A 108,368-nucleotide genomic window follows, 5' to 3' on the forward strand; every position below is an offset into this window, starting at 1 on the left:
CATCTATACATCTATTAATTAACAACTTAATGTTACAGCAGTGGAGCATGTTGTAGGCAGAAATGAGGGTGACTATGCACTGGTGGCTCCGAGACACAATGGGGTTTATTAAAAAACTAAACACACACGAACTACAAACTACACACAAGCTGCAAAACAAAGGATTATGTGGGGTCAGAACTAAACATGAGAAAGGAAAGAACTAAAAGAACCGTAAACTAAGATACAAAGGAACTGGGCAACACCAGGAACAGAACTTGGAGAAATAGCAGCGTAACACACAGTAACAAAGCAAAATGACACAGTGAACAGGCACACAAAGAGGCACACAAAGCTAACAGGATATAATGGAGGTGAGAATAACAAACAAATGAAGAAATGTCAACAAAAGCACAGGACAACAAGCGTCAGGTGGAACCAGAAATACTTCATTAACACTGTAACTAGCAAACATAACAACTAAAACTAGGACATGAACCACAAACTAAGAATTCAACACAGGGATAATTAAAGCAGAACCAGAACAGGACAGAACACAAGCAGGGCAAACCTAGGACAAGAAAACTAAGACAAAAAATAACAAACACTGGGGAACAAAATCCAATAAATATAAATGAAGAGATGAGGGTGGTCTCTAGCCAGCCTTGACCCCCATACCAGGAAGTACAGTCTTTAAGCTGCATGCTAAAACCAGTGAGCTATGCAGCAGTCTGAGGAACAGGGGGCACACCCTAGTGACTAAGGGGCTGCAAGACAAAGGAGGGAACAAGATGGCCAACAACACCTGCTGGCCAAACGGGGACAAAACACATGGGACAGGACCAGACGGGCACCGATCCTAACATTTAACTGCTTACATCACACATACAAATGTCAGTTATGACTACCCAGCAGAGGTGGAAAGTTCAGGTTCAGAAAGTATAAATCCAGACCAAGATTTTGTTTCAACCAACCAGTTGAGCATAAAGAGTCTCAGCCACAGAGTACTCAACTGCTTGGTTTGAAACAAAATTTTGGTCTGGATTTGTACTTTCTGAACCTGAACTTCCCACCTCTACTGGGTAGTCATAACTGACTTTTGTGGACCTGAACTTTCCACCTCTGCTACCCAGGAGGTTTGTTATTCGATAGAAATATGTAAAGGTCTATGACAAAAGCAATATCTAACCACGATAACCATCTTGGAGTCACAGGCAGCCTGGAACCTACGTTGGGGGGCACAGGCCAGAAGGCAGGGTGCCACTCATCCGCAGGGCACACAGACACACACGCACCATGGGCAATCCAGAGACACCAATTAGCCTAACTGCGTGTCATTGAACTGTGGAAGGAAAGGCACAGAACAAGGCCAGAACATGCAGACTCCACACGGCCCGGAGGAGGTGGGGTTTGTGCCCCCGGGCCAGGAGGTGAGAGAAAGCAGTGCTACCCAATGAAGCATCTATAAAAGGTATGTAAATGGGTTGGCATCCTGAGCAGGGTGTCCCATGCAGGGGTGCTCTGTGCTGCCTGGGATGGGCTCCAGCCCCCCCCCACACACACACACACAACCCAACCAGGATAAGCTACTTGAAAAATGGGGATATGAAGTATATAAATGTTGAGTGTGTCATATGTAAGTGTAAAATTCAAGCAAATGCTAAGGGTTGGTTTGGTGGTGTGTTTTTCTCTAATTTATTTTGTATTGGCTACCACACATTTTTGTATATTTATTGTGCTCTATTTGGTACGGTGGCCTACAGGAAGCACACACATAAGAATTTCAGCTCATTATGTACAGATAGTAATAGCAGAATCATAACCTACGATGGCCAGGTTTATACTAAATCTAATGCGACTGATAACCCTTTTGTACAGTTTACTTCTTCTGTAGTTCTGTGGTTTTTCTTTTGTAGAATAAGGCGAAAAATGTATAGACTAAATATAGTGCATTGCTCTGTGCCTCGTGGGGCCTGCGACCGGCTCGCCGTGCTGAGAATTGCACGGAGGGCTCCTCCTTCATGTGTACAAGGCAGACTGATCCCTGAACAGCAAGTTATTATCGTGACCGTGAGTTGAAGCCACAGTTCAGCAAACTCCCTCCTAGAATACTTAAAAGCTCTGCTGTGAATTCTGGGAGCAGCACCGAGTTTGGATCCCGATCAGTGTAAATAACAAACAGCAGCAAGACGCAATTCCTATTGCTTTCGTAAAGTCAGGTCAGCTTTAGACACAGAGTGCGCTGGACCTCCAATATCACCAGGATCACAGTCACCGGCCTTCAAGATGTCTGGATAATTGCGTATCACCTGACACACGATTTTTTTTTTTTTCCATATCGTTTGTTTATTTGTTGACAGACTTGTTTAAATGAAGTTTGTTAAGTGGCAGCCTTTAGTAAAGTATGATAAATGTTACAGAGCACGGTTTGTTTTTTGGGTGCAGGATGAACATAAGGTGATAACTTACTTTTTTTCCGTGAGAAATGCGGCCAAATCATCCATCTAGTTACATTACCAGCTACTGTAGGTCATTATAAATCTGAATTTAAACGTAAAGAAAAGAATAAAAAGCCACCAATGGGGAGCAGACAAGCTCTCCTGCAGCCTCTTTGCACGCCAGAAGCCCTGTAAATTACCCACATGCCCCACATTGCATAGCTACATTCTCACTGCGGTCTGTTTAGCATCAAGACGCTAGCGCCCGTTCTCGCTGTGCAGAGACGGTAAACGTCGGACTTGTGTCTTTGCCTCCATCATTTCCAGCTCCTGGATTGAAGGTATCCTGGCTAATTAGCCTGCTAGCTCAGCCCTGATGAGTCTGGGTCTGGACTCTTGTGCTGACAAGATGTTGGGTGTCACCTCGAAGATTAGCCTCCGTCCGCCTTGAATTTGGGGGGGATGTTAATCGCTTGTGCTCTTTGATGTCCCCCTTTTTAGTTCATAAACTCTCAGTAATAATTGAAACCATCAAAGGATTCCCCATGTCTAATCCCTGGCTGTGGCAAATCCCTTGTTCATTTCCCTGCTTTTTTTTTTCTTCACTACACAGAAAAAATGGGGGGTTGTAGGGGCGTTAAATTAATATGCTTAGTGTTTCCATCAAGACAGGGCAAATCTGTGCAAATGATCCCACTGAAGAGGCCATGATTCTAGGCTGCCTTTTTGTATCCGATTCACCTGTGTTTTTCATTAGTTTAAACCCAGCCCTCAGAATACAATTCGCATAGTAAATTTAAATGTAAAACAAAGGCAGAAACATCTAACCCTTGGAGTTTAAATACAAGGCAGACATTCAGTGCCTTAATGCACCTTTATTAGCAGATTATTCAATTACTAGTTAAATTAGGCTTTTGTTTTTATTATAATAACTGTATTATTCTGTTTTGTCATAAACAGAATTTGTACATTATGCCCTACAGGCATTCATAAGAACTGCTTATCCTGGTCAGGATCCTGGGAAGGCTGGACCCCATCCCAGGCAGCGTGGGACACAGGGCTGGGGGGCAGCCTGGAAGGGAAGCCAGACCGTTGAAGACACTCACAGTCACACTCTGTGCAGAATGAGCCGGGCTGCACATCTTTGGACTCCAGGAGGAAACCGGAGTACCTGGAGAGAACCAGCACAGCACAGGGAGAATATGCAAGTTCACACACGCACTGAGCAGAGGTGGGATTCAGACCCCAGTGCTGGAGGCGACAGCGCTACCCACTGAGCCACTGTTCATTCGTGCTCGTCACTGTGCAGACCTTAATTTAAGAGACACTTTTGTCCGCAGTGACGTACAGGTGAGGATCAGAGAGCAGAATCAGACAGCATCCCAAGCAACCAAGCTTCAGGACGTTGCTCAAGGGTACAATGGCGAACTCACTCAACCAGCCACAGGGTTTCAACCTAAACATCTTACATAATTATTACTAATAGTACATCTTTCATTAGAATCTAAAGCAGAGTGTTGCTGTCTTTGAGGAACCATCGAATGGCAGGTGGGTTATATGGAACAGGAAGAGATTTCCTCCTAAGCCAGGCTACTTCCACAGAGATCTCAGGAGACTTAAACGATGTACATAGACTCCATATAAACAAAGGAATCCATGTTTTCCTTGGATATTGGATTCCTGGTGTTTCCTGCAATGGGCGGCAGGTTCTCCAGAAAGCGGCAAACAGGACTCACATTAGGAGGCAAGGATCAGATTGCTTTCTAGTAATCTCCCGGGGGTATCTAGGCGGTCTGGGTGTTTCTGGGGCAAAACGGTGTGCGGCTACAAAGCATGTTATCTTTACTTCACAAACAAGTTATTGACAAAACAATGGTGAGACGTCTCCTCCCATCCTCATCTCATGAGTCAATGTCAACCCCCCCCCCCCAACACCAAGCACCTAAAAGCTGATTTTTACACAGTCCCAGGATTTCCATAATCGTTTTATCCATGCGATTTGATCTGCCTCTCATACAGAAAGGAAGACATTACCCCCAATTTGAACCATCACAGATTTGCCAAACTGAGGGTCCTGCTTTGGGCTGATAAGGAGCAGGGGGAGGTTTAGCAGAGCGGGCGCGACCGGGCACAGAGGGGTGGTGAGCTGCCAAGTAATACAACCCTGATGACATTTTGCCAATTGGTTATTTTTCACAAAGGTCAATTTCTTTGGGACATGTTTTAGCAAATCCAGAAATTTCTACCAGGAAAAACAGTGAATTTATATTCACCAGGCCTGTTTGCATGAAACATTGTGTCTGTCTGACATCTGTGTACGTGTTCTTGTGTATGTATGCGTATGTCTACTGAGACAAAATCTCCTTATCCAAGGCATGCATTTAAATTTGTGGTTCAGAATGATTTGTTGTTTTAATTTTTCCCTCCAGCTATTTTCTGCCTCCTTCCATACCCCATTTCCAGTAGAGGGTGGTAGTGAGCTTGGGAACAGTCCCAGGAGACACAGGAGACACCATGGCCATTGCAGGTCACACACTCACACACAGAAACATGCACTTAGGGCAATTGAGTGAAATGTTTTGTTTTGAATTTGATTCATCTGAATGGCTGTTTGCTCTGTTTATCATGTCCATCCATCACACCTTAGTCTTCCCTTAGTAACAGTGTCATGTTCATTTACAATTAAATGGGTTCTTCTGTAAACACTGAGCTTCCGTAGCCTGACTTAAATCAAACACTGTATATACACTGTATGAAAGATCCAAACACTCGTAAAAGTAAACTTCTGTAAATGTAGCAAATGGATACTGCGAGATTTCAAGCATAAAGAATAGCTTGTGGAGTGTCGTTTTAGCTGTGGATTTTGAGTTTTTGAGCCCTCCATTTTAAAACATTTTGGGAGTTTTTATGCGGCTCTGTATGCTTTCAGAGAACAGAATCAGCTGGCTGCAAATAGATTTGGTCACTGAGTGGTTCGAGGTGTTCTGGGTTTCAGAACAATGTCGAGACCTTAGATTTGTTGATATTTTTGTCATAAAACCAGTAAGGGACTTTGCACTGGTTATTCGTTTTGTTAAGGTCCCCAGATTATATCTTAAGGTCCTGGAGAATGAAACATCAGAAACCAGTTAGGACTGACATCATTTCCATCTCAGCATTATAGTTTTGTCTGATTAAAGCCTCTTTGGTTAGAATTTCATGGCGCTAACCATGTACATGCATGACCCCAGTGCAAAGTTACCAGAACTTGACAAAGGCATCTGCCCCCAGGAAGCCCCCTGAATACCCCATACTTAAGCATCTGCGCTTCACCTCCGGAGGCACAGCAATCAGCGGAGGGCATCCTCTTGCATGCAGCTGACTGCCAATGTCTTTTTATTATTATTTTTTAAGCGGGGCCAGGCCACTCTCTGCTCACCAAGAACGCCTAGTGGCGTGGATGCCCGCCGCCATTAATCACCAAAACGAGCTGTGAAATTGCAGCTGGCGGACATCTTCACTACCAAGCGCTAAGTCATTCCGTTACTGGAAAAAAGACACAATAATGGCCTGTTCTTTGTCTTTTTTTTCTGTTCCAAAAACATCTGCCTACATTGATGTGCAGTCAGGCGCTGGAGATGGGCACTGTGCCTGTCCGCCGGCACGCCTGGGACCTGGGCAAACGCACGCTGGCACCGGCCGGGTTCAGTTACGCAGCCACCGGCAGGTGTCAGAGTGGCAGTGTGGTGAGGCGGCAGTGGGCACTGTCACTGCACATCAAGCGAGAACCAAAATGAGGACATTTAAATAATTAAGCTTCTAACATTTTTGGGGGGATAATCACTGACTTAATTAAAACGAGTTATGCCAGATGGGAAGCAGATTGTGATATGGAAAAGAGCCAATTTAGCCATAAACACGGTTTAGCCACAAACACTTCTAATAGAGCATACAGTGAATAACGTGTGCACACATGCACACGCACACACACACGTTAACACGCTGACACGTGCACAGCGGGAGTTATCAGCCTGCACATGACAACTATTGTTATCTGAAGTCAACTGTGTCCTCTGTCATCGCAAATTCACTTCAGCTACTACTTGGGTGATTAAACACTTTCTTCCATTAGTTACATATTCACTGCATTAGCCACGGCCCAAGCAAGAGAGCGTGTGCATATTTTAAATAATCTTTTTAAATGCTTGTTCATTGTCATTGGTCATTATGATCTCAGCTCTATCCAGTCGGGGCTTTGCTTCTACCTCCTCTTCCCGACGTACTTAAGCACAGTGTGCAGTTCACTTTTTTAAAAGAAATGTTTAATATGCATTTGCTTGTTGAGCTTGCTAAATAGCTTCCACATTATTGACAGAGCAATGGGCGTTAAAAAGGAGGGAGGCTTGTTTCTTAATGTCCTGTAATGGCATTGTTACAAAAAATCACTTACTAAAACAATACTTCTTGTTTTTTTGGTTTTTTTCCAGTGAATGTGTTACGTTTTTCAGGACTTGGCCTGTGAAATAGGAGGCTTCCCCTCAGACAGGAAGCTTTCTGTGTTTGGCTCAAAGTAAAAGTGTTAAATGCTGTTGATGTCACTGAGCTGCATATGGCTCCTTTGTTATTATACATATACTGTAAGGTGTACTATACTATTACAGTGTGCTATACTAATACACTGTACTATCCTAATACTGTATGGTGGGATGTGGAGACTCCTAGGGTGGGGCCAAGTCAGGATACCAAAGCTGATACCCAACCAGTGTCTACTGTATCTGAAAGAAATCCTTTCCCCACTTTACCTAAAAAATGACTGGTGGTTTGGAACCCCCTCGTCTGGGATAGTCGCCCCAGATGGAACTTGGTTTTCAGCGACACCCTTGAGCGCCCTTCTGTTGACCGCATCCTTTTTAGCCACCAGGGGTGACGTAAAGGGGGACGTTAGGATGATTCCAAGGACCCTTGAGTGACGAGAGCCCTAAATACTCTGGAATTGAATTGCAAAATTGAATTGCTCTCAGTTGGGGGCCAATGGCAGCTTTTGATGTTTCTCTGTTAGATCCCAGAAGAACGATAATGTTGCTTTTCACCCTTGTCAGGTACACCGGGCATCACCCGCATTTGTTTGCTGGCCCAACAAAAGCAGCTCTTCTGGGATCCTTTAGGTCCCGTGTTTCCTGTGCTTTGCAGAAAACAGCAACATCTCTGTTACCTTTCTGGCTCTCGCTCACCAGCACTGCAGTTCACGGACATAAAATCGGATGTGAAGTAAAATTTTGCACATAATCTCTGAGGTATTATGGTAACGGTTTCGTAGGATTGAAATTACCGTCATCTGTGTTTATAACAGGTATAAACTGAAGCATATTATTTATTCAGATCAATTTTTACCTGCCATCAGCAATTAAGAAATCAATACCAGATCACACATTTCACTGATTACACGCTTCAAGCACTCAAAAACAAAACAGCCAGTCGAAACACAGGGGCGTAGCAGTTGCATAAGGTGCAATGAACTGCTGATAAATTAATGAACAGGAGGGGAAAAGGCTTAGACACTGAGGCGTTTATACCACTGTCAGCTAACTGGGAGAAAAAAATTGATGGAGCATTCTGCCCCCTGCTGGCAGCTGAAAACCACCAATACAAAAGTAAACATACAGGCACCATTTCAGAGGCAAATGAATTAAAAACAGTACTCCTTTGTTCTGTGGTGTAAATCATTTCTTTGTAGATTTTTTAGCCTGTAATATGCTACTGATATGTGTGTTGTTTTTGATGCTGAGTTCCAAGCTAAGAGGATTACTTTATAAATTTGCAGGGTACCTGTGTACTAATGAGCATATCTTATGTTAGTGAATATTACCTGTAACTGTTTTTTCCATATTGGTGTTTCTTTTATGAGAGTGGATCTTTAAATGTGTTAATGACAGACATCAAAGTGAAAGTGTATTTTCTCTAAGTGATTGGCTTTGTTTGCTTATTCTTCAACAAATAATATGTTCATAAAAACAATGAAAAAGTAGCATTTATTAAAATTTGACATTGAGAGTTCGATGTTTTGCTTATGTTTCCATGGTAATAACCTTAATATGTGGGCTGGTCATAAGCCATGCCTGTAAATGAATAAACATTAAACTTATGTAACATCCCACATGCTGAGATCAAACATCCCTCTCTCGCCCTATAAAGGCTTTTATGACATCATGCAAACTGCGGCATAACGAATTTATTTGAATATACAGACATTTCTGTCTTTAAAAAGCCATTTGATGACAAATTAAGTGCTAGTCCAACATGGCTGCCTGTGTTTGCAAACTGCAGGGCATTTTAATATTCAGTGATCTTTTTTATATATAAATGCAGAAAAAGTACCTGTCAAAATACGTTTAATCTATTATTGTGGGCGATTTTTCTCACAAGTAAAGCCAGATTTTATAGTTGCTTTAATATGAACATCAATAGTACCATCTTATATGGAATATGATAGATTTCACATAATGTCCATTTTAAAGAAAATTCAGAATGAAAGATTCCAAAATAAAAATATATGAAAGTAACTAATGAAAAAAAATCCAGTGACTTGTTCAACAGTGACGAACAATGAGTGTTTATCTCTCGACTAATTATATCTCCGTAAACAAGAATCAAAACAGTCTTCCAAAGTTACATATCATAATTTGTGCCGAAACTTTATGGCAGCACACTCCTTATCAATCAGGAGACCACACGGTCAAATTTGATTCAAAAATCATTAACGCACGTGATGCTTAGATTATTTGTTGGAATAACATAACTAATCATGCAAACAGCCTCCCACACAATTACAAACACTTTAATCTGTTATAGTTTTGCATGCACAGTAATATTTATGACTCAAAAACAGCAAGAGTAGCTGAATATCAGTCCAGGATCCTGTATGTCGGAAATGGATTTGTAATCTTTGTTAAAAATACATTAACTACACCGCATCCATTTAGGCAATATAATTTACTTGCATTCGCCAAATCGCAGGACCACGTGGGCCGAAATGCACCTCGTGTGGAAAGACGTGCAGACATTTACTCCAGTGCAGCCTCTGCGTCACACGTGTCCTTTTGCTATTGTCAGAGCTGAGAGCAAACCTCTGCTCATGAGTGCTTCTGCAGACTTCCACCGGCTGCAGCCAGGCCTGCATCCTCCTCCTCCTCTGTATGGGTGGCCTTCTTACTGAGGTGCTTCACCACCAAGGTAGCATTGAATGCCCTCTGGAACAGAGAAACCCCCCCCCCCCGAATAGAGACACTGAGCCTGGCAATAATCCTGCTGCTGTGTTCATAGCAAACACAAAGATACACACACCGCAGTGTATACCAATGAACTCAAAGATACGCATGTCGCAGTGTACCCCCGTGAACACAAAGATACTGACGCCACAGTGTACACCAGTGAACACAAAGATACTGACGCCGCAGTGTACCCCCGTGAACACAAAGATAGGCACGCCACAGTGTACACCAGTAAACACAAAGATACGCACGCCACAGTGTACACCAGTAAACACAAAGATACGCACGCCACAGTGTACGCCCATGAACACACTGTTTTTTTCTTCCCAACGCCATTCTCGGGAAAATGACCTCACCTTCCACTGGTTCTTGGCGAAGGTCTTCTGGATCTGTGCACTGACTGTGCTGTGGATGTTTCTTTCCAGGGCGGTGCCACCAGATATCCTGCCAGAAGAGCACATCCCCGTCACCGCAATAGGAGCAGAAAGGTCCGTGCCCAAGCCAGCCTCCTTAATGTCCTGAGCTCAGCATTGCTTTGCTAGGCCTAACATAAGCACTCTGCTGAGGCCACTGCAAAAACACGAGTAATATATGCCAGCCTCAGCCTGTGGGTATATAACTCACTGTAAGCACTGTAAGGCTCCCTCGTTTGGCGAGCGCACAACAGGCCCACACAGCTGGTAATGCAATCCTCTGAAAGGTTGATCCCATGTCACCAGATGTGATTATTTAAGAACAAATTGTAGGGCATCCTTCACTTTGCAGTACTAAAAACAAAGACGTCCTGCTGTAACTTGTGTTATTTTCTGGAGTGGGGATGGGGTCTTGGACTGATGTAACAGAACAGTTATGATGAAATAGAGACTGATGATGACTCATTTAATTGAGAGGGAATTGTACTCCTATTCAGCGACAGTTAATTAATGCTTATAGCACCTTTGTGCTTTGTGTTTCTGAAATATGACAATTCTGCCAAAGCACAAAGGTAATTTTCTTAATCCGGATTCATTTGAGCATTTCTATTTGCTCATATAATAAGAAATATAATTTTCGAGAAGTAATTCTTTTGACAATGAAAATCAATATTAGACCAATTCAGCATTCAGTGGATAGCAGGAGAGAAATACCTAGAGGTGCAGACTGTGGGACTGCAAACATTGAAAACCGAGTGTATAGCTGAGCCTGTGCATTATTTTACGGTCTCAGCTCAGATGTTAGGATTTACTGTCTCTGTCTTTACTTCCCCCATCCAGCCACCAACTGCTTATGCAGAGTGAGGTCGTAAAGGCGCCCCGAAGCTGGGTGAGGTCGTAAAGGCGCCCCGAAGCTGGGTGAGGTCGTAAAGGTGCCCCGAAGCTGGGTGAGGTCGTAAAGGGGCCCCGAAGCTGGGGCTCACCCTGAATAGGGCACCAGTTCACTGCAGGCTACATGCAATGAAGCACTACAGGCAATTCAGAGATGCCAGTTCGCCCAGCTTTGATCTGAGGGAGAAACACAATGAGAGGATGCAAAACCCCACACACAGAGTAGAGATGGGATTTAAACCCCCAACCAAGCGCTGCTGTGCAGAACATTACTGCCATAACCATGCAAAACACTACTGATAAATAACAGTGCCCTTGCATGCATTATTTACCTTATAATAAATAATATATTTGCCACAATATATCAATGAACTTGATAATGTGTAAACGGGACTAAAAATGGTAATGAAAGGAAATGCATGCATCCATCTTGCGGGTTTTGCGGGTAGCACTGTCGTCCCGCACCTGCAGGGCTGGGTGTTTGAATCCCCCCCCCCCCCGAGTGTGTGAGCTTTGCATGCCCCCCCATGCCCCACCCCATTGTATATGGGTTCTCTGATTGGTTGGTGTCCCTTCCCAAGTTCCACCTCAGCTTCATGCTGCCCGTTTGCTGCCAGGGGGTCGAAGCTGCCCATACAACCCTCAGCATTGTGGTGGACAGAAGAACAATGATTATACCACATTTTGTATTTTTAGTGTTTATAAGCACGGTGTACTCTCAAAATCTCTAATTTTAGACTTGAAAATAGCCCCCCCTTTTTCTTCACCAACAGCAATGCAGACTCTTGGCAGCTGTTTAGGATTTAGTTTGGGGGATTGTGGGGGCAGCTCATCTGTTGCAACTCTCTATCTCCTTGCTTGTTCACAATACATACATCACCTCAGAGTGTGCTTACGGTCCTTATCTCGTTGAAAAACCAATGATTTGCAGTAGGTGCGTCCAAACTTTTGACTGGTCCTGTACAGTAGGTTGTCTAAAAGAATACCTAAAATTTCTAAAATGCTCATGTCATTGTGTCGTGTCCTCCGACCGCTGGTGCAGGTCAGGTTAACAGAGGAGCACGTCCCAAACAGCACAGCAAACAGGGCAGGGTGTACACAGGACGAGATGGCTATAGCAAAGCACACACACACACACACACACACACACACACACAGCTTTGTAATTATATTTTTGTGGGGACTCTTCATTCAGTTCTATGGGGAAAACACTAATCCAAGCATAACGACCTTAACCCCTACCCAGCCCTAACCTTAACTATAAGTAACCAAACACAATATGAGACTTTTGGCATTTTTACTTTTTTGATTGAATCTACAGATCTTTGTGGGGTCTTGAAAAATGGTCTCCACAACGTCAAAAAAATAGATTTTTATTACATTGTGGGGGATATTTGGTCCCCACAATATAATCTAAACATAATCCACACACGCACACATACAGGCACAGACACACACAAACACAGCATGATGTCGTGATTCAGCCCTGGATGTGTGAGGAAATAGCACCATACGCTGCAACACCATGCTGCCATTTATAAAAAAAAAACATACATTTATGGTGATTAAAAGTATTTCAATAATATGGATGAATGATTAAGATAAGGTTACCCCTGACACCTTCCCAGCATTAAGGTACGAGTCAGAGAGAGAGTGAAACGTAGTGACCTGAAGGGGTGACTTACCAAGGGTGCTGCAATGCCTGGTCACAGTCAAGCCTTTTCTCTGGTTCTACCTGCAGTAGGTGTGATATGAAGTCTTTGGCTGGACAACAGAGAGAGCAAAGCAGGGGGAAAGGGGAAATCGAGAGGAGAAATAAAACACTTTAATGATGCAGAATGTCAACACCATTTCCAGACTAAAAATCTGTTCCAGAAAACAATTATACACGACAATACAATACATTATGAGGCATGAAACGGTTTCCTGGATTCCATCTGAAGCAAATGAACAACCACACAAGGCAGGTTTCCTCTGAGAAGAATGAAGATGGAGCCACCTGACTGCGAGATATCATCCCAGAAAGGGGAGTCAAACTCATATTCGCCCTTCATTATCTGCCTGTAGAGCTCCGTGTCATTCTCATCGTAAAAGGGTGGGTACCCACACAGTCTGGAAAGAGAAAAAGCCATTATGCAAGGTGCCCACACACAGACTTTCATGGATTCTGCATTCCAGTGGAAGCCGGAAAACGATGACTAGGCGGCTGTTTAACACTCACAGTATGTAGGATATCACGCCCACAGCCCAAAGATCCACGGCTTTCCCATATTTCTTCTGCTGCAGGATCTCTGGTGCTACACAGATGTGAAATGCGCAGCAGAGTCTATTAGCACACTGAGCAGCCATGAGGAAACCTTGAGGAGCATGAGGCATCAGGACCCCTCACCAACGTAGCCGGGAGACCCACAGACCGTGGATAGTACTCCTTGGTCTTCCATCTTAGACAAGCCAAAGTCACTGATGACAATCTTGGAGTCCTTAAATGGAGTCTCGTATAACAGGTTCTCGGGCTGAAAGGAGGTCATACGGTTTGTATGAAAATCTTAAAGGAACAAACTTTTCCAACAGCAATGTGCCGACACCAAAATGGAATTACTGCACACTAGGGGAACCAGAGCAGTAGCCCAAAAACAGCAGTAATTTACTATTCTGTGCCATCGTCATTGGGCATTGATGTACCTGCACCAACCTGCTCTATGCTATAACATCTTTGCTTCCACATGCTTCCTCATTACAAAGTTGATCTAGACTGATCTGTTTATTCTGTTTGGTGAGATGGTCGCTACGGCAACGGAGCAGAGAGGCAGGCTGACGGCGTAACACTGTGATGAACTGCCATCCCCGTTTGCCATCAAACATGGCAGCCTCATCAAATCTCGGCACTTTCCATAAGCCACTTCCCCAGCAGAGTGCTGTGTCGCTTCCCAAGGCTGCGGCTTCTCCGCTAATTGGACGTGGTGATCCTGAGAGGAGGTGGCACCTTGCCTTCAGATCCCTGTGCACGATGCCCAGCTTGTGCAGGTATTTGACTGCTTCCAGCACCTGACGGATAACACAGCTGGCATCCTTCTCCGTGTAGATGCCTCTGTCCAGGATCCTGTCCAACAGCTCACCTCCAGTAACCCTGCCATAGTGACACGGTCATCAGCTACTGGTGCCCTTGTGGGCGAGGGGGCGCTATGCTCCCATGTTAGAAACACGACAGGACACTTGAATGTACGTTAATGACCTGTGCTCATCTCCGCGTTTTAAATTACACTTCATTTGAGTAAACCCTATTGAACATGTCCATATACATTTTATATTACACTGCAGAATCAGCATCTTCTTTATCACCACATACATTACCGTACACATGTAAAATGGCCGCTTGCTTCATCTTGAAATAAAACCTCAAAGCAAACAGACAACACGGCACCCAATCCCCAATTATAACTATAGTTAAGGTTTAAAACATCTTGATGATAAGGTGAAAGCATTAATGAGAATGCAGTAAAATATAGATGGTTTCAGATTTTCCGTATTCCAATCTCATAAAACGTGAAACGACTGCACACAAACAGGGATGGTGTTTGATTAGGACTCACAGAGTCATCACCAGGTAGAGCTTTGCTGGTGTGTCAAAGGTGTCCTCCAGAGAGACGATATTCTCATGGTCAATCCTGTGATTGAAGACGACCAAGAATATTTTTTAAACAGGTATTTAGATATTTGCATATGAATGTCTGCCATAGCCCTTATTTCAAATGTCTGAGCCATGTTCTATTTCATTTGGAGTAAAGATATAGAAAACAATTGTAGTTGATATTGAATAGATTAAATGAGGTTCGTATTGTATATTCCATTGATCATGAAATCTGGTCATAATTGTGCAGGACTAGACGTCCAATTTATTTTGTTAGATATTAAGCCAAAAATAGACATAACAGTATGAGTGTAGACAATTAGGCTCTAGGCTGCTTGTGAGGTTTGGCGGATGTGTTATGTACAGTGAATGAATGGGAATTGTACCAAACTACTAAAATGGGTACCGACTTGCGCAGCACATCGATCTCATTCTGCAACATGGCCTCCTTGCCCGCCACCGCCCTCTTGCGGATGCATTTGACAGCTACGAGCTTTTGAGAGCGCCGATGCTGAGCCAGCCATACTTCGGAGAAGGATCCCCTGAAGCAGAAACAACACACGAGCTTTCAGTTTTTACTGTGATCCAGGGGAAAGTACTTTGTGGGAGCCTAATAGATGGGTGGCTTTGGCATTCGGTTAAATGAATGTTTGGAGTAAGAAGATAAAGGTTGCGCTCTCTTTTACGGGAATTAAATATAGTCGTAATCAAACTGTCCCGCGGGATCACTGTATGCTGGTTTGATGATTTTTCTTAACGATACCATTTATCTGAGGTACAATGATGTGCTAATCGCAACAATTGTTTTATTTTTTATGATGTACTTGGTAGTGCCTTAAACAACTAATTGCCTGAATAAATTATTCACTATAATTATCTTGACTGTATAGTTTTACTGTTGTTTCAGATCCAACATGACCCAGTTTGAATGAACGCACTTGACATTTTACTCGCAAAGCCCTGCTTATATTCTCCGTAAATTAGCTGCAGCTCCTAACTTACTACTGCAACACCAAGATAATAATTTCAAGCGAGACCAACTTCATTAATGAAGACGTTGGTTGTAACAAAAGGCAGTGTGCAGCATCCAGGATCATGGATTTAGTGGAAACATTGGCAGTCCTAAAATATTTAAAGCAATATTTCCACAATGGCCACGTGTGACACGAACATCAAGTACACATGCACATCCCATCCCATACTTTATGACGTTATCAGTATCGTCCCCTTGAACAAGCGATTCTTTTTTATAATCCACTATTGTGCAGAGGCAAGAACCTGGCTACAATGAATATATTTAAAATAATGCACATCTAAATATTGCTTCACCCTTGAATTCGTTATTCTGACAAACAACCTCAAAAACGGATTAATGTGACTCATCATGAAGAGACTTACTCTCCAAGCTTCTCCTTGAGCTCATAGACTGATGTAATACCGCCATCCGTATTCCCAGCGCCTTTCATGGGAACCATCTCCTGCCAAGAATAGAGACACATGCAACAGCGTCCATTACTGGTAGCTGGGGGGCAGTGAAGTCAAAAATCTTCATCTAGTTTTCTCATACTCTCAAGCAACATGGATTCGAGATAAAAAAGATGAATGTTTTTTTGTCCTCACTCTCACATTTTTACTCTTGTGTGACATTAACTGTCCTTATTTAAACCTATACTGCTGTATCTGTCAAAGCTGTGCTCAAAAAAGTTATTATATAAAAAGAGTTTAATTCCGTGTCAGCTTTTCCTTCTAAGGTATCGGTGTGCTTGCAGTTTATGATTAACCATTTACAGCCGAATAAGACTGTGACGCTTGGCTCATTGCTCTCGTTCACTCTTCTTTATTCACCAGTGACAGTCAGTGGGGAGCAGCAGTATGAGCAGAAGTGTAAAGAAGGATTTTGTCTGCCTAAGTACAAGCAAATACCTTCGGTCTTATATTAAGATAATGATCCAACTAATTTCTAACTTATTTCATCCATCCATCACCGTAACCGCTTAAGCCAAACTGGGGTAATTTAGACTCGCCGATCAACCTGGACCGTGGCAGGAATTCGGAGCCCCCGGCGAAAACGGGCAGAGCATGCAAACACCACACAGGGACCGGAACCGGGTAGAACGTACCACAACTAATTTCATTTCTAATTTAAATACAATACCCAAGCTGCTTAATAGCTTAAACAACAATTCAAATGTATTTCTCCTAATACATGTGAAGGGCACTTTATATAATCAATTCTTGTTAAACAGTAATATTCCTGCCACACGAGACACACCATACTGTATGTATCGTAGCAGTACCTGCTGCTCTCCAACAATGACGTAATAATACTCTGGCTATAATATTAATATTTAATGTCCGTATGATACTCACAGAATGTAATTTCTGGTTGTCAAGTGTCATTTTCACTGCAGTGAAAAGTCAGATATCATGTGATTGCTGCAGGTGGTTTGATTGCATTGATGATTGTTATGTACAAATCAAAGGGCACACTTTCATTCGTGCAATTTCCTTCTGATTTGATTAGCGATGCCCAGCATGCAGTCTGATTATTAAGCGCAGCTGCTGCACTTGCTTTCTTTGACCCTCGGCTTTCCTCTCTTCTTCTTGTTTTCCTCGCTGCTTCTCGCTCGGTTTCTCTGATCCTGCTGCCACAGCCTCTTTATCTGACAGTTGCTACACGGCATTAAACACAGTGGCTAACTCGAGTTAATGGTTCTATATGTTATAAAGACCAGAGGTGGATAGTTCAGGTCCAGAAAGAAAAATCCTGATAAAGATTTTCTTAGAACCAACCAGTTGAGTACTCTGTGACTGCGACTCTTCAAGCACAGCTGGTTGGTTGAAACAAAACCTTGGTCTGGATTTTTACTTTCTGGACCTGAACTATCCATCTCTGGTCCTGGTTATATATTACTCATCTGCTTCCCAAAATTACTATCTGCTTTCCAAGCTTGCAGTTGTCACATAGCTTTGATGGGTTTATCACAATCAAACAGTTAAACTTTGATTTCTAATAGTTAAAATAATAAATTGCCCCTTAAGACTTGACCTGAGTTGAACATTGCTCATCTCCAACGGCTAATCATCACACCCATGAAATGATCATGTCTACATTTTCCTTTATCAAACATTTGCTGTAAATGGCTAGCATACTGTTCAGCAAGAGGATTTACTGGAGTGAAGTTCTAGAAAAGTGGCTTACCTGTCCAGTTTTTGGAGAAATTTGTCTTCCTGTTGAAATCCTTGCAGAAGACCGTAGTTATTATTTAGTCTATTTAGTCAGTACCAATCCTTGTACTTAACACCCAATTAGTTATTGTGATATATTCACTGGCGTAGGGGACATGCACTCCCAAATATTTAATTTGACTTAATTTGTCCCCCCACCCAAAAAATAAGCCTTTACATTTCAGTTATAAGGTTTTGCCCCCCCCAATATCAAACTCTCTCCTTTGTCCTTGGCTGTATTCTGTACAGATTATAAATTATTCTCCTGTGGAGAATGGATGTGCACAAAGAATTCTGTCCAGCAACTTCAATCAACCCAACCACCCAGCAATCACAGTGCTTCTCTATGTGTTTTTTCTATCTTAGAGTTTGTCAGGAAGCCGAATTTTTACCTGCTCTCCTCCTTCCACCTTCCTCACTGTCACCTTACAAATATCTCCTCTTTAATTGAATATCACGCTTTTTATTCACGGCTAACCTTTCCCTCCCACATACACAGTCGAATGATCGAGCTGCATTTTTAAAGTGAGAGAGGAAGAAAGAGAGACGTGGACAGGAAAGGAGGCTGGTTATGCTCACGTTGGCCCCTAGAAGTCAGGCTGTTTGTTCATTCCGTACAGCATTAGCTGGGATGCTTAGTGTCAGTGACACAGACATATTCATGGCATGGGGCTGCAGCACATCAGGGGTCGTTTCTTAGAATCTCCCCTGTCTAGAATAATCACACCAGGAAGCAGAGCTACAGAGCACACGTTACAGTAGGTGCCATGCAGAACTGTACCAAGCAGACACGTGGAGTATTATGTATTAGTGCCTTATGGACTATACTAGTAATAAGTACATACATTTTAAAAAGTGTCTTACTAGTTTTCAGTTATCTAAAGATTTTACTAGAGTGAATGGTATGGTGCTTGCAGCATATCCATACATACAATATATGGGCAAAAGTATTAGGACACCCGTAGTGATTACAGCAATTGGCCACATAAGCCACACCCACTGCTGACAAACAGGTGTATAATTAAGCACACAAATATGCAACCTGCAGCATCAATGGCAGCAGAAATGGGGGGGGGGCATATAGAAAAGGTTAGTCAGCCGAGGACCATCATTGGACACCACTGGACACCACTGCACACCACTGCACACCTTTCCAGCAAGTCAGTTCTCCACATGTCTGTCCTGCTAGAGCTGCCCTGGTCAACTGCAGGTGAAGTGGAAACAACAGGGGAGCAAGTTCAGCTGCCAGCTGGGGGCCACACAAGCTCACAGAGAAAGACCTGATCACCCAACATCAATACCCAACCTGCATGGCAGCTAATCCCACCAGCACCTTCCAGCACCTACTGAAAAGTCTTCCCGGGGGAGTACAGGCTATTATGGTGACTAAGGGTTAGCCAGCTTCATATCAATGCCCTTTGATTCGGAGCAAGATGGTGGACAAGCTGGTGTCCCAGTACTTTTGTCTATATAGTGTATGGCGGCGTTATCACTTCAGGTCGCCAAAGTAACCCCTCCTAGGAGCACTAGAAATCCTCTATGGTGTTTACACAGTAATGTTGGTCTTCTGTACTCTGTCTAAACTCTAACCTATACTCTCCTTGTAAGGGCACAGGGTAAACCTTCATAGTCGCACATTCATCTGACCTTCTTTGGCACAGAGAATCCAAACAGCTGACTCCCTACACTGTCACCTGCCCATAGACATGACCGTGCATCTTTCCTTTCACTCAGCAATGAGCGATTTGTTCCATGGATTCCTTTCACAGTCACTGGAAAGAAAAACTTAACGGCCTTAGAACTGTGGTAGCAAGCTACTGGTATCCTGCTGGGAGCCAAAGTGCAGCCAACATAACACTTATTTTAATATTTATATTTATTTATTGTTATTTATTTATTGCATTTTCCATATGCAAATGTATCTCAGTTTATGAAAGGAGAATTATTTTTATCATCACTCACCCCCACCTGGTTGACAGCTGTTACTGTTCCCGCCCCTCCCCCCCCCCCACACACACACATATATACAGTGGACACCCTGTGCTCTTCCCTCATAGCTCCCCAGATTATTTTCTTTTACGTAAAAGTAGCTTTCAGTGTGAATAAGGCCAATGCATTAGCCACAGACAGTGAAGCCAGCCATTCCCTGTACTTCCCTGTCAGATTGTGAAGCCAGCCAGTCCCTATGCTTCCCTGTCGGACAGTGAAGCCAGCCAGTCCCTGTGCTTCCCTGTCGGACAGTGAAGCCAGCCATTCCCTGTGCTTCCGTGTTGGACAGTGAAGCCAGCCATTCCCTATACTTCCCTGTCAGATTGTGAAGCCAGCCATTCCCTGTGCTTCCCTGTCGGACATTGAAGCCAGCCATTCCCTGTACTTCCCTGTCGGACCGTGAAGCCAGCCAGTCCCTGTGCTTCCCTGTCGGACAGTGAAGCCACCAATTCTCTGTATTTCCCTGTCGGACAGTGAAGCCAGCCATTCCCTGTACTTCCATGTCAGAATGTGAAACCAGCCATTCCCTGTGCTTCCCTGTCAGACATTGAAGCCAGCCGTTCCCTGTACTTCCCTGTCGGACCGTGAAGCCAGCCAGTCCCTGTGCTTCCCTGTCGGACAGTGAAGCCAGCGATTCTCTGTACTTCCCTGTCGGACAGTGAAGCCAGCCATTCCCTGTACTTCCCTGTCAGATTGTGAAGCCAGCCAGTCCCTGTGCTTCCCTGTCGGACAGTGAAGCCAGCCATTCCCTGTGCTTCCCCATCAGACAGTGAAGCAAGCCAGTCCCTGTGCTTCCCCGTCGGACAGTGAAGCAAGCCAGTCCCTGTGCTTCCCTGTCGGACAGTGAAGCCAGCCATTCCATGTGCTTCCCTGTCGGATAGTGAAGCCAGCAATTCCCTGTGCTTCCCTGTCAGATTGTGAAGCCAACTATTCCATGTGCTTCCCTGTCGGATAGTGAAGCCAGCAATTCCCTGTGCTTCCCTGTCAGATTGTGAAGCCAGCTATTCCCTGTGCTTCCCTGTCGGACATTGAAGTCAGCCATTACCTGTACGTCCCTGTCGGACAGTGAAGCCAGCCAGTCCCTGTGCTTCCCTGTCGGACATTGAAGACAGCCAGTCCCTGTACTTCCCTAAGTTCAACTACAAGGTCTCATTCATTATGATACCACGTATCTACTGATATTAACTCAAAAGAATCAAGCAATTAGGTATGAAGGTAATTAGGTACGAATTGTACAAATTGAAATTACTCAGTAATTGTACAGGTAATTGCTTGTATTAATAGTAAAAAACAGTGAGCAAATGAGCAAGACATATAATATACATATGTGTTCCTTAATTGACGATCGAAACACACTTTTTCTATATATTTACGAAAAGCTACGTTATAACACTGCGCCATTTGTACCACACGAGGGCGCCAGTAGTACACATTTAACATATATCAGCTAGAACATTACACTCCAAAAGAACATCAAGCGATTAAAAAAATATTTATAAATACGCAAAACCAGTAACACATGTTGACAAAGTTATGTATACATAGATACTGTAATTATATAATCATTACATAATAGTTATCAACAGCCAATAGCAGAATATGCTTATATTGTTACCCATCTTACCCTTTTAGAGGAAACACAAGTGCTCTACTCAATTATACACATTATACATTTATTTTACTGATAAAAATGTTGTTTGTTTAAATTATTTACTTTCTTTTTCCCTGTTTATTGACAGTGTTAGAGACTTAATGGCATTATATAATATTCCCAGGTCGGATTCCTGAAGGAAGATAAGTAATATTAACCCCTAAGTTAATACACTCATATGGTATCCTTCATCTAATTTCTGTTTTATGTTTTTTATACTTAAATCTACTGCCAGTTCACCACTGGATCTAACATCATTTTTCTTACTCTGCCATAGCTGACATTTAATGTATCTAACAAAAGTATTTATAACACCGGAAATCATGAACTGCATACATCTCTTGAAAGGACATTAAGTGACATTACTCCTGAGGTCAAACAAAAATGTTACTCTGTGTTAATTAGACCATATATCGCATCTTTGTTGCTCTTCTATGTCCAGGTGACAGTGAGAGGTCATCTGCTCAGTCACTGGAGGTGCACTACCAGTTAAAAGGTTTTGCACACACTGAGATATCCTACATTTGCATGTTACTCACTTTACATTGACCGACAATGCACTCAATATTCTTTGTTAACAAATAAATTTACAGTATGTTCACCATCTGAGTACCTGTCTTAGCAAGAAAATGTCATATCTTTGATTCCGAAAAAGTAACCTCTTCTAGCAGTTATAACAGCAGAGAAAATTTGAGGCGTTCTTTCTAGAAGGGAAATTAAATATTGCTGTTTCATGGGGTGACATGGTTAACTATTGCATTTAAAGTTAAATGACAGCCTAGAATTTGACTATGCCATCACCACACAACCAGTTAACAGGATGTCAGACATGCACTGTTACATACTCTTTCCATGTTACAGTGGTGCCTGCGGTATACGAACGATGTGGTCTACGAACAATTTGGTTTGCAACCAAAATTTTTGTGAAAAAAATGCACGTACAAAATTTGGTCGACGAACAGATTCCTCTACCAGATTCCTTTTTTTATGCTAGTGTAGCACCAGCAGGGCGCATGTCCCAGCATGCCCCGCATGCAATTGTAAATAGAAGGACCACAACAGGCACCCAACGGGCACCGAATCCAAATACACAGACGGGAAACACAAGGTTGTAAGACACCAACTGCAAGATGCACACACAGTGGAAGATTTACACACGCTAAATACACGCGAGGATCTGACTGGGTACACACAAGACACGGGCAAACACATGTGTGCCAATAGGAAAATGCAACCATTAACATGAACATTAACAACAACAACAATACAAAACAATAAGGACTCTTAATAAAGAGCATGACTTCCCTGGCAAGCAAGTCTCCATGTCTCTCTCTGCTCCTGCGATGCCTCGGTCTGTCCGTCGCCACACTATATTGTGTTTCTCTTTGTATTTAGGTTTTTACTATAAAAACTAGAAAATTAGTTAACAAAAATGATTATTTGGTGGGCTTGTGAACGAATTATTCAAATTTAAGTGCTTTCTTATGGGAAAAATTGCCTTGGTTCATGTACAAATTGGTTCGCTTTCCTGGAACGGATTGTGTTCGTGAACCGCAGGCACCACTGTATAAAGGAAACTTGTTTTATTTGACTTATATTTTTATTTATAGTTGTTCACTCGTTGTCCTGGGTATGACATTAAACTGCATCCGGCCCGGCGGCCCTGCAAGTGGTCCTCCAACTTACAGGGAAACAATTTTTTGGGGGGGTTGGTGGCGGGATTGGGACTCCAGCCGCTGTAAAACAACTCACAATTGCTCAATACAAACAAGCACAATACTCTTCTGCTCTCTGCGGGAGTAGCTCTGCTGCAGGCACCCACAGAAAGGCTGCACGCACCATGAAGGGGATGAGGGAAAAACCTTTGGGAGCCCCATCCCTGGATGAGTCGAAACCATCGGAGAGCTAATAGGGTCAGACCTGTTGGGGATTGGGGCTGGTGGGATGCTGAGCCATCACCTGCTGCATGGTTGCACTTGGGTCCCAGTTTGAAGTGGCATATCTGGATAGGCACATGGAATGTCTTGTCCCTCCGACAAGATGACCATCTTCCTCTGTTGTCAGGGGAGCTTCGTAAACTTCACGTGGCAGCACTCTCTGAGGTATGCAGACTGGGGAGAGGTCAGATCTCTGTAGGTGGGTACACCTACTTTTGGTCTGGCTGGTCTGATGGCTGCCATACTCAGGGAGTAGCTGTTGCCGTAGCAAATCAGCTTCTTCCGATAGTGTCTGATGTTACTCCTTTCAACGAGCGTATTATGAGACTCAGGCTAAGGCACTCCTTGGGTGTCTTGTCTGTTGTCTCAGTATATGCTCCAACTGCAGTGAGTAATGTCTTGTTGAGGGAGACATTTTACTCGCAACTTCCCTCAGTGGTTGAAAGGTGCGACCGAGGTGACACTCCTCTCTGGTTATGGGTGACTTCAGTGCGACCACAGGCACTGACAGGGCTGGCTATGAGGATTATGCCAGTCCCCATGGGTCTGGAGAAGGGGGTAAGAGTGGCTCCATGTTCCTTGACTTTGCGCTAGGTCAGGGGCTATGGGTTCCTGGATCCTGGTTCCAACACCCTGAGCCGCATTGTTGGACTTGGTACTTCAATACTGGAGATTGATCACATCCTCGTGGGCAGACGCTGGAGGCTCCTGCAGAACTGCCCAGAAGTGTGAATTCTGACCACAGACTGTTGCTACTCTGAAGATTCAGCTTAGATCCAGTAGGCTGCCACCTACTAGGAGAATGAGGCTGGACTTGGCCAGGCTCCAAGATCAAGCTGTTTCTAATGAGTTTCATGCAAAGAACTTGCAGATTTGGGTGCGACTGCTGACTCTAATGTGATGTGGGAGACCTTCTGTGATAAGACCCTGAAGGTTGCCAAGGGCTGTGTTGATGTTGCCAGTGTTCCCAGAAGAAGGTGTTCCATCTCGCAGGGCACCCTGGATATTATCGAGAGGAGTTGCAGCACACAACTTGGTGGCAACTCCAGTCTGTCCCGGGAACTGAGAAGGACAGCTGTGAGGGCTCTGAGGGCAGATAAGGAGGCGTTTGTTAGACAAAACTGTGAGCAGTTGACACATCATCTGTGGTCTAGTGACCCAAGTCCTGCTTACAGAGGAATCATAGCATTATACACATCTGAATCTGTTCCTCGGAGACTTGCAGTTAGTGCGGGTTATGGAACGGTCATTACAGATGACACTGCAGTTGTGACCCTTTGGGCCGGCTACTTTGAGCAGTTGTTTAAAGCTGACCCTCCAGCTAGGATGTTGGACATGTCTAGGTCCACAGTTGTTGAAGCTGACCCTGTGATCTGCTGTGAACCACCCAATCTCACTGAGATTGCACGGGTGGTGAAGCAGCTGGGGGTAGGGAAGGCCACAGGGATCTGTGGTATCCAGGTGAAGTTCTCCAGGCTGGTGGTAAGGTTGTCCTCCTGGCATTACAGGCAATCTTTGCTTCCATTTGGGAGTCAGGTGTCATCCCAACTGACTGGAAAACGGGACTTGTGGTCCCTATCTGGAAAGGGAAGGATGATCGCCTGGATTGCGGGAACTACAGGGGGATAACACTGCTTCCAGTGCCGAGTAAGGTCCTTGCTAGGGTCATCCTTAACAGGATCCATGATCACTTGCTTGTCTGTCAGCGACCGGAGCAGTCTGGTTTTACGCCTAAGAAGTCTACCATCGACTATATCCTTGCACTGAAGGTTCTCATTGAGCTGAAGCGCGAATTTTGGCAGAGGTTCTTTGCAGCCTGTGTCGATTTTCGTAAAGCATTTAACTCCGTTGATCGAGTTGCCCTGTGGGACATCCTGAGACTTCACGGGATCCCCCAGAAGTTGCTGGACATCATGGCCGGTCTGTACACTGGTACTGTGAGTGCTGTGCAGAGTGGAGGAAGAACCTTTGCTTTCTTCTCAGATGATTCTGGGGTTCACTAGGGGTGTGTTCTTGCTCCTACTCTGTTCAATGCTTGTATGGGCTGGGTGTTGGGCAGGATCGTGGGGTCCAGCAGCTGTGGGGTGTCCGTTGGTGAAGAAAGATTTACTGATCTAGACTTTGCCAATGATGCTGTGATCTTAGCGGAGTCAATGGAGGCTCTGATCAGGGCTCTCGAGAGACTGAGCGAGGAGTCTGAGTGTCTCGGATTGAAGGTGTCCTGGTTAAAGACCAAGATCCAGGCATTTAATGACTTCTTGGTCAGCCATCAGTAGTGTGTCTGTCTGTGGGGAGAATGTCGACCTTATCAAGAGATTTACCTACCACGGAAGCTGTCTCTGGTGACTCTTCCTATGATGTAAGCAGACAGATTGGCAGAGCATGGGGGGTCATGAGGTCGCTGAAAAGGGGTGTGTGGCGCTCCCGATATCTTTGCAAGAGGACAAAGGTCCAAGTCTTTAGAGTCCTGGTGCTCCCTGTCTCGCTGTATGGCTGTGAGACATGGAAGCTATCCAGTGACCTGAGATGAAGACTGGACTCCTTCAGTACTGTGTCTCTTCGGTGAATCCTTGGGTACCGCTGGTTTGACTTTGTGTCGAACAAGCGGTTGCTAGAGGAGTCCCCAATGAGGCACATGACCTGCATTGTAAGGGAGCATCAGTTACGGCACTACGGCCATGTGGCGTGTTTCCCTGAAGGTGATCTGACTCACAGGATCCTCATTGCTGAGGAACCAAGCAGCTGGACCAGGCCAAGGGGACGCCCACGTAACACCTGGCTGCGGCAGATGGATGACCATTTCTGGAGGATGCAACTGGACCATGTGTCTGCCTGGGGGATCGCTGGCCAGGATCCCGAGGAGTTTCACTGTGTGGTGGGTGTGGCAACCCGCCTTGTGCTCGTATAGTGTTTCCACTTTCACCTGTTTCTCATTGTTCCTGTTCCTCTCATGATTGGTTAATTGATTATTAATTGAAGCTGTTCCTTGTTTGCCCAGGCATTCCTGTGTATTTATGTGTCTGTCTGTGTTCAGTTCCATAGTTAGTCATTGTGTGCTAGATAGTTGCATGTTGTTGTGTTGTTTAGTTTCTTGGTCTGCCGACTGTGTTACCTGGTTCTTAGTATTTGCTTGATCCTTACTTGTGTTTTATGTATGTGTGTATTTATTTAATTATTTTACTTAATTTCTTATCTTTTCCTGTTTGTTTTCTGACCCCTCATGGTCTGTTTGTTTTGATATATTTTCCCTCGTGTGTTTTAGTTGTATTAAATAAACCCCTGTTGTCCCATGAGCCGCCAGTGGATCGTCATCCTCATTTCTTCATGCCCCATGCCACGCCGTGTCTGTGACAGTGTAAGGATGGACACAGGCATGCCACGCCGTGTCTGTGACAGTGTAAGGATGGACACAGGCATGCCACGCCGTGTCTGTGACAGTGTAAGGATGGACACAGGTATGTGGATCTTGGTTTAGCAGGAACTGACTGATCCTGACATGTTTGGTAAATAGATGGATGAATGTTGTAGTTTTGGGACAACTACATATTTAACATTCACAGACTTAAATATGTAAAACTTCATGAATTCCAGCATCAGGCATCAAATGTAGCAGTTAATAAAAGGTCAGTCTTCTCAAAGTAAAATTGTAACACAGATGATGGAAACATAAGCTTGACTGTATTAATATATCAGTTCAAAGTTATTTTTAAAATTTTAACAGTATTATGTTACAAAAGTATTGCCATCCCATCCAGGATCTACCCCTGTCTTTTGCCAGTCAGGAATGGGCTCCAGGTCCCTGTTTAAGTGTTGGATGGATCGATCAATCGATCAATGAATGGAGTTTATGAAAGTTTCAGCCCCCTGTACTAAATGAGCATTTGGAGGATGGCTGGATGAATGTTTGAAAGTGTACCGTATGGACAGGCTTGGGCCGTCGTCTCCTGGAGGTGTTGTCATAGCACAGCACTTGAAGTTCAACCATAGGTTCATAGCGAGCCTATGCATTGTTGACACTTGTACAAAATAAAACCCCATGGAGGTCACAGTGTTCTGTTTGAATACTGTTCTGGAACACTCACTTTGAACATTAAAACACACTGAGAAAATGCCGCGGACACCTTGTGCTGCTCACAGCTCTGAGCCGCAGCTGCTGCCGACAGGGTTCAGAGGACAAGTGCTTCCTTGGGTATGATGGAGCTGCCACTCATCCTTTTTATGCAGCTTTCCGGTTTCAAATGCAGTGGTGCAGCACAGTGTAACATTATACCTGTGAGACTCGTTTTTTAGCCCATGTTGCCGTTTCTGACCATGGCATGTAAATCTCATGGAACGTAAATGACAACATGCCATAAAATGAACGTGTTAAGATAAATAATTCAGTCAGCAAACTTCACCCTTCCCCCCCCCCCACCTCCAAACCATTCCGGTAAAACAAGTTAGCTACTTGTCGGTATTGCTTATCAGTATCAGTAATATCACATAAAAATATACTGATGATTGGTATTGGTGAAAATTCGGTGCACCACAGTCTATTGGGAGACTTTTTTTTGACGGCTCACTGTGCTGGTTTTTATCATAACTTTTTTATCACCTCTATCACTGGTTTCACTGCACCTAAGTTAACATATATGGTACAAGGTCCACAATGTCAAGATACAGTCTGTTTTGTATTTTATTCCTAATACTCGGCCGGTTCCATTTGTCATCATTCGCTGTAATGCCAATTCCCTTGACTGCTTAAGTGTTGTACAGCCTCACCCCTGGATGCCCACATCCTAATCAGCGACTATGGCTAAACAGTAATAGCTAGGTTATTTTCAACTGCTTTAGAGAAGCCTAGAAGTGTCTTATAAAACAGCCTTTAGTTTGAATACCATCATTTAGATTAAAAAAAAAAATACCTCTTTCCTACTTGAAGCAGCATAGGATGAATTGTTTTGTGTCTAAATACCGTTTCATTAAAAGATCCAATTTTATTGTGATTTTCTGCATATATCTTCAATCAGTAAACCCACTAGTGCATATTATAGATGCCTCTGTTTTGATGTGAAAAACACCATACAAAGAAAGTGCTGCATAATGCCGCTGATAATAGGCATTACAGATAAACTGCAGACCCGTTGTCTACAGTCCCAGAGTTCAAAGGTCAGAGAGTTTGAATGGTGATCAGAACTGCAGTGCTGACGCATAACAATCACAGCTACTCATAGTCAAATACTTGAGACTAAGCCAATCGCCACACATTCATGTGACTGTAGATCACATTGAAACAATATATGTGTTGTTATCGCCAACGGCCTTTTCATTTATATGATAAGTATGATCATTTAAAAGATGTGCTTAAAAACTGATACTATTACTACAAAAGTATAGTACATACATGTAAGTATACGATTTAAAACATAATATAGTGCTAAAGTGTTTGGGATAGAAAATGTTTAAAGCCAAATGTATATCTCCTTAGACAAAAATAACACAGTTGATTCTTTAGCACAGTTTATAACATAGTTTATACACAGTTAATACCATATATTATATATTGTATACTATATACCAGTGAACAGTAACACAATAAAAAACAAGAATTTCCAGGGGAAATCCTGGCTTCTTGTAGGATGACTAGAAGAACTTTACTTCAGCTCTCAAACTGCTCCTCAGTGGTACCTCAGTCATTCCATGTATTTAAATTTCACCACCAGCTGACATAATTAATTGACGTAATTAGTTAAATAAGTCGATGAGATATTGATTAGTCAGACATGGTATGATAGCAGTTGAGTCAACAGATACATTAGGTATATTGATATGTTGGATAGTCACTGTGAATCCTGGGATGACTTTCTGAGATGTTTGGAAGTGGCTGGATGGGATCACAATTTTACATCAACATGAAGAAGATTTACATATTATTGTCTTTGACCTACTAAGACTTTTACACAGTACAAAATATTTTTAATAATTTAGGTTATCTCTCAACAATAACCTCCTCAGTTAAGATCATAGGGCTCTCAAAAAATCAGGACACAACACAAGTCGACTGTATGACATGCAGGCAGGGGAACGCACACACATGTACACAAACACATTACTGTCACCAAAAGATTAGTGCATGTGGACTGTGGGGAAAATGTAACAAGTTGCCAAAGTTGTGGATTAACTAAAGGAAACCAAATTAACACAAATATAGATGCAAATTATCCAGTAAATCCTTGTGAAATTCCATTTGCCCGCCTAACGTCAGCGTGTCCTGGTTAGGGTTGCGGAATGTTAAATAAATATCCTTCCGGATTTGGCTCCCAGATCACAAATAGAGTGGAGTCACATAGTTATGAGTAAATATTTTTGATTTGTGACAGTAATGAGATTCAACTCTGAATGGGACTCATTGTCCTCTAAGTGAATCAAAGTGCCTGCTACCTTCATCTGATTTGGCTTAATTGTTAGTTATGTGCATGCTGCAGCATAAACATTATCCAGTACAGCCTTGCAATACAGAGACATGTGGTTAGACTAATAAGTGTCTATACAATTTCCATGGAGTATGATTACGTGTACAGTGCTCACAGAAAGTCTTGGGATGCTAGCTTAATTCAATCGATTTATTGCTCATTTATTGATTTTCTAACAAGAATCATTACTTTATTATTTTGTTTACAATATTAGAAACAACCGGTAGTTTTAAATAAAACTTTCATTTCAAATAATAATAAATTGAAACCCTAATTATAGTTATTAAAGAGGTGTTCTGAGTTAAGACGTTCATTGACAAGCAGTCTCATTGGGTGCTTTTTAATTAGTATCACCTTTGCAATAACACAAACCACCAAATATTTGTGTTTGGTATCAAAATTGGGAGCCAGCAACTGCAATCACAATTAATAGCAAAACGGCAAGAAAAGAGCTGCATGAGTCAGTCAAAAAAATTATGACTCTTAATATATATAAAATATAATAATATATATATTACTTGTCAACGGTCTTTTGTTAGGAAACCAATAAGTTACAAGATTGTTATAGAATTAAGCAAGCATGCCTAGACTCTCAGAGAGCTCTGTATGTATGTGCCCTGCAATGCGCCGGCATTCCACCGGGGGTGCATCCCAGGATTGTGCTCTGTGCTGCTGGGATCAGCTCCAGGGCTCCCACAATCCTGACCGGGATAAATAGATAAAAAATGAATGTGTGTGTCAGCCAAAATACTCGATTAGGCCTAGTATAGCAGCAAAAATGAAGAGGATTGGTAAATTACCCTATTATATGTTTCAGGAAACAAGAATCAGAAACTGACATATTAAACTGTATATAAATCACATCCGATTTGCACATCTCAAATTCAGTAGCACATACACAAGATCTATATATGCTATGTCTTATGAATAAATTGTTTAGGACTGTCGGATAGAGCAGAGTTTCCCAACCCGGTCCTTGAGGACCCACAGAGTTCACATTTAGGCTCTATTGGGAGCTGGGAGGGAGCAAAAACGTGGGCTGTCTGGGGGTCCCCAAGGCCCGGGTTGGGAAACACGGAGATACAGTATATGCTATCTGTCATGCTGTCAAGGCATGGTTTTGTAAAGGGTCGTCATGTGACCCCACACTGTTGCTATTTCAAATGTGCTATAAAAAAGAGGTATAACCTTTCTAATGCAGCTGCTCCTAAGTCATGAGGTCCACTCTGCACTAAACTTAGAGCAAACAAACTTGCAGGAAGAGTTAGGGGAGCCCCCCCGCCTCCTCTATGGGAGACTGCCAAGCTGCCTCCATATGTCACTTTGTCAATTTTACATAAATACGTTCAGCACTGTTAAATAGTCTTTGTCACCCATGTCATTATTGAATGCTTTCTTTTTGTGGATCGAAAGAGCATGTACAGGGAATCTGTATTTTAAAAGATGAATAAAAAAATAATTTAAAATAAACTATTAAACCTTGGGTGATTCTTTCATTTCATGGTAGTGGGCAAGTTAATCAAACATCAAATCTTCGAGTGTATGGAGGGTGTTTTGTTACAATATCCAAAAAATAAATGTGTCATTTAAATGATTATTTAAATTACAATTTAAATTGTCATTTAAATGATTATTTATAAATATGTCATTAAAAGGGGCAATGACTGTTATTCTGGAAAGGATTCAAAGCCATATCTAAAGCTTCCATCAGAATCAATCAATGCCACGTTGTCCAACTGGAAAATGCTTATAACTGCAGTAAATCCCAGAATAGAACTGCATGCAGCCATATACTTGCCTCTCTGTCTTCTATTTGGGTCAGTCTTCCTGACACCATCATCATTACCACTAAAAAAACAGGATGTATGAAAAGTAAGCAGGACAAAATGGAAACATTGTTCACTAAAAAGAAGGTGATACGCATATTTAAAAAATCTTCTAGAACACTGAAGAAATCTGTTTTATTGGGTTTTTGGGATTCTTTGTTGCATCAAGATGTGGAGGAATTTCCATCATTGAAGGAATGAAATGTACTAAATAGTCTGTAGGAGATTGTCAGGTCATCTGTCCAAAAGGTGAAACTGCAGCTGGGTCACGCAGCGAGGCCTGTATCCCAAAGGATAATAATAGAACAGCATCAGAATTGCTGAAGGGGAAATGTGTCGAACTGGCCAAGTCAAACTATAGACTGAAAATACATCAAGACAATGTAACAAAACAAGACGTTCACCGAAGAAGCAGCTCTGTACAGAGTTGTGCTGAAGCTGACTCATGGTGAAGTAAAAGATCTGTGACTCTGGGGATCATTGAGGCACAATGTTGTAGTGGTACTGGTTTTGCAGACCAATAAACAAATTTCATAACTTTCAAATGTTGTGGCAGTTGTTCATTTAGTTGTGGCAGTGCTAAATGTTGTCCGCGAACTGTGAGAAATTTTGTGATGACCCCAGCCCCCCATTTACTGTGACTGGTATTCTGAAGTAGAGCAGCCTGACCATCAGTAGCTGTAATTAATTCATGCTTCTGATAAACTCATGCCAGTTGGGTCAAAAGAGCAGAGACCCGATGATATCCGATCTGCCAGACATCAAGCATTAAGCCCGAAACCTGCAACTGAGATAATCAAAGCATTTGATGGATTTAATTATCCTAAGATAGGCCTGGGTGATTATTTTCTATGGAGGGCCTATCCTGAGCTTCTCATTGTCAGCAGGGGCCATTTTTAATGATTATTTTCATGTCCCAAGAAAGCTACAACATGTGCAGAAATCAATAGAAACAGCACATTATATAACTTACATAATTATTATTAATTCAAAGAAAAAATCATGGATGTCGAAAGTCTGTTCATCTTCATAAATTTGAACATAAACCTTTTTTGTAATCAGGAAAGGATATTCTAAAGACCATGCAGCCCAGCAAATATAGCTCTGTAGGCTGGATATGTCCTGTGGGCCGGCTTTTGCCCAGGTCTGACCTACACCAACCAAAGATAGCCAGAACTTGTTGAATGCAGTAACAGATATCAGTAATTTAATCATTAAGCATTATATGCTTAGTAATGTAACAATTAAATTAATAATCTGATTACATTTTCTCAGCAACATGTTTATTGTATCTAAGAATTATACTCGTTGCAATGACTGTTAAGTATGGTATTTGTTTTATTTGTTATAAAGTTTTCTAATGTTAGTAACCTTAAAAATATAAATGGCGTATATCGCACTGTACATGTAGTATGATTTAATTCGAGACCTCGTAGGGGCGCCAAAAATCATAGCACAGTACCAACGGAAAAAATGATGAATGGCATTCATCTTGAGATTAATATGATTAAAAAATATCATCGCTACTCATGAATAATGAAAAAAGTTTGCCTTTGACGTTGGGGATTGTATGTGTTCTCCTCGATTGTTCCCTCCTGCAATCCACATACACGTCGTCTCTAAATATATAATAGTCGTGTATGACTGTGTCGTGCATGTGCCCTGGAATTCCGTCCGCGGTGTACCTTACCCCTGACGAGGATAAGCGGCTGGAAGATGGGGGGATGACGATAATAATAATAATAATAATAATAATAATATCGTCAAACAATGATGTGACTTGATGGTAGAATGCAATTTTTATAAAGTGGACTGATACAAGATCCCCTGTATAATAATAGCGGAATATATTAACTTGAAGGGTTTTCTGATGCGAGTCAAAAACTCACATGGTATACTACAGCAAAACCACGAAAGGCGTTTTCTAGTTATAAGTTAAATCTAGTCAGGAGCTCAGTGTAGATCTCTTCATGACGCTTTACGAGTAGAGATGTTATTTTGACGGCACAGTGATTCGGCAAATTTCAAAACACTGTGATTCTGTGTATTATAAAGGAGACATCTAGATTATTTATAGCTGTCAATCACTAAAATAACATCGCAATTGCATCTATCCATTTGCCTCTTTTGATATATTCATAATTTAAAATATATTTAATGTCATCAATTAATAAAATGAATTGCTATTTAATTTTACAAGAGGAAAACATTAAAATGCAGAGGTGTATTGTGTAGTAAAATTTGCAACGTTAAGTACTTCTATGAAAGGTAGATGTGACCATTTAAGTATTTGTTACATTGTTACAATGAACGTACTGGTGGAATAATTACTGTTTCGAGTCATCGTAATCGAAATAGTTGGTATGGGGGATTAAGGCGTTCGCCAATAACCAGGCAAGGCTCAGATGTATAAATGGGGTAGGGGCTGTGCACGACGTAACGTTTCGCGGCGTATCAGAGGAAATACGAAGCGGAGGGACAACAGACGGACGTAGAGAGAGAGAGAGAGAGAGAGAGAGAGAGAGAGAGTGAATGGGACCTGCTTGGGTTACGTGCAGGAACGAACGGGGATATGTATCCTTAAGGATGGTGGGAGGGGAGGGTGAGTGCCGAGTGACGTCCCATTGCACTGCTACCCTTTTAAAGCCGCCGTCAGCTCTGATGCGGTCAGTGTTCAGCCAGCCGGTGGGAAGCGAGGTGCGCGGCTTCATTGGCAACTTAACAGAAGACGATTTCCTAACGCGCTCAACTGAAAGATAGATTGGCGTCTAAGATGGTCTAGGGGGAGATCACTGTTGGACAGGCGAATGTGATCGTACGTTTAGCGGCTAGGGAGCACTACGGCTCGCTGATTTTTTCGTCTCCTCTACAGTCTCCTCTTTGAGAGATACGTTCCCATGCGATTCTTCAGACTCACATTTAAGTGTTTCGTGGATTGTTTTTGAAGGTGCTGTCTACCTCGGTGATACCTTTTTGTGAACGCGTCTAATTTTATTTTAAATTGCATATTTCGATTTATTCTCGGACAAATTCACGTACATCTAATCTTATACCTTCCCAGTTTCACTGCGATCCTTTCTTTGGTTTAATAATCGAAAGGCACTTGCAATTTCAAAATTATAATCTAAAATAAAAATACTAGTGTCAACCATTCAGTTGACCTATCACTTAAACCCCTATACTGAAACACGAATTAGGGATCCGATTGTGTTTACATTTAGGGGTGGCAGACAGCAGGACAAAAGGACTTTTGGTGTGATTTCTTGGAAGAGAATTGAACTCTGAAAAACGATAAAGAGGACTCTACTATCTGGGACTGTATTGAATTGTATCATTATCGGCGGATCATCTTAATTGGTTTCCCAATCAAGCAGAGCTGTTGGAGCAGTGACAGTGCTTTGTTTGCGAGTGAATACCTGGGATGGAGAAATCAACCCTGAACAGAGAGTGCTGCAGCGTGAATGTCCACCTTGTTGAGGAGAAGAAGGGTCAACTGATACCAAATGGAAGTGGACACCAAGGTGTGAATGGAGGCCTGGTTGCAAGTACCGGGACAGCCGGACCAGCAACTGCCCCTGGAACAACGCCCCAAATACAGCCAGTGTACCCCCAGCGAGAGACCTGGACCAGACAAATGGATTTCATCATGTCCTGTGTGGGGTTTGCCGTGGGGCTGGGCAACGTGTGGCGTTTCCCCTATCTATGCTACAAGAACGGTGGTGGTGAGTATGCTCTTGAACACCGAGTTATAAAAAAACATCTTCAAAAATATTGTTTGTTTGTTCTGTTCAGTGCATACAGTTGTCTCATCAAAGTTGAAGAGTAGGCTATTTCCCACACTCACAAAGGGTGTATTACAAACATCTGTCAATGATCAAAATTTAGACTGTTTCTGTCAGGAGATGTAACTGTGTAGAACTGATAACTTGTTGCAATCTAGTAATAGAGAATCATATAGTCATGATCTTGCAGATAATTATCTTAAGTAATACAAAAATCCTCAAGTGCCCAATAAAGTGAAACGCCATAACACTGAATCCAAATATCTGCACATCCTTGCACGTAAAGTGAAACATGAGGCATCCCAAAAACTTACTGCGTCTCGTAACACATTACTAACCATGAAAATACATTACAGCGTCTAGCAAGGACAGGAGCTTTTTGCGTTATGTTTAATTGTCCGATGGGGCAAAATATCCATTGACCCGCATTATATTTTAAATTAGTTTGAAGAAGTGAAATGAAATTTCTTCATGTCCATAGAAAGTAAAGACCAAATAGGAGATGTCAAGTTGTCTGTGAGCTTTTTTTATGTCACTGCATTATCACAGTGACACTACTGTTAAGCAACGTCTGTTTGCGTGTGTTAGTGCTTTCTTTAAGGCATATTTAGAAGTATTTCTGCTTTAAGTGTTTGTTCTATTTCCACATTATGAGCATTTAAAATTTTCATTTGTTCACCAGCGTACCTCGGTACCCGGCTACCGCAGGTCATAGTGACACAGCTGTGCATCCATTTTTATCGCCTGCTGATATCTTGGTAACGCATTACGGTAGATACCCTGGCATCCCTGACTCGTGATCATGTCTGACGTAGTAAGGATCACGTATAAATGAATACATGAGGGGGCATTGCTTTCTCTGCAATGATGCGAACATGAACGATTACGTTACCGTGACGTCGGTGGATGTGACCATGAATGCGGCTTGTTGAAGCCCTTGTGCCGAATCAATGAGATGCCTGCCTGGTCAGTCTTGTGTGTTGAGTTATGCGCTTGCCCACGCGTAAAGTGCGAGCTGCGTGTTTCCTAAGTTACGCAACATCATCAGCTGAATACTAGACACATGGCGTATCAAATACAATATTATCCACTGATTCCTATAGTGTAAACATTATATTTCATTTTTAATAATGTGGTGATTGTTTTCTTAAATGGGCTTTTGTAACTCACCATTAGAACAAAATACACAATATATTTTATTTCGCAGGGAATAACCAAGCAAGCTTAATATCGAATTGCCGGATTGATGGAGAAGGTCGTTTGTCGCCTTTCAGCTACCCACAATCCCCGTAGTCAAATTAATTTGCATTAGCGGTCCTTGCCCTTTGCGTGAGGTCACGTGACAACGCTGGCGGGGAGGGGGGGCGTTTTGTCTCGAACGCTCCGTCGCGCTCGTCTTCAGCGTGAAATAGCCGAATTGTAATTAAAATAGCAAAAATTTTGCAAATGGTGCTTTTCGTGAATCCAAGATGGCTGACATGGAGAGACCGCGAAAACAGTTACTTTTAGTCACAATTCACGGGTGGGTTGGGATATTTTTGGCGCACCATTCAGGAGCTTGGTAAAAATAACTGGATAGAAATGTTAAATGCGCCTATATTTATGTGTATAGTTAACTTGTTAAACCTTTTACATTATTTACTGCAAAGGTTTCAGTGATCTATATGTCAATTAGCTACTGTATGCCAATGATAAAGGGATTATGAACCGAAATACTGTATGTTATTGACTCACTTACGTATCTAATCACCATGACTTCCGTATTTTATTTACTGTGTGTTGGCATTTAACGTGTTTAAATTAAGACATATTGAAACGTTTGGTTAGGCGAGACGCTTATTATATGCAAATACAGCTGACTAGTTGTTTGTTTATTATTTCCTTAATTTACCTAAGAGTTGTTTAGTTTAATCATGTTATCCTGTATTAATGCAATAATTTTCATGTTTATATTTAGATGCTAGAGAGTCTGGGTGTAACGGCTGAATTTACCGTGTACGTGTAAACTCAGTGAATCACTCTGGATCTCCTACTGCATGGAAAAGTCCCATAACTGAATGACACATCAGACACTGAAAATAAACTAAACAGGAATAAGTAATCTAAATTAATGTACCAGACAGACAAATATAAATGTTAAATTTAAGGGGGGAGCATCAAGCGTCTAATATTGGAATAACTAGACACATAGTGCAGTTTCAGAAAGAGGCAACAGGATCAGAAGGGAAGAGGGTGAGAAAGCGATGTGATGGGATAGGTTCAGATATACCATGAAGCTAAAACAGTCAAGGCAAGGTTTCCTCAGTCATTCAGATTGCTGTAGATCATGAAAAATGTCTGGCAGTACCTGGAGTAAACCAAGGTTAATAATTACGGCAATTTAGCTTTTCTTGGTAAACTTTTTCCTAGTAAAAATGACAGCTTGACAGATGTATGTTATAAAAACTTTACTTAATGGTCCTATACAAGTGTTCCCTGAGTTTAACTGATTTATGAACTGTGAAATTACTCTGCCTTTGTATTTTGACTTGGATTGCTAATAGAACATAGACAGGAATGTTAACTTACCCCGTTGACATTTGAAAGTGCTGGTCTCCAGCAGGCTCAAAAGATCAAGCTTCTGGTGGGCTGAGCTAGAAATGAATTTCAGGTATAATTACTTTTCTCATAATTTATTCAAATTTATGCACTGAATGAATTTCTGATGTCTAGAATGGTGTGTAATTTTTAAAAATAGATATGTAGCTGAGAAAGATATGTATTTCTGACATGAACAAAATGTCAGTCTGGCAGATACTGTGTCAGAGGCAACTCAGGTGGTGAGTGTTGATCATTTTATCTATTGTCAAAGAAAAACATCACTTTATGTCTCAATTTAATATCAAGCTGATGCCTCATTCCTAAGATGTAATATGCAGTTTGGCTGTAGTGAAAGGGTGAAATATTTTAAGCTATAACTGAATTATTATGGGAATATTGTTATGCTGTCATGTAGCAGCCTGCACGCTGAGGAGCATTTTACTGGGTACCTGATATCTTCAGGCAATGCTTGACACCTCTCAGTGTCAGTTTTCATGTGCTAGGAACAGACATGGCTAAGCGTAGGATTCTTAAGAGAATTTCTCCCACAATCCTCTCAGTAGCCACTTTAGTAGTTACACCTGCTCAAAAATGCAAACAGCCTGAAGTGGTATGTATGGGGTATCGCATGCAGACGGGGTCAAGGGGTTCGCTTACTGTGCGGCTAAGCATCACAATGGACAAGATGTGTGATGTAAGTGTGAACGTGGTGTGATTGTCTGGGCCAGGCGTGGTGGACCCAGATTCTCAGAAAAAGCCGCCGTCCTGGGATTTTCACGCACTACAGTATCTGGAGTTTACACAGACTGGTTCGACAAACAAAAACACTCTGTTACAGACCGTTTTGTTACTGAAAACACCTTGTTAATGAGAAACAGGAAAAGAGCATGGCCAGACTTGTTAAAGGTGACAAAGTACAGAAAAAACAGTTAATTGCAACAGCGCTGTGCACCGAGGCTTCTTAGAATGTACAACTCACCGAGCTTTGAAGCGGTTCTGCAAAAAAATGGGTCCTACCTGGTATTAAGCAGGAGTACCTAATAAAGTTTCAATAAATTTTTGGTCCCAGGAAAAAGAAATACAGCTTGTCATGACAAATTATTTTGTGAATTTATGATTTTATTTAAGTACTAAGCCCAATAGTTCACATGATTAGATTCCTTAAATTTGCCCTAAATTGATGTGGATCTCCTCTACAGATTTTGAAAACCTATGAAGAATCTACAGTACATAAAATATTATTTTGAGCTGATCTAGTTAAAGTCCACACCTAAATCCCGTTGAGATATTTTGGAAACTATAAGTCTATAACCATAAACTGACGAATGTGACTGAGTTAAAGTAGCTCTTCAGTAAGTACAGGAAGTGTTAGATTATAGTCGTCACTGCCAAAGGTGTTATAACCAGTAATTCAGTGTAAGTGTTAAGTAATTATTCATATGGGGTTAGTATGTGTTACATAACATTAATAATATTCAGTGTAAAAATCAGTCTTGGGAAATAAATTATGGCCGTCAAATGTTATAAATTTAACAAGTTTGGATAGATGGTTGTAGTATACCTCTATTTTGATTTATATTTTAAGATGGGTATGTATTTCAAAATATGAGTGATGGTATGTATAGTGTAGTATTGTATCTAATCACCAGGGTATTTATCCTTAACTTCCTCAAAACTGTTTAATATAGAAAGAAAACTGATCAGATACTTTTTGTGGTTCAAAATAAGACATCTGTTTCAATTCTGGGTTAGCCAGGCAGTGGGTATTTGTTAAAGGAAAAACATATTGAAACAACAACTGATAGAGAGTAAAATAAATCATGCAGGCAACCCTGATCATCTAGAATAGATGTATTGCAGAAAGGTGATATTTCATGAAAACACCTTTGTGTTCTCTTGAATTTCCTTTTAATCTGGTTTGAGCTAAAGTATTATCTTTGCAAACTATACCTCTCCTTGCAGGATGCCTGATCGAATTATGTTATCGTTCCATGTTTCGATATGTTTATCTTTTCTTTGTCAGCCAAACCAAGTTGGATGTGCATGTTTACTTTCCCGAAGGGAACCAGCATGTGTTGCTTTCATGGTCGCCTTTCTTTTCCTCGTACTATGGGGAGGATCTATTAAGACGTTTTGCGTTTCACTTGTAACTGTGTTCACATCACAGGTAATATAAACACTTTCTGTTTTATTATGTCTCATTTTTCCAGCTAAGAATGTGCGCATCACTTTTTTACTACAATATCTTGCACTGATATTTTATTAAAACGCGATTTATCCTTAGATCTTGCCAGTACATTCTTTCCACACTGAGCATTCTCCTAAAAGTCATTCTGTCAGTGGGTGATGGTTGCTTTTGTTTCCACTTGGGCTCTGGTGGCATACCGACACTTATTTTGTGGGCAACATGATTTCCCAAATGGGCTCTTTGTGTCATGCCAGTCAGGGAGCCTATTGTGTATACTGCAAACAGCAGTAATTCCTATCCTCTAGACAAGAGAACTCCTCTTCCATCCCTGTGTCCACAGAGGAAAGGATTAAAGTAAATTCCTCCAGTGGAGGAATCGGGCTGAGACTGACCTGCCCTACAGTGGGCAAAAAGGGCACGGCTGCCAGCTGGTGGGAAGAACACAGGAGAAAAACATAAGTCCTGGGAAGACAATGGGGCATTCACTCTTGCTTGGCAGCCTGAGAAAGAAGTTGATGAGGGGCTGGAGGACCATTGACTGATTCCATGAAATTTCCTCTCAGAAATGCTTGCTTTACCCCCAGTGAGGGGCTCTAAGGTAACACTCAGAGTTTTTCTCAGCCCGGGGTGCCAGGCTGTGTGTCAGATTGTGTGGGTGTTCACATTCCTTGGAGGTTCCTCAGAGGTCTTAATTCAGATTCACCGTGCTGAGAAGGACACATTCTCACAGACACAAAGTACCTGTCCAGTGGAGGCTGCACCTCCACTCTCTCCACTCAAGCCATTGCTATGTGTCGGTCACCTTGATGATCTGTTGGCATTAGATTTCCGCAGCCTTAGCTTATGACTGAATTACAATGACACTCAAGCATTTATTCCCCCGTTTGTTATCGTTGGTGTTTTTGCACCAGAACAACTAGGACATATATGGCATAGCAATGGTATGAACAGCTGTGTTTTTAGTCCTGGTTTGGAGTCTCATTACAGTCATGTATAGCGTAAGGCTCATTCTCAAGGTGTGTGCATGTGTGAAGGAGAATTCAGGTTCAGAAAGACCATGGACTTGCATTCATCAAGGAAATGTTGTGGGTGTAAGAATGCTAGACTTTTATTTTTGTTTTACCTGAGAAAACTGCTATGATGATCTCCTTGATTAGTTATACTTCATGACTCCTACATAATTGTTGTTATTGTCATGACACTTGTTAATGTTGACAGACATTTCCCCCGACAGAATGAATCAGTAACAGTAAGCTTAGCATCACAAGAAACTTCCAGTTATGTGTGTTTGGAAGCGCCTCATCTTCACTTTAATTATCTTAAATGGCTTTACATAAGGGACCATATTTCAGAGGTCAGTTCTTTGAAATCCATCAGCTGTGCAACGGATAACAAGAATAAGTAGTTCAGTCATAAATGTTATTTAAGACATGGACAAATATGCCCAAATGAATGTGAGTAATCTTAGTAGGGAGTGTGTTCCCATTTCTCAGTATTTACAGGAACTGGGTGTTTGCTGCAATGCTGACCTGATTTTTACTGCCAATTGAAAGCCTAGTGCAACATTAACGTCTGGTGTTACTGAACAGCTTGAACAATGACATCGTCACCATGGTTGTTGTGAAGAGACGCCTTCGTTTTCCACGGGAACTGTGTCAGCACAGAGGTTACAGTCTGAGACCTTTGCTGTAAACTGCCGTCACCAAGTTCACCACAGTCTGAAAGTTACTGCTACTTTCACCCTGCACTACGATGATTTCCACTGTCCCTGAGAAAGCAGGATCACACACACAGCAGATACTCCACAACTCTTACTTAACAAAGGTTTTATATGTACCATTTTTACTCATTTATTCATTAATTTTCCATAACCACTTGTCTGGGTCATGGGGGTTCATATTTGCTATAAAAATATTATGATGGTTCATTTACTCTCTATTCTCTACTGTAACAGCATAATATACCATTAAGACACTCAATCTAGGCTATATTTTTCTGACATTTTATTATGATAAAATACCTAGCAATAATTTTGATCCCTGTTCTATATAATCTGTTTACGTGAATTGTTATTGAAATAATTATAAATTACCTTGTCATATATATGCTATAAAGATTGGACATTTCTTACGCCTGGTGCCCTTGTTAAAACTCGCTGGCCTGATTTTGGTCTTATGCTGCTGTACTCATCCTGTGGGTTTAATGTGTTGCCGGCAGACAGAGTTTTTTCTTTTTTTTCTTTTTTTTTTATGCACCCGCCCGTGACTGACGGGCCGCCTCACGCCCCTCCCCCTTCATCAGCAGCAGGCGGCGCACAGTGGATGCCAGCACTCAGATTTATGAGTGCTGCAGTGAGCCCTCCGCTTGTCCTTGGCAGTATGGATGCAGGGTGTACCAGCATCATGTGATTCTGCCTGTCCTCCTCTCAGATAGGGGACAAACTAGCATGTCCCCTGCTAATAATTCTATCAGCAATTATAATGGCTTGCTAGCATAGCATGGTCCCACCCCAATAACCCTGTCCTCTCTTGAAGCAGAGACTATATTCAGATGCTAAGTAACATTGTATGAGGCTGTCGATCAATAGTGCCCCCATCAAATCCGTTTATTTTATTTTGTCAGCAGGAAATAGCCATTGATTTCCTGGGCCTCCTTTATAAATAAAAGGTGTCTTTGGGTGGGGGGGGGTTCGGGGAGGGCTCCCCGCTGTGCCTTGACCCACGTGGATGCCCCCAGATTACAGCTGGCTCCTCGCCCCGCATGGAGGCCTGGTTAAGAAGACTGTCCATTAATCTTTTAATCTCCTCCCTGAGACCCGTTTAAGGATTCAGCATGGGAGACGACGCGACCCGGGGGGGGGGGTTGGGGTTCAGTGCGAGGGACAGAGTGACCCGGGGGAGTTCGGGGTAGGAGACAGAGTGACCCGGGGGAGTTCGGGGCAGGGGTCAATGCAGCATCAGCTGGGGGAGGTTTGGGTCGTGATACGACAGAACGTGGGGGGCTTCATGACGGGAGACAACACGACCTAGGGGGGGGACTCGGGCCAGGGAGCGACACAACCCGGGGGGGGGGGGTTTACTCAGGCCAGGAAACAAAACAACCTGGGGGGGAGGTTGGAGGTGGGAGATGACACGACCCGGGGGGGAGGTTCGAGCTGGAAGATGACACGACCCGGGGGGGAGGTTCGAGGTGGGGGTCGGAGCGACCCTGGCACAGCAGCAGCAGTTTTTAAGCAATACCACCTCGAATGCTTTTTTTTCCACATCCTGTTCCCTGTGTGACGTGGAAGGGACGGGATGTAATCTGCTCCAGTATTCCATCTCATTAAATATAATTTTTTTTAACCTGTCTCTTGCAGGCATTTATTTAGGATATTTCCAGGAATATCATAGTTATTTGGTACCTTGACAACTTTACTAATATTTAATTTTACTAATTTACTAATATACTAATATTGCATGACTGAATGTAGAAAAATAAACAACTTATAGATTATAGTCTTTATCTAATCTAAGATCCAGCTAATCTTGTACTGTCCGTACTTTAGCCGATGTGAGTGTTCTCAGCAGTTAATGCATCACACTCCAGATAAACACATCTTCCATCTGTCGGCGCTGCCTGTGATTCCTGGGTTTCTGTGTGGACAGACTGGGACATGGTCAGTAGTTCTAGCAGCACCATCAGCAGCAGATAGACAAATTTGATGCCCCTGCCCCAACTTTAGATACTGGTAACAGCCCTCCTGATTGGCTGACAGCATGATGCACCCGCCTCATTCAAGCAAGTGCCCTTTGTCCTCCAGCCAAAATGGAATCACATCTTAATAAACTCACAAACTAAAAGTGTTTCTTACCAAATTTTTACCTAATATTTTGTCTAAACTATGGTTTCAAAGACACTTTGATTATTAATAATTTCCTAGTATTCCATTCCAATAATTAAAGAAATTTTTTATAGTTTCCCCACCGAAATAATTTAAAACATTTAACTGTTTAATTATGTTCGATATTTTGCATATGAATTTGTAATTAAAACCCATTTAATATTATTATAGGTTTATTATCTGGAAGTACCGTATGTTCTTTCTTAATGACAGTGCAGATAAAGTGTTGACTGTATAGGCAATGGAGGTGAGAGCAGCTTTTTACTCATGCTTTATAGGCGAGGTGTTTATGACATAGTAAGATAAACGCTAAGTGTATCCTTCAAAAATGCATCCTCTTACTGTGACCTATTTTACCGGGAGATGCCCTGTCTGCTGTTACGTCATTCCTTAGTTCAGCTCCGCTTACCGAATTACCACAGAAGAAAGCATTAAATGCCTTTAAGATACGCCATAGCCAGTGGACGGTCTGTGCTCCTTGTCTCCTTTTGTAGGGGATGCAGTTCTCCTGACAACTCCCTGTTAAATATCCAGCTACCCAGAAGGTGCTGGACATGAGTGCTGATTGGTCCCCACCCCCCTGCCTGCCCCCCCCCAGCTTTTTCCGCTGCCACCGCAGTGTGTATGACTCACTGGCACGTTGTCATTGCTCCATGCCAACAGTCACGCTCTCGCGCGTCATTCACTGCCACTGCAGTCATGTCCTTCGCTTATAAACGAGCCTGATTTCCCGCCTCATTCAGCACCTCGCCCAGCTTATCTCCCCATGCTCCTTGTTCACTGTATTAACCTGCCCGTTGCCATGATTGCTCACTGTCAGTTTTCACGTAACCCCGTTCTTAGAATTTGCTTATTAGCTCTGTAGTTATTGCACAAAACAGCAGCTTCATATGGGGCCCCATTTCCATGGCAGGCTGTTGATACTGCATCTTGCTATGACTCGCTTTAACATCCCCTATAACTTTCTGACTCATTGATGAGGCTTTAACCCTCAAACCACCTGCTGTCAATGTCGGCAGTGGGAGCAGGGGGCTGTAGACGGCACAGATGCTGTCCCTGGCCTGCAGGGCCCCAGTTATGCAATGCAGGCCACTGTGAATAGCTTGGCCTCTTCTGTATCATCGGCCGGCCCTATCGGAATCTCCACGGAGACTAACGAGCCCTGAGTGATGTCACTTCCACTCCATTCAGGCCAGCGCACCGCTCACCGAGTAATCCACTGTGAAACCCCGCCCCCATCTTCCTAACATGCAACCCCCCCACCCCAGCCAGCGTAAGCCTCTGCCACTGGTGTCACTTCATAATCGCTCAGTTATTATGGACGAAGGCCTGGCTTGCGTTTCAGGGCCTGGCTAGCTAATGCGGCAGCTGCCACGGCGTTAGCAGCGAGCGCTAATCTCTGAAGGGCTCTGCAGCTCAGTCCACTCATTCATTCACTCACTCAGTCTGCGTTTCAGCAGGTCAAGAGAATAGACAAAGCTTGCATCTGTTCTGCTCCATCTTAAAGGGTAGTTCACTAAGAGTCCTAATACACTTCTCATTTTATCAGTTGGGATCATCTTCTACATAAATACTACTATAAATGGTTATTTGCTTAAGTGAGTGGTAAATGGACTTTCCTGCTTTGCTGATATCGGTTCCTCCGTAACACGTAACACTACACCAAAGTTCTTACACGTAAGTATTACCTGGATCGCAGTTACTCACCCCAGTTTTTTTATCTCTTTCTTTCCCTTCCAGGAGTGTTCCTCATTCCCTACCTGTTGATTGTAGTAGTGGGCGGTATTCCAATCTTCTTCCTGGAAATTTCTCTTGGCCAGTTCATGAAGGCGGGGAGCATCAATGTGTGGAATATTGCGCCACTCTTTAAAGGTACATTATTTCTCGTACACCTTGGATTTCAGTCTGGTCTAGCCAAGTATATATTGCATCCAGTAATTTTTTCAACCTAATTTACTCAAAATGCTGTCATTATTTATTTATTTGTTTGTTTGTTTGTTTATTTATTTACTTACTTATTTTCTTCAGAAGTTTCTTAAGGTCTTGCTAGTTAACGCTAAGAAGGAGATTCCTTGCATAACGACTTATCCAAAATAAGGTCGTGCAGAAACAAGAGGCTCCAATGCAGAGAACACCCTAGACATGATCGCAGTTCCTTGCGGGGCACACAGCCGCACACAGGCATACCGCAGGCCGTTTGGGGGCACCAGTTAGCCGAAGCGCATGTCTTTAGGCATGTAGGATTGCTGGAGGGAAGTCCAAGCAGACTCTACACACACTGAGCGAAAGGAACCCGCATCCCTAGAGATGTGAGGCCACTGCACTGCTCCCAGAGCCACCCCAGTGACCACAGGAGCTGTGACTTAGAAAGACTACACAAGAAGCGATTCCTCTTTATATGCTGAGATTGGCGTGACTTGTACAAAAGTATGCATTTGCAGTATAAAAATGCGCTAAAATTTATACTTACTTATTTTATGTACATTTGCGCTGTCGCGACAAGAAATCAGCACACATTTTAACCTTTATAATGCAAATAGATACTTGTGTACCAGTTATTTCAGTCCCTGTTTATATTTCTTTATGCAGTTTTCAGTTTGTTTATACTTTTGTTGTATGCAGGTTACCAGGAGCTCGGCCATTATGCACTGAGGCAGCTCATGAATAAATGCCCTGATCTGCCAGCTATTTTCCGGTGACGGGCTGTTCCCCACCACCCTGAACGGTGCTTTGTGGTCTCCCGTTGTGCAGCTGCTGTACAAAAATGATATGCAGCTGGTCAGGTTGAACTCCACACTTTTCTTGAAATTGCTCTGACCTTCTGGTCTTGCCTTCATATTCTAGGGTTAGGCTATGCCTCAATGGTCATAGTATTCTTCTGCAACACCTATTACATCATGGTGCTGGCCTGGGGCTTCTACTACTTCATCAAGTCCTTCAGCGCTACACTTCCCTGGTCGACCTGTAACAATCCCTGGAACAGCGAGACCTGCATCGAGATCTTCCGCCATGATGAGTGCCAAAATGGCACCATTGGCAACTCCAGCTTCGGCAACTTGACGTGTGAGGAGCTGGCAGAGGGTCGCTCGCCCATCATGGAATTCTGGGAGTAAGTTTCTGTAGCACAGTCACTGCCGTTGTTTTGTCCCTTTTGACAGGGTAATCACTCCGCACACTAAAATTATAACATGCTCTGTTTCCTTTCAATGTCATAACCAATGCCAGACATAACATGCACACAGAGATCCTATTTATACCATAAACCTTATAATAAATGCTCAATAAAGGAGTATTTGTGATGCAGTGTCTTAGTTTAAATATTAGTTTATAGACTGTATGCACTGATAGATAATTTTACCATTTAGCAAAAGTGATCATTTAAAGATCTTGGTATTTAGGGCTGAATGACAAGAGATAGTTACTATAGTTTGTTATGTTCCATCCCCTTACGTATTTTCCTGATTTTTTAAAAAAGGATCCAAAGAGCTCTATCTCAAGGAAATTAAGCAACCCAAATAACCAAATGGTATTTATTGTTCAAAATGTTCTTTGGGTAACACTTTACTTAAAGCACTCATCTATAATGCATTACAGATACCTTCATAATGCATTATAATGTATTCATAAAGTATTATAAACATGGCTATAACTATTTATAAAAACTATTTATAAAAAGGCGGAACACATTATAGCCATGTTTATATAGTACCATATATAGTACCAGCATAGTAGTACCATAAAAATTATGACTGTTTTTTAAAGTATGTTTAATTTTTTGTTTAATTGTACAACTACAATTTAAACTACTTTTCACTAAAGTTTCACTATGTTAACTCTTGTCTCCTTTGGCAGAAATAAAGTTCTGAACATCTCAGATGGGTTGGACCAACCTGGAGCCATAAACTGGGAAGTGATGCTGTGCCTCTTGGCTACGTGGGTCATGGTGTATTTCTGCGTGTGGAAAGGGGTGAAGTCAACCGGCAAGGTGATTAAACGCCGCTGTAATTAGGCCCAGGAAAGCTGATCCTGGCCTCTTGTTGAAAGCTGAAAGGCCTCGAGTTGCGTTTGTCTCAGTCGAGTCCTCATCTGTCTCCTGCATGCATTTGTTGTGTAATACTGAGTGACGGTTTAAGGTCCAGTACATTATGGGACTGGAACATCTGCCGCATTTTGGCCTCCTAGACTGTAGTCCTTCATGCATTCACTCTTGTTTTTGGTTGAGCATTTAGTATGAACATTAATGGTGTCGCTCCCCTTTACACTGACATCCAGTGAACGCCAGAAGTTTAAAGTGTTCGCCTTTCTTCGGGGTAAGAGTGTCTGGAAAATTTTAATAAAGTTGCAGTCATGATAAGAGTAAAAAATTAGGGCCTCTTAACTCGACAGAAGACACCCTCAGCATCTGCTGAAATCCGCTACATTCATCTGAGAACTTGATAGTTCAGATTCATGCATTGTTCTGTCAGTGAAAGAAACGTAATGTCTCCCAAAACACTGAAACAAAATACTGGTTTAAACATATAGTATTTCAAGAGAGTTATATTTCAACTTTCCTTATTATTTTTGAAGATTTTCCCTTTGACATTCCATCATTTGTTTATGTTATACATTTTCGTGTCACTGAAATATAACATTATTTGGAATTATAATTAGGGTATACTATTCCAAAGGTGTGGCAGATCTAAGAAAAAAATGCTTCTTTGAAACCAAAACCTGTTTCACATTCAGTCTCCTTGCCCTTTCGAGCCACCTGCTGGGGTAATTTAACTGATATAACAGAACATGATTCAAATAAAGTATAAAGGGGAGGAAAGGACAGATGTAGCAACTTCATTAGCAGGGAGGGTGTAGATGTCAAACCTTAACGTGTCCCCCTCCCTTGCTTCATCTGATTGGTGGGCAGTGATAGGTGGACTGCAGTGAGACGTGACAATAGCCCTGTTCTAGTCAGGAGGTGGGGGCAGCATCAAATCTGATTTATGATGTATTTATTAAACAGTCATTGTTTAGCATCATCTGACCATTAGTACCATTTATAACGAATTTGCTTCATTGATTTAAGTTTTCACTGCACTATATGTCACTTAAAGAGAAACTTATTTGCTCCTGTCTGGAATAAATTATTGAAATGTGCCCATTAGCTAAAAAGTGTATGACATGATTCTCTCCTGGGATAAAATTCCCACACTGTTTTCCTTAGTCGTGTTGTCGTTGCTCTTCCCAGCCGTGAAATCGCCCTTAGTTACGAATGAGGCGTGTCAATGTGGCGAATCGACGGCATGTTGGATGCTGTGGTGAACGTGACACACGCCCTCTGAGAAAAGCCAGCGTGTGAGCGGGTCTGTGTCCATTATCAAGAAAACAATAACTTTGGTTTGTCCTCCAGTTTCAAGACAAGGAGGATTTTACGTTTTGTGTTCATTTCGAAATCCCGCCTTTTTAATATGAAGATGCGATTACCAGAGCTGCAGCTTTAGTGTGCTGTTCTAGCAGCAGTGATGCTGGGACTAGTGCAGAGTAGGACAGAGTAGACCACACTATGGGGCACTATCAATCAAATGTGCTTGACAGAGATGTACATAGCACAAGTGTCTGACTTATGTACAGCAGCCGTCTCTAGCCAGCAGGGGCATGGAGGAGAATGAGTAGGTCCTCAGTTGAAACAGTGTTCTGGGGGACACACTCCTCACACCAAACTCAGATTACATCCGGCTGCTGAGTGGCAAGGACGACTGCCGCTGTCGGTGAATGATAATGATATGGCTTTGTAGCTCGCCGTGAAAGGACTTGGCAGCCATCCACAGAGCCACATTTCCATGCGTGTCGAACGGCAGCGCAGTGAAAGTCAGGCAAAATGGCATGCTGCGAGATTTAACAGTACAGCTGCGGTCCTCCAGTGTGTTGGTGCTATCGGCCACTCAGATTGCTGCAGGTTCAAGGTTCGGTGTGTTTGGATATTCCAGAGATTAGATAAAGGCATCCCGCAGCTTTATTCGCTTCTGTGAGCTTAGTCATAAACGTTGGACAACTGTTAGAAGTTTGAAAATCAATGTATAAGTCATGAGGCAATTGGGAATTATTCCAATGGCTTATCAAGGTCAGGGTTAATGGGGTGGGGGCCTGGAGCCTATCCCAGGCAGCACTGGGCACAAGACAAGGGTACACCCTACTGGAATGCCAGTAAGTGGGTGTTACTCTCCAGTGAATCATTAGGTAATTTGCAAATCGATTGTTAGTTTAACGTCAAAGTGATCACTGCATAATTATTCTTATTCCTTTTTTTTGTAAATTAACATGTTAAGATATTAGGTCTGTAATCATAATCGTAACTGTTATGTACAGTGACAATCTAGTTACTTTAAGTGTTTCTGTACTCAGCTGTATTTGTCACTTAGAAGGTTTTTTTTTTTCCTTTCTCTTTTGTTCCCCTAAGATTGTGTATTTCACTGCCACGTTCCCGTACGTCGTTCTTATCATTCTACTGGTACGAGGTGTGACTTTGCCTGGCGCCTATGATGGAATTATGTACTACGTCAAGCCTGACTGGTCTAAACTGGGCGAGGCTCAGGTGAGGCCCATTCAGCACCTCGGACTTTCAAAAAGGACCCCAGTCACGGGATGTAGATCTATTTGCTAAATTCAAAGTAACTTTAGTGGCTCACAGTGAACTCTGGAGCAGTGTCTCCCAACCTGGTCCTCAGCAACCCACAGATGGCCCACGTTTGTGCCCCCCTCCCCCCTGCCGTCATCAGGGACCTAAAGACAATCCACGTTTTTTCTCCCTACTGGGAGCTGGAAGGGAGCAAAAATGTTGAATGTCTGTCTTATTTTAACCTTTCCATATACTTATATGCTCATGAAAATCTCTCACAACAACTTCATTATATATAGACACTGACATTCTTCACATATATATTGCATAAATTCCAGATGACCAAATGTTTCCCTTTCCAATGTGATGTCCAAATGTGATGTGATGTTTTAATGTGAAGCAGGTTAGGTGATCTTCCTCTCCTTTCCTGCAGGTTTGGATAGACGCCGGCACACAGATTTTCTTCTCCTACGCGATTGGGCTTGGCGCTCTCACAGCCCTGGGCAGCTATAACAGATTTAACAACGACTGCTATAAGTAAGTAGCGTTAAAAAGCCCCCCCCCCCCACATGTTGTAACCAGTTCCGGAAATAGACATAATGTGTAAAATGGGCCTTGCATGTGACCGCTGCTGTTCACTGTGCCTCTTACATGTGTGGCTGGATGCCTAACGGATAATGAACTGGGCGAACAGGTTTAGATCCTGCGAATGTTTGGTCCTGTGATCATACCCTTGACAAATGTCCTGAGTTTATATAAGTTAGTAATGTTACCTTTGACAGAAGTGCTTACTAAGCAGATGAGTTATGGAAGTTGCTCAAGATTACAGTGTCATCACATTTGATCCTAAATGTGATCACAGACCGATAAACCAAACCTGGTACCAGATTACAAGAGCATGCAGTTAAAATAACAGCCCACAAATCATCAACATGGCAAGGCTCATAAAAAAGGTCTTGCCTGACAGGATAGCAAATTACAGTAAATGCAAAGGAATACCTTTTTTTCCAAAGGAGCTCCATATTATCTTGGAGATATTAGCATTATGTGTGGAAATGACTGGGAACAGGCAATCCAGGCAAGCATGACTGTCTGTTCTGTCGGGTAAATCCTTAGAGATGTGAGAAAGAACCTGGTTTAAAAATGGATGAAAAAAATAAGGAGATGTTCTTAAGAGAAGCGTGTCAGCGACAGGACTAGATGAACCAAAGCTGTCCCAGACCTCTGAGCCAGCCTCAGTTCTCTGGAAGCTTATAATCACTCCCAGTTCCCTGCTGCTGTGTGCAGTTGTGTGTTTGCAATGTGTCCTCGTCAATTCCGTTCCACTTTCACTTCATTCCACTGCAGTCCATTCCATTGATCCGGTGCCCATGTTTTCCCTTACTGTTCCTGTTTACTGTGTCCTCCAAACTTGCCACCGCCTACAAGGCAACATCCCAGCTGGTTCTTGTGATCGTCTATCATTTCAATGGTCAACCTTGCACTGTGTTCTGGGGTTTGCTCTTGTCTGCCCTCTATGGTGCTTCTGCTTCGGTTATTTTATTGCGCAGTTTCGGAAATTTGGACTGTTTGTTTTAGATTACGACTTCAATTTCCCATGATACCTTCGCTTTGAATATTTCTGTAAACACTATTTGTTTTTAATCTGGTGGCTGCCGTTTTGCTTTCGCTCTGTGTTGTGTTAGCTTGGGAGTTAGGAATAGTGATTTTGGCCTGGGTCACTCCCGAAGCTTGTCACTAGCATATTTGTTGTCTTTCTCATTCACATTTATTGTCTGTCCGTTATCACTGTAAAAAATATAACACCACCGAAATACTGTATATTGATTGCTGTCTGTTGTTTCCCTCATTGTCTAAAGCCATTCTGCTAACACACAGCCCTAACCTGGGTTGTAACATCCCTAAAAGTATTACTATTCAATTATGTTATGATGATATTAATATGCTAATTTTAAACAATAGTATAATATTGTTATTTGCAGACAATCATCCTTGCCCTTATATGGCCCTGAATATCTTCTACAAAGTTGTTTTTAAATATCCATAATACAAGACATACTTGGTTTTACGCCCCTAGCCATTGCCCAAGGTAGCATTAGCACTTGAGCGTGGCCTTAAAACATTCAAATATTATTGGATGGTAAGTAGAAATTTACAACGTATAAGTTTCAGTGGCTACAGAGTTGTAACCATAAATGTGCTGAAATCTATTCCCTCACTGATTTTGATCTCATTTATCTGTCTAATTTATCTGTGTAACCAAACTTACTATCTTATTTTCTCTCATTCTCTGTTGGACAGGGATGCATTTGTACTTGCTCTGATCAACAGTGGAACCAGTTTCTTTGCTGGTTTTGTGGTCTTTTCCATCTTGGGATTCATGGCATCAGAGCAAGGAGTGGATATTTCCAAAGTTGCGGAATCAGGTACTTAGCAAGCTCCTTTCTTCACACGTGCTGAAGAATTCCTGCTGTTTGTGTCAGATTAAGAAATGCCTTCTAATTTCCAGATGGGAAGATAGCTCGGTTTTGCACAGACAATAATCTCAAACCTGTCACTTTTTAGGAGATATTTACACAATCTGTACACATGTTACTAAAATGCCTAGCCATTCTTTTTTACTAAATGTTGAATGTAACACCTACAGAAATAGATAAATTGTGTGTCTTTAATTTAATTTAGTCAAAATTCTCTTAGTTGCTTCTGATCCAGGTTACAAGCTTGGTCTTATGTAAGTCATGTAATGTGACATTTTATTTTTGGCAATTTAGAGTTATGTGGGACAAGTATCTCAGAATATTGTTGCTAGATTAACATAAAATTTCAGTCTAAAAGTCTAATTTGCGCAGTAATTATCTAATACACTTGAAAATACATATGTGTTTATGTATGGGAATATTGAACTATTGACTTTATCCGTTCATTCATAACACATAATTGGAAAATATCTGTTTTTGTTGCATTAAAATACTGAATTCAAAGGAAGTATTGAAGTTATAGCTTAAACTGACATTTTTTTAGAATGAATTAATGGTGTATTTCAATATCAGTACTATGGAACCAGCTTGGCATAATTCAAATGAAAACTTTAAAGTAATTTGGAATGAGGAACCATCACGTCTCAATGCAGCTTTTTTACATTTTCTGAAAGACAAAGTAATTTGAGCAGTGGACAATCTTGAATGTTTTTCTGTCTGTTTGTCTGTTTGTGTGTGTGGGAGTGTCTGGAAGCAGTGTGAGAGGGGGGCGTAGGGGCATCTGTGTCCGAATGAGATTGTTCTGTCCTGATAGAGCAGATTTTAGACATCAAAACACTACTAATGTATTACTCCTGAATGAATCTCGAATTGCTACTAATTATATAATTCATTAAACATATGCGTCACAGGCAGAGGTTGAGGAGAATCTGTTCTCCATTAATTTGGCTCTGATGCTAGACACCACTACCTGTGGCAGCCTAACCCACAGCCAGGTTAAATGTCACTAATTACCCGGGCTCGAGGACAGTACGCTAATCTATTTCCAGAATGCTGGACCTTCCCCTGGGAAATAATTTTCTGGGCAGTGATTCTAATTTGTTTACGCTGTGCTGGACGGGCCACGTTTGCCACTTTGTTAGAGCTGCGAAACCAATCCCACGTATTTACCTTCTACCTGTCATGGATTTCCAGTGGTTTTCACAGCATGCAGTACATCTTACAGTACAACATACAGTATGACACGCTTCCTCATGATGATTCGTACATTTGTGCCTTCCTATAACTGTGCATTTTCCATTTCTCGTAATGCAGAACTATAAATGGGCTGTACATTATATTTAAGGAGCGTAAGGTGTAATAACCGCATGAACAGTTTGTGGAGTCCACATTACTTTTCCAAGAACTGGAACCTCAATGTCCTTGGAGGAGAGTTGAATGCAACCTGAGCCTCTCGCATGCCTCACTCCTGCCTGCTATAGTTGGAGATGATATAAAAGCAGGACATTCATACCCCCTCCAATCACCATTCGGAATCAGAATAACTTTTTTTTATCGCTGACAAGCATGATGTACGTAAAACATTGTTGCTGAGTGTCACTCACTGTGCATGTGAGCAGTGGAATTCCAGAGTATTTGTTGTTATGAGCTGGTAGAGGTCTGCCGTTTCTGAATGAATACCCCAAGATATATCTTGATATTTCATTAACTGGTCCTGCTTCTAGTTCCAAATAATTTGGTTGCTAACAGCAGAACAATAAACATCAGACAGGCCATGCCTGATAGTTCTGACCAAAGCTTCGGAGGAGTGTGTTTTTATACATGTATCTTAATCCCATTCTGGTCACACTGACTGACATTCCTACCAGTATGAGTTTCTGAAGAAAGCTCTCCCCTCTAGTTTCAGCAGGACCCCAGTAACCAGGGGCATAACTAGGAATTCTGTGCCCCCTGACAAAATGTCACCTTGCCCCTCCCCCCCCCCCCAGCTTAAGGGAATTGGCAGTTTCACTTTCAACCTGAAGAAATACACATTTCTTGGTACATAGAACTTTACGGGGTTGGGGGGGGAGCTGGTAGGTTTGGGGGACCCCTTAAGTCTGCCAGGGTATCCATGCCCCTCCGACACTCCTGCCAGTGACTGATACTGGGGGAAGTCCCTGTGAGCCAACCTCAGGATGCTTTCTCTAACCTAAACTTCTGTGCAGAGAATCTTAGGCTTTGTAATGGACCAGCGACTGAAACACTTTCCATGAGTTACACAGAGAATTCCCTCTATGAGTCATATGTCTCTTCAGGATTAGTGTTATATACCTATATCCAGCATATTTTGTATCACACTTTCTTCCCTTAACTTGTTATTTACAAATGCATGTTGAGGTGATTCTACATACTTAATGATCCTTAGAAATCATCCCTCCATCCTGCTCTGGGTCACAGAGCACAAAGCAGAAGAACCTGGACAGAATGTGACTTCATCACAAGGCACAGACATGCACAGTAAATCTATCAGGCCATCATGCACATGTTTATCCTGGTTAGGGTCATGGGGAAATTATATTATGTTTTGTTATAAGAACATAAGAAAGTTACAAACGAGAGGAGGTCATCCAGCCCATCAAGCTCGCTTGGAGGCGATTAAACTAATCATTTAAAGTTGGCAGGATATTGTCAGGTTCAGATTTGAAGGAATCTAGGGTCTTAGCTTGCATTTCCCCGCCGGGCAGACTATTCTATACTAAACTAAAGTGTTCCCCCACTAGTTCTTGAATTAGAACTTATTTCAAAGTAACAATTTGGATGAGCAGCATCTAAACCTGTTACAGTTTTGTATACTTGGATCCTGTCCCTCCCTTAGTCTCAAGGCCATACAAATTCAGCTGGATATGATTTATATTACATAGTTACATAGTACATACTTATATTACATAGTTACATAGTATATACTTATATTACATGCAGATTTTACCATTGTACAACATATGGAATGGGATCTAAAGTAGTTATTTCATAATGAAATCACAGTACCGGAGTGTGCAGTGTTCAGCATTTTGTACTCCTCTGGTTGTGTTAAAGGTTGTGTTAAAGGTTGTAGCATTTGACTTGTAAGTGACGGTCATTCAGGTGTAGCCTGCTGATACTTTGCTGGCTCTCGCTATGTTTGGCCGACTCGCCACACTTACCCATCGGCCCTTATCTGTCGAGGTTAACATTCGAAGCGTGACTGGTGCACAGGTGAGGGAGCAGCGTCCCTGAGTGAGAAACGGACCGCTTCCGTCATCTCGGCCCCACAAGCTGCACCAAAGCACCCGCTGTCCTTTTCACAAGAACGACAAGCTTCGTGCCATTATATTTCAAAGCTAGCTGGTTGTCTGACCTCCACCATTTGTCTCAATACAAACCCCTTGCCATCTATACAAGCTTCCGGCTGCTGAAGCTTAGTACCTCATACTACCTAGTACGTCATAGTACCTTGTGCAGAGACCCAAATCTAGAGGGGACAACAATCCAAATTTGCTCTTAAGCATCCGACTTTCATGTAAGGTACTGACTGCGCGTCTGCAAGTTTGATAAAAATTTTAGTAAAATAGTTTGGGGTGATTATTTTGAAAATTGCAGTGACTGTTGATTACTTGGGGGCCAAGAAACACTACGTGTGGTGTTGGTGTGTCTTCGTGCTTGTTTGTGTGCTTCTGTCCAAATGTCCGTGTATTGTGGGTGAATGTACTCTGTCTAGACAGCTGTGTGGTATATAGATAAAGGTACGTGTGGCACTGTTTTCAGGAGGTGAATGTTGTATAAATGAACGCACTCTGTGTATCCTGTGCTGAAATCTGCCATGGTGTGTGGTCTGTAGATGAAATTACCTGTAGCACTAATTTCAGGAGGTGAGTGATGTACTGCTGATGCTTCACAGTAATGGAATGACTTAACCAGATTTTGACTGCTCATTTACTTTTCTAGGTTATATTAAAGCTTATTTTATACGTAGTAAACGTCCATTTTTTGCTCATTCATTTTTTTTTTAGCACTTTTAAAAGCTCTTTAGATTATGTTATATGCAGGATCGATGCAAAAGGACGAGTCCCCTGTAACGTCATAAACTGTTTTATCCTTTTAACAGGATTTTCGTTGATTTTTTTCTTCAGTCCTCTTTTTATATCTGCCTTGTGATTCGTATCTATTCGTTTATTTATATCTCTATATATCTATATTTTCAATTTATTTAAATATTAATTTAAGGATTATTTAACCAGGAATTTTGCCTCTTGAGATGTGCACATCTCGCTTTCAAGAGGGTCCTGGAGCTGACAGCTGCAGCAGGTAAAGATCTGTTATCTAATGACAGTATTCACACCTTAATACGGGTTAATCCAAGTGACCGTTTCTACAACTTCAGCGAGATAGCTACAGACACAGAGGCAGACCACACACCGCCCATTCAGAAGACGTAGTCACAAATATCCAAGCTTAACAGTACTAGACCCCAACAGTGTAAAATCTAATAACTTGTGGCTAAAACTAACAAAATATTTCTCAATTATATGAGCTCAGCATAAACAGACACAAAACCACAAAGCTATCTGCTGCTGATTATATGATTATATAGTAATAAAACATGAAATTTATGCCTTTGCACCAAGAAACACTTACGTGTTACTTGTTGTCAAACCACTTTTCTATTTTATTTTATTTCAATTTATGCGTGGACCATATTTGCTAGATCAGCCTAGGTTCCTAAATTGAGGCCGTAACCATAAGTTAGTGTTTTTTTAACCTGTTGTTTTATTATTTCAATATTATTCTGTATCACTTTACGTTTTGCCAGCTGGTGGTTCAAATAAAACTTTGCTCTCACTTTTCATAATAATAAAATGGGTAAAAATGTGAAAGTCTGAACTGGAATATAATCTCTCCTCTTTGCAAACTGCAGTGTTTCGTTTAAGTCAGACTGGGTGACAACTTGCACACTGTACACGGGTGCATCATTTACCTCAGTATAAAGCGTGGGTCGCATATCCATGGAGAACTTCCAAAAATAGGTCTCATATATATGATTGCAATAAGTGCACACTATTAGCAACGTAAGCTGAAACAAGTTTAAACCTTCACAGTTTAAACTTGGTCAAGCGTGAGCCACGTTGGATCCAGTGCCCCATAGAGCTGAAGGTCTGCTATTTGGTTGGCAGTGTACATCTGGGAAACCCCAAATCACTGTACTGTAACTCTGTGCCACTAATAAGTCAAACTGACTGGGTTTTTTTCTGGCTTCAGTCTTACTGGTCATGTTAAAAGGGAGATCCGACTAACAAAATAACGTTAATGTATAGTTTTAATGAGGAACTATCGGTAACACGCAGAATACACCACCGATGTGCGCACTTCGGAAACTAAGCAGTAACCCTAACTAACCCAGCCAGTTCTTGCATGGATGGAGGCTCACAAACACACACTAATGACCAACGCTTAAAAGAGATTAGTTAACCCCTCCCCCTCCTCGTTGTCACATCAGTTTGTGCACGTTAACATAATATAACATTCAGGTGCCCTTCTGTCTCTCTCTCTCCCTCTCTCTCTCACTGTCTCTCTCTCTGTGCCTTTCTGTCTTTCCCTCTCTCTCTCTGTCTTTTTGTCTCCCCCTCACTCTCTCTGTCTTTCTGTCTCTTTCTCTCTCTCCCCCTCCCTCTCACTCTGTCTTTCTATCTCCCCCTCCCTCTCACTCTGTCTTTCTGTCTCTCCCTCTCTTTCACTCTGTCTTTCTGTCTCTCCCTCTCTCACTCTTTCTGTCTCTGTCCCACTTTGTGCCGTACAAACGTGTGTCAGAGTGTCTATGCTGAGGGCCCCCGCAGGCCTGTACAGTGGCCCCTCTCACCTCAGCTTCTCTTCCCGCAGGCCCTGGCTTGGCGTTCATTGCATACCCCAAGGCAGTGTCTCTGATGCCCGTGGCCCCGCTCTGGGCAGCTCTCTTCTTCTTCATGCTCCTTCTGCTAGGACTTGATAGTCAGGTCAGCCTGTGTGCCGCCGTCATTCGTCCTGGATCAATCTCGCTGATATCAGTCACACCACATTAATAAACCAAATCTGCCATTAGCAGTGTAACCTGTGGAAGCGATGACAGCCTGTGACTCTCCTGCTCAATCTTTTTCTCCAGTTTGTCGGGGTTGAAGGTTTTGTAACTGGGATCCTGGATCTGTTTCCTGGGAAGTATTACATGCGCTACCAGCGGGAAATCGCAGTGGCGATCTGCTGTTTATTATGCTTCATAATTGATCTCTCCATGGTTACACAGGTAAGATGCCCCAATTCACAGCATCGGCTGGAATCTATTAAAATGTATATAAGCTCAGCAGTTTTTCATCTGCATTGTCATCACATGCCTTCTTTGCTTTAAAATTGGGTAAAACTATCTGTATTTCTTAATTTCTTTTAACATGATGTATTTCCATTCTGTTTTAAGTAATTCATTCAATCTAACTACCCAACCTGTTGTAGAGACCTTGGCTGACAGTCTAATGCACATTTTATTTGTCGTTAGACCATGAATGGCTACACTCTATAAATGTAAATGTCTTTTTGGGGGTAGGAGTCATAGAACTGGTTAATTATTATGTATTACATTCTATTGAACTGTCCAAGTTGGTTTAATTTTGACCGAGTTGCTGTCTCTGCCCACAGGGGGGGATGTATGTCTTCCAGCTCTTTGACTATTATTCAGCCAGTGGTATGACCCTACTGTGGCAGGCATTCTGGGAATGCGTTGTTGTCGCCTGGGTTTATGGTGAGTTGATGGAAATCACATGCTGTGTCTCTGTGGGCCTCTGTGCTTCTGTATTTTGTAAACCATTCAAATTAAAGTATATAAAATATAGTATATAAAATAAAACATTTGATAGTTGCTTCTGAACATCTGCTTTCTAAACATAATACAAAAAACAAGAAAAAAGCTTTTTAAATAAACTTGTTATTATTAACAGTGATTTAAGTTCTCTGCTGGCTTTTTATGTCCCCAATGGCTGATTTCTCCAAAGTTGTCTCGTGTAAATTTTGCCACACAGTACAAGTGATACATTGAGATCTAGTGGCAAGATAAAAAAAATTTAAATGCTGCTCCTGATTTTGAGCAACCTCCATGTGTCACTAACAGCATCACTAAGTTTAAGTCAGATCTAGTTTATTTGAGCTCTGTTTTGTTTCATTATCTTTGTGCAGAGTGAGTTGGGAAATGCCAAAAACGCCCAAGCTCTCAGGCTAAAGTAATCTGAACCTGGAGAGTCAGGCTATTCATGGCTTAATACAGCTATGCATTATGCCAAATTTCTGTAGTTATCCAAGTGATCCAGATATATGATACATATCACACCATTATGAACAGATTATGAAAAATATAACATTCCCAGTAAATGGTAGCAGTAGAAGGATTTGAGGTCAAAGCCCAAGATAAGCTGTGGCTGATCAGTGTACCGCTAATGCTGCCTGGGGTCCCGCTGGTGTTAAACAGGCTGACTTGCGGTTAACAGGTGCTGATAGGTTTATGGATGACGTCGCTCGTATGATCGGGTACCGACCTTTCCCTTGGATGAAGTGGTGCTGGTCTTTTGTTACTCCATGTGTTTGCATGGTAAGAAACCGATCTGCATGTGATCTCAATCTTTGTCAAGGTGTTTCTCAGCTAGACAATTAACTTTCTATACTGACATGGAGCCTGATATGCTAATTGGAGTTTAAATGGCAAGCTAAAATACATACCATAGATGAACAGTGGTTTTCTTGCAAAATATTCGCAGCCGTTATTCAGGTTTCGATTTGTCTTCTTCTAAGGGTATCTTCCTGTTTCATCTGCTGAACTACAAGCCTCTAACCTACAACAACGCGTATGTGTATCCATGGTGGGGAGAGGTGATTGGATGGTGTATGGCGCTTTCCTCCATGTTCTGCATACCTGTTAGCCTGGTCTACAAGCTCTTCCGAGCCAAGGGCTCCTTCAGAGAGGTCGGTGAAATCCTTCAGAATCTTCGGAAGCTAACAGTTTAGCCACAGATCAAGTATGACATGAATGAGTAGAAGTCCGATTCTGGGGAGCTTTCCCAGGAAAGATGACTGTGATATCACAGCCACTGAGAATAGCTGCTCTCCATTTAAAATGTGTATATTGGATTCATTTATATAGTTTTACTTATAAATGGAGTGTAAAATGGACAGAGGTCGTGACATTGGGGGAGGGTGTCTATGGCCGTACATCTCATGGGAAAAATGGCAAACGATGTTTTAGGAAAGAAACAATTTATGGAAAGCTGGATTGTGGGAAACATGGGTAACAACCTGCACTGCTTTAAGGAGGAGTCCCCAGAGAGCTACTATGAAAAACAGTCCCAAATGAATTACTTAAATGGTAGAATAACTCAGTTTTTCCATACTGTGCCTATCTGGCTTGGAATACTGGACTCTCTATATAGTCCAGGCTGAAAATACCTTATTTGTTTATCATGTTCTTGGTTGTTTTATACTCTCTTGTGATGTAAACAATTTTGTCTTTTCAAGTACTTTCACTGCATTTCCCAAGCTGATGTCACACCATGCTTCACCTCTGCTTTGCACTGACGGTTTCACTTTCCTTTTTAGCGGTGGGAGCACCTGACCAAACCAGTCTGGGGAGCCCACCACCTGGAGTATATGGCCCCAGATGCTGACGTGAAGAGCTTGGCATCCTTCACATCGGGTGCTGAAGACAACAAGGTCATCGTCTTTGAGAGTGTCATGTAGACGCGGTGTCTTTACCAGAGGTAGATAGCTCAGGTCCAGAAAGTAAAAATCCAGACTGAGGTTTTGTTTCAACCAACCAGTTGAGTATTAAAAAGTCACAGTCACAGAGTACTCAACTGGTTGGTTGAAACAAAATCTTGATCTGGATTAATACCTTCTGGACCTGAACTATCCAACATATAGGAGTACCCTCCCCCCTAAAGACAAGGTGCCAATGTCATGTGCCTGACCCTAACCAATACTATAGTATTATAAAATTCGCTTTCCTCATTCCTCAAAAACCCATTAGACGCACCTGATGTGCGCTTCTTCAGCCCCTTGTCTTAGGAGGGAGGGCATGCGGCGCAAGTGGTTGCTCGGATCTTTTATTGGGCCGTGTCCTCCCCCCTCTCTGAAGAGCACCAAACCCAAACCGGGGCCCCCTGCTGGCCCCCACAGCGCATGGCAGAGTTCTCACAGGCTGCCGCCGCTCACCTCACTGCCGTCCCTCCTCCGCTCAGAGGACTGCAGAGGGGTTTGTCAAGGGAGAGAAGAACGGGTCCCCTTGCTAGAACTTAATCGGTAAACTAAGGATTAGGACTTTCCTGGCTGGTGATCAAATAAAAACTTTTAAATAATCCTGCTGTGTGTGACCCCAGTCGATAAGGGGATCATCTGATAAAATGACATATAGTCATCACTCTGGAACTGCCTTTATTCCAGATACTTTTTGATTTGTAATACAATTTGCAGTTCCAATACAAATAACTAAAAATTTGCCTACAATCACGATTCAGCGCAACTTTAAACAGCCTTTATGTAAAGCCTTTAAATGATGAGCCAGCATACGAATAAAATATATCACGAAATGCCAACATTTGTGGTGATGCCCTCAGTGTTGCCAAGTTTCTCACATGCACTTGATGAATGAGCTTGAATGTTTACAGGAAATGAGCCCTATGTCGCTCGCCCGCTGACCCCATAGCAGTGCCAAAGGAGGTGGCTGCTCCATCTCTGGCTGCTTGACGTTTCATGGGGTTGGGGTGGGGAGGGGCGTTGTTTGCCACAGTCAATATTTTATTTGCCAATTCAGTATCCTACTGCAAATATATGCAAACATGGAAACCTCCTCCTACTAAGAAATCCTTCAAAGGCATGTTCCTTTCCAGTTGGTACTGAATGAATGTGTACATATTAGTGGATTTTTCCACAAAAATTGTTTTCCAGGGATGACTTTGAGGACAATCAGCCGAAGGAATAGCGGTAAATGAAATAATCTGTACAGATAAATCAGATAAAAACAGATAAATCAGTAAAGTGCTCAAATTTGGTTGTTTCTGCAAAGTTTAATGGTCATTTAGTAATAGTCAGAAGTGGAGGTGTTTCGGAAGATAAGCAGGCAGAAGTCTATGGGTGAGAAAGGGAAGCTACCAAACTGAGTCCTGTGGCCTGTGTTGGTGAAAATGTGGCCTCCCTCTACCACTGAAGACTTATTCTCACCCAATTCTCTAAGATGGTTGATAAGTAAATGCCAAACTTTTCTTGTTTGTCTTAAGTCTAGGCCCATCTGTCAAATAAGCCAAATATGTTGCAAGTCCCCGTAGGGTTTGCCCTAGCTATTGCCTGTGGGAATTCTGCCGTCAGTAATAGCGCATAAGAACTACATCATAGTTGTTGTGACATAAAAGTAGAATGGAATTTAGGTCCATGGAAAATAATCCACTACATTTGTACATTACTTGTTGTAAAATAATCTTGCTAGCACATTTTAATCATGTTAGAATAACAGTTCATGTTTCACTTATTGTAAAATAATAGATTTATTTTGTGATGGCTTTTTTGCTTATATATATATATATATATATATATATATATATATATATATATATATATATATATATATATATAGATAGATATAGATATCTGTGTGCATTATATTGAAAGTTTGATGCAGAGTTGCAACATGATGAGAGGAAATTGCACCTTGCAGTGTGCTCTGCCCAGGGATCCGAGGGTAAATAAGGGACGGCTGGTACATTATACCATGCACTTTTTGGTAATGATGGCCAGACATGTGGATGTTAGGTTTTTTTCTTTGTATTTCACTGTTTTCCCCAGGCCACTCAGAGCTGTGTTCCAGAATTCTTGACAGGAAAAAAAATTCAGTGTCTCTCAACAATGTGACATTAAAATGTTTTTTTTTTTTTTAACCAAATTTTTAATTAGGAGTCATTTTTAAGGGTAAAGATATGCATTTTTTAAAATAAAATACAATCTTAAAGGATGCATACTTCTACGTCGTATTTTTGGCAGATATTGGCACATAAATTTTTCAGCAATACTGTGTCGTCTCTGTAAATTCTCATTGAGAAAGGTTTTTCATATTCTTTATCTCACACACATACAAAAACTATTTTTGTTTTTTTGGAAGAATTAACATTCCCTCGAAGTATTACTGACTATCAGTCTGCTTTCATTCGCAGTTTGTTACTTATGTGCCACTCTGATGGATTTGAGTACCTGTTATTTGACTTTTGGAATTAAGGCAAATACTGGTGCATAGAGATTTGTGTCACACTTTTCTGTTTTTACATACTTTGTCCTTGCAGACCAAATAGTAGCCTGGGTTGGTCAAGCAGCTTAATTAATGAATACTTAGCTATTATATATTTAAAAGGAAACATAAACTGAAATGTATACTATCAACACCGCGTGCTCTCATTCTGTGCTCTGCCAAATAGTTCTTGACAGTATCTTCTGTCCTCAGGTGACCGAAAGGTTACTTTCTTCAAGCTAATGCTTTTGTGCACAGTGACTGATATTCTCCCATTTCAAACAGCAGAGAATTTCTGGTTAAGTACTGTACCTTGTTTAAGGGAAATAAACTGATAACCTCCAAGTTCTGTCTGCAATGCTCTTCATGAAAATTGCCCACTTTCATAATGTAATGATCAGATTAATATATAAAAGTGTGAACCCAACAATTTTCAGTGTGAATGGTTAAGGGCAACGTGCTGAGTGCTAGTGATGGAGTCAGTATACAGAATATTCCTTAAAAACTCTACATATCAGCCTATTGTCTAAATTGTTTTCCATAGCCTTACTCTAAACATTGTGTTTGATCATAGACAATAGTTATACATCAATTCTGTTGCAGAAATATATGATTTAAAAGTTTAAATAAGCTTATCCAGGCTGGTGAAATGATAACCTGACTGGTAACTGGAATCAGAACTGTACCCCCTGTCCACAAACTTCGGATGCAGATACTGTCTAGAAAAATGAAACGGCACTGATGACGAAGAAATTAACTCACAATGAAATGTTTTAGATTTGTGCTTTGATTCATTGTTCAATCATGTGAAATGAATTATAAATTCAGTCTTCCATTCATGGTATTTAGTGTCAAAGCGTAGTGGTATCTGTGTAATCAAGTTAATGACATTGACGTGTTCCATTGATTTTATCCTTGTACAAAGGGCTTCATGCTTGAGACCACTGTGACTATGTGTTAATTCACTCACCCTAACTGAAATAACAAATAGCAATAAAAAATCTAAGAGAATCACCTGTCAGTGTTGTGTGAGGTCTCTCAGAAATTAAATATATCTAGTTGAGTGCTTTCTCGTGTTTTTGTGGGATAGTGAATACTAGTGTTTTCAGTTTGCATTAGCATTGTGTGGTCACTCTTGACATAAGTGGTTCTCCATTAATGCTGGACTCCATGAACTGGCGGGATCGTATGAGTGACTCTGAACTGTTTCAGTGACACAAACGCCATTTGTCACTGACTCACAGCTGCCACACTAAGCCTGAGCTCCAACACTCTATGTTTAGCTGTCGGCCTCCAGGCTGATCCGGTCTATTCCTGTAGGGGTGTGAAGCAGCTAGTCTGTCCTACATCGTACAGCAACCTGCTGGAATTCCTCTATGGCCTCTCCCACCTCCCTCAGTCTTTCCACTAGCCTACTGTCAACATCCTATGGCAGTTCCATAGGACAATGTACTTTTAACCTGAAGTACTTTAGAAAATATCAAGCTGAAGTTTTAAGCTGCATATAAATAAGAAGTCAGCTAATCAATAAAATAAGTATAAAGCTTCTCACAATGTAATGTGTGTGGTGGAAGTTTACAGCCACAAGCTTCTGAAAGTAGTTTGTAAAACCTGAAGTAGCTCATAGTATCCCTCCTGACATGGATTATCTGGTCACCTTGATTCTTTATATGACCTTTATAAATGTCTTAAATAAAACCCTAAAATGATAAACTATTAACCAATTAAGACCTGTGTGATGAATTCGGGTGGCATGGTGGTAGGGTCACCAACATCGTCCCATATAAGACGTGGCACAACATGTTCCAGTGCGGGATCATCTAGCATTATAAGGGACGGGGGGCAACCCTACATGGTGGTTTAGTGTTGAGTCCTGTGGCATACACCCATGCATACATGCATCCTGACTGACAGCCCAGTTCTGTCAGCTTTGTGGAACAGGAGAAGCTACTTGCAGCCACATCAACAAAAGAAGGCAAGACGGGAGATGGTAGTTTTATGGAACCTCTGTAGGTTGGAGCAGAATGTGAAGAGCAAAGGAAGAAGGAATGAAGTAAGAGGAAAACTAGTTGATCTGTAGGACAAGTGGCTGTTGAAATTCAGAAGTAAGTAAGTGCTATTATCATGAGGCTTATCACTCATAAACCTCAGTCAAAACCATAATGAAGACAAGGAGGTGATTAAGAACCATCCGTGGAGCTGGAGAGGAGATGTACACCTCAAAGATGGTCAACAGGGAGGCTGCCAAGCTTTGGAGGCTGGGAGTGTATCGTACACGGTGCAGAGAGGGTTCCAGCCTTGACAGGTGAGAGCAGACGTGCTGTAGGTTTTAGAGAGAACATGGTGATCAGACACCAGTTCAGACTTGAAACAACAGTGGAGGCATTGTGTTCTGAAAAAATTATTCCAAAAAGAGAAATTAAGAGGAGAAGCTGAGCACAAAATGTCTCAAATTATGATACTGTATTTGACAAGTACACAGGAATTCTTTAGTCTTCACATATGCCCACTTGCTCTCCTATGAGATTTACCCACAGAAACTCATACACAGGTAAGAGGAAGACTTGGGGACAGAGTGCAGGGTCAGCCTTTTAGCCCTGGAGGAGTTTTTGGAGTTAAGGGCTTCATTTTGTTTTGTCTCACTGATGAACATAATTACATTGATGAACATTTGCCAAAACATTATGACCAACCCTACGTGAAGTGAATAATGCTGACTTATAAACATAGAGCGTGTCAAGGTCTGGGATGCATGGGTAAAGATCTGAGTGACTTTGGTAAAAGCCAAATCATTATGGCCAGATGACTGAGTCAGAGCATCTCCAAAAGGACATGGCTTGGGCGGTGCTCACTATCAGCTGTGGTGAGACCCTACCGAGAGAGGAGAGGTCTGAGGAGGAAAAATCTATGGTGTTGGGCGGCCAAGACTCGTCAATGTGAGATGTGAACACAGGCTACCCCGTGTGGTACGAATCCACAGAAGGGTCACTGTGGCACCAATGGCAGATAATTTAGATGAAGCTTACTTGAGTACCATCTCACAACACACAGGGGTTCAAGCCCTGCTGCATATGGAACTGTGATCGAACTTGTTAATCCAATGCATCCCACAGATGCTTGAAATGTACCCAGCCATCTACGTGATACAACAGAAAATGGGATTCATTGGACCAGGTGACCTTCTTCCATTGCTCCAAGGTCCAGTTCCAACACTTGCATGCCCGTTTTAGGTGCTTTTGACGGTAGACAGGGTTCAGCATTGGCACTCTGACTGCCCTCTGGGTACACAGCAGGTCTCCATGCACGGAGGCTGAGATTATGAACTGAATTATGATTACAGCATGGAAACTAGAATTTTGCACTTAGGCAAATGCATTTTGTCTAGATTTGTTGGCACCCTACTATTACTGCTTTTGAAATGGGCAGAGACACACCTCCCATTCCTCCGCCATTAGTGGATGAAGCCTAAACTTCAACCACCTCTTCAACAATGCCATTCATGCCCATTATACATATGATTACTCTGGGTCTGTAACAACTGTGTCGAGTGACACACAGAACACACAGCCCACGTACAAGTATCTGGCGTGTGAAATTAAATCCATCACCCAAATGTATCTGGGACAGGGTCACACGGTTAGTTTGGAGTCTCTCCCAGGAATCACAGGTCACAAGGCAGGGGAGACCCTGGGTGGAATGCCAGTCCGGTGCAGAACACGCACTCATGCATCAAGCTCGCACTCATGCATCAAGCTCGCACGCACTCACAAGCTCGATTTGGAGGGGCTGTTTCAGTTAGGCTGCATGCTTTTGGACAGTGGGAGGAAAATCACTCAAACACAGCATGTACACCCTACTCACACATGAACACAAACCCAAGAAGCAAAGCCACAGTGCTGCCCATCCAAACACAATCCACAGAATTCACTTACACACTTTAGAGTGGATTAACAAGGCAGCAGCATTTACCACTTTCAATGATAAAAAATGCTCAGATTAACAATTCTGCCTCCAAGATTACTAAAAACACTTTTTTATTTTAACGGATTTGTGGGAAGCTTTAACATATTACACAACATTGAAAATGTGCATCAAATTATCAATGTTTATTAACAAGCTTTACAAAGACTTACAGGTCTTATTGTTTTAAATATCCACCTGAATAGCAGTGAATATTTTGTAGCAAATCACAACACAACAGTCCAAGTAGAAAAGCATCAAACAGGCAGATGTAAAGCAAACGCAAAATTACGGCAAATTCGTGACATTCTGAAGGGCATATACACAGAATGAAGATCATTAATTGTTTTTTTTTGAAGGAGAATTTGTACTTGTGTTAAGATAACTAACTATTCAGAGTCATGGTACAATGAAACATGAGAACTAGGCCAAAACGAAGAACAGGGACACGAAGTTAATCCTTTATGCATTTGTTGCAAACTCTTATCAGGCAGCTGTATTAAAACAGCTGTTTTATAAGCAGTGAAAAAAATGCATGCAAGATAGACAAAAAACGAAAGCAGTAAATCCTGTTCTACCCATACCTGCGACAACAGGAAAGGAAATCAGGCTCAAAGCAGAAAACTCAACATGAAAATTAACCAGAAGTTGGCTGGACGCTTACAGAGCCTTATAGCAGCTCGTTCAGGATATATGCATTCAGAACCAGAGCAGTGGTGGTTTGGCCTGAGTTCGGACATCTATGAAGTTGATGATTTGAAGCAATGCCAGAGAAAATTATGTATGCATAACTAAAGGTGACAATTGCTTGTATGCACTGATGCCACTAAAAGCAGGTTTACAGCGGACTAGCACTGGGTAATAAATGAGAACAGGAAGTAGTGTGCATCAAACCCATATGCAAGCAATGTTTCTCTCTATCCCGGCTTAAGTCATAGTGATCTACATTATCTATATCAATACCCTTCAATGGAAAATGACACAAAGCGTCCTATTGTATCACAGTATGGTAGACCACAGCATATAGGCATGTGGGAAAACAGAGTCCCAATTTTTTCCAACTTCTCAGTACCACGCACAGCTAGGAAGCGCTCGCATGTGGAAAGGCAGCCTGACCGCTGATGTTATAAGTCCTGCAAGCCGGGGCAAGAGCCCTAGGTATCGTCTTCCAGCCATTCTAAAAGGGGACATGCCCTCATGCCCCAGGTGTGTCATTACTGGTGTACTCTTTCAGCACAAAACACCAAGGAGCTTCCTGACAGCTGCTACTTTACCGCTTGCTTTGGTGTAGGATTTCCACAGAGGTTGAAAGTGACGAACGTGCACAAGTAACAAACAGTCCCACACTCCAAACATCCAATGAGATGACCACCATGACAGACTGCCACTCTTAAAATTACGTGCCTTCATCACAAAACGAAGCCAGCGGGCTATTTTACAGTCAACTCACACAGATGACATACGGACTGTCGGTGTGGTGATATAGCCATCCTATCAACAAAAAAAAAAACATTTTATCAACAACCACAGAAGCTTTGATTTTAATTATTTCAGAGAAGTACTTGTTTGTACAGATGAACAACAAATTATAGCAAACATTAACATGGTAAACAAAGAAACAAACCTGACAGCTGATTACAAAGCATCATGAACAGGAGGAACCAACAAAGGTCCCAGAAAAAGTCACACTCATGACTCATTAGTCAAGACTCCAGCATTTTATACAGAAGATTAACACCCTCCTGACAGGACAATAAAAGACCAAAAACCAAATGCCAACCAAACAGTATGAAATGGGTACGTTGCATCTTTCCAGCCAGGATAGAAATTCAAATTTTATTTTGCAAATAAATGACACGTTGCAGCCAACCACCAATATTTTTATTTGTACACAATGGAGTACAAAAAAAAAAAAAAGTCAGACATTCTACCAAATGATTCACACGGCTAAAGGGACAAGGACTTTTCCCCAAGGTAATGGTGTGCAGTTGCTGTTTAGTGCAACACCTGGACAGCATGAAAGCAGTAGGGCGGCGGCAGTAGGATGGTAGGCGAGCGGCTGAGATAATCAGAGGTCACACCGACTGGCTCAGTCAGACTTCTTCTCTCGCGGGCCGTCACAGGTAGCCTGAAATCGAGGGAGGAAGTCAGGAAATAAGCATCAGCTCCTCTTGCCCTTATACTCTCCAGCTGAAAGACATTTTATTCACTGCAGTCCAAGTCAGTGTTATAAGAAAAATAAAGATGTATGAGTGTATGATTGCACTGTGTTATTGCCATCAGTCTCAGAACACTGGAAAATTGCTCTCAATGATTATCTCTTAAATATATTGATGAAAGCAAATATTACAATTTATTGCCTAAGGGATAAATTTAGCTACTGCCTCGCCCATCGCTCTCATGCAAAGTGAAAACCTTGCCACCCAGCTCACATGCTGGTAGTGTTTGCAGCTGTAAGCCTGGTCTCTTCAGTACGTCGTGTACCTTTTATAAGACGCTGGACAGCTACCAGGCCGAAAGGAGTGCAAGACGACCTGACATGAACATACTGAGAGGCCAGTGAGAGACCTCGTTCCAGGACAGTCTTATGCAAGCTGGGTTACCTGCATCCCCAAATGGGGAACGATACCAAGAAAGAAAAAAAAACAGTCCCCCCACCCCCATCCAAACACCTGGGGCCTGTTTCACGAAGCAGGATTACTTGATTAGCCAGATAACTTGCCAGATTTAAGGTAGTCTGGGCTAAATGTAAGCTGATGAAAATAAGGTCTATTTAGCCCAGACTACCTTAAATCTGGCAAGTTATCTGGCTAAGCAAGTAATCCTGCTTTGTGAAACAGGCCCCTGCTGTCTAACGCGGGTAAAACAGCTGGCAAAGTACAAACCCTACATCTGTAGTTAATGCACACAGCTGCACGTACTGACGGGCAGAAACAATACGCCTATTTAGCGACTCCTATAAATGAAGCTGGTGTGTGTCACCCTCGCTGTTATTTACAGAAGTGCTATATTCAGAGATAACAAGGAACTGTCAATCCTAGAGGATGCATGTTGATATGGTCATGGCAAAACACATAATATTAAACCAAAAACTAAAATCTAGAATTGTTAATAAGAGCTATGAGAAATGAAATGCGAAATATCTTAGCGCTTACCTAAAATAAGGAATTATTTTAAGAACCAAATGGAGCAAACCAGAACAACAAATGCCTGACAACACCACAAATACACTTTAAAATTTAGTGCTTCTTATTAGCAAACAACCTTAACTGTTTTTTTTTCCGGCTGTTCCAAAAAAAGGACTTCACCAAGAAACCATTTTAACCTTCAGCAGAAATAAATCAGTCACGACCTTCTTATTTATTCTTGAAACATACTAAACCCTAAAACTCCATACTGGACTACAACACAGAAACACACAGTCTATATGACTCTGGGTACAGCTTCATGTGCGATGCTTATACTCAACCTGCCCCATTTTAAGCCAAATATTAATCCTCATGTTGGCAACCAACTGTATACACTGGTGTTTAACCTTGTTTGGACTGTTGGCTGAATGAATAGCACGATTCAAAAGACAAAAATACATACATAAATAAATAAAGTTACATGGGACTCAGGGAAGATTTTGAGCAACTGGCCCAGTTATTCGCACACATGGCTGGGCGATATGGCAAAATATCACAATTTATTTTCATATCCGTCAATGTCGATAATTATGACAATTCGTGTCTTTGTTTCTTTAATTTAAGGGCTCCATCTTTGTTTAAAATCATATTCAGAATTCCCAAAAACAGATTCAGAACATGAAAAAGATTTAATGAATGAACTGGAAAAAGGAAATTCTAATAAAAAGAAAAATCATACTAATACTGGGCGTAGGGTGCAGCGTAGTTATAGGTTTGATTTATCTATCCATTTTCTGAAACCGCTTGTCTTATTCAGGGCCGCGGGGGTCTGGAGCCTGTCCCGGAGGCTACGAGTGCAAGACGGGGAACAACGGGACACAGACCCATTGCAGGGTTTATTATTTTCAAATTTTGAAATCCAGCTTCATTAGTGTGGTTTTAACAACTTATATTTAAACGACATTTTTCATTTAGTTTTTATACATTTTAGTTTCAATTACTAGAATGCTGTTTTGTGTCTTATTTTTAATTTCAGTCAGTCTTGTTTTGTGTCTTATTTAATTTCAGTCAGTTTTGGCAACAATATTTATAGTTTTAGTTTAGTTTAGCTTTTGTCGCTCATTTAATTACAGTTTACGAAAAAGGTTTTACTATCAGTTTTTAACGATAACCCTGATAAGATGCAACAGCAGAAGACGCCGATAGTTTGTTTGTTGCTGAGTTGTTTTTCTGCCTCTGTCTCATACGTCTTCAGATTGAAACTGGAACCCCTAATTACTGGTATCTGACTGTAAACTGTCGTATTCTGTATGGTCTACTGGATGGCAATGCATCAAGTGGCACAAAGTTTGCCGTTTTTCCAGTTTTAGTTGGCACAAGTTTGTTTACAGTACACAGCACCACTGTGTTGTGTGCCAGACTTTAAATTGCCAAAGTACAGCACATGCAACCAAGGTCTTTGTGCCTTACCTACAATATCTCATTTTTAAAAATATGGTGTAGATGGTGAAGAAAGCAACAGCTCAGCAACACCTGAAGTTTCCTCTGAGGGAGCGCCGATCTCTCCCATGACTCACGGATATTACTATACCAGCCTGCGGCGCACACTGCTAATTCAACTTTGCTGCGCATTTGTTGGGTATCAGTTGTCCTTCGAAAGACTTCAGTATGATTGGTTGGAACGGCATTAGTTTCCATGATCTAATAGGCAGATCTGTACTCTCAATGTTCCTCATCAACAGTTTAATGAAGTTTCTCATTTTCCTATCGTTTAAATTTAATGATGGTAAACTGGAATACCGCCGAGCCTTAATATACAGACATTATATAGGCACGTGACAATGCTGATCTACCCTCTCATCTGGATCTTGCCATATTGCCATCCACATTTAGGTTCCTGTCTGGCGATACATACATCTGAGAGAGTCTCGTAGCATGCCTCACCCACCCTGCATTCATGGCATTCACTTGGTCACGTGGTTGCATACTTTCATATCCATGTAGAGAGGAATTCCTCAGTTTCAGGTTGAGGAAGGGGGAGTATGGTGCCAGGAGAAGGGAGGCCAGCCTGGGATTCTGTTCTCTAGCTTTTAAATCATTATTGCCAGGTTGACATGTTCCCCTCGGTCAATACACCAAACATCTCACGTTTCCATGTTCTTTGTGATTATGTGATGATTTTTTTCCTTCTCTTGTACTCTTGATTTTTATCTCTTCCTTTTTAGTGACCCTGTACAACACTTTGGCCATCAAATGTTTTGAACTGTGTCCTATAAATCAGTGTGACTTTGGGATATGCCAGAGCAGTGAAATGCCACATTAGCCCTTACAACAGCAAAGAGTGACATTTCTTCTCACTCGTCTTTTCTCCTCTGCTGGCACAAGTCTTCCATATAGATCATCTAGGACCTGGGCTGTATGGGTCAATGACTAGTACATGCAGCACCAGCCCACCACTGGATGCTGCTGCACACACTGGGAGCTCTGGCCTGGGATACCTGCTGTTGTTCTTTTTCCAGTTTCTTCCACTTCTCCTACCATGCATTCATTCTCTTCTCACTGCCACTCTCCTTCCTCTAAAAACTTTACCTACATGATCCATTTTTATAATGGAAATCGTTCTTTTTTGTATGGTAACCAGCTTAAAAATAAAACACCTGGATGGATATTCGGGTGAAGAGGTAATCAGAAGTGTTCATCGTTTGGTCTAATATTTTTCATTTTATTATTTATATTTTCAATATATTTGACTTGGAGAAGTAGAAAACTGTAGTAATTCAGGTTAGAACGCATTTTAAAACCACGTTAGCATGAGGAAAATGGGTTCTAAATACAACGTTTGGTTGGTGGCGAGTTAGAAAATCCCAAAATTTTCTAAGATGTGGTTATAGAATGCATTTGTGAAATCAATGAAAAATGATGCACAGTTTAGTCCAGACAGACCACTGTTGCGCTTGCTGTGTGAAGAGCTTTGGAAAAAAGTGACTTCAGTATGGAGAAATTCTTGCTAATGGTAGTAAAAACCTTTAATATCTTAAAAAGGATGCAAAATTCCAGGTATGCCTGTGATACAGTGTACCATTTTACATCACGATGGTTTTAATATCGTTTCACTGATTTCACTCAGTCTTAATTAAAGACTTGGGGGAAAAAAGCCCGGTATTTGGGTTATGAGAACAGGAATTAGGACACCCTGTTCTGAACCATACATAGCAATCAGCACTACGCTTACCGCCCCGCAGGGCTTGACAGTGTATCTGAGATGGCTGTCTGGGTGGGCACCACATCTACCACAGAGGTGGTAGTGATACCAAAGGCTGCAGATGCATCCGCATCCCAGGGTTACCGACCTGCAGCTTGGCGTGCTCTTCCAGCAAGCGGTCATACTCCACCGTCAGGTTCTCAGACTGCTTCTTCATAGCCCTCACGTCACTCTCTGACTTCTGGAGGGCTGACACACACATTTTACCAAATTAATATTAAATCCTTCACAACAAATCATTACGTTTCTACGATAAAACTGTATAATAGTCATAATTTGGAGGATGCAGCAATGTAGCATGTGATATGACCACTTCTTAAAATCCATCTAAGGCAGAAAAATATTCACTACAAACATTTCAAAATGCATACACTTGGTTACATCATCACTTTCCCCCAATAGTGCACGTTAGCTGCCGCTCCTGGCTCCTCTTACTGCCCATACCTTTTTTAGTGGTGTCCAGCTCTTCCTTCAGCTTCTTCACATCTTCCTTCAAAGCCTTGTTCTGTTCCTCCACTCCTCCTCCAGCCTTCTTGCCCAGCTCAGGAACAGGGATCCCAGCCTCACGCAGTTTCTGTGGTAAAATGCGTAGCCATTAGCCTGGCAACTAACTTTCACTCACTCGCTCTCAGGGTGAACAGTTTTCCTACAAAACTTTCCCAGAAGCTCCTCAAACAGGAGATTTTCTTGCACACCGGTGTGGGATCGGACATCACTGTAACCGTGGGATGGTCTGATATTGCCTACCTCAATTATGTATTTTTTCCTCAGACACATTGTGTCACTGAATACAGCATTACATCATCAAGCTGAGCCGACACAGTGACCATAAAATCATGCATTTTTGACCCATAAGCCATCTGCTGAGCGCTATTTTTGGAGGAGAATCAAAAGTCCGCTGCTATTCTGTTTTTCTGGCTTCTCTTTCTGAGTAACCTTATGATACCAAATGATACCGCTTGTGTAACACTTCTGGAAAAAAATTACCCATGACTTTCTGAAGTCTGTCTATAATCTCTTCTACAGAGACCTTCAGTGCGCATTTTAACACAATCGCATCAATTTCTCTCATTTACTTTCACAAAATTGCCCAGCTTTACTTGTTAAAGGTGATAGACACAAATAAGAGTGACTGAGGAACAGTTAAGTATCTTAAGCGATACCATTTTCTGTTAAACATGTCCAGTCAAACTCCATGCGGTTCATGCAAACAAACCCAATTCTGCACTGGTTAGAACTGCGGCGTAGCTCACTGGAGCCTCAGCTGTCCGCAGTTTGCTCAGCCCAAAACCAAACAGGCTCCAGGGCTACCTGTCAGTTACCAGAGCAGCAGTATAATACAGTGGAAAGTCAGTCTATGGTCTACAGCGAAACACTCAATTCTAGTTTCCACGTCCACCCACCCTAATGAAAAGTAAAAAGGTGCTGCGTGTGACAAAGAAAACGTCATAAAGGCCAAACGATTTTGTAATAAATCACTGAAGTAAAATAGACAATGAACCTGGCAACAGAAATCTCTCATCTGGAATAGAGAGAGTGAAACATCATGTTCATAAACTAGCTGCCCGTCACCCTATTTGAGAGTCTGGCAGACAGCAGCCAGAGAAAAGGCAAAACAAACAGCGTGACGACCAGGCTCTAATACTGGCATATTATTCCAGGGTTTTTGACTTTCCCATGGTGGTATCCAAACACATCAGGGTGGTAGAAACTCCATTTTGATGTTTGCACAATACAGAGAAGCATAAACAGTTATCATGCAAAAGCGTTACATCACAACTGACAACCTTTAGGTAAAGGAGACATTTTTATATATATTTATATACTATGTATATTATATGTATAATATGTATATTATTTATACACACACACTTCATATATCTACCGTACCAGTGATTCAATGCAATAAACCAACCACATTTTATGCAGATTTTTGTAATATTACACAGTGCTGATTTTGACTGGTGCCAGGGATATTTTCTGACAAAAACCAAGGTCATGAACAATGAACGAGGTTTCAGCAAAATAATTTTTAAATCATCCCAGTACCTTGTACCACGGACTAACTAACGGTTGGCAGATGATTAGGTCATGTTGTTTGCTACAGAATCCATCCAAAGCTTAAGCCACTGCTGACGTGCTTCATCAAAGACTCACTTCAGCATAGTACCAGATTCCACACCCAGTGCCAATTCCGTTTGGCAGCCTCCAAGTGCTTACATTTGTCGACTGTTCACAATAAACGCTTCTGGAAACCTTTCCACTGGCAACCTGTTGGCAGAAGACTTATGTCCAGATGCAATCAATACTGCAATTCTCTAGCTATGACACTTGGATTTCTCTTCAAGTTCCACCTAAAAAAAATCCTCGTTATTGTATGTTGGGAAAGACAGATGTACATCTGTTCTGGTTATTATAAGTTTCTAAATATTGCCCTAATAATGGTAAATGGTTTCATTGTTTATCCATCTTTGGTGCCTGTTGCCAGATCTAAGAAGGTCAGCGGCCATGCGTTCTCCTTCCATTTGAGAGTCCCTTTCATTTCCCCTCACTGCTGCCAGAGGGTTAGGGATGTGAATCCCACCCTGACATGTGCCTTCCCTGATGTTCTGACATCCCATCCGGGGTGAAGTCAGGCCTAGTCTCCTATGCTACCTGGGAGAGGCTCCAGGTCTCCTGCTGCATCACCAGATGGATGGATAGTGACAAACGACCAAGGTGAGCATAGGGCAGAACAGACACAAGTGTGATCATAGGGCAGAAAACTAAAGAAGGAAAACCAATGAAATAAATGATTTATATATAATTTTATCTGGATTATTCAAGGTTCCAATTTTTACATTTCTCTCTGAATAATAATTTTTGGAATCAATGTTCATCACACACACACACACACACACACACACACACACACACACACACACACACACACAATATATATACATTTATATAAATGATACAGAAAAGCAGTATACTTGAGAATAGAACACTTGTTTGCCTATTCAATATTCCTAAAGATAACCTGAGCAGCAGATGGCTGTGGAAATGACAAAATTGAGTCATGAATTAAAAACAGTAATTTATAAAACTAGCTTTCAAAAACATAACATTATTTTTGTCTCTATGCGTACTTTCATTAGAAGTAAATGCTGAAATTAGACAGTATTAACACCAGACTTGTTATCCCAAAGGACCAAACAGTCCACTTGCTGTCCCAAATCTAGTCATATTTACACAGAAAGTATGCAGTTCACATTTTCGCTCAGGTCAGACTATGGTAAACATCATCATTCATCAACTTTTCTTTATGTTAAAAAGTTTCAGGCCTTTCTATAGCCCTCTACACACCCAAAAATGATGAACATTGACGTCTTTCATGCCTGAGCTGTTTACAGTCAAGCAAGGTTAGAGTTTTCCTGAGGGAGGAAGGAGCCGACTATCTGGTTCACCATCAGTCTGCCCCTCCTCTCCAAGGCCATTTCATAACCAATCAAGCCTAACCTACTTAAAAGCAAGCGCCTATTAGAAGAAAATCCAAAGGAAGGACAAAAGCCTCCAGGAGTTATAAATAGCTCTTCCAGTTTTTGTCTAATACAGATAGCACCATATATTAAACCAGAAACTAAAAGTTACCTTTTTTGGGACACAGCTTTTTGTTTATATACACCAAAGAACCAAAACATTATGACCATCCGCACGCGAAGCGAATAATGTTGGCTACCCGGTAAAAACAGTGCGTGTCACTGTCTGGGATACACTACAAGGCAAGTTAGCATTCAATACTCATAGCCAGCATATTGAATGCAGAAGATATGGACAGGGATAAAGACCGAAGTGACTCTGACAAATGTCAAATCATCATGGCCAGACGACTGGGTCAGAGCATCTTGGAAACAGCCATGGTGAAAGCCTAGAGAGAGCGGTCAGAGGTGGCAAAGAACCGTAAACCGGCGACAGGGTGCCGAGTGCTCAACACAAAGCCCTGCATCATGTGGACAGCCAGCAAGTTTGATCTACAGCTACACAGCCCCATACAAGGGATGTGACTGAGCACCTCACCCCTTGTTCATTGGAGTATATGTGAATATGAATGTGGGTATAATTACTAGGGCTGGGTAGGGCTGTCGCGATATAACCGCAATTATGCGGCACATGCACGATAATCACCAGGCTTTTGATGACGGGTGAAACATTTGTCAGGATGCCAGCTTTGATACTATACAGACGATTACTTACGCCCACAATTTGGTCAGCAGATTAGCAGGGCAGCTAATATATTGACGTGAACTGACTCCCAACAGTTAGGAGTCTGTACACATTCGGTGTATCCTTATGCCTATTAAGTTCAGTTGCGGAGCACATCACATGCTACTGTTGTAGTAAATCATAGAAGCAATAAACACTTTAGTGGCGGAGAAGAAGGTGGTGAAGTAAGAACAGGGTTCCCCCAGTTCTGGCAGAATAAATTTCCATGACTTTTCCAAAACTTTTCCAGTACTACAAGAAAATTTTCCAAAACCCACAAGTTTGCTTTGATTTGACAATCACGCAGTTTCAAATAGTAATTGTCCTGCCCCGATCGTCCGCTCCTCCCGTGTGCCACGACCCATTGTTAACCTCGTGTGGAATCCCAGTGTGATCGGCTGTTTCTGGTTGTCGTCATTAGTCCTCTGTATTTAGTCCGCGTTTCAGTTTGTTTCCCCAGTTCGGTCATTGTAATGTCACTGTTTTCTTTTCTTTTTTTTTTTTTAAACAATTATTAAACCCCGTGTATTTTTAAAGAATTCAACATGAATACGCAATGTATATTATGCACTCAAAATGGTCAAGATACAGTTGCAAGTATTATAAATGGTCATCTAAAATATTTAAAAATGGTAACAGAAAGCATTTGACATTTGCTTTTATTTAATTTCAGTCAGTTTTGGCAACAATATTTATAGTTTTAGTTTAGTTTAGCTTTTGTCGCTCATTTAATTACAGTTTACGAAAAAGGTTTTACTATCAGTTTTTAACGATAACCCTGATAAGACGCAACAGCAGAAGACGCCGATAGTTTGTTTGTTGCTGGGTTGTTTTTCTGCCTCTGTCTCATACGTCTTCAGATTGAAACTGGAACCCCTAATTATTGGTATCTGACTGTAAACTGTCGTATTCTGTATGGTCTACTGGATGGCAATGCATCAAGTGGCACAAAGTTTGCCATTTTTCCAGTTTTAGTTGGCACGAGTTTGTTTACAGTACACAGCACCACTGTGTTGTGTGCCAGACTTTAAATTGCCAAAGTACAGCACACGCAACCAAGGTCTTTGTGCCTTACCTACAATATCTCATTTTTAAAAATATGGTGTAGATGGTGAAGAAAGCAACAGCTCAGCAACACCTGAAGTTTCCTCTGAGGGAGCGCCGATCTCTCCCATGACTCACGGATATTACTATACCAGCCTGCGGCACACTCTGCTAATTCAACTTTGCTGCGCATTTGTTGGGTATCAGTTGTCCTTCGAAAGACTTCAGTATGATTGGTTGGAACGGCATTAGTTTCGCCAATGTACAAATAGTGTTCAATTAAGAAAATTAATTCCAATATTAAAATTATATGTACCTTATGACTGGTAGAGGCAAACGGAGTCAAAAACAGGAAACTGATCAATAAAATTCAAATACGTGCAAAAAAAATAAAAAATAAAACCATAACTGGAAAAGCCGCGATCTCAAATACGCAAAATCTGTGCGGAAACGAATGTTTACCAAGGTAGTTAACTATTGACTTCCACTCGTACATTTCTGTTAGCGCGTTGCGGAACGAAGTGGGGGAAAAAATGAGCAAGGCTAGTTTCCAAAACTTTTCCTCTCTATACAAGAATTCCAAAACTTATCCAGGGCCTGGAAAAATTATTTCAAAATTACAAAACTTCTCCAGGTTTTCCATGACCGTGGGTATCCTGTAAGAAGATGTTGGTGGTGTGGTGATACTTGTTGCAATTTAAATTCTGACATGTTTATTAAACATAAGGAAATGCCACATTTATACAGATTACTAAATTTTCGGCATCACAAAACGCATCTCTAATATTTTAGGCACACTACTAATCTACTTACCAAAGAACATATTTGGAGAAAATGGTTTTTACAAAAAGGAAAAAAAAAACACACATTGAATTTCAGCAACAAATGACAAATTTTAACATACCTAAAAAGTTAAGGCAATAACAATTGCTCTATACAAAAAACACCAATCACTTTTTTTTAAAAAAAGTTTTTGAAAATTACCCACTTAAATATTTAATGGTTTAACTTAAAACTTGTACAGATTATTCATTTCCAACAAAAAAAAATCTACTTACAAATAAGTACAAGCTGAATTTCAATGCTTTCAAAAAGCCTCAATAAACAGACGAGAAGAGAGGGAACTAGATTATAAGTAGGGATGTTAAACTTTTCGTAAATCAGACATCTTCACGATTAATGGCATATAATCGCATGCACTCAAGCTGATCGAAACACTATTTAATCCCACCAACGTGATTGATCTAAATTCCTAAATCTATTTGGCAAATTGGTCCAAAAAGTGAAGTCTGAGAACTGAACACACACACATAACATAAAAAAAGCTTTAGATCTTTACGGTATAAGCCTTCGATAAAATAAATCTAATATTGCAAACAATATTTTTTATCCTGTGCATGCCTGTCTGGTATTTTTTATTATTTTTTTTTTTTTTAAACCAAAAGAAACAAGTAAAACCAGCTTCCCTGTGAGACACCAACTGAACGGTTTGGTTTTACCTTCTGGGATTCTGAGCAACAGTCACGTTGTTTACAAAAAAGAATTCTCCCATTTGGGTACCAAAGTATTGCATGCGTAATGTGATCAAGTTAAAAACATCATGACTTCAAAATTAACGCACGACAATACATTTATTCAATACATTTCCCTGCCCTAATAATTATATACAGTACGTACACACACACACACACACACACACACACACACACACACACACACACACACACACACACACACACACACACACCTAGGTTAATGAATTGGAAACAAGTCAATGTGTCAAACCATTGACAATCTCTGAAGGAGGCGCTGTTAACCATTATGCGTACACTGACCCTCTAGTCTCAATGTCTACCTACTTTCTTTTGGTATAAAAAAGGAAAGAATTAGGGATGCTGACCACAGCTCACTTAATGCCTGATTCCGTGTGCACACAACAGATAGCAGCTCTGCCTGAAGTTCATCTATTAATTTCTTTAAAATTAACAGTATTCTGCACTTTTGTATTATCCTTGTGCTCAATCTCCATTTCCATTGGGGACAGACAGATGTACCTTTATTCATATGACATTATGCCTGATTAGTGTAATAGGTCTGCATGTCATAAGGCTGCATGAGGCCGTCTTTATTAACACCTCACCTTTCATCAACATGATGATAAACGCCAGGTTTATCATCATCAGAAATTGGAGGGGAAGATCTCTGGCATCATGGGAGAAATCACACAACTGGGCTTCTAATCAAATCATGCTATCACACATGCTATCACTGGCTACGCTAACTGGTTTAACAGGAAGAGCACTCAAAGCTACACCTAAGACATTCACACTAATGCAATGCCAGAAACCACTGCCACGGTGGCTGTTACTGGGCCAGAGTAAGGATCACATGTGCGGTCTCTGGTTTCACAGGAGATGTGCTCATGCCACAGGTTCCATGCTGGGGTATGAGTCTCTCCTCAGGGCCACGTGACAGCCACGGAGGGGTCTCCATAAGGTCCGAAGAAGCAGACAGAACATCTTTCTGAGACCTGAGGGGAGGGGTCCCCCTGCGAGAGCACAGATGGTAAGAGCACTAGTCCACCCTTGTGAAGGACACTGGCATGATTATGATACTGGTACTGGGTCCCACAGTGAAGCGTTTCCAAAAAAAGCTACATTCCTCAGTACATGCGTGGCTGTACCCACCTCAGTGGGCAGTCCTTCAAGCAGCATGGGTGTCAGTGAAACCAGGAGATTACAGAAGAGTCAAAGCTCATGGTGCGCTTACAGGACTCAAACAGCTGCCCTGCCCTGCCCTGCTCTCTAACCCCTGAGTTTCCTCAAATTTCAGCACACCGACAGCTGCTCCGGAAGATACTCTTGGTAGCTACCCCAAAAGATATTGGACTTCTCTCTGGAAATAGCAGTATTTGAAACTGAAGCCCAAACCAATACAATGATAGAAGAGAGGCAATAAATGCTGTGCATCTTTCACACCAGATAATGTCACCAAGACAGCTCAACCCAATTAATCCCACCCGTTACGCTGGGAACAGTTGTGTTAACAGGGTACGTCTAGGTGCTACGCCCACCATACCGGGGGATCATCTGCCGTGACTTTTGTCAGAGTAACTCACACGTATGGCAGATGTCTTCATATGCCCCAATGTGGACAGATAGACGTAGATATTGTAACTAATGCTGCCCATCAGTGAGGATAGAGGCATATCGCTCACTATGTAGCCCAAGCCACACCTATCTGCCATGTCATTTTATTGCAATAACCACAGCGGCAGGACAGAGGGTGAAGTATATCTGCGGGGAGATGAGGCCTCTTGTCTGGAGGTCCTAGTGTAACCCTCCTCTGTGCGACTTCCTGAGCCCTACAATTTGCCCTCATCTGTGAAGCTGACTACTGAGCATAAAGGGAACCTCTGTTTAATGTCTTGGAGGACACCTGCTGCCTTGAGGTCCGAGTCTCTCCCCAGTGGACTGTAAACTGAAGTCATTAAACCTCATGCCTTCTGTTCAACGCAAACACCAGAAAATTACAACACAGCTAAAGGCTGAAACTGTCCAGACACTTTCACCCCCACAAGTACTAACATGGTGGTAATTTTTATAGTAGGTGAGCAGGATATCTGTCTCCCAATTGTACCAGATGGCCACACTGCAGAAAATTCCACTGAAATTCACCGCATCGGTTTCAAGTCAGAACAACTGTGGTCAGCTGTAGGATGAGGCTCTAGCAGTGTGCTGGGCTCCCAGTTGCAGTTACCATCCCAGTTGAGTGTTGACCCCCCCCGACAGGCATGAGTAACTGCAGCATGTGCACACCGAATGTCGTGTAGAACAGTCCAAACACGCTGACCTTTGCGCAGGAAGGCCAGCATCTTAAATGACATGACCAAAGACGCCTTAACCGTACCCCGTGCGTATTCCATTGCGCTATTTCTCCGAGGAATCTCATGTGTCTTGGACTCCATTTTTGAGGCAAGACGTCGTATCTAATTATGGATATCACTTCGTTTCTTTCAGCTTGGCATCCAGCCAATCAATCCACCACCTTGCAGGAAGTTTCAGGTTGCAAGGAACAATAAATTTACTCAGTTTCTTTTTCTCAAAAGGTCAGAAATTGTGGGTATGGTTCTGCTAATTCAATAACCTCTAATTAGCAAAGCTAACTTTTTCATTAGCGTATTAGTGTTTCCGCAAACTTTGAAAACCATTAGCGGTTGGCTGACTATGTATAACACAAGAGACGATGAGGCAATGACTTGTCAGATCTACGGTTGTCTGTACTAATTGTACAGTGAATGAAGATAAAGTCAATTTAAAACTGAGGTATATTGAGCTAAGAGGTCTGTATCATGAAGCTGGACTTTTTGGATTTAAGGTACCCTAGTTTAAATGGACTTTATCTTCATTAACTTACACTTAACCTAGACTACCTTAAATCTGACAAGGTATCAGTCTAAGCAAGAAATCCTGCTTCGTGATACAGTACCCAGTTGTATTTTCCAAGTCCTGACTGACAGAGCAATAGACCAATAAAGAGCCAAGAGCCTCCATCCTAATTCTGGGTATAGGGCGCCATGTTTGTAGTCCTCAAGCAGCTTCACGGACGGCTTTGTATTTGTGCTTTATTGGTTTAGCATTATTGAATGAAACGTTGGAGCAGATCAGCGGTAAAAGGTAACTTTCTGGTTGGCTGTGCCCACCACTGAAGGTCAGTGGGGGGGGGGGGGGGGGGTCACTATGGAGTGAAGAGATCTGGGGTCCGCAGACTGCTGGACCCACTGCCTTGTTCCCGAAGGCAAATGATAGGACTCTGCCCTCCACATTTTTGGCCACATTATGCCGAGGTTAGTAACATGGGCCTGACCAGAGTCTTATTCCAGGAATGATTCCTCTTTCATCCTCACTACTGGCATCAACATTATATCTTTTCAAGGTGGTAGCAAGTCATCAGAGAAGAGGAAGGAAAATGTAATCCTATGCAGCCCTGTTCATTCTGGCCTTATTTATGGGTCATCAGAATATTCTGGTGCATGTGTTTACTGCGGCTCCTCGTGTGTCTGTAATAAAGGCGCGGGGTACACTGCGGATCCAGCTGTTACCTCCTGCAGCTTGTCGTTCTCCTCCATGTACTTCCTGGCTGCGTCGCTGGCTCCCTCCGCCTGCTTCTTGAAGGCCTCGTTGGACGCCATCATGGTGGCCTGCTGCGACAGCAGGGTGACCAAGCGCCTCAGGAGCCTGGGGGAAACAAAAGCGAGGCCGTCTCAGAGTGCTCGTCAGGGGCACCGGCTTCCAGGCGACGCCAGGCCGAGACGCCAGGCCCAAGGTCTCAGTCCTGAGGCTCCCTTTCCCTGCAGTGCAGAAGCCTGCGACTGAGCTGCTATGGCAGGAGAAGGTTCAGTAGCAGCTGCTATGGCCAAAAGATAAGACTGGAGTACAGCAAAGCAAACTTTGTCTTAAAGGGAACATACCCAACCCGTGACCACAATGGTGTGGGGGGGGGGGGGAAGACTTCATTTTCTGGAAACACAGCAAGTTTCATGAGTAACGTCCACGACCATTTCCACGGGGATGTTTATCACAGACCAAATATAGCTCATCGTCCCAGGTCATCGTTCTTCATATGCAGAATATGATTAAATACTTGTGCTGCACTCCATAGGCACAATGTGTCCTATACTGGGTGTGTGTGTGTGGCGGGGGGTTCTAATCATCATTAACCCCGAGTTTATCAGCATATGTACTGAACTGAAAATGACTATCGATACCAGCACTGTGCAAGTCACGCAGCGCATAGTTGCTCTGCACAACAAGACTCTTGGACGCCCCCACAGGAAGTCACTCACACCGCCCCCCCAGCAGAGTTGAATTCCCAGCAGCCATTCGCATGCCGCAGTCTGCTGCACGTAGTGCACGGTGTCGGGGCTAAACATACGCTCCCCAAGCGCAGGACGGCTGCTGGCCAATATGACATTTACCGCAGCTGGACACCTAGGCAGGTGAGGCACATGAACTTTGAGACAAACCTGTAATGCAAAGCATCCCCCCCCAATTTCTAAATATAACAGTCCCTGCCGGGTGCACGGTCACATGGGACTCTCACCCTCATACACGCAGCTGTCCGGCTGAGCAGAGGGCCACCATCGGGGTAGGGGTAGTACCCAGCCACAGGGCTATTAATAGGGTGCCATTCAAAGAGAGAAGGCTGGGACCCTGTATGGAAAAAATATGCAAGCTGGGTACACAAGATGGGGGGGCCTGGAAACATAGTACTCAAAGCACCACACAGCGCTCCCCCAATCCAGCATGCTGGCTTTCACGCTTCCGACAAAACTTGTGAATGGAAAATGTCCCATGACCCACCAGTACGTCCTTTTCAAGAACACTGCAAAGCCCACGGAGATTAGCAGGATCCCGGGCGGCAAAATCTGAGTGGATGAGAAGAGCTCACAACAGGAGGCAAAACCAATGAGGTCTATAGATAATATAATAATTTTAGCAGTTGGGAAATACCGCTATAGGTCTTTATTACATAGCTGGATTAGTGGTACAGAAAATGGATGATGGATGAACAACTTCATAGGAGAATCACTGTACCTGAATTTGGGTGCTTAAAGAACATTTAAATGGGTGAACGATTACAGATCAAGCCAGCAATCATTCAATAGCATGGCGTTAATTGATCTTAGCGAACTTGGGCTGCCAATGCGGCCTGTAAGGAAAGATCTGGCTAACAGGAACACCCATGCAAGTATGCTATTCACTGATTTCAGGTCAACCTTTAAAGCTATTACACCAAGCACACTCTGGGAGCTGGGATTCAACAGCTCCATCTGGAACCCACAGTCCCTAAGAAGCAGAACCCAGGTGTCAAACCAGGAATAAAACCTCATTGTCAACATGGAGACTCCCAACCATCACCAGTAATGGTTCTCCAGGGGAAACTGTTAATGGTTTCAGGTTCCTTAGCCTCCAGATCTGAGACAGAACAAAGTGGAGAGAGCTCCAAGGCCTGTGAGCTCCTGTGAGTGGAGTGACGGACAAGCAAGTCAATTACCAACATGATACCACTGGAGATGTCCTCACCAACAGTACTACATTATGGCAGAGTGACAGCTCAAAACAGAGGAGGCCATACAGAAAGTTGTGAGTTTGGCCGTCCATCAATTGGATACACAGTGGTACCTCGGTTCTCGAACTTAATCCGTTCCGGACTACGGATCGAATCCTAAAAAGTTTGATTTCTGATCAAATTTTTCCCATAAGAAATAATGGAAAACCAATTAATTGGTTCCCAGCAACCCCAAAATTACACCTAAAAATGTGTTGTTTTTTTTAAAGCATTTAAAACACAAAATAAACAGGATAAAACAAGAAAAGCATTTTTTTCTTAATGGCTTCCAAAACGATAAAGATCTTATCCCAACATCACCCCTGTCCTGCCCTGATCGTCCGCTCCTTCCATGTGCCACGCCCCCTCTTTAACCTCGTGTGGGATCCCCATGTGATCAGCTGTTTCTGGTTGTTGTCATTAGTCCTCTGTATTAAGTCCGCGTTTCAGTTGGTTTCCCCAGTCCGGTCATTGGGTGCGTTTGACTTGCTTACAGCGCTGGCTTAAAGCAACGCATCCTGATCCTGACGCAATGCATTACAGTCAGATGCACTGCGACCTCTCATCCGGCTGCACAAACTGGAACCGCCTCCGTGACAACACACCTTTGCCCTTATTGGCTGAAGAGTTTAGTTACACGCATGATGTTTGTATCCCAGGCAGTTCCGATGCGTAATCTGCTATTTCTCCCGAATATCACGTAAAGCAGTGAGAACTGGTTCTCAGTTAATTTACCTGGTAAAATAAAGTTTAAATAAATGACATAAATGCTCTAATAGTACACGTAAGTTAGTGGTTTATTTATTGTTAGTTACTTTAATGTTGCGCTGCTTTATTTGGTTAATTGTCCAATCTGTGAAGAAGGCATTCAAGTAAGAATTTCATTGTAGTATGACTCATTTCCTGGCGCGTACAATTTATATTAGGTCAGCGATCACGGTTCGACTTCTGATATTCAGATCGAGTTCTAGGTCAAACTGATTAGTTCGGCTTTCAAGAAATTGGAGTTCTAGTGAGTTTGAGAACCGAGGTACCACTGTACATCACTGTTTTTTATTGTATCACCGCAGCAAAGTAACATTACAATATTATGTTACAGGACCCAAACCAACCTGGCCACAAATTCTTCTTACTCCTAGAGTCTGGATTTACAAAAAGCTTCCTCCCTCTAGCTGTCCACACCAACAATAGCCAAATCTGGCCTGCTGCAATATTACTTGCACCCACACTTAGCCTAACTTGTTACGTCTAAGTGTTACTTGTTTTCACTGCATGTCTGCTGTTTACATGTCAATCCATCTCCTGCTCAAGGTCAGGGGGAGGGCAGCAGAATGCCTAACAGGGGAAGTTCAAGCCCAGAAAGTAAAAATCCAGACAATGATTTTGTTTCAACCACCTAGTTCCGTACTCTGAAGGTGACTTCATACTCAACTGGTTGGTTGAAACAAAGTCTTGGTCTGGATTTTTACATTCTGGACCTGAACTTTCCACCTCTACAACATGTCAATGATTTCAGCACACGCTGCATGGGAGTGTGCTGGGTGAACGATTTAAGAGACAAGCCAGCAATCATTCAATAGCATGGCGATAATTGATCTTGGCCAACTTGGGCTGCCAAAGCGGCCTGTAAGGAAAGATCTGGCTAACAGGAACACCCATGCAAGTATTTCAGGTCAACCTTTAAAGCCATCACACAAAGCACATTCTGGGAGCTGGGGCGGAGCTGAGGCACACTAGATGAGATGCCAGGTCAAAGGACACACACAATCATTTACAGATGGCCTTTAGCGCAAGTACAGATCTTTGGATTGTGTGAGGTAATTAAAAGTACTAGGAAGAAACTTGCACAACACAGAGAAAATGCTCTTCAAACTTGATCTCTGGGGGTGTGAGGCAACAGTGCTAACCACAGGGCCACCCTAGCATCATTCATTCCTTTGTACATTGTTCTTTGCACTGGATGTGGCTGAATTAGCAAGCAGATTGAAGACCAATAAAATATCTTGAAACCTGATACAAAACATATTCATAGATGATTGTTGGCACTCACAAAGTAGGTCTGCCTAGTGATCCAGGAAAAAAAAAAAGGAGAAAAAAAAAAAAGGTATCAGTACTGCAATTGATCAGAAAACTCAGACTCCTTGTCACGACTGTCTATATTCAATCTGTTACAAATGCCCCCTTTAATACACACCACTGCCACCTGTATTCTTTATTGAAACGGCCCTCTGTGCAAACTCGTCTTAACATTTCTTGGGTTACGCTCATCTATAAAACACCTTTTGGCTTGTTATTTACAGACAGGCCACATATAATACTCTGTCATCCTCTTATATTAGAATATAGTCTCCTAAAAGTAGCACTTTCTCTGGTCTGTTATTTCAATCTGTTGCTACCAATGACTGGAATGCATTACAGAAAGCTATGAAACTGTTTAGTTTATTCTTTTTTTCAGTTTTCGTTTTGTTTTAAGTGCTTTCTGGCACTTGCCAGGCTGTCACTGTAAATAAGAAACTGTTCTTAATGCTTTGCCTGGTAAAATAAAGGTTAATGAATGAAAATGAATATTTTGAAACTTTGCATTGATTTCTTAATCTATTTCTGTACCGTTTATCACCGACAGATGGCAGTAGTTAAATGTTACATTTTAGAAACTTTTGATTTGCTGATTAAAATTACGCTGTTTATCTAGCCTACGTTAAGCACACTACAATGCAAAATGGACTGCAGAGTCTGAGATATTAAAGTACTAAATGAGTAAAGAACTCAAAGTGTGTCATTCTATGTTTTCTCCCTCACACTTGCAGTTTTAAAAACAAATGTTAACTTTATTTTTGCACAATGAGAGGAGTTGAACTGTGCAACGACTTCATTTCAGATACCAACACATCCTTGGTAGTTGAAGGCTGTTAATTCAATTTCGTCTTTTAAATGTTAGTAGTTCTGCCATTTCAGCATTACAGTATTATTCATTAGGATATGTGTGGCTGTTTTTTTTTTTTTTTGGAAATAGTGTCCAGCAACGATGTAAAAGTGAAATGCGAGTAGATTAATACCAGAAAGCTAGTTATTAGAGTCTGAAATAGAGAAAACTTGGCAGCAACGTCAGTAATGCTATGAAACATGAGATTCACTAGAAATGGGTTTGAAGACTCCTCCTTCATCAAAATATATATCTTAAGGACAAGCCCCTCACCTCACAAAGAGAGGATGCAACTTGTGAGAATCTACTGCTGCAAGCTAGATGACATGCATGAGACCTTTCGACAGATTCTTGTTGGAACCTTCCATGCTTCATTCACAATTAAGCTCTGACGCTGTTTCAACATATTGCTAAAATTTTAATTAAACCAAACCAGCAAAATTCTGCATCGGTGCCACATCAAGATGACTAAAGGGTCTCAATTTGGCGTTACCCTTCCGAATGCGATTCTGTTGGCTGGGAACATGTGAAAACTCAAATGACAAATTCCAGGTTCCACTACAGAGAAATTGCACATGCTCTCCCAGATTGTACAGCTGGGTCCTCCAGGGTACCTCGAGCAGGCAGACGTTACTGCGTTTTGGTGTTTTCTGGTAAGCTGATGGACTGGCCCAAGTATAAGTGAGCTTGAGGTTTTCCACCAGTGAAACAGCTGCCATCCCTGAATGACACAGACTGATGGAACCCAGAAAGTAGGCCAGCACAATACATGGTGTTAATATCAACACTGCATGTTATACACAGAAAATTGTTATATTTCAAGGACTGAGCTAGTCAACTGGATTGAAACCAACTAATGTTATGCTTAAGTTACACCAAAACATTTTTACTCCGTCACAGAAAACAAAAAATTTAGCAAGATTTCCCTTTCAGGATTATCTAGTACATGTAACAAGATCAGCGCAAAGTTTACTGCCGATGCTTTTGTGCAAGCTCTGCTCACTCTGAGCCATTCATAATCATTTCATTCTTGCCGTTTGACTCACTCCAGACAATGTGGCGCATTTGTGAGAAATTTAACAAAAATGAGTGAGGAGGAGAAAAGTGAACAAGAACAGATCACCGAAAGACATGTCTTCAACTGCATGGAAATATTTTGGATTCCACAGAGATAATATTGAGCAAAAGCAAGAAATTTGCCAGTAATGCTGTGTTTCAACACATCTGCAGCAACACCACCAGTTTACTTTGAGTAAATTTTGAACTCTTTTTTAAAATTTACAAATATTCCAAATATTGGATTACAAAAATATTACTGTGATGCACATTTTTTCTAATATAGTGCAACCAAAATGGAAGCTGTTTACTCATTATGTGGGATTCAAAAGAAAAATTAAAAGATTTCTTAACCAAGACTAACATACTCTACAGCAGGGGTGTGTAACTTTGTTCCTATCAAAGGATATTAAAATTTTTATAACATCCTTCAAGGCAAAAACACTGTATGGATTTTTAACTAAATAGACTACATGAAAAGATTCGTGGTAGACTGTGGTTGATTGTGTCGTTCTTAAAGCCACGACCGCTAGATGGCAGTGTTGTAACCTTTTTCTGCCATTTGATTCTTCCACTCCAACGTAACAATGCAGCGTCACCGACTTTGATCATCTGACTGGCATGAGATTTTGAATTCAAGACAAGTCTGCACGCTCAATTACATGTATGTAACAGTTTAATTACCTTGCAAATAGTCTGTAGGGTTTGCAAACTACCCTGATGCTTTTGATGCAGTTAATTTTAGATTTACAGTGATCCCTGCCTATCGCGGAAGATGCGTTCCAGACCCATCAGCGATAGGTGTTTTTTTTTTTTTTGTTTTGTTTTTTATAGTTTAATCCTTAAAAATACCCCTCCCACACACTTTAAGCACATGTAAATTTATTAAAGCAACACATATGATATGTGGATGTCGGGCTAAGGATATGTATATACATAATAAATTATGTAGTGTGTGTGTGTGTGTGTGTGTGTGTGTGTGTTCTTATATTCTTTTCATCCTTTTTGATGTAGCGTACCATCCATTCATTCAAGACATAATTGCGAGCGACGTCCACATAACACTGTCCTTCCTGAAGTATATCCAGGAGTTTTACCTTCTCCTGAATGGTTAAGATCTTTCTCTGGCGCTTAGGCTCACTACTACCAGAAGGCTTGGAAGATGCAGGACGCTTGGGAGCCATCGTAGGGCTTAAAACAAAACTAAAACAATCGGAGCACAAGCAAGGTGTGCGATACGCAGAGATCTGTGACGCATCGGGGAATAATCCGCGATATAGCGGGGGATCACTGTATATTGGAATAATACAGATTTGCCGTAAGATTTCTTTCATGAGCGTGAGAATCAGAAAACGTGAGTGTCACGCCAGATGCATGAGGGTTGGCAACCCTGACAACGTAAACGGAGATGGAAGTACGGTAAGGGTGCACCGCTAACGTTAGCATTAGCAAACCTAGCTGACTAGCGGTACTCCCCCCCCCCCCCCCCCTTACAAAAAGAAACATCATACCAGAATGTACCAGATCAACCAAGTAACTTCAAATTATTATACAGATATCCAGCATAAAAAATGACTTGTTCCCAATAATATTAAGGCAAGACAATAACAGAACAGAGAAATAAAATATCAAAAGAGGAATTTTACAAAAGGTACCAAGGGGCTACAAATTATAGTCTGGCAAAAGGGTTATGTTCTGAGCAGTGATTGTTCTGCTTTTCTAAACAGTTTATATACAAAGTTAGATCATTAGGAAAAGCATTTCTCTTTGGGGATTGTTTCACGAATGTTGCCAAAACAATGCTAACTAAAAAGGTTGTTTTTTTGTCCGTTAACATAACCACATGGAATAACATTGCAAGAAGGAAATCCCACATTCACAGAATTCCCAGCCAATCACATACATCCAACCACAACTTATGGACAATCGCAATTATAAAACAGATGGTCAGTCATCGCTATCTGACTAATAATGTTACTGTTGTGGTAAGTGCAAAGGCAGATCCCACTCTTCTGATTGCATAAAAAAAGTTAACTTTTTTTTTTTTTTTTAAACCCACGTTTCATGTATATGGTGGTGTGTTCTTTACACGACGGGTTTTCCTAAAACATTTAGTTTAGCTTACAGTGTCGCAAGCTAGAACCCTGGGTTCCTTTAAATCAGAGCTAGATAAGATTTTAACAACGCTGAGCTATTAGTTAAGTTCTCCCCAAATGAGCTTGATGGGCCGAATGGCCTCCACTTGTTTGTAAATTTCTTATGTTCTAATGTGTGTATAATCCCTGTGTCATAACACATATATCACCAGATTCTTGCCAATACACAGCCCTGCTATTTCATGTTATTTTTTTTTTGTCACATGGAAAAGAGTAACAGTTGCTTTTCTGTATTTATGAAACGCCTGATAGGTCGGCTCAAGCTGTCCTGTGGGTCACATACAGCCTGGAGGCTGGACTTTCACACTCCTGTGCAACAGAGGAACAAAGCGCAGACTAAGCAGATGCCAGCAGGGGTCAGTAGTGTACTCACAGGCAAAGGAGCAGAGCGAAGCCAGCAATGTACTCATTCCTCTGGGCCCTGAAGAGCTTCATGTGTATGTGCTCCACTGCCACTGGATTGTTGCTCAGGTCCACTTTTTCTGTCACGCTGTACTTGCGCACCTCCCTGAAAGCATCTGGGGGGGGGGGGGCAAGAAGCAGACAGGCATGAGATTGTGACATCACTGAAGGAGCCAGTGCCGACAGGCAGCAATCCCCCAACAATCCAGGGTCAAGGGTCAACTGTTACAGTTGATACTGTAAGGTTTCCATCCATATCTCTATGTACCTAAGACAAGAGACTCCAATACTGCTGGGCTCCGCCAGACAGAGAGGGGACAGAATCTACTGGTGACGAGATGACATCTGGGAAAATCGGCCTCACTCACCAATGAGTAAGAAGACCAGGATACCGATGGCCACCATGAAGTAGGTGTTGCCATAGGTCGTGATGGCTTTCACCAAACGCGACTTGAAGATCTTGTGCCATCTGGAAAGGAGACACAAAACCTTAATGACAGATTCACCACACAATATTCCCATCCACAGCAAAATGAGTCAGATACGGTTTAAATAGAAGGTCAATAAAAGGCTACTGAACAATTCATAAATTAGGTGCATCATCCACTACCAAGATTATAACAGCACAATGGATGAGTCAAACAAGGACTCACATCCAGGGGATGTCATTTCAAGTAAATAGGTCAGATGAGAATTAAACATTAAAAACAGCCTCGTGCTCCGGCTATGGTGATGCATTCCTTTCAGCAAACACAGAGATCCTGGGATCCAAGTTGACCACTGCACCTTCCAGTATATACTATAATCCCATAAAAGTTTACATCATGGGCTTACACTTAAAATAGTACTCAAATAGTTTTTTTCTGTGTCTTCTATGTTTAATATCCCACAACTTTAAACATTCAATCTGCTGAATTATGACTGACTGTAGTACATGTTCTCACCTCTGGGGGGAGATAAAGGGTACACAAAGCAGTAGTACAGCGAACACTTCGGCGTACAGGAAGGTGGCTACTGCCGTCCACTGGAGACTCATGCTAAATGCAGGAGATCCTGGTAAAGAGAGCAGAGACATTAATGGCTCGATGAACTCTGAGAAGCCTTGATGCTGGTAAACCCATTTAAAAGAGGTCCCTGAACTGCAAAGACCACCATTTCCATGACAACAGAATTGCGACACAAAATATTTCCAAACATCAGTAGAAAGAAAAAAAAAAAAACTCTAAGAATGAGGTGGAGGGTCATTGACATCTTGCTTAGAAACAATTCTATTTTTTGGTAAGTATTGCCTTAATTACCCTAAAAACTAAATTCAGTAAAAACATAATGAACTAAAATTATCAAACAGCACAAAAAAAATCCATTCCCTTACATCATTCATATTTTCACATAACATTACAACATAGCCCAAATAAAAATGTTCTACTTTTTATGCCGTTTTATGACTGGCCACCATTACTGTAGGACTAAGAATTTTCAGAGCATACAGTGGGAAATTGAGAGCAAATACAGAAGTAAAATTCACAGCCTGGTCATACATATGCATGCACCCTTCTGCAAACAAACAAAGCCTCAGGATTTTAAAAGAAAAGGGTACGTTGGCTGTTTTTTTCCTTGAACATGCAAACAAACATCTCCTAGTACAAGACAAGGGCAATATTCATGGCAAGTAACTGATAAATGAATTGACAGCCTAACAAGCTAAGAGAAAATCCATATCTTTTCATGAACAGCCCCTTCACATGCAGTTGGTTTATGAACAAGTGGCGACGGCACCCAAGATGGAGAACCATGCTTATCCCATTAAATGTCGTTCACACTCATGACGCGGCGATCACACAATATACAACAAAGACAAAAATTTCAGCTGTAATGAAAAGGTCTCCCACCAAACACAATGACTGCAAATACCATTATGGAAATTAACAGACAAGTACATCGGTCCATTCACATTAGACATGCATAATCAAACAGGGAGCAACTCATTTTAGTGAAAGAGTGTGCACAAAAAGTCAGCCGTCCATTTATTACCCCAAAGTAGGTACAACTGTGCGAGATTCTGGAGATAAGGTGGTGGGGCGGGGGGTATCAGGTCATGACAGGAAGCAAATAAAAATGACATAATTCTGAGACAGAAATTCATCAATTTACTACACGCCTAAAGACAGACAGATTGATATTCCCCACCAAGAAACCACAGCCCTGAAGGTGTGATGTCAAGCCAAAAGAGTCCACATTCAGCCACGGTAATGCTCTCTTTATTATATTTTTTTTTTTAAAAAATCATCCATCAAGTCTTCTTGAACAATGTGTATCCAACATATAACTTGCCTTTTTTAAAGCTTACCAAGACTCTTAAGGCAGTGTTTCCCAACCCGGTCCTTGGGGACCCCAGAAAGTTCACATTTTTGCTCCCTCCCAGCTCCCTTTATCACCTATCTGGAGTCCCGGAGAACTGGGTTGGAAAACACTGACATAAGTGATAATAGATGATGTTTGTTATATAGATATAGATTTATTTGGTATATTGTTCAAACGGATTGTAATGAGCAGCAAATACAGATCGCTATGAATACAGCAACCTCATTTCACTTTAAAATCACCTCATGAAGTTTTCCCATTAAAACTGCCTAAACAGGTTCAAATAAAAGTATATAATGTCATAAGAAACACATCCTGAAAATGCAGGGAAGCATTACACATCCTCATTTTAATGTTATCAATGCATTATGGAATGATATTTAAAAAGTAACACTGACAAAAATTCAACAAAAGGTAAAGAAAAGCATTTTAAAGGGGCAGAAAAAAGGCAATCTCCTCTTTTGTATTTCCGACAGCTGCTCCATCTTGGTGATCTTAACAGGCTTCATCATGATGAAAAGGCTTACATCTTTTTGAGCAATTCATTTTAGGGGGGAGGGGAGAGAATCACCACAAAAAGCAACTTTTTCCATTGAATAACTAACTGCTACATAAGTTTACTTGACAAGGGTTAAACCAGATAATGTAACTAATATAATGACATTCTGTCAATTACCCTACACACTCCCTTCTGCATAATAAGACTTGACAAAATAACTCATACTTGGGTCATACAGTAAACTAATTTTCTTTAGTAAATCATCTCAACAGTGAACAGTTTCTTCTTTTAACTACACACTTTACCCTACTTACATGAAGCACTTTAAATCAGACCAGCACGAGATTCAAATTTAAAGGATGAACCATTTAGTTGAGCAGGAAAACAGAGTCAGACTTTAACACATAAAACCCCTACCGTACTGGACGAGGCGACAAGAAAGTCCACTATTGCATTTCTCTGGACTCTTACCAGCAGACGGATTGCGATATATCGATTAGCAAATAGTACAGCATCATGATGTCAATGGCCAGGCATGTCGGCACAGTACATTTAATCAATTACAGTACAATAATCATATTAAACTCCCAGCCTATACGTTCAGGTAAAAAGACAAAACTTAAGTATTTCTGGACAAAATATTTGTGCTGAGTACCTGCACTTATTACACATTAAAACATGCCCGGGGTTATATTCATATACAAATTAAATGTTATCTTAAAAAAAAAAAAAAACACGGTCAAGTTCTTAGTTATACACATTCATAATATCGGCAGCAGCGCAGCATTAATGTTAACAGATAGAGGAGATGCGGACTGGCCGATTAACGCATGTAATTGGAAAACAAATTTGATTTTTGTATTTGTATTTGTTTAATGGTATACATCTGTACCACACGAGAGCCTTACATGCTAGACACCAACAATAGATCCCATTAAACATTAAGACTGTGCGAAAGTGAGGCTGCCCTTTACTTCATTATACTCCAGCACTAATAAATTGGAGCCAAAATACAGCTAACAAACTTAATTTTCACCACAGACATTGAGTTTTTTCCAAACCAATGCAAAACTGTCTACATCAAGCAGCTTTGTAGTGAATTAGCAGGATCACCCAGCAACATAATACAAAATACCTATTAAACAAAAAAGATTAGCTGGATATTTAGCCGTTTGGATTATTTTATAGTTGCTACAATCATAAACACTCTCCTTTCGTCAAGAAAAACGTGTCTCATGATGGCAGTAAGTAAATTAAAGCACATACCAGTATCGCCTCCGCACTGAATAAATCATATAATAGCACTTACTGTAGGTGTATGGCGAATGCAGACCACAACACGGCGACTATCGGTTTTCCAAAGTACACTATTTTTGTGGCTCTTTCAAATTGATTAAATAGTTCCTGTATGTAAACGCCAGCTCATCCAGCTGCAAGTGAACCCTGACCTCTGACCGGGTGACACAGGAAGAGGAAGCCGCTTTATTGTGCAGCGGAAGCCTCGAGCGCCGGACAGCCCGGGCGGAGGCTGCGGCTTTGCGGTCTGGCCTCCTTCTGGACTTGCTGCTGATTGTTCCGGCAGTCCGTACGCGGACAAATGTGCCGTGATAAAATAATAGCAATAAAAAACAAACAGTCTTTTTAAAAACCATGTCTGTGGTAAAAACGAAAAAATATAATCACAGTGTCCTTCAGAATTTTACATGCTGCTGACCTCTAGCTGGTTCCGACGTATGTATGTATGGGGCAGAAGTTATGGTTATTCGTTTATGTATAAAAGCTTAGCATGTACGATGTGAAGCATCGGCAGTCCAGGGTGGTTCTCCGGCTAGCAATTCAACTCAGTATAACTCATATACATAGTGTATTACACAGTGAGATCTTCTTTTCTTCTTTCCGCGGGTAGTAAACATGGTCAGTACAAGATAACGAAGCAGGCCTGTTTCATACTCTGCTGACACTTTTTGAGGGCGTACCCAAAAACGATCTATTTACTTTCTTCCAGGCACATCTTATTGTAAAACATGATGTTGTCCAATGGGAAAATGAATATTAACCATAATATGTCCTCAAAGTCCTGTCTAGAACCAAGGCTGGTGTCCCCGATCAGTCACTACATAAAATCTGTATTTGCTGAATGTATTAATACAGAAAACTGGTTTAAATAAGACTGCCAATAATTTCAAACACCCAGAAGGCTGTATCGGCTACAGGTTGTTCTGGTCTAACCAGACCTACGCACTACTAGTCCCATTTCAGGTCATGGGAATTTTATCAAGGGTCTCTGCATAGCAGAACGCTCCACCACCTGCGGGGCTTTAAGTTCATTTTCCATTCTTGGCTCTGTGTGTATCATTTGCATGCCCCCTGTCTCCACTGACTACTCTGGTTTCCTCACACAGCTAAAATACGATTAGGTTAAGTATGGTCTGTAAATTGCCCGGAGCATATGAGAGTCTGTTTCAATTGACTGGCATCCCATCCAGGGTGTTCCCCTGCCCAGTGCTCTGAGTCTCAGTACAGACGTACTGCAGTACCTAAGCAGTTATGGAAATGGATGTATAATAATGATTATTACAATGACACAAAATAAATTAATTTGCCGTAGTTTTACAAAAAAAAAAAAAAAACATTTTCTCTTCAATTGAAGATATGAGGGTAAAATTGTTTATTCGTAGAAATTACAACATGCAAGTAAATTTTGGTCATTTGTTAATTTTCAGAAGGCTAAAATTAGGAAATATTCTCAACGTGAAATACACCCAATATCCAAGGTGAAAATGGTAATATAAAATCTGCAGAACAATTTCTTTCAAGTGTCTGGTTTACATATAAAGACTAGTGATACAAAATGAACATGTTGCATGAACAAGAAAAAAAAAAAGTCCGATATAGCACTTTAAGACCATGGGTGTGGTCACATGTAAACATTTATCTAAAACAGATCCATAACGTAAAACAAAAATACGTTTTTTCTCTATAAATTGGTTTGTAATGTTATCAGTTTAAGACTTCAACAATAACAAATCTAGATTTTTGATATGCATACTACTGTTAACTTACACATCATAGATTCAAAATCAATGTCGCTACAACAACTGCTGTTTCCCTGTACATATTATGGAGTTACAGTTTCTATGAATTTATCAAGTCACTGTAAACACAAAGGCATTAAGCCCTATCTTAAATTATGGCCTTCTTGAACATTAAATCAGAGTGTACATTTATGATAGCAAGCACACAGAACACTAGCCTTTAGTTTCAGAATGAAAATCAAACCATTTTGTTTCATTACAAATAAAATGTCAGTTAAAAAAAAAAGCTTCCATTGAAATACTGAGACACTACCAAGCATTCTAATACATTTATCAAAAGAAGACTGAACTGGTAAAACACTGATTCTGTAATAGAAAAACTATCTGATTGGTTAGTTTATTTAACAAGGTCACATTAAAGGCAACAAGTGCATGTAAGCACTACTTTGAAGGTGATTCTAAATGCTCAAATGTAAATAGATCAATAAATAAGTGAACTACAAATAATACAAAACATACTGCATTTTGTAAAACAAAACAATGTTAAGTAACTCCATTCTGTGCAAAGCCTTGTTAGATGAGTCATCACATTATGGTCTGTGGCAGCATTATTATTATTAGTGTTATGTCAAAAACATGACTACTGAAATCTGTATATTTAGTTAGAGTAAGGCAGTATTCCAAGTTAATACTACGTTTCACACAAACAAAACATTAATGCCTTAAACTGACAATTCACACGCCCTCCTTTTCACTTCCAGGATTTTAAAGTGATTTGAGCAACAACAAAGTTGTCCGTCACAAAATAACAGAAAGAGGCAAACATATCAAAGGTTCACTTGAAATTCAAAGAGGAAATACTGCTTTTTTGGTTAAACAAGCCATCAGTGTTCTGGCATTTCATTAAAAACCTTTGCATAAAGGGTAATCATATTAGACATGCATAGCTTTAAAACTCTACACTTTTGTTTAACATTTTGTGTAGATTCACTTTGAAGGCACATGGTATGGTAGCAGGTCCATTCTTCTAGCTCTTTGGTGTGGCCATTGAATGTTGCGTGGAGACTCTGTGTCGGTGTCAAGGATCGTTCCCTGAAAAATGCTAGCATCCCTTTTCCTTTCCTGGGAGCCTGAGAACAAAAAAAAAAACATCACAAGAGTCCAGTTTTATGATTTTGCAAAATAAATGTTACCTTTTTGGGATCTTAAAGTTAATGTAATGTGTTAGTTGCAGGTTTGCAGACAGGTTTGTCTAAAGTCCTCAGCCATGTGTCCCCAGCACCCCTGAACAGTGCTACCGGTTCATTTAAGTTGCAAACTCTCCACAACTCATATTAAAAATTGTAATAGTTTCTAAAGAGTTCAATTGCAACTAAGAAAGTAACATGAATTTAAAAATTCTGAAAAAAAACTCTACAGGGTCTTTGGATAGTTACTAGATCTCCTACACGGTAAGGCAAGGTCTGCATTTTCACAATTCTGCTGGGAATCTATCAGAGGTATGTCTGCTTAAAAGAGTATAGTCCTGTGTGGACATCCTGCAGTCAAATGGGATTTTAAAGGCGGCACCTACAATCAGTGCAGAAGACAGGTTTCTAGATACCCAGAGACACACCCAAAAAGGCAGGATTAGAGCCATGGCTGATGCGATGTCACTGCAGTGCAATTCCAGAATCTGCACTTAAGCACCAGATACACAACACGAGCAATACAACACACAACATAACCTAATCTGAGTATCTTCTCAGTAACATGATGAAAACCTGGCACGCTAGATTATGACAGACATGTCAGAAACAAGGCATAAACAAAAATGAAAATACAAGCAGGTGATCAATCGAGCAGTAAGACTTGAAAGTGTCCCACTGATAAAATCAGAGGCTTACCATCCAAAGATTAAGACAGCATCCAACAGAACGAAGCATCGTAAGTGTCATGTCAGCCCATTAATTCCCATCACACAATTGTTGTTAAATGACTGATACCATTTCCAACATTTGAATTTAGTTTAGAAATGTCATGTGTATTAAGTTTTAAATAAATATATATGGTCTTGTATATTGAAGAGCAATAAATGTAAGTCACAAGACCACAGCAGTGGTCTCTTATTGAAGAGTAGTGTACAGGAAGTCAACTTCCCCTACAACACATAAAAGTAGAATATTTACACGCAGATATTTTTAAAAACATTTTAGGCAGTTGAATTTAATTTCTTTTGATAGGATAAAGACTCGCTTCACTAAGAAAAGTCCACTTCAGCTAGTGAGGACATGAGGAAGATAAATCAAGTTTATTTTTAAAAAACCCATTTTTTTTTACTTTATTAATGCATTCGGTTACGGATGCTGTTTGACATGAAGATGACAAAACTCAGGAAAGAACAGACCAAACACCACATTGCAAAGAGGTTTCACCTCCAAGTTTTACTTTAAAAAAAACAAAACAAAACAAAAAAAAAAAAACATTTGTACATAGTGCATATGATAACATTACCAAAAAGTGACCCACTAGTTAAAAAGCTCACACCACAGAAAGCCAAATAAAAAATAATAATAATGATAATTACAATAACGGTCAACCACAGAAGAGACTGAAATGCATCTGGTGCCCATTTCATTGTCACGTTGGTTTTTGGTGCGATGGAAACGTGTAACACAAAAGGCAGAAGTGAGAAGTGACCCATAAACCTGGTCTTGGGATGCTGTTCGAGCTCACAGCTGTTAAAGTCTGTCTCTAACAGGCACCAAGCCTGTGAAGTAGCGTTCTCTCCAACTATGCTTCTATTAACTGCACCAGGTAACACTGCATCTGCTTTTAAAAATAAAAATGAAAATTCAAAAACCAATGGCATGGTAATGCAAGCTGGTGTACACTTTCTTCGACAAATGCTTAACCAAAATGCAAATGTTATTTTGGCATTTATTGTACTTAAGGAAATAATTAATCCAAGTTATAATCCAAGGATTTTTTTTTACCATCCTACATATTAAATAATCCTACTTTTCCTTTGTACATTTACAAATAATACAAAAAGCAGCTTTCTTCCAGGTACAGAGTTGCTTAGGTGATAAATCGAACAAGTTCTTACAATAGCAGCTGAGAAGTTGTGTGACTCAGTGTGTTTAGTTGAAGCTGGCATATATACAAGCAGGTCACTTTCATTGACAATGGCTACATGTCCCCTTAAACTGAGTGAATATAGTCAGAATGCAAATGCCGCCATTTTTATTCCTTCATATTTTCACATAGGTCTCCCTTTATCTTTTACTTTAATAAAAATCTCATTATTTTTTATATTAACTTTTTTTATTTTTAACTTTCTGGCACATCAACATAATTCAAAATGCCCACGTGTACTTGTATGTAGTTTATTTATATTGTATAATATGTATAGGATCATTTGTTTTGTTCAGTCCAGAATTCTGAAGGGTACCTTCATTGATTTGATTTAAATCCCATTATATCAATTATTTTGTGATTGTTCTCAAACAGTGACTCCTTCTGATATATTAAAAAAAATATCTGGGCAGAAAAAGGAGCAGTAAGATTCATAGGTATGAATCTAAAGCAGCTTATCTGACAAAGAGAATGAAGTCAGTGGCAGAAGCTATTTCCAGTAGTTACACACCTGTCCTTCTGAAAGTCTGAAATCTGAAAAGCATGAACGACAGCCGTGGTGCTCCCTCATCAGAAGGACTTGCCATCTCTCTCTAGTTTGCAGGAGAATCCCAAGCTAGATTTACGCTAAATGTCACTAAGTTTTTGTTCGTCCAGAAGATCATAAACAGTACCATAGCTAACTGAAGATAAAAAAACAAAAAACAAAGGCAGATAATTCCACACCACACTGTAATCCAAAACAGGCCGTCTATACAAAAAGCATTATAGCAGTCTCATCATTGACTCTTATAATATCTGCAATGGTTCACAACACAACCAAAACTGTCATCAGAAAAAATGACGGCATGTTGCAGTTGCACTGGAGAAAACAGTCTGATGTGGGCAACTCTATAGCTAGTGCCGTTAGCCAGAAATCACAACATGACACTGACTGGCTACCGGTCTCATGCAATATTTAACATTATCTGCACTGTGTTATAGTCAGTATGGTCTTCATAGCTGAAATTTTTGTCTTTAAAATAAAATAAACAAAAAGCAAAAATTTAATGCAGGTCATTTAACTGCTGAAACAATTTATCTACTTATATTACACCCTTAAAACCTGCAACTGAATTATTCCTAACGATTTTTTTTTTAAAAAAAAAGCAAATTTAGCATACAAATTCAGCAACTGTACCCCTAAACCAGTCCCACCATCTTTGAATTATAGGCTTTAAAAATATTTAATTATATACATAATATTCATATATTTTTTATCAATATTGTGTCCACTGTACAGATAAAAAGAGTCTGAGAAAAGGCACAGCATGACTATGTTACCTCAGACTCTCCAGGGCCATCGACCCCCCTCTATTTTTTATCAACTGGGTAGGAAGTACGGCTTGGCTGCTTCGACATAGTGCAGCTCCAGCAGAGTACTGAAGGCTACATGAACGAGAACTGATAGCACTGTCCGATACCACGGCTCTCTCAAGTAGCAAAGCTCAAGGACATTTTGCTGCACAAGAGAATTCTGGGTAGATTTCCATATGAAGATTCAAGCAGGAAAAAGCTGCAAATTGCAGGTGCTGGAAATGATTTTTTCCCCAGATCTGAGGAGACTACACAATGAGCAGCCTCAACTATTTTTTAAACTATTTAGTTCTGAGCATCCAATCTTTCATTTTTTCATAGTTATAGAATTACTTATAACTGAGGTGTCACTTGATGTTTTTTTTTCTCCCAAAATTTAAAAAGTAGATACAGTTTTCCATGAGACAAGTACTGCTGGGTAAACAACCCATAAGATGCAATTTGTCCAAGCAATAGTAGTCACTCCCTACTGTGACCCAGAATGCACTACTATGCAGACTAATGCAGCAGAGCTAAAAGCCAGCCGGTCCTGCTATGTAAAGCCTTTGGGGTAGGTGACTGGATTTGTGCTCACATGGTACAAGCTAGTGTTGCAGAGTAACACACTGCTTTTAATAAGGACCATGGATCATAGAAATAAACACAAAAAAAGTGTGTTTTGGAATTAGTGTTTTGATTTGATTATCTGTTCAAAAAACAAACTGAGCTTCTATCTTTGGGGATTGAACTACGAGATGCCGCAGCGAGTTGTGTTTGTGTGAGAGCAGAAAGGCTTTTTCAGCCTTCAGCTGTACACAGTGAAATGGGAGTTTGGCAAAAAAAAAAAAAAAAGTTACTGTCACCAGCTGATAAACATTCAAGACACTTTCACCGCAAAAGCATTGAACAACACATATCCCAAATGTTTCTAACAGAAACCTACAATCACGTATAATTACCAGAAATCACTACATACAACCTGGCTTTATAGCAAAAGATAATGTGATTCGCATTACAGTATGCATATACCAATAATGCCTGCAGAGTATAACTCTTCCTGTTTTGTGTTTTTTGCACAACCGGTAGTAGATTTCTTTGAAGGGTTTTCAAAGTAGCCTGTGAATTCTTACATTTAACATTGCTGTGAACATAGATCTGTTCATTGAGATGGAACCAACCCAACTAGAGCAACCAGATATCTAATTGTAAAAAGCAGCGCCATTTGAACTCATTGACCATGGCATTTTCTTAATATTTTAAATATGTAATCTGGTGTTTGCTACCCTAATATTACACATCTTTTCAATTGTATGTAGCAAAGATGTATAAACCTGGTGCAATTTCAAGGTACCTAAATTTTACATTCAATTATAAGCTACAGTTCAAAAGGTCTGCAAAAAGCCCAATTACCTCATATTTCTAAATAGCAAATTGCAAAGTAATCAAAATGTAAACATATTTTGTGCAAATAAATTAGAGTCAGATAAAATATCCATTAGTAAAAAGTAATGACAAGGACCGGAATGCCGGATGATAGCTAGGTGGCAACCTTTCCCCTCTGGAGAAAGAAGGGGAAGTTCAGCTACAGGAAGAATAAAGGGCACCTGGGTAGTTAACTGAAGCCTCAGAAAAATAAGTCAGAGTATGTCATTCTGCAAATTAGTTATACACTAATGATGGTTATTGCAAACATACTTGAGCTTTTGGTTAGGCTTTGCATTGATCAAATTAAAAAGCCTCAAAACTTTAAGGCAAACCTCACACGCTCAAAACCATGTATTGAAAACACCTGTGAAATGTATAAAAATAATATAAAGCACATAAAAAGAAAATCAGGGTGCTGTTACAATGACACTCAAGATCTTCAACTGTTGTTAAAATGTCCCTATACTTCATAATCTTGTGCTAACAAACAAAAAATGCAACTTACAAGAGATACGTCCAGACAAGCGTTTCAAAGCAAGATACACACACTGGTTGCCTACCAAACCATCCAGCTCAGAACTGGTCTATGTAGTATAACCAAACATACAACAAAGCGATTCTCAGTACTGGTGACAGAGTGCCCTACACTGGGAAAAGCTTCACTGAACTAAGAAAGATGCTGTAGCCTTCCCACTTAATTTACACATTTCATGGAAAAAAGATAAGTTCAGAAATTAACCTTAAAAACCACAGAGAGATGGCAGGAGGAAGGAGGTTAGAATTAGTTCAGTGAAGACAGCGATGAGATGCCGAGTAAGAGGGGAGAGAGAGAAGATGTGGCGCATCACTTCACCAGGACTGACTTTGGAAGGAAAGCGTCCGTTTCCGAGTCGCCATCTCTGCTGGCCAATTGGCTTCTACTCTGGGTGGAAGCAGAGACAGTAGAGGCAGAAGGAGGAGCAGCTACTTTGGGAAGGCTGTACATGTAGACCGCTCCTATGACCAGACCGGCACCTAACGTGAAGAGGAGGTCCACGTGGAACCCGAAGAGGTAGACAGAGGTGACAGTGGAGACGATGATGGAGAAGGACGTGGCGAAACCCTTGAGAATGTTGTCTGCATACTTCACGACTACGGCCACCAGCAGGCCCCCAAAGGCCTGGTTAAAAATCACGCCCCACACCATGGGCGTGTAGCCGAACAGGAAGCCCTTCTCGCTGATGGAAGGGCCATCGTTCCACCACAGGCCCAGGAGACCCAGGCCCGTGCCAAAGATGCCAAGTTGCACGTTCCTCATCCACACGGAGGCCGAGCTGCCCTTCAGGATCTTCTCAAAGTACACGCCCGCAAATCCCGAGGACAAGCAGGATACCACCACTGCCACCAGTCCCACTGCATAGTTCTGGTTGATACCCGCAACCGACGTCTCCTTCTGCTTCCCTTCCTGCTCCACTTGCACAAGGGCGACTCCAGCAAAAAGCAGGACCAAGGACACCCACTGCACACGAGACAGGCTCTTCCGCAGCATCAGTACTGAAAAAAGGGCTGTGGTCAGGATTTTTAGCTGGTATGTCACCTGGAAAGAGAGAAGCAGAAGACCATCCTGTCACACCCATAATGAGCTATTAGGGTTCTAACCTTTACAACACAAGTTACAAAACAGATAGATTTACCCAGTTTATTTTCCTAAAAAGTATTTCATCATGAGATTTTAGTTTCTAGTTAAGCAAACCAACCGCTTCAACCATTTTGAGACAGGGATAATGTACAACTAAGCAAATTACAATGTGTCAGAGACTGTTACACCAGACACTAAAAGGAGCCTCTGATCAAATTTCATGAGATATTTTTAGAGATAAGAATTTTGATGCAGACAAAAACAGAAAAGTCAGCTTCATGTATAATAGGGGATGCTTTGTGCCATCAGAAAGGGGCAAATGTATTAAGTGCAGGGTCACTGGGGTGAGCACTAGAGAGGACACAATCACTTTGAAATGAAGGGAGCTTTTACTCAATTGCAGTTTATTTGCCCAATATTCAGGGAAGGGCAAATGTTAAACGAGATTTTGACAGTTGTTTAATACAATAGCCTTAACTGGCTATGTACTACATAATGTGGTAACTGAAATACGAGGATCAATTTTTCTGCATTGCCAACATGAACGGTGGACACAGAGGGATTCCAAACAAAGGGAAAATGACATGCATTCAAAAGCTCTGGAGTTTGAAACGGCATAAGAGCAAAGAGATACTGTCGTCATAATGCCGAAGTTCAGAAGATGATAAACTACAAAATACATAACCCACTTGGTAACTTCCCTGTTTATAAATAAAATAATGAGTTGCCAAATTTACAGTTAAATGACCCTGCCACAACAATGTGGCAACAATGTTGAGATTTCCTTTACATTATACAAAGTAAAATCTCATTGCAGTGCCTTATACAGTTCAGGCTAGCGGACACATTTCACTACCACATGCAGATTCACAGCAGTTGACTGCATGACCATCTGTTGTGGGAGAAAGCGAGAGACATACGCCGGCTAAAGTCAGACATTATGGTGGCGCCGAAGGACTGACTAACAGTGCCACCAACTGCCACCCCTAAAACCCATTTCAGAAGGTAAAACGGCAATGCAGTGCATCACTGCAGATTAGTGACAAGTTCAACCTGAATATCTGCGATACCAAAGGTTCGGCGTTTGCATGACAACACATGAAGTCCTAAGAACACTGATTATACAAATCTGAGGCATCTATGCGCATTGAATAAACTGCTCAGTGTGTCTCATGTGCAGACAGCAATATCTCTTTATAATGCAAGCACAGGAAGTAC

At 41.5% G+C, this 108,368-nt stretch overlaps 4 protein-coding genes across 6 annotated transcripts in view; 1 reads left to right on the forward strand and 3 right to left on the reverse strand.

Moving 5' to 3' along the window:
• Positions 1–8,429: 8,429 nt before the first annotated feature.
• Positions 8,430–17,046, reverse strand: pnck (pregnancy up-regulated nonubiquitous CaM kinase). The gene is made up of 11 exons (XM_023826711.2): positions 16,967–17,046; positions 15,995–16,074; positions 15,007–15,138; positions 14,559–14,633; positions 13,957–14,095; positions 13,358–13,481; positions 13,190–13,265; positions 12,968–13,080; positions 12,654–12,732; positions 10,021–10,108; positions 8,430–9,643 (listed from the first exon to the last, which is right to left on the reverse strand). The coding sequence occupies exons 1-11, from the start codon at positions 16,994–16,996 to the stop codon at positions 9,527–9,529; spliced, it is 1,053 nt and encodes a 350-aa protein (XP_023682479.1). The 5' UTR covers positions 16,997–17,046; the 3' UTR covers positions 8,430–9,526.
• A 17,242-nt stretch (positions 17,047–34,288) lies between these two features.
• slc6a8 (solute carrier family 6 member 8) lies at positions 34,289–65,488 on the forward strand. Of its 3 annotated transcripts, none has more exons than XM_023826685.2 (13): positions 34,289–35,401; positions 45,853–45,984; positions 46,957–47,221; positions 47,965–48,097; positions 50,546–50,680; positions 51,138–51,241; positions 53,006–53,130; positions 59,074–59,186; positions 59,333–59,470; positions 59,857–59,959; positions 60,699–60,799; positions 61,000–61,170; positions 61,801–65,488. In XM_023826685.2, exons 1-13 carry the CDS (start codon positions 35,101–35,103, stop codon positions 61,939–61,941), a joined length of 1,962 nt encoding a protein of 653 aa, XP_023682453.2. In that variant the 5' UTR covers positions 34,289–35,100; the 3' UTR covers positions 61,942–65,488. The 3 variants fall into 3 exon arrangements, with proteins under 3 accessions (XP_023682453.2, XP_072569141.1, XP_072569142.1); XM_072713040.1 differs by having other exon boundaries at positions 35,385–35,401; positions 45,853–46,837; XM_072713041.1 differs by lacking the exon at positions 34,289–35,401 and adding an exon at positions 46,735–46,837 and having other exon boundaries at positions 45,852–45,984.
• A 3,073-nt stretch (positions 65,489–68,561) lies between these two features.
• On the reverse strand, positions 68,562–98,088 carry bcap31 (B cell receptor associated protein 31). Its single transcript, XM_072713042.1, has 8 exons — positions 97,930–98,088; positions 94,705–94,813; positions 94,129–94,229; positions 93,732–93,876; positions 85,215–85,350; positions 75,269–75,398; positions 74,913–75,013; positions 68,562–70,562 (listed from the first exon to the last, which is right to left on the reverse strand). Exons 2-8 carry the CDS (start codon positions 94,794–94,796, stop codon positions 70,524–70,526), a joined length of 744 nt encoding a protein of 247 aa, XP_072569143.1. The 5' UTR covers positions 94,797–94,813; positions 97,930–98,088; the 3' UTR covers positions 68,562–70,523.
• Positions 98,089–99,271: 1,183 nt separating this feature from the next.
• Positions 99,272–108,368, reverse strand: part of slc35a2 (solute carrier family 35 member 2) — a 19,053-nt gene continuing 9,956 nt past the window's right edge. The window contains exons 4-5 of the mRNA XM_023826697.2: positions 106,396–107,108; positions 99,272–100,785 (exon numbers count right to left, since the gene is read on the reverse strand). Coding sequence (XP_023682465.1) covers positions 100,758–100,785; positions 106,396–107,108 — 741 coding nt within the window. The 3' untranslated portion in view covers positions 99,272–100,757. The remainder of the gene's footprint in view (positions 100,786–106,395; positions 107,109–108,368) is intronic.

Source organism: Paramormyrops kingsleyae, chromosome 6, assembly GCF_048594095.1.
Source record: "Paramormyrops kingsleyae isolate MSU_618 chromosome 6, PKINGS_0.4, whole genome shotgun sequence".
NCBI lineage: Eukaryota > Metazoa > Chordata > Actinopteri > Osteoglossiformes > Mormyridae > Paramormyrops > Paramormyrops kingsleyae.

Bases quoted from the DNA above. Each gene is read 5' to 3' on its own strand.
- bcap31 (XM_072713042.1), bottom strand. From the start codon at position 94,796: ATGAGTCTCCAGTGGACGGCAGTAGCCACCTTCCTGTACGCCGAAGTG. The intron at 93,877-94,128 runs GTGAGTGAGGCC...CCCCCCCCCCAG, and splicing joins CCTGGTCTTCTTACTCATTG to ATGCTTTCAGGGAGGTGCGC. The intron at 75,399-85,214 runs GTAACAGCTGGA...ATTTTACCACAG, and splicing joins AGAACGACAAGCTGCAGGAG to AAACTGCGTGAGGCTGGGAT.
- pnck (XM_023826711.2), bottom strand. From the start codon at position 16,996: ATGACACTTGACAACCAGAAATTACATTCT. The intron at 15,139-15,994 runs GTAAGTCTCTTC...TTTCTGCTTCAG, and splicing joins CTCAAGGAGAAGCTTGGAGA to GGGATCCTTCTCCGAAGTAT. The intron at 9,644-10,020 runs GTGAGGTCATTT...TCTCTGTTCCAG, and splicing joins TCGCCAAGAACCAGTGGAAG to AGGGCATTCAATGCTACCTT.
- slc6a8 (XM_023826685.2), top strand. From the start codon at position 35,101: ATGGAGAAATCAACCCTGAACAGAGAGTGCTGCAGCGTGAATGTCCAC. The intron at 59,187-59,332 runs GTCAGCCTGTGT...CTTTTTCTCCAG, and splicing joins TGCTAGGACTTGATAGTCAG to TTTGTCGGGGTTGAAGGTTT. The intron at 59,471-59,856 runs GTAAGATGCCCC...CTCTGCCCACAG, and splicing joins ATCTCTCCATGGTTACACAG to GGGGGGATGTATGTCTTCCA.